The sequence below is a fragment of the Motacilla alba genome, chromosome 24, assembly GCF_015832195.1.
Source record: "Motacilla alba alba isolate MOTALB_02 chromosome 24, Motacilla_alba_V1.0_pri, whole genome shotgun sequence".
Classification (NCBI taxonomy): Eukaryota; Metazoa; Chordata; class Aves; order Passeriformes; family Motacillidae; genus Motacilla; species Motacilla alba.
The window spans coordinates 5,752,485-5,872,012 of record NC_052039.1 but is presented as its reverse complement, the minus strand read 5'-3'; the positions used below and the strand labels follow the sequence as shown (position 1 = coordinate 5,872,012).

Below are 119,528 nucleotides of genomic sequence, written 5' to 3'. Positions count from 1 at the left end.
TGCTGCTGCTGCCAGGGCATTGCCGCACCCGGTAAAAATGCTCCAGCGCTCGGTGCCAGCCGGAGAGATGGAAAGACAGGCAGGAATTGTATCTGCGTATCAGAGCAGCCAGGCTTCCAGGTAATTCCTTCAGAAATTCTGACATTCAGCAATTACCATCACCTCTCCTTCGTGTTCACCTCCCAGAAATATTTGGGATGCAAAATACTTTTGTTTCAAAACCTGGGGAGCCATTTTGCGCCGTACTGCATCTCGGGGGTTTTGGGAATATTGGTGGCCACGCCAGATTCCCCCACCAAATCCAGCAGGACGGGCCGTGCTCTGCTGGGCCGCACCTAGGACAGACCCTTCCCTTCGGCATGCCAGGAGCGAGCTGGCAGCGCTTTGGCTTTGTGATGGAGCACTGCTTCCGTGGCATTAGCAGCTCTTAAAGGCTGTGCCGTGCCTGGAGAGGGAGCTGGGCAGCAGGCACAGCACTCAGGGACCCCGCTCCACAGACAGATTAAATCTCATCTGAAACCTGCTGGGAATTAAGCTGATTTCTTCCTGTCCTTCCTGCGTTTCTAGAGCTCCTCTCTCATTATGCCCTCCCTTGAGTTGTGCTTTCTCTCAACAAATCCAACTGCTTCAACCTTTTCCCACAGATCACCTTTTCCCAGCTCTTCATTATTTCTGGTTTCTGGAAATCTTGATTTCTACTCAACCCTTCGTGTTCTTGAGATTACCATGAATTTTTAATGCATGTTAGTGATGCATTTGTGACTTCTAGTTTGCTGCTCTTTAAAAAAAAATTATTATATCTGCTGAAGTCCTTTTTCTAAATCATTTGGGATGATGTGGAATTAGCAAAGCTGGAAGCAGATCACTGTACAATACCACATAGGCTGATCTATGAGCAAAAAAAAGAGTATTCATCGACTTTTACACTCATTTGTTTGCCCTGACTAACTGATTTTCTGTATCATCATACACGATGGTGTCAATGACCTTGCACCAAACTGTACCCACTGGTAATTTTTCCACATTAAGCCAGCTATTCTCATAAAGGGATTTTTTTTTAATTTATTGTTATCTGAGTCATAGTTAAGAAATTTCCTCCAGCCTCTCTCCAGGATGGGATTTAAGCTGGTTAGAGCTGACTGAGCTCATGGCTCTCTGCCCTCCTTTTTTTCTGGCTGTTCCCCTGTTGATGCAAAACGCCCACTCTGTTCTTTCCCCGTGCCACCTTCAAAGACAATTCAAAGGTCAAGCATTCTACCATCAACAAAACTGAATTTGGATTAGTTCTGGACAGAATGTCCCGAGCCTAAAACACCTGTAGTCCCGACTAGATTTGGGTTTTTTTCCTATTCTGACCCACATTTATGCTAAAAGGCAGTCTCATTTTAAGCAAACAATCAAGAGGAGCGTTTTCTCAGGCAAGAATTCTCATCACTGATTATCTAAACTCTCTGCATTATCTGTTATTTCCCATTTTGAGCTTTTAGAGAATAGAAGATATTTAGATAATATCTTATAATTTAGATAATAGAGATTATCTAAACTCTCTGCATTATCTGTTATTTCCCATTTTTAGCTTCTAGAGACTAGAAGAGCAATGAGAGGAACTGAGTTTTTCATCACTTACACTTTCCAGCCTGTGAAGAAACTCACAGCAAGCTCAGAAATGCAAAGGCTCAGTGTCAAGATCCCCTTGACTCCAAGAGGGTCGGAACTTCATCGAAAATGCTCCCAGATTTAAAAAAAAAAAAATCCATTTATATTCTGTTACTGATCTGTCATCTTAGACGTTCTTGTTAATTTATAGGCTGGAGCTTAAACAAGGAGGGGAGAAGCTTAAAAGAAAACGTAGTTACCAGCTGAGCTTTGCTGATCAGATTGAGCAGCTTTAAAGCCAATTAATTTTCTGTCCAAACCTCCCGCAGTAAACCTGGAAAGCAGGCAGGGATGGGATGGGTTTAGGAGGAGCTCACTCCTCAGGGAGAGCAGGAAGGAGCCCTTAGTGTCAGATCAGAAGAGAAAAGTTCTTTTGTTTCTCCCAATAAGCACTGACATCCGTAAGGGGGGCAGTCAGCAGGGTGATGAGTTCTAGTCAAACGGGAAAGTGACAAATGTTTATTTTTTAATGGTTTAGAAGGAAAATAGTGTGTAATGAGTGTGTTCATCTATTAATATAGAGGAACACTAAAGAGCAGCAGGCAGAAAAGTGCTCTGTATTTCTGACCAGAACAATAAATCTATGATTGATTTCCATTTTCATTTTCAATTACAATTTCCAGTGCAGGAAGTATTTCCATTACTAAAATATTATTTAACTTCACAAGAGGAGAGGCTGACTTGTTTTCAATGGATGTTTTAAACTTTCTGAACCCACCATTTCAAACCTAAACTCTATAAAATAGATATTTATTCATTTTACTTACTCTCTCTCTCTCTCTATCTATATATCTATATCTATATCTATATCTATATCTATATCTATATCTATATCTATATATCCTCACCTATATCCACACAGCAAAACCAGAAGCTTCATTGCTCTCAGTAATTTTAAAAAATTAATAATTATAAATTTTAAAAAAGAATAATTATAACACTGTTCATAAGCTCACCTGGGTTACTGTGGCCATACTCACTGACTTTACTCCTCAAATTCTAAATTCCTCTCATTATCCCAGACATTCCACTCGATTAAAGGTTATTAATTGGAATGCCAACCAACTCTGTAAGAAATCACTGTAAAAAACCAAATATATCTGGGATTGAACTGCACCAAACAGTCCTTCACTGTTTTAAAAGTGGAGTTTTACTCATTTTTGTTGGGTTTGATGAAGTTTTTAAGTAGAGCAAACTGCTGCAACAGGAGCAGTTGATTCCCCATGGGAAAAACCTTATCACATTATTGCATCCCAAAATCTAAGTTCTGACACTTAATAATAGTTGGATGTGTTGGCCACATAAATAAATGGCGATAATCCAAGCCCAGATGCTCTGAAGAGGCTGCACGGTTTCCCCGAGCACAAAGAGATGCAGTAACAGGCAGGTGCTCCTCAGGAATTGATTTGTGCAACTTTGCTTTGTTATTCACTAATAACCGTGGGTAAATGTCTGAGCTCGGGCCTTGGCAGACATCATTGTGAAACTCCGGGTTGTGTCATCACCACAGATGAGCCAGGATTTTAGAAACAGCCGGCAGAAGATTTTAGAAAATGGCACTTCCTCAATCTCCTCTTTTTCCCACATTTCTCTGTATAAACAGAGAGCAGCAGGGGAAAAACCAGGAGACTGCTAAATGTGATGGCAGAGCAGTGGTGAGACTCTGGAAAGCCTTTCGATGCTAAAGATGCAGATAGGCACCTTATGGGATTTTCCAAAATTCCTAAGCGGGTAAGGCGCTTACACCACGCTTAGGCACTTTGAAAATCCTGCTAAGGACATATCTGCATCTTCAGGGATCTAAATCTCACCCTACATGTCCAGTTCCTCTCGTTCTTCGCTTTAGATCGTGTCGCCGTGACACGTAGCACATTGGGCTTTGAGCTCAGGGAAGGGGGAAAGGAGGGTGGATTAGGTCTGAGAGGATTTCAAGAGGAAATCACTGCACACTACGGGGCTAGAGGTGGAAATATATCTTGTTCCAGCACTTCTCTTTATTACATAAGCCCCACGCTTTGTACAAGTGATCCTTTGTGCATTCCACGTTTCATCTTTTTTTTTTCTTTTTTTTTTTTTTTTAAACAGAGTAAAATGACAAGAAAGAAAAAGGGCTGAGTGTTCTCAGAAAAAAATGAATAACAACAAACAACACTCATGGAGCCAAACAAAATAACACTGTCATTCCAGATCATGTTAACATTATTTATTTACTTACTGACACCAACAGCAAAGCTTTGGTTATGTTTTATATCAACGTGGCCTTGAAATGTAACACATATTGCCAGTATTACAATGCATTTCAAATCAAGACTTCTTACTTTCTCAAAGTTCTTTATAGAATCTCTTATTTCTAAGCTGATCTTTTCAGCCTCTTGACATTCTGAGGCCAAATGGAAATAACATTGCAAGTACATTCTACTAAGATTTTAGCAAAAAAAGGAAAAAAATTAAAGTAGAAAGGAAAAAAACAAACCAACTCATAGCCAGAAAGTGGTTAACATGAAGTAATCTGAGGTAATTTCCCACTTACATCACAAATTTCTATATTTCATAGAAATAGTTTTTTGCGATGTTTAACAGGTTAACATGGCTTAATGTCTTAATCCCTTGAGTCACAGGATTTAAAACAGATATTCAGAATTGTTGTTATTAACTACCACTTCACTACCTATGTAAACACTAAGTAGCCGCTTAACTTGTTGGAAATTTCCTGAACTGACAGAAATATTTATACAAGAAACAGCCATCACAACACTCACCACGGTTTGTTTTCCTACACAAACACAACTTTGGCTCTGCATTTCCAGAACAAACTCCATTCAGCTTTGCAGACTATTGGCAATGACAGCGAAGCTCTCTTTCAGCTTCTCCCTTTTCTGCTTTAGGTGCTTCTCTATGGCCCTGGCTTCTTTTAGGATCTCATCAAGTTCCTGGACATAAGAAGAATCCAAAGCTATTCTTGCACTAAAGTGAAGAAATCTGTGGTTAAAATCAATGCTAATGCCATTAACTTTCTCACTACTTTTATGTTTTTCTTAAAGATGGGCTGTCTATCAATACCCAGTTTCTGACCAAATTAATCCTCTGTTGTAATAAAAACCACCAATTTTCTTTCAAGATCTGTTTGACAGTTTTCAGTGTTAATTTTCCTTAATTCCAGCCACCCATCCATCTTATCTAGAGAATTCAAAAGTTGCTGTGCAAATAGCTCAAAGTTAACTTGCCTTATAGTGTCAGCATATTTTGATAACAAGTTATTAATTTCTTTGCTGATCTCTGTTAAGAGAGGAAAAAGATAATTTTGTTTAAACATTTGGATGACTCTCAAGAGGAAATTAGGTCACTCCATACTTACTTCCAGTATATTTACTACATCACCATTTAAAACCTTTTCCAGTGGTTCAGTCTTGAAAAGGGACTGCGAGTCCTCAGAAGGAGCCGAATCTGTTTTCTCAGACAACGGAGGATTTTCTGAAGCTTCATTCTAACAACAAGAGCGCATTAGGAAAAAGACAGTTCTGGGATTTAAAACAAGCTTTGCTCGGAGTTTAGCTGAGAGAAAGAAGAGGTTTAAAAAGACGCTGAGGGTGTTTTTGGAGAAAATGCAAGCGGGTTCACAGTATCAGGAGCATCTTGGGGAGTGGGTGGAAGTACCAGATTGAGATCTCTGTATATATACACATTTCTTTATATATACCCATGTATTTATATCTATATGTAGTATATATATATCTCAGTAAAAGCTGGTGCACTTCAGAAGCTCACTCTCAAGAAGTTCTACATAAATATATCCCAGTGCTTACCCAGTTTTGTTGGGCTTCAAGCCCTCAGAGAAACTGCAGTTTCCCCACACAAAAAAAAGTAATTTTTGTTCCCCTAAACCTCCCTAAAGTGCCGTGGATCTCTGTTCCTTCAGTCCAGAGGAGGTCATGGGATGGGGGGGGGGGTCCTCCCTCAGCACCGCTCACCTCCATATTTTTGCTTTTATTTCTGTTCTTATCTGCTTTTTGCGAGCTGCTGGCCATGGCTGCCTCACGAAAAGCACGAGGTGTTTGCCGAGCGACGCTGGGGAGAATGTTTAAATAAAAAACCGGTAAAACCCGCAGCTGGTTCCTCTGCAAGGGCGCTCCCCTCACGGGGGAGGCAGCGCCTCAGAGGGCTGGAGACGGCCGGGGAATGGCGGGGAGTCCCGGGCAGGCCTAAATTCGATATCCGAGGGGATTTAATTCGATATCCCAGGGGATTTAATTCGATATCCGAAGGGATTTAATACGATATCCGAGGGAATTTAAACTTTTATGACTGCCCCAGAGCCTGAGGGCTCCGAGGCGCCCCGGCCCCGCCGCTTCCCCTTCAGGCGGGCGGGCAATGGCCGTGAGGGGCCGCGACCGTGGGGACAAGGGAAAGGGGACAAGGGAGGAGAAACGGGGGACACCGTGGGGACACAAGGGACAGGAAACAAGGGACGAGACACAAGGGACACCCGCTGCCCTCGGGGCTGGCAGCACCCCCGGTGCCACCCTCGGTGTCCCCTGAGGGCCCAGGGAGCGGCTCCGGCCCGGGCCGCTCGATCAATTAAAACTTTCAACAATTCCTCAAATTTCCCCTCAAATTTCGCCTTCTCAACAAAATCCTTCGAATGAGTCTCGCGCACGATGGATCTGCCTCAAAAAACCAGCCAGAAATGAGGGCAATCCGAGCGAGCAGGCACTAGAATGAGTAAAAACGCTAAAATGAGTAAAAACGCTAAAATGAGTAACGGCACTAAAATGAGTAAAAACTAAAAATGCATAAAAATACTAAAATGAGTAACACAAACTGAGTAACACCACCACAACACAGGACTGCCAAAGACCATCCTTTCCCTCTCTCGCTAATGAGAGGAGAATAAAATTGTATATTTCCCGAGGCTGTGTTTCACTGCTGTAGGTGAATCACTTCTGTTCATCACAGTGAAATAAATCATTGCAGGATGGGAATTTATGATGATGTTATGCTGTATTATGTGATTTACGTTATGAAATATTATTTAAGTTACAGTATGTAATGTTATGTAAAGTTTGCCTCTGACTTGGGGGTTTTTTTCCCTGTTTTTTTTCTTTTCTTCCTTTTTCTATTTTCTGTTTTGAAGAGAAGAAAGGACCTGAATCTCACATACATCATCCACAGAGGAAATTAAAATATCAGCATGAGAAATTAAACTCCTGAAGAAACAAGAACTAAATACTTCCTCAAAGTAGAAACAACTTTTAATAAGCTGCCATGGCCCACTTCATTTAATTATCAGATATCTCATAGATACTTGTGTTATTAGCATTACTATCAAAACATTATAAACAGATATGACGGAACATGTTAGGAAAATATTCTTTAGATATTTACTTAATTGTGTCATGGTAATAGCTTTTATTAGCAGACCACCTAGAGTAAAACAAATTAAACATCTGAATTTTCATTTCCATCTTCTTATGTATATGATAGCCTATAAATAAAACTCAGACTAAAAGTAACACTAAAACATTGAAAAGAAAATTATCTATGGGAGAAAGTTCACTCTTACTGGAGTTCCAGTTCCTTTAAAACTGGAGCAAAATGATCGAAGCCATTACCGTAAAAGTAGTTGCAGTTCCTCTAAGACTGGAGATATTAAATGCCAGGAGAAATGAAAAGTCGAAACTGTACCACAAAAGCCATTGTATGAGTTGGATCTGGTCCTGAAAAATGCAAATATGCGCACAAAGGATAAGGAAATGCCTTTTATTCAATGTTCTCAGTGAACTAATTGAATTTTAAGGCTCTCAAAGGCTGACATGAAAGACCAAGACCTTCTTCCTGATGGCTTTGTATGGAATATCAATTGGCCAAAAATATTAGTGCCAACATCTAATACAAAATAAATCATGATCTGAATGCGTATTGAAACTTAAGTGATAAATGATTAGCACAGCATTAATTTTTGAAAAATGTTTTTTGCTAAACCTGCCAAAATCCACTGTTGTTAGTAAAAGAGGAAGGTTTTTGGGTTTTTTTTATCTTTACCATTTCAAATAAAGTTGAAAGCTGTGCTTTTAACCTCAAAACCACCTCCTCATGTTCATCATACAGCTATTTAAGCATCCCTATGACCTTTGGGTTTTTTTTTTTACCTCCAGGAGCAATAAAAGTCATGTGAACAGCTGAGATAATGTCTTGGGGACTTGATTTGGGTTTGATGTGGGGATTTTGTGGGGGTGTTTTTATCATCCTCACAACCTGGGGCTCTTCAGTTTACCCCCCAAGCTGCAGGGCTGAGTGCCCTAATTTCTGAGCAGCGACAGAAACAGCAAACCCAGGCATGGAGATGCAGCAAACTGGGGTGACTTTATCATGCTCACATCCTCATTTCTCTGTTTAGCCCAGAAATAGGTGTTGCGCCTTTAAGGCTGGTTCTGAGAGCAAAGAGGGGAGAGAAAAAGCACAGAGTTTGTTTTCAGAAACTGCACTCACCCCTCCACATTCCTGCTCCTGGACTGTGCTGTCTGCAGCATGGACAGACAGCAGGACAGAGCTCTCCTTTCTTTTAGTTAGTTTATAGCTCGCTGTGTCTGCAGCACGGACAGACAGCAGGACAGAGCTCTCCTTTATTTTAGTTTATAGCTCGCTGTGTCTGCAGCACGGACAGACAGCAGGACAGAGCTCTCCTTTATTTTAGTTTATAGCTCACTGTGTCTGCAGCACGGACAGACAGCAGGACAGAGCTCTCCTTTATTTTAGTTTATAGCTCGCTGAGGCACAGAAGTTCCCTGGACTGTGGATTTTCTTTTTCTTTAGGTCTGTTGAAAGCTGCTCTGGACTGAACACCCAGAAGAGCAGTGGCAGCTCTCACCTATAGCCCACCGGGCCGGGCCGGGCTGTGGCATTTCCAGCACCGGGGGGCTGATAAGAGACTGATAAGAGACTGATAAGAGACTGATAGGAGACTGAGTGAGCTGAGCTACAGCCCACGGAAGGGACTTCTATGAGTTTGTCATCTCTCCTGGAGTGGCAAAAGGTTTTATTGTTTAATAGTGTTCGTTTTATGTGCTAGCGAATGCTTTGCCTATTAAATAAACATTTTTTTTTCTGCTTTTCTCCAAAGAAATCTTTCCAAACCAAAAAGATGAAAGGCCAACTAAATTTGCTTTCTAGAGAAAACCCCTTTGGAGTTTTTCTCCCAAATTTGCCGCAAACCAAGACATTGGGAAATAATTCGTTCCCGGGCTGGCTGCTCTGGTTTTTAGGGCCTGTCCCATCGCGGCGGCTCCAGCAGGGATGCGGGGACGGGCCGTTCTCCGCCAGCTCCTCCCATGCAGCCGCTCCCGCACTCCGGGCTGCCCCGGGAGCTTTCTCCGCCCACGCCAGCATTCCTGGGCACTGCTGCCACCAGCAGCGGGGGACAAACCTCGCCCCGATTCCATCCCAAAGCGGCTGTTCCGACGGGGAGCCGGCAAGGCAAGCCGGGCAGCACCTGCCCCAGAATGCTGGAGCTGCGGGACGAGCCCGCTGACAGCGTGACACCGAGCCAGCGGCACAAAGCCACCCTCGGAAGCCCAGATTTGCATAAGGCGCTGGCTCCTGCAGCGAGGAGGGGAAATGTCGTGCGAGAAATGCGGACGTAGGCACAGACCTTGGGAAAACGTCGCGATTTCGGCCGCCCCGGCCGCTATAAAACCCCTCCCGGCAGCGGTACGGCAGCGCTGGCTTCCCTCCGCCTGGGGCATCCCCGGCGGCGGCGGGACACCGAGCCGGGGTGGCCTTGGCACGGCTCCCACCCTGAGCCCGCAGCTCCGCAGCTGCGCTTCTCCCGGCTCCCATCGCCCGGCTGCAGCTCCCCGGGAGCCAGGAAGGACCACCGAGGAGACTGAAAGGACCACCGCGAGCCAGAAAGGATCTCGAGGAGCCAGAAAGGACCACCGAGGAGACTGAAAGGACCACCGAGAGCCAGAAAGGATCTCGAAGAGCCAGAAAGGACCACCGAGGAGACTGAAAGGACCACCGAGAGCCAGAAAGGATCCCCGAAGAGCCAGAAAGGACCACCGTGAGTCAGAAAGGACCACCGAGAGCCAGAAAGGACTCTCGAAGGGATAGAAAGGACCACCGAGGAGCCAGAAAGGAGCACCGAGAGCCACCTCTGTTCCCACCTGCACCCTGCGCTTCTCCCGGCTCTCATCGCTCTGCTGCATTTCCCGAGGAGCCAGAAAGGAGCACCGAGAGTCAGAAAGGAGCACCGAGAGTCAGAAAAGAGCACCGAGAGCCAGAAAGGACCCCCGAAGAGCCAGAAAGGAGCACCGAGAGCCAGAAAGGAGCACCGAGAGTCAGGAAAGAGCACCGAGAGCCAGAAAGGACCCCCGAAGAGCCAGAAAGGAGCACCGAGAGCCAGAAAGGAGCACCGAGAGCCGCCCCCGCTCCCGCCCCGCATCCCTGCGGCTTCTCGCGGTGAGTCATTCCACCACCGAGCCGGGAACTCCTTCGAGCTCCTGCCCTTCCTTTCAAAGGGTAAAAGGTCTAAAAACGGTCCTCGGTAAAAGGTCTAAATAACCACCTTTTACTACTCAAGGCTGGGCTTGGTGATCCTGGAGGTCTTTTCCAACCTGCTTGATTCTGTGATCAAGGGAAGAAGCACAGTCGTTTTGTTTTACCCATTAAACCAAGGGCCACTTTTTCCTTTAGTCCTCTGCCTCTGCTTGCCCCTGGGTTTTAGAATAACAGAGGTTTTGAGGTTAATGTGCTAAGAATGAGACAGGCACGGTCGGGTGTTGTGGTATCTCGTTTCCAAGGTGTGAATGTGCATGTTTGCAAACAAAGATGCTGCTGGGACCCTGCTGTCCCTTCTGCACAGCTACAACTACATAAAAAACATATGAAATACAAAGAGAAAAAAAACCACTCCCAAATACATTCCTTAAAGTGCTTTGCTACAGGGACAAAGAAAATCACGGTCATTCCCACCCTAATCCCTCTGGGTGTGCGTGTTTACTTACGTTTATATTGCTCACTTTTTGTATAAAAGGTCATTTGCAACCGGTGAAAAAGCTTTGGAGCGAGCTGGGTGTTTTGATTGCACAATCAAATCCCCATTTTTCACCTGGTTTTAAGACATTTGTTATCTTTAGTGCAAGGGATGCCCTTTCTCGGGGCAGTCAGAATGGGTTCTAACTGTTGGGTGTTTTGGAAGTTCATGCTTTTCCAGGGGGAGCCTGGTAGGATCAGCGTGTGCAGGCTTAGCTTTTACCCCTTCATGGAGTAAGGAACATCAAGCTTAACTCTGATTCCTCTCCCTGTGCTGCGGGCAGGGTGAAGATGAGCGCTGACGAGATTCTGGTGCGTGCAGTAGAACTTGGACAGAATTTCTGCCTCTATTTTGACGGTAATTGGAGCATTTAAAAACCTTTTCTGTTCGAATACTGACTGAGCACAATTCCTTTGCCAGTCTGATTTCACATAACTTCCCCCATAAGCTTCAGTTTGAAGTGCTGCTGGCCAAGTAGCTGAGGCAGGGGGACACTTGTTGTTCATACAAAAAATTCTGGGAAAGGACCCCCAGAAGCGTTGGAATACTGGGGATGGACTTGGAGTGAGTAATTTCTGACCTTGTGGGAAAAAGTCAGTTAGAAAAGTTTCTTCTTTAAAAGCAATTCGTAGTGAGTTCTCCTTGTCCTTTTGCTCACTTGAAGGCACTGATAAAACCAAACATTTGCATGCCATTATTTCTCAATTTTAGGCTTAGAGTGACCTCCTCACCCTTAAATAACCCCACAAAAGCATTTTGCATACCTCTGGTTTGGTGGTGACTCAGTCCTCAAGTGACTGGGTTTTCATTTGTTTTGCTGACAGATGAGCCCTGTCTGCAGTGACAGCAGCTCAGCCTTGGTGGCCCTGGGCTGGGGGAACATGTAGGTGGCTGCCTGGGCACGAAGTGACTTCTTTTGTGGGGGCAGACCTTAATGTTGTTTTTCTTTCTTTTTTTTTTTTCACCGCTCACTTGGAACCAAGACGACGATGGTAAGCTGAGAGCTCATCTTTTATGATTCTGTTACTCATTTCATACCTACTAATCCAGAGAGGGCAAATTTCACACTGAGAGTGGCTGCAAAAAAAAACCAGAGCTGCAGCTACTGCTACTGGTGATGCTGATGTTGCTTTAACTCCTCTTAGGACACAGGGTAGTGGCTTCATGACAGCACCTCCCAACTTTAATTGCTGGGCAAAAGAGAACTGATGCTTCTGAATTCCCAAACACAGCAGCTTCTCTTGCTTTATATTTTATTTCTATAAACGTTTGCTTGATATTTTTATTTACATGAATAAATTTCTGTTATGAATAAATTTCTGCTCGTACAACTCAATTTCAGATTCTGGGAAATCTGCTTCAAGCAGAGGTGTAAAAGTTGATGTGTTTGATGTCATTCTAAGAGCTCCTTTCACGTGACATCCGCAATGCCAGGATTCAAGGAGGAGACAACAGGTAAAATATGAAGAATTTTGCTTGATTACTCCTGCAGAGCTGGAGTGTGACGCCCTGTGCAAGGAGAAGACTCTGCACCGAGTGCTGAGGAACGTGAACAGCCAGCTGCTGGTGGTGCGCCCCGACCTGAACCTGGCAGCCTTTGAGGATGTGACAGACCTGGAGATGCAGTCTGGTAATTCCCAAACAAACAGAACCATCACCACTGCTCTGCTGCTCCACCCTGGAGCTGGCTTTGCTCTTTGCCATCGTCCACTCAATGACGGGGCTGAGAACAGCGACTTGAAATTTCATGTGCAAGAAGAAAACTAAGCTGAGAGGGAAATTTTGTGTCTTGGCCATTGGTGATGGATGAGATTTCTGGGTTAGACCAAAGCCTGCAGGATGTCACATGCAGAAAAAGGGCTGTTAAGATTTTTGCTTGGCTCTGATCACAAAATTCTTAATTCTGCCCTTTTTTATGCTGGATTACAAAAAAATCACTTTAAAATCCAACCAATGTATTGGCACTAAAAGGTCTTACTTTCTTCTAATAATATTAGCTATAAACTTACAGGTTTGGCTTTGACTTTGGGGGTGCTTCAGCAATTTATTTACAACTCTATTTACTGCCCATATTTATCTCTGGATCACCCGTGTCCAGCCACGCTCTGATTCACAGCCAGCCACTTGCACGTGCCAGTCTCAGCTCCTGCACGCTCACAAAAGGGCCTGTCCCCCTCCCCACGCTGCCTGCTGACCTTGGTGCACCCTGGCCCCTGCCCGATTGCATAAAGCACAACCTGAAGCCATAAAAATTCAAGTCCTGGCTCTTCTGTCGGGAAAAATACCCTGGTGAGACAGCCAGAGCTGCCAGGGGATGGTAAAACATCGCTGAGTGCAGTTGTTGCAGCTCCCTTGGAGCAGCTTATCAATGTTAATGATAATATCAATATTAATATCATTAATAACCCCTTTCTTTCCAGGCAAAGGGATGCATTTCAGCATCCACTGCTACAAAACCACCACATCCTTCGCTGGGATGCCCGTGGCCTTCAGCGTCCAAGTGGAAGACAAGAGTTATTACATGTGTTGTGAGAGGGAAGGTGGAGAAATGATCATTAGGTTCAAGGTAAGGATCTTCCCTCTCCTCATCTCCAAATCCCCCAGGCAGAATGAACCACTCAGAGCTGGAATAAAACTGGTCAGGGCTCGTGCTGGGATTAACCTGCTCCCTTTTTGCTTCCTCAGGAAGGAGAAGTTCCCAAAGAAATTCCTGATAAAAGCAATATCATCTTTTTCAAAAAGACATTTACATCTTGCTGCTCCAAAGCTTTTAAGTTTGAATACTCAATGGAACAAGGAATGTTCCTGGCCTTTGAGGAAAAGGGCTGCTTGAGAAAATTAATCCTAAAGAAACTGTCTAAAGATGAAGTGGATGAAACCATGAAGATAAGTTTATTTTAAGTTCAGTCAGAATGAAAATCACAACCTATGATGGAACACTTCAACACTTTTAAAACACACTTTGGTTTTTTTATAGAAAATTTAGTTTTTCTTTATCCTGAACAAGTCAGTTTTATGTTTTAACTACTGTCAGTACTCATTAAAAAAAATAAATGCAAGTTTTTGGCAAAAGACCAAGCATGTTTTCCAGTCAGACAGAAGAGAACTCCACAATGAAGAAACAAGAATGTGCATGTCATGTAGAATTTCATCCCTAAAATCTTTCATGCCTGTGAACCCGACAGCTTTTGAATTAGGTTTGGACTTCTGCATTGCCAAACCTCTCAGATAATAAACTTCTCACCCGAGCAGCTTAAACACCACATCCAGCTGCATCCTGTGTGAGGAAACCTCAGACACTTTCCATGAGAGACCCTCAGCCTGCCCGAGGGACTTACCCGTGACTCACCATCCCCGTGCTCCTCCTGCGGGACAGAACTGACACGTGCTGGCATCTAAACCAGACCACGCCTCCCTTCTGGCCAGCAAAAAACTGGCCAGCTACCTGCTTTTGCTAAGAAATAAAATTTCCAATCCACATTAAAAAGAAAAAAAAATATCAGAAAGTCTCGTGGAATCCCAGCAGTGACCTGGTTGTTCTGTTCACTGCAGAGTCACTGATGGTGACACAAATTCCCTTCCTCTCACTATTAACAGTGCCACAGAAGCACCACGGGAGCGTGGGAAGAGTTTTCCACTCCTTGGCAATGTGAAAGTCACAGGATGAAGCAGAAAGTTAAAAACCACAATCTCAGTTTCCCCCTGAAAAATCCCTACAAGAACAGAACATTCCCTCAGCCTCCTCTTCGTTGTCTTTTTTGCACACAGGACAACACAGACCAGAGTATTTAGAAAATAAACCTCAAAAAAGTGTTGCAGATGAACATAAAACCCTTGAAAGTCGAATGTTCCTAAAGCCAATCTGCAAAAGTATTTGATTCTGTGCCAATCCTTGTTGTGCTTTCTAAGGGACATTAATTATCCTTGTGGTAAGTCAAGTCTAAGTCACCTCTAAGTTAATTAATTCACCCAAATATTCTTCATTTTATGAAGTAAGGCAGAGCAGACCTAGCTACGGAGAAAACATTTCAGGCAACCCAAAAGCAGGAAAAACGGTTCAGAAGCACACACGAAATTTCTGTAAATTCTTTATTGCATGGATTAAGAAAAAAAAAAGTATTCCCTTTTCTACATCAGCTCCCAGGGTCCAAAGGGGCCTGCCTTACACACCGATGTCAGGAGAAGCAGTTCAGTTTTCCACAAGCCAAGCTTGTTTTACAGAACAGGAAACCAACCAACAGTTAGAAAAACTCTCATTAAAGCTGGCATGACAAGGAGAGCTCCCTTTAGCCGTGCGAGTCTGCCACTGATGTAACTCCCTCACCCCAATTTACAGTGCAGCTTGAATCCACTCACCCTCGCTGCACATCTTCCACTTAAACCTGTATTTAAACCTTTTTTTTTCTCTATATATTCTAAGCTAGCTCTGAGCCCTCTGCAGGCTCACTGGGGACCCTTGGCCGTTCCTTTGTGGTGCAGGATGTCGCTCACAAGCTGATGAAGCAGAGGCAGCAGAGGACAATCGTGTGAGCCGGGGCTGGGGCTCCTCAGAGGCTCCAGAGCATGGCCACGGCCTTGCAGATGCCCACGTCATGGTAGTTGAAGTGGCAGAGGCCAGCGAAGGTCAGGGCAGACAGGACGTACAGCCCCGTGTTGGCCACTTTAATGGGGACATCTCCGTGCACATAATCAGTGATTACCTGGCCCAGACCCCTAAACAAGAGAGAAAAGCTCAAATCAGCAAAGTTCACTCACTGAAATCCACCCCCTTCGTGTCCCCGTTCTGCCAGCTCGATTTTTTCCCCCCTGCTGCCACCAGCCTTCCCTGAAGAACACTCAGCTCCCACACGGAAAGAGGAAGAATCTATTCCAAAAACCAACAAGACATTCCAGATTCTGTTGACAACACACAGACTGGCTCAGAGTTTTCTTGGGGAAAACAAGTGCCGAGCACAGCTCTCCAAACAGAATCCTTGGAATCTGCCTTCTTATCTGACCTCCAAGGACTGGAAAAGAGGGAAAGCAAGGAAATATCTGGGACCAGCCCCTGTCACAAAGACACAGAAGACTCCTGGGTACTCATTTAGATTAGAAGAGTGGCAACCAAAGAAATTAGCACATTTTCAGTTTTTTCTCCATCTGGAAGTGAAGCCCTGTCCAGATTTGAACTATCCAGCAACACGAGACACAGGACGCTCGTTTTGGGAAAAAGCTCCCAGGCAGAGCAAGGGAAGTGCAAGAATTCCTGGCACAAATTCCCCAGGGCAAAACTGAGGTTTAAGAAAACCTGGCAGCCCCAAAGTACCACGAGAATGTGCTTTATCCTGGTGGCAGGGAACTCCCAAAGCAGGATCACCTCAGGAAGGTGGATGCTGCCAGCCTGGCCAGCCAATGCAGCAGGATCCTCTCCTAATTACCCTGTCCCTGCTCTCATTAAGGATCACAGAGAACTACACCGAGCAAACATCCACCCAGGAATAAGGGAAATCATCATCCAGGTCTCCTTAGTGGAGTATTTGCTGTGAGCTCTTTATTCTGCAGAACCAGAGACGGATGAGATGAGCATCTCATCACCACTGAGGTGTACACAGCCAGAGCACGGAGCTTGAGAGGCAGAATATTTTTATATTGTTTTTATACAGATCTGTCCTCTTCCTGTTCCCTCTGTTCACACAACACCAGCTCTTCCACAGGCTAAAACCATCCAGGATTCTACACCTCCAGGGCCAAGGAAGTGCTCTGAAGGTTAAGATACTACAGAGCTTTTACGGATTCTTTTTCTGACTGAGAGAACAGTGAGAGAAAGGAAGGCCAAAGTACAACCACTCCTGCCAAAGATCACTCCTGCCCTGAATGTGGCAACCAAGGACTGTCACCCTGATTTTTTAAGATTTTTCTAAGCCTTCTGATGTTTACATTCTTGTAATGAACTTCCTCACACACACTTATTGTTTGTCATTCTTTTATGGAGGAGGAGAAATTTGATGGAGTGTTGGTTTGTCCAGTGTCACTGGAGAGGTGGCACTGTCACCACTATCACTTTTGGAAAACTATAAATGTTGGGAGTCAGAAAATAAACTTCCCTTTTTTCTTCACCTTGGGAACAGCAGCGAGCGTGTCATTTCGTGTCCTACAGCGCCACAAGGACATTTTCCAGCTGCTTTACACTAGCCCAGGACGAGGTCTGGAGGCACCACGCCTCCTGTGCCGTGAGCCCAGCCCTGCTGTGCTTACCAGTGGCCGTGCAGGGTGAGGGCAGCGGCCAGGGAATAGTCCACGGCGGGTCCGGGGCACAGGTAGGCGGCGGGGAGCAGCCCCAGCAGCAGCACACTGACCGCTCGCTCCCCGGTCCAGTGCAGAGACGCAGCCTTGGAACCGCCTGCAAGGAGAGACATCCTCAGGGACAGGCCCCTCTGCCACGGGCTGGGGCGTGGCTCTTGTCACCCTGACCTTTTAACATTTTGCTAAGCCTTTTGATGTTTGGTAACAAACTTCCTCACACACGATTCTGTGAATAATTTATTGTTTTTCTTTCTTTCATGGAGGAGGAGGAGATTTGATGGACTCTTGGTCTGTCCAGTGTCACTGCAGAGGTGGCACTGTCACCTCCAATCCACTGTCGCTTTTGGAAAACTATAAATGATGGAGTCAGAAAACAAACTTCCCTCTTTTTGTTCACCTCGAGAGCAGCAGTGAGTGTGTCGTCATTTCGTGTCCTACAGTGACAGGCTCTGAAATCTGGAGAGCTTGCAAACCAAAACCCTGCGTGAGCAATGCTTGGGAACACAACGGGAGCATCGGCCAGGCTGAGAGCGCCGAGAGCTGACTCTGAAATCATCAACGAACGCGCCCAAAGTGCTCAACTAACACAGATACCCATCCACACAAACCAAAATGCAAATTCCTTCCTTTTCACTTCCTGATCAAACTAAGGATAACTGAGTAATCAAACTAAGGATAGCTAAGTTATCAAACTAAGGATAGCTAAGTTATCAAACTAAGGATAACTAAGTTATCAAGCTAAGGATAACTAAGTTATCAAGCTAAGGATAACTAAGTTATCAAGCTAAGGATAACTAAGTTATCAAGCTAAGGATAACTAAGTTATCAAACTAAGGATAGCTAAGTTATCAAACCACGGCACTTTGGCACGGAGAAAAGAAATTCAGGAAGTGACAAGATAAGGAAAGCAAAGGATGTGAAGTTTGGACTTGGGCAAAGGGCAAACTGAAGCGCTGTTAACAGGCAGCAGCGCTGCTGAAGCTGAGGGTACGCACACTCCTCACAGCCTGAGGCACCACAAGAGCACAGTTATTTATCACAAATAACATCTCTGCACAGCTACTGCCCTCTCCAACAACGCTCAGCATTCCACAGCTTTTCCCTTAAATCAACAGGCATTTGGGATTATTTTTTCCTTTGCTGGTAACACCCATAATGGTACCTCACCCAACAAGACACCAAGAAAACCCCTGTACCACGTGTAAATCTCTTCTGTTCCTGGTTACAGCTGCCACTTAAACTCTCAAAAAAATTATAGACTCAGCCTGGTTTGGGATGGGAAGGATCTTAAAGCTCATCTTGTTTTAATGTCCCTGTATGGCCATCATGTACCACCTCCAACACCTCTGTCCTTTATCCCTGCACCGCTGTTGGTGCCTTGAAGGACCCGAGCCAAGATCTGGTCCTTTAGAGCCCATTCGTGACAGAATCACAGAGCATTCAGAAGCTGGAATAGACCTGAAGGATCACCTAACCCCAACGCCTGCCACGGGCAGGAGCCTAGTGCCAGACCCGGGCACTCGGCTTCAGCAGTTCCAGGGATGGGAAAAAGGGTCCTGATCCCGGGCAAACGAGACCCCGCACACAAACACGGACACACAGACAGACAGACAGACAGACACAGACGGGCCGTACCGTGTCCCTGGCGGGGCGGGCCGTGGCTGTCGCGGGCCGGAGCGCAGCGGGCGGCGGCGGCACCGAGCGCGGCGGGGCGGCGGAGCAGGGCCGAGCCGAGCAGGGCTGCGGGGACAACGGCGTGAGAACCCCGCACCCTCCGGGGTCCCGCACCCTCCGGGATCCCGCATCCTCCGGAACCCTGCACCATCAGAGGGTCCCGCACCCTCCGGGGTCCCGCACCTTCCGGAACCCCGCACCCTCCGGAACCCCGCACCCTCGGGGGTCCCGGAGACTCCAGAATCCCGCACCCTCCGGGGTCCCGCACCCTCCGGAACCCAGCATCCTCCAGGATCCCGCACCCTCCGGGGTCCCGCATCCTCCGGGATCCCGGAGCCGCCAGGATCCCGCATCCTCCGGAACCCTGCACCATCAGAGGGTCCCGCACCCTCCGGGGTCCCGCACCCTCCGGGGTCCCGCAGCATCCGAGGGTCCCGCACCCTCCGGGGTCCCGCACCCTCCGGGGTCCCGCACCCTCCCGGGTCCCGCACCCTCCGGGCTCCCGCTCCCCGCGCCCCGGCCTCACGCACCCAGGCTGGCCCCGCGGGGCCGCAGCAGCGCCAGCGCCATGTCCGCTCCAAGGGCACCGCGCCCGGACACGGAAACGCGCCCGAGCTTCCGCCGCCGCTTCCGCCTCCGGGACGCCGGCCGGGGCTCCGCGGGCAGGGCGAGCGGCCGGAGGCGGCGGGGGGTGGGATTTTGGGCAGGAATCCTGCCTTAGAGGGAGGGCAGCCCTGGCACAGCTGCCCAGAGGAGCTGTGGCTGCCGCATCCCTGGAAGCGCCCAAGGACAGGCTGGAGCATCCTGGTGGAGGGTGTGGTGCTCATGGCACTGGAATGTCTCTGAATTCCCCTCCAGCCCGAACCGTTCTGAGATTCTGTAATTCTGTCTTAAGCCCCGCAACACCCGCAGCAGAGCCACGTGCTCCTCACCTGTGTGTTCACTACTGAAACACCTTGGTATATATAAATACCTCCATGAATATCCCGTTTTTCTTTCCACTTGAAGGGAAAAAAGGAAGAGCAATCAGGGCTTGGAGTGAGGATTGAGGGCCGCCGGCACTGTTTTGTGCTTGTCCAGGACACAACAATCACCCCACACATTCCCCAGTGCCCCGATTTCATCTCCTGCAAGTGTGGTCAAGCAGAAACAAACAGCACAGGGAGAGCACAGGCACCACCCAGACTCCCGGGCCTGGGCTCTGTCCCCGGGCTTTGCTCCAGAACAATGACACAAGCATCAAACGCATCTGGGTTTATTTGTTTTATTAAAAGGCTTGGCTGTTCGCTGCAGGGAGAACGGCCTGGTACCAGTTTCTCCAGTAACACTGGGCAGAGCAGAGACAGGACACACCACCCACCAAGGCCTCTCTGGCAGCACAAATGCTTCCAGCGTCCCCAGAGAGAAGGAAGGCAGGCAGACACGGTGGCCGGCCCGCAGCAGGCTCTGGACAGGAGTCTAAACCAAGCAAACTGGTGGCATTTTTCACCATTAGAGAAGTCACTGATGGGAACACTCCCTCAGCTGCCCTCCGTGTGCAGCTGACCCTGTGCATGCCCCCACAGCTCTGCTTTTGGGGGAGCTTGGGAAGACAAAACTACCCTGGGGGTTGCGGTGGCATTTCCTGTCAGCAGCCTGATTTATCAGCCTGTCCTCTCTCCTACTGGCCATTGTTTCGGTGAGCCAAAGAGCAATCTGTTCAAACATAATTTAGGAAAAAAACCGACCTGATCACAGCCAAGCTGGCAGGACGAGCCCACCCGTGGGCCCGGTGGGTGCTGTGCTGCAGTGCTGCCTGGCGAGCCCGAGGCTCGCTGCTCCGTGCGGGCTGGCAGCGTGCGTGTAAACCAGAATAGGAGCAGTGCTGAGTGACAAAGACCTGCCTCTGTCCTCCCCTCCTGCTCTGAGCTGCAGCCAGACCCCTCAGTCCTCATCAGAGCTGTCCTCAGATTTCTCATCCCCCGCCACCTTCCAGTTCTTCCTCTTGCTCCTCTTCTCTGGCACCTCGCTCGGCCTCTCGGGCACGGAGCCGTGCCGCTTCTTTCTCTTCCTCGGGGGCCGCTTCTCCTTTTTCCCCTCGGATTCAGTGTCCTCAGAGCTGCTGGTGCTGGAGCTGCTTGCATGGCAAAAGTCACTCTCCTGCCCAGAAGAAGAGGTAGGTTCCTTGGCAGGCACTTTCCTGGGCTTTTTCTTGCGCTTGTGTTTTCCTTTCCGGGTGCTCGGGGCCTCCTCTCCTGAGCCCTCGCTCTCCTCCCGGGAGGAATCTGTGGAACTTCTCTCCTGTTCCTTTTTCTTTTTCTTCCTCTTTTTGTGTGAGCGCTTTTTTTGCTTCTTCTTGTGGGATTTCTTGGTTTTTTTCCTTTTGTGGGACTCACGGGCTGTTTGCTTCCCCAGGTGGGATCTCTTCTTCCCATTGACAGCATTTTGCTCATCTCCTTCCTGCTGATCACTGGAAAAAGAACAGGAGGAGGTGAACTGAAAGCCACTGAGTGATGAAACTCATTTATATCCAACCTGTAAGCCTGAAAAATATTGATGATTCTGGTGGGTGTAGGTTAAAAATAATTAATTCTGTCTTAAAATTTTGGTTTTCCCCTCATCAGGATACTGCAAGAATTTATTTACCTCCCAGGCTCACAGATTTTGGTAACTCCAGCTACACCTGGATATCTTAATTTCTACAAAAGATTCTCCTAAGACTCACACCATGTTAATGGATGGGAGCTTTTTAACAGTAAGGCTTTGCATCCAGAACGGATCTCTGTAGGAATGTGCCCACTATGGACAGAGTGACAGAACCTTCCTCTGTCCCCCAAAAAGGAAAGAGCCCAGAACTTTCTCCCGGTGATCAGGCAGGAAAATCACTAATAGGATCTTGGGGGCTTCACCTCAAGTTTGGGGACAGCTAACTGGCCATGAGCCAAAAGGTAGAAAAATCACTGAGAGGACCTGGGGACTTCACCTCAAGTTTGGGGACAGCTAAGTGGCCATGAGCCAAAAGGTAGAAAAATCACTGATAGGACCTTGGGGGCTTCACCTCAAGTTTGGGGACAGCTAAGTGGCCATGAGCCAAAAGGTCCCACCTGGGCCATTGAGTAGAAAAGGACAGAACAAAGAAACCAAATCGCTTTTGTGAGGTGTCTTTACCAGGAGCACAAGCCTGTGGCACCTGGATCAGTTTGAGTTTGTTATTTTGCCTTTATTAAACCTTTTCTGTTCCTGATGTTGTCACATCAGCCTCCTGCTCCTTTTCTGCCTCCCAAGGAATGCTGAGCTGTTCTGGGGTTTGGGTGTTGAGAGCTCATCAGATCAGCTCGAAACCCCAGGGCAAAACGTTATAGATCTCTATTCAGAATTCAGAACACAGTTTGTAACATTCCCTGCAGAACTTGCCAGAAGGCAGACTCTGGGTCTGTCAGCAAGGGTGTCTGCCTTACCTGTCAGTGTCAAACTCTTCAGGGTACAACTCTTTGTATCCGCTGTGCCCCCACCTGGACGAAGGCAGAACCGTGCATTAAAACCAGACAGCGTGTTTGGGGACAAGAATGCAATTCTGGAGAGGCAGAGCCACACAGTGAATCTGAGTTCAGACACAGAGGAGGAAACAGGACTGATTTGGTTGGTGCTGTTTAAAGGCACCTTATGTTCTCAAACCACAACTCTGATTTCCTTAAATCCAACCTTGTGTTTCTTGAGATTTTTTAAGCTTATTGGGCAGAGTGATAAATATTAAGTTTAGGGCTGGGCTTTTGCTGCTTAGCGTGTCTCAGAAACCCCACAGATGAGCTCAAATTGGTTATTCTGTGACAAGGCAGAAGTTTGTACATGGTATTCATTCTCAAAATGAGCTGAAGCTCTCTCATCACAGCACACACCAAACAGAAACGTGTCATTTTTTGGTACAGGGCTCCAAAAAGATGTTTTAATGACAACCACAGAACACGGGATTCCCCCACAGACCTGTCTGGCATGTTGGCTTCACATTCGTACAGCTTTTTATTCCAGGATCTGGCCCTGAGGAGATCATCTTCCACCAGGTCGAGGAGCTGAGGGTTCCTGGATTTCCAGTCTGCCCTGTGCCCCTCGTCGTCGAAGCCATCGCTGCGCATGCGGCTGCTGCGGAGAGGGAAGGGCTCCTTCAGGTGGGCAACACCTCCCAGAGCCCCCTCACTCACCCGGGACCTCCAGTGTCGGGTCTCACCCCGGACTGGGGGGACCCCCAAAGATGGAAAAGTCCCTCTTCCAATCCGTGCCTTCGAAGAAAGACTCAGCAGTCCTCTGTTGTCCGGTCTCAAGGTTGTTTATTGTTGGTTATCTAAAAGATTCTTCTCCTGAGCTGCTGTGGCCCGTTCAGCAGCTCAGACAGAGGCACGCTGCCCTCCCAGGGGCTGGTGCCATCTTTTATATCATATATTACGTGTTACATGTTTATATTTTCCCCAATGCCCATCATCTATATTGAATGGTGACTTTCTACTCTAAACCAATCTGTGAGTGCCAACAGCACCAAAGACATGGAGGTTAGGGAGGAGAAAGAAAGAGGACAGGGCACACCCAGATCCCTCCATCTTAGAACCCCTGACCCCCATGGACAAAACTTGGACCCCTTGGCTTAAAACCCCCCTGTACAGCACTCAAAAACCCTTCCTTTCACTTCGTGACTACTTCTACTGCAACACCTAAACTTGTGTGGCTTGTAATTCTCCATACAGAGCTGGTGATTTGCCCCACGGGCTCAGATCCAAACCCCACGTGTGTCTTTGGCTGCTGCCAGGGTCTCAGAGCCCCCTGCCAGCGGCTCGGGCCATGCAGGGCACCCAGAGGGATGTGCTGGGTTCCCACACTCCAGACATCACACCTCAATGGACACACTGAGATCAGGCTCAAGCAGAGGCTTGAGCTCCTTCCAGGGAGTCATCAAGGAGAAAATAAATAATTCAGTGGTGTAGCTCACCTGGAGGTGTCTGACAGCATTCTGCTCTGCCTTTTCCAGTAAGTCTCTTCTGTCTGCTTCTCCCACTCCCTGATTTTCCACATTTCTGTCTCTTCCTGAAGCTGAAAGTGACAGAAAGGGAAACGAGTTGAACAGCAGGGGAAATTCACGGTCGTGCAGCACCCCACCTCAGCACTCCTGGTAAGAAAACTCACAGCCACCTTTGCTCCCATGCCCAAACAAAGGATTATTTACACATATCTGTATCCCAAAGAGAACTTCCTGCTGGTGGTTAGACCTGCCGAATTATGACTCATCAAACAGTTCGCTAAACTTAATGGAGTTGCTTCATCTTGCACTAAAATCCTGCCCGTGCACACAAAGTTCAAATTGTTTCACGCAATTAAAAGCACGTACACAGCGCAACAAACAAAACCCAGCAAAACCTATTCGAGATTTGCTACTTTTTAAGTGAATACAAACATATCCCCTCAGCGGGGTGACAAACGGGGGGGAAACCGGCACGGCGCTTAACCGAGAGTGCCCCTGGGGACGGGGCCGATTCACCGAACTCCTTTTATTGCTGCCCCACGCTCCCGCATGTCCCCGCATCACCGGCTGGCACCGCCGGCATGTCCCCGCAGCCCGGGGTGTCCCCGCAGCCCGGCATGTCCCCCCATCACTGTGTGGCACCACCGGGATGTCCCGTACGCAGTGATGTCCCCTCACACCGGGATGTCCCTCACGGTGTCCCCGCAGCCCGGGGCTGTCCCCTCACACCGGGATGTCCCTCACGGTGTCCCCGCAGCCCGGGGCTGTCCCCTCACACCGGGATGTCCCTCACGGTGTCCCCGCAGCCCGGGCCGCCCCGCTCGGCCCCGCAGGCCCCGCTCGGCGCGGGCGGCCCGGGCCTCACCTTGTTGTGCGCTCCGGTGTGGCGGATGACGTTGCGCAGCAGCACCTTCCCCACGGGCACGCGGGACATGCTGCGGGCGCTGCCGGGGCCGGCCCCGGGCCGGTGCCGGTGCCGGTGCTGTGTGTGGCGGCGGGGCCGGGCCGGGCCGGGCCGGGCGGGGGACGCGGAAACGCGCGGGGCCGCTTCCGGCGCCGTCTCCGCGGCAACGGCGCCGCCATGGCCGTGAGGGCTCCGGGCGGCCTGAGCGGAGCCGAACCGCCCCGAACGGAGCCGAACCGTCCCAAACGGACCCGAACCACCCCAAATGGACCCAAACTGAGCCGAAGCGCCCCGAACGGAGCTGAACCGCCTCAAACGGAGCCGAATCGCCCCGGTACCGCCTCAAACGGAGCCGAACCGCCTCAAACGGACACAAACGGACACAAACGGAACCGAAGCGCCCTGAACGGACCCAAACGGAGCCGAACCGCCCCGAACGGAGCCGAATCGCCTCAAACGGAGGCAAACGGAGCCGAACCGCCTCAAACGGAGGCAAACGGAGCCGAACCGCTCCGGTACCGCCCCAAACGGAGCCGAACCGCTCCGGTACCGCCCCAAACGGAGCCGAACCGCTCCGGTACCGCTCCAAACGGAGCCGAACCGCTCCGGTACCGCCCCAAACGGAGCCGAACCGCTCCGGTACCGCTCCAAACGGAGCCGAACCGCTCCGAACGGACCCAAAGGGAGCCGAAGCGCTCCGGTACCGCCCCAAACGGAGCCGAAGCGCTCCGGTACCGCCCCGGTACCAGCCGGCCCGGCCCCGCGTCCATCCCCCCGCTGCCCCCCTGGCTCGCAGCGCCTGGCCCCGCTGCCCGACCCGCGGTGGGCTCGGGCCGGCAGCCGGCTGCTCTGAAGAAATGGTCTTTTGGGGAAAAAATAGCCCAAAGGAATGCAGAAATGCCCAGAAACGCGGCTGGGCAATGCTGGGAACGATGGAAGTCGTTAATAGTTTGAATTACTTAATAAAATTTAAGTAATGGTTTAAATTCAATTTTAAGTTATGGTTTAAATTTAAGTAATGTTTTAAATAAAATTTTAAATCATAGTTTTAATCACGTTTGGGGTCTTATTTATAATTTACTTTTTACATTGCCTTTTAACGAATTGTTTTCCGTAATCGTGGATGTTCTTAGCATTTAGCAAAGCTGCTGGAAGGTACTGCTGCAGAAACAGCTGGGCAAAACGACTCAAACTCCCTGAAGTTTTGGCAGATTATACCACAAAAGCCCAGAGTGAAGATCTTTGGTAGGAGTGGGGTTAAAGGCGTTTTTAATTCACTTTTTACTCGTGAGGGGTGAATAGCTCAAATGCCAGTAGAGATGCAAGCAGAAAAGGAAGGCTGGAGGAATAGCAGCACCACCAAACTTACACCAAAAATAAAGAGTAAAGACTGTAAATATTCAAAGAAAGTTGAATATTTAGTTACAGTGCTTGTGACGTGCTGTAGTAAAGAACCACCGAAGTGTTTTTGTTAAATCAATGCACAGGATCCCACGGTTAGAGCAGCTCTCTTCAGGTATTTAATGCTGGAACGACCTGTCACACACAGCCCCACGGCTGAGCAGAGCACAGAGGAAGCTGCAGACAGCAAAAAGGAAATGTCTGGGCAGATCTTGAGACTAAATTTCGGGTTAACAGGGTGAGTTGCACTGTGAGACTGCAAGGCTGCAGAGCACAGGAAAAGCCACGCACAGCTGAAGAGAAAAGCACTGGGACATGGTTTAGTAGTTGTCAATTCCAAACATTTAATGGAACATGGGTTCACTAGAGCCAGTCTGGGATCAGGGAATTTCAGCTCATTCGAGAAAATCCAAAATCTTAATGCACTTTTTTTTTTTGCGCTTAAGCAAGGCATCACAGCAACCAGACACTAAATAGTTCCCACAAAAATATTTAATTTCCACAGTATTTTCTTTCAGTATCTTTAGTGAATTATGTAGCATTTTACAGGAGACAGTACTTACTGCAATATACAGAATAACAGGATCAGCCTGAACAACTCCTTCCTTTTTTTTTTTCCAACTCTGCCCCTCATTTAATTCTCCTGGTCACTCTGTCATTACTGCACGTTTCTCTTTTTTTTTTTTACATGAACATTTCCATGTGGAAAGTGGAATTTCAGAACGTTCAGCACTGCAGCCCTTGCAATGCCTGGGGTGGGGTGAGCGGACACGAGTCCAACAGACTAGAGAAGCACCTTACATACAATATGTACATGGAGAGCACATTCTGCAGCTTCACTGAGGCTGGACAACACAGACAATCCAGGGAAGGTCTGCAATTCCAGTGGCTTAAGTCAGAGCTTCCTATGTTAGAACGCCTGAAATGAAAAATCCCGAACATCCCAGTCCTCCTCACATGATTTCCATCCCCTGCTGGGGTTATCAGCATGTGTGATTTGTCTACGCTGCCTCCCAACACACATTGAACATTCTGCAAAACAGTTACTGCCACGGCACAGAGCCCGGGGTTACTCAGCCACAGGAGCAGCAGCAAAGCAGTGCCAGGAGTCCATGAGGAGACAGCACAGCAGCTCCCTGGGGTGCCCCAGAGCTGGCACCCACAGCCAGCGCTGCTCCTTCCCCTAAAGTGCTCAGAAGGGCTCCCGGAGCCGCAAGGTCCCGGCCAGTGCCGAACTCCAGAGGGGCTTTGGAACAGCACGCTGGCCTTTGGGACACTGTCCCCAGCGCTGCTCAGGGCTGTGCCACCTCCCCAGCCCAGAACAGCAGCGGGGGAGGTCCCCTCCTCGCTGTCCCTCCTGTGGCCGTCTCACCTGCGCTCCCGTCAGGAGGTGTTTGAAATCCCAGCCCCTGGCAACACCGGGGTTGTGGAACTGTTGGTTTGCAGCCCCTGGGCACCCGAGTTCAGAAGCAGCTGGCACAATGCCAGGATAATTTTGGGGTTTTTTTTTTTAAATCTGGGATGCTTAACTCTGTTTTGGAAGAGTTTGCAAGTTAACTAACTGTATAAAAATACAGTGTAGCTGTAATATTGCTCTGAAAAGCACTTTTGCAAACTTTTTTTGTTTTTTTTCTGTACATACTGGTAAATAACATTACCAGATAATATAATACATTTTTTTTTTAAATAAAAAAGGAACTCTCTCAAAGTCTGAACACTAAAGTCTAAATAGCTTGTTTAAAACACAACAGTGTGACCCATGAAAATTCTGCTTTGCATGGTTAAATTATAGCAGCATGGTTACTGGCTTTTCAAGGAAGTTCTTGAACTCAGCAAGCCACTGTGCTCCAACTGCTCCATCCACAACACGGTGGTCACAGCTCAGGGTGACAGACATCACGCTGGCCACGTCAAAGCTGGGAGAAAAAGAACAAGAAAAGGGTTAAACACACTCCCCTCCGCAAGGCAGTGCCACTCACAGAGCAGAAAAGCTCCTTGGAGAGCCAGGAATAGCAGCGGGTGCCTGGTGACAGATGTTTGCCCCAGCTGCCCTGGGGAGCAGATCATGTTCATTCCTCCTCTGAGGAAAACCAAGGAAGGAAGTTCCCAGAGGCACTAAAAACACCTCTGTGTGCTCCCCCTGGGGCAGGCAGCTCAGCTTTCCCTGCAGCACAAGGACAGCCCCACCCAAAGGAAAAGAACCATTTTAGCTCCAAGCAAGGGGATTAAATACAGGAGCCATCCTTTGGGATTTCCTTAAATGCAAACTGAAGCAAGTCCTGAAAGCACTGTGTCAACAACACACCTTAAGGTTTTTTAAATGATTATCTAATGTAGGTGTTAGGAAACCTGGCGTGATTTCAGAGCTGGAGCTCAGGATCAGATGGAAACTCACCCTTTCTCATTGTCAGCTGGCACTAGCGTTTCTTTGGAGGAACCCACTGCCAGGATGCAGGCTTGAGGTGGATTGATTATGGCAGAGAAATTCTTAATCCCGTACATTCCTAAATTGGAAATTGTGAAGGTACCACCCTAGAAGAAAACAAACACATTCATGGGCAAACTCACAAAAACTGTTTGATGTGGGAATTGGGGAGAGGGGGCACCTCGTGCCAGCCTGCAGCTCCCTGAGGAGGGGAGGCTCTCTGGTGAGCAGGGACAGCATCCAGGGAGCAGCCGGAGCTGTGCCAGGGGGATCTGGGCTGGAGATCAGGAAAGGTTCTTCCCCCAGAGGGGCTGGCACTGCCCAGGCTCCCCAGGGAACGGGCACAGCCCTGAGGCTGCCAGGAGGGTTTGGCCAGTGCTCCAGGGATGCCCAGGGTGGGATTTGGGGCGTCAGTGCAGGGCCAGGAGCCGGATTCAATGATCCCTGTGGGTCCCTTCCCACCCAGGACATTCTGCCATTACTGACCAAGGCTCAAACATCACAAACCAGCCTTTGCTCTTTTTCACCAAGTCAAGAGTTGAACACCACCACGGGTGCCTGACCTGGAACTCGTGAGGCTGGAGCTTCCCCTCGCGGGCCTTGGCTGCCAGGGAAGCCACGTCCTTGCTGATGGCAGCCAGGCCCTTGATGTGGGCGTTGAAGACGATGGGGGTGATGAGCCCTGCAGGGGTGCTGACGGCCACACTCACGTCCACCACGTGATTCCTGCAACACACACAGCAGCTGAGAGTGCTCCAGCAAACAGAAAGAATAAAAACAGTCCAGACAACCCAAAATGAGCGTTCATTTACAGCAATTATTTCACCCTGCCCACCAGCCTTGGACTCAAAGATTTTATCACTTTAGCAGAACCTCTCACATCGTATTTTTCCCCTCCCTCAGATCCCAGCAGAAGTTCTCTTTCCCGTGAACAAAGGAAATTCCTGGCTCTGACCATGCCATAAACTTACTGCCTAATAACTGTGTCCATCCATGACGAATTTGCCTCAGGCACTTTCAAGCATGCCAATGCAGAAGCTTTAATTATGAAATCATTGACAGAAAGTTTAATGTTCTCCGAGACCTCCTGCAAATGAAGAGATTCCAGGTGTCAGTTTGGCCCCTGCACATTAATGAGGGCAGTCACTGCAGGTCACAGGAAACAGAAAACAACCACACCACTTGCAAGCATTAAAATTCAAGGATAATTTAGAAGGTGAAAGTATCTCCTTCATAATTTAAGAATGTAGGTTTTTTTAATGTTTAGTTTTCCTCAAACTTGGCTTAGAATTATTATTCTGCCTAATTTTTTTTACCTTTCTTGCTATTAAAAAGTAAAATGTTTCTATCCTTTTATTTTCCACTTGAGATAACGAATCACCACCAAGCAGAGCTCAGAACAGCCCCTTAGGGAAGCCAGGAAGCAGCAGACATGAGGAAAATCTCACTCTGTCACAGACAGTTCAGAACTGACCCACAAAAGGCACTGAAAAGGATGGTTTTTGCCCAAGCCAAGATGCCAGAACTCACCTGATTGAGTTCCTTCCTTAGCACCAGGACTTTCCCCATGTTGACATCGATGGACAGGTAGTAGTGAGGTATTGTTTGTTTGGACTGCATCAGCCTCTGAGCAATGACCTGGGGGCGTGCAGAGCACAGGACACCGTCACCCTGGGAGCCTCACCCAGAGCAGCGACCCCGCAAAGAGCGAGCCCTTACCCTGCGGATGTTGCTGATGGGGATGTCTGTGAAGGTCCCCTCGGGCGCTGCTGCCACTCCAGGAGCTGCCACGGGAGCTGCAGCCTGCAGGGAACACCGGTGTCACCCCCAGAAACACCCAAAGAGCAGCTGCAGCTCAGTGCTGAGGCCAAGCTGCCTCTTGGGAAGAGCAGCACCCATCTCCACCTCTCCAGTGCCCACCAGGCTCCTTAAACCCCTCTGTTTGGTCACTAAATGCAGTATGGAGTGACTTAGCAGCTCAGCACTGAGATGGGTTGCTGTGGAGCTCCCAGCCCAGCCAGTCCTGCTCTGGTTGTTGTACAGACAGCAGAGCTGTGCTGGGGGGCTCTCCCAACCTGCAGCACACAGAGAAACACCTCCATCAGCTCAGGGACACACAAACCACAGCATCAGAACACTTCTGGGGCAGCAGTGACAGCCTGGGCTTTGCTAGCTCTGGCTTTCCTTCTGATCCCCTCCTAAGCAATTCTGGGCCTGGGTGACCTCAGCCCATGAAGATTCAGCAGCCAAAGGAAGGGCTGAGATTATTTTTCTTTTCCTCAATGGAATATCAAGGGAGAAGGCTTCACCAGTGTTCCTGGCAGCTTAAATTTCACAACCTTACAGTCACCAGCACCCACACAATCCAGCAAGGCCAGTTCCATGCAGGAACTGCCCTTCCACAGAGCTTTCCACGCCTGTAAAATCCATTCCCACAGATTTCCAGCCTACTCACTGGAGGAGCCTTTGATGGCACAAATGACTCCACATCTTTTTTGGTGATTCTGCCATCTGGTCCAGTACCTGAAAGTGGCAAAGGAAAACGGGAGAGGATTTTGATTATTTCCAACATGGCTTTGCTCCTAAATCAAAGCTTTATTCAGTTGTATTCAACAGAGAGAATCACTGAACACAACTCCTGGTTCACAGCTGCACAGCCAGGAAGAACAGGAGAACATGGATCCACAGGGACAGGAAACTGACAGTGAGAGCAAAGAGGGGGAAAGGAAAGTACCTTTCACTTGGGTAAGGTCGATTCCTTTCTCTGCTGCCAACTTCTTTGCCAGGGGACTGACCACGACCCTTCCTCCTTTGCGGGGTGGCCCTGCTGAGGGGGCTGCTGCAGCAGGAGCAGCAGCAGGCTGGGGAGGAGGAGGAGCAGCTGCAGGAGTTGCCATCACCTTAACGAAGAATGAAAGCCATCAGTGGAACCCACAGCAAGAGAAGTGGCCCACCTAATTGTCAATCAAGAGATAATGACTTGTGTGCACAAAGGCTCCCAGAAATTAAATCAGAAACTCACTGGGAAGGAGGTCAGCTGAATAAAGGACCAAATAAAGTAAAGAACTTGAGCTCCCCAATCTCAAGGATGAGGAATCAGAACTGGCACAAGCAACAAGCAGGGAAAAAGATCAGAGTGAATGAAACCTGCTGTAGGTCTTGGAGGGCAAATCAGCGATCAGTTCTCAGCACATGGATCAGCCTTGCACTCACAAATCTGAACACTCCTGTTGAACCTGGGCTTCACACTGCCAACAACAGCTCAGGCAGGCTTGTCAGTGCTGCCCATGACTGCTCCTTACCTGTGGAGGAGGAGGAGGGGGAGGAGGAGGAGGAGGAGCTGGTGCCTTCATGTCAGTGACTGCAGCAGCCTGGTAGTCAGCAAAGGCTGGAATATCAGCCTCCTTCTCCACAATGATGCACAGGGGAGTTCCTAAGGGCACGTCCCTTGTTCCTTCAGGCACCAAGATCTTTGCCAGGTAGCCCTCCTCCTGCACTTCAAAGCCTGCAGCAGAGAGAAACAACACTGAGGAGCTGCTGCAAGTGCTGCTGCTGGAGACTGGCAGCTGAAGCAGGAGAATCCTCTCCAGCAGGGAATCTCTTCATGCACTTGCTAAGAAGGATTAATGAGGAAATAGAAGTGTTTTTAGGAGCTCTCCATGGAATGAGACTGTGTTGCTGTGGAGCTCCCAGCCCAGCCAGTCCTGCTCTGGTTGTTGTACAGAGAGCAGAGCTGTGCTGGGGGGCTCTCCCAACCTGCAGCACACAGAGAAACACCTCCATCAGCTCAGGGACACACAAACCACAGCACCAGAACACTTCTGGGGCAGCAGTGACAGCCTGGGCTTTGCTAGCTCTGGCTTTCCTTCTGATCCCCTCTCTTCAGCAATCTGGACCAGCTGGGCCAGGGTGACCTCAGCCCATGAAGATTTTACAGCAAAAGGAAGGGTTGGGAACACACTATTTTTTTTTTCCTCAGTGGAATATCAAAGGGACAAACAAAGGTTAACACAGGTTAACAAAACCTGTCCCACAGCACCAACCCCTGAGCAGGCAGAGCTGGCAGAGGCTGCTCAGGACCCTCCCAAGGGCACCTCACCCACCCTTGGCTGGGCTCTCACCGATTGTGGCTTTGTCTGTCTCAATCTCAGCCAGCAGGTCTCCCTCGTTCAGCTTCTCCCCAACCTTCTTCTCCCACCTCTGCACCGTGCCCATGGTCATGGTGGGTGACAGGGCAGGGAGGGTGATCTGGGAAGGCACAGAACACGGCACAGTCAGATCCTGCTCGTCCAGAGGGCTCAGCACCACAGGCTGAACTCCTGAGAAATGATGCCAAGCTAAAGAAGCAGCTTCAATGCACTCCTAGGTCTGGCTCCATGACAGCCAAGCAGAGCTGTCCCACTGAGCTGCTTTGGCTTCTTTTGGCAAGGCCCGAGCAGGACAGCAAGCAAGAGCAGAGGGCAAGAAACGGATAAATGAAAATAATCATCACTGCCATCACCCTGCAAGGCTAAGGAAGGCTGCGGCAAGTCACTTTGTCACTGTGACACACACATGGGCAGCAAAACTGGGCAGAGGGGGCAAGCAGAGGGAAGAAAGCAACTTTAGTAGCCAGAACACAAATTTAGAAGCCATTCATTAATGATTTTATTCCTGGCTTTGAGTAACAGCTCACACAAATCAGTTCCCATGAGCTTTATCTGTGGGATGGGGTTCAATATTCCAAATTTTCTTTTTCAAAGGGGTGTCAAAGCAACGCCCTGTATAAAGTGCTCAAATCCATCAGTGGATACACTTCAAAACCTAAGCACAGCAAAGAGGTTATACCCACAAACACAATTCATTATTAGGCACCCACAGACACAGCTGGTGTGGTCACCAGAGCACCACAGGCTGGAGTTCTGCTCTGAGATATGAGCAGAGCTTACTCACACTAAGCACAAGGTCTTTTTACACCATAACTGTCCAAAAAATGCAGATTAAGCACATTTTTCAAAACAACAACCCTGGTGGGACAAGTCTCTCCTCCACCAGCAGCTGGGACGCTGAAATGAATTTATTATAAAGGTTTCTGGGATGTCCCCCAACACCAGATGGTTTCTATGACAAAATGCCCCACAGGCAGCAATGCCAGGGGCAGAAAAAGAGTGCAAGAAGGAGCAGTGCTCTCTTACCTGCATGTGAGGAGGGTAAGAGCTGCCAGGGGCCTGAGGAGAAGGCTGAGGTGGCGGGGAGGGGGCTGCAGCTGGAGGGGGAGGCACTGAGGCTGCGGGGGCAGCAGCTGCTGCAGAATCCAGGGTGTAGTTTTTGAAGGCATCAATATATTCAGGCCTAGAGGAACACACAGAGCCCCAAAGCCCATCAGGTGATGGTCTCAGTCTTTCACTCAAGGCACCCCAGAAGCCCCAAGGGGGGAAATTCACATCAGGGGTTAGGAAAATACATACTTTTCTACTGTGATACATATTATGGCCCCAATAGGAACATCCCTTGTTCCTTCAGGCACCAGGATCTTGGCCAGGTAACATTCCTCCAGGCTCTCAAAGCCAACTGTAGCTTTGTCTGTCTCCACCTTTGAGAGAGAACAGGAAATGGTGAGCCCAGAGCCTCCCAGTCTGTTGTAGGGTCACAGTTCTGGAAAACCTTTGAGGGAAGTTTGCCCTCAAACCAGCTCTGAGAGCCACCAGCATCCCTTGGGATCTGGGATCCAAAATCTGTCCTCAGCCAAGGATGGCCCCCAGGCCACACGTGCAGCTCAAGAGAGACCCCGTGCCCAGGATACCTCTGCTATGAGATCCCCTTCATTGATCTTGTCTCCCTCCTTCTTCTCCCAGCGCGCGATGGTGCCCATCTGCATGGTGGGGGACAGCGCTGGCAGGGCCACCTGTGAGGGACAGGGCAGTGTCACAGCCAGACAGACCCAGCAGCAGGAAGCACACACGCGGGACAGAGACAAATCCCCAGCTCGGCCTGGATGTGGGGCACAGATCTGCTGCAAATCCCCAGCACTGCCCCAGGCTGCTGGTGAAGAGCCCTGGCAAACCCACACTGGCTGCTGAGGGCAGAGGCTGGGCTTGCCCCATCCCTGGAGATGTTCAAGGTCAGCCTGGGTGGGACTTGGAGCAACTTGGGACGGTGGAAGGTGTCCCTGACATGGCTTCAAGGTCCATTCCAACCCCTTAGCACTCTGTGATTCTCCCAGGAAAGGGTTACAGAGAGCCGGGGCTCGGCCTGGGTCTGCCAAGGACCAACAGCGGTGCCAAGGGACAGAGGTGATGGAGGCAGCACCCCACAGCCACCCAGGGGCTTGAGGCCGAGTGGTGCCAAAGACACCAAAACCACCGATTTTCTCCCAGGCGTTGGAACGGGATTACCCATGGGGGCGGCGGGGTCCCCATCCCCGGGGGAGCCGTGCGGGAGGGAGCTCCAGCAGCACTGCTGCCTTGCTTATCCCAAAGGACTTTCCCAGCCTTGGTGATCCCATAACTCAACCCCCGGAGCCGCACGGGGAGGGGGGAAACGGAAAACAGAGGGGGAAAAGGAAGGGGCAGGGACGGGGAGAGAGAAGGGAAAGCGAGGAGGAGAGCGAAGGGGTGGGGATGGGAAAAGCGGAGAGGAAAGAGAGGGAGCAGCGAGGGGGAAAGCCAAGGGGCAATGAGAGGGAACGCTAAGGGAAAGCCAAGGGGCAGGGATGGGAAAGCAAAGGGGAAAGCGAGGGGGAAAGCGAAGGGGAAAGCCAAGGGGCAGGGACGGGGAGAGCCAAGGGAAAGAGAGGGGGAAAGCGAGGGGGCAGTGAGGGGGAAAGCGAAAAGGCAGGGAGGGGAAAAGCAATGGGGCAGGGATGGGAAAGCCAAGGGGCAGCGAGGGGAAAAGCGAGGGGGAAAGCGAGAGGGAAAGCGAGGGGGAAAGCGAGAGGGAAAGCGAGGGGAAAGCGAGGGGGGAAAGCGAGGGGGAAAGCGAGGGGGGAAAGCGAGGGGGGAAAGCGAGGGGGAAAGCGAGGGGACACGGGGACAGCCGGGGCAGCGAGGGGACATGGGGCACAGCCGGGGCAGCCCCGGGGGTCACCCTCACCTTCTGGTGCGCCGGGAGGCTGCAGCAGCGGCGCGGGACGAGCCGGGGCCAGGCGGGCGGCGGCAGCAGCGGGCGAGGCGCGGGGCCGCCCCAGACCGGGCCGCGCCGGGCCGGGCCAGCCCCGACCCCGGCCCCGGCCCCGAGCGCTCGGCGGGGCCGCACCAGGCCGGGCGGCGCGGCCGCGCCCCGGGACACGCGTCGCGCCAACACCCGCCACATGCTGGGGCTGGGCTGCAGCCGGGCTGCGCTGGGCCGGGCGCACCGGGGCCGGCGGCGCTCGGTGACCTCCGTGCGGGCGGCGCGGCGCGACACTGGGGCGGCCGTAAAGCGGCGGCGGGCGGGAGCGGGCCCGCCTCAGGCACCGCCTCAGCGCCGCCTCAGCGCCGCCTCAGCGCCGCCCCGCTCGCCGCGGAGAGCTGGAAAGGGCTCTGACTGCGGGAAAGGGGGCTCCGGGCTCGTTCTGGCTCGGCACGGCTCCCTGAGAGCAGGGGACAGCCGAGGCGCGGCTCTGCTCCCCGGGGACGGGGACAGGAGGAGGGGAACGGCCTCAGGCTGGGCCGCGGAGGGGCTGTGGATGGCGTAGAACGCGTTAAATGCAGCCAGGGGTGTCAGGGGATAGGCCAGGCTCTGTTCGGTCCGACAGGCCATAAACTGAACCATACCGAGTCCCACCTCAAGCTAAGGAAGTTCTTTCCACCCGGGGTGGGATTGTTCTGAGCTGTGCCCTCACTGCCATAGCCCAGGCATGTCTGTTTCACTGCTTACAATTGGTTTGTTTCTGCCCAACTTTCCTGTTCCTACACTTGTTAACTTGATCCTGTAGCAAAATCTCTGGAGTCAAGAGTTAAGACTCATTTCAAATTGACACGTTTTGCTTTTATGGGGGAGAAACCTCCCAAAGGCAACTGCTCCTCTGGATAGCAGAGGAGGACATGAGGCCGGCCAACAACAGACCTGGAAAAGCTTCAGAATTTTCTCCATGAAACTCCAGCCTGGCTGTGTGGCTGTTGCTGGAATAAAACCGATGAGTAAAACCCGAAGAATGAAACGCTTGTGAGAAGTTTGCAATTCAAATACAATTGATCTCAGTATCACAAGGCCATGCCCTCTTCACTAGAGACCATGCAACAGAGAAACTATGTCCAGGGGAGAAAGAAATCGTCGTTTCTTTTCCAAAGGGATGTATTTCCCCCATTAATTAACCTGCTCATTGATGAACTTTCCTCCCGCTGTCTGTAAGCAGAAAGTCACACAAATTGTCCAGAACAGGAGGCAGCTTGTGTTGTGCCAATGTGGCACAAAACCACGTAGGAGCCTCGATATAAAACCCAGTATCAACCAGTTGGATTTCCATAGTAAGATAAAATTACAAGGCCAGTGTTGTGTCAACAGAAGACGATACAAAACATCTCAGCATCCACCAGGAAAGGAGTAAAACACAGTATAATGCGTGCAGAAATGTACAGAGAGCACTTGCACTAGTATAAAAATATCCACAGTCCTCAGACAAATGTGAATCGGTACAAAATAATTTCGAGAACAGGTTTACAAAAGGACGTGTTAATATAAAACAGTAAAACCAGGTTGCCCCCTCTCCCAGCCTCATGCACAGCACACACAGACAGTCCAGGGAAGGCCCACAGGAGCTGGGAAGGAGCGGAGCCCATTTGACCTCCCAAGCCCACGGGCGATGTAGAGAAACAAAACCACAAAACCAAAGGGAAAAATCCACCCTTGGGGGATTGTAGGGCTTGTTCTTTCCCCAGCAGTTCTTTCCTGATGCTTCAGGACTCAGCGTAGCAAGGAACTGGTGTGGGTAAGTGCTTGGTGGCCCTGGCAGTGGGGGGACAGCAGCACAGGATGCCTGTGCACAGGAGGTGACAGCAGAGAGGGCAGGAGCGCAGGGACAGAGGCTCAGCAAGGACAGGGAGTGTAAAGACCTCAGGAGCAGCTGATTCCAGCTCCCCCAGCCATGAAATGCTTCAGCAAACAAACAAGCACCAAGATCCCCCGGTGCCCACAGCTGCAGGGCAAACTCCGAGGGCCTCGGGAATGGGAACAGCTTTGGAAAGGGGGGAAAGCAGGGCTGGGAGAGGGGAGCCTGAGTTTGGGAGAAAGGGAGCTCGGCCAGGTGGGTGAGCTTTGCTTCATCAACCCTCCAGAGGACTCTTCCCCCACCCAGAACAGGTCCTGTCAGCCTGCAACGTCCACAGAGTCACTCTGCTCCTGCGGGACAGCAGCTGGTCCAGCTTCAGCTCTCACAATCCAGCAGCCTCTCCTCCATGAAGGCAAAGCTTCACATTTCCACCGTCAGTGCAGTTTTCTGTGACACCAGCACAGGGGATGCCCAGCTGAGCCCGCAGCACACAGTGCAGGGATGGAGGAGGGGGCAAAGCATCCTTAAGGCCTCCAGGGTTTCGCTGGCAGGGCTGAGCTGGGTGTTTCTGTGCCACAGACCTGTCCCTGCAGCCTCGGGACAGCAGCTGCCCTCGGGCACGGGCAGTCAGGTGCCAGCTGTCCATGCACACAGCCTGCACCACCCGTGGCTGGCACAGAGGCTGTTTTTTGGCAGCTTGAATTGGCCTCCTCCCAGCACTGGGGCTCCGTGGTCACTCTCTGAGCTCTGCAGACAGTCACAGGTTTCCATAGAAACAGGGCTTGAAAGCTCCATTAATTCTCCCCGTGGTCTTCTTCCACCCAGGCCACGATTTTCCCCTCCCAGCCAGGAATGATGTCGTCATCATGGAACACCTACCCCAAAAAAATTAAAAATTAAAAAAAAGAAAGGATCTCAGTCATGTCTGGGGTCTGGACACAGGTTCTGCAGTGTGAGTGGGATCAGGAGCACGAAGTCAAATCCTTGCTCAGATTTCCCAAAATAATCCAGGGAACACATGGCAATGGTGGCTGAGGTATGAGTCACATTTTCACAATTTAGGTAAATAACAGACCACGCCTCATTAACCAATGAATATCAGGATTATTATCAGCTCATTTTTTTTGACATTAAAGGTAAACTGAAGACGGGAATCACGCCTTTTCTGAGCCAGACCACGACCTCCAGCTGCTGCTGCCGCCTGTCCCCAGAGAGGCTGACCTTTTGCCCTTGTCCTAATCAATTTGTGAAGCAAGAACTGTCCCAATAACCTGAGATGAATCCAGTCCACACCCACACCAGCCTGAGCACGAACAGGGCTGCACTGCAGCACACAAAGGGAGCGATGCCACACACACAGAGTTCTCTGAAAAACCTTCAGAGGAAAGGAAGAGATTGTATTTTTAATATTGCAATAGGGTTTGTAAAACCTGCAGCCCAGATTTTTGCTGTGTCCCCTGGGCTGTGTCACAGGCTGGCTTTGCCCAAGGGGCTCTGCAGCTCCCAGGCAGTCACAGCCACATCCATGGAGTTGCTTTTGCTGAGGATGAAAATATTTTAGCCCAACAGGAGCTTAACCCACGGCTGGGAAAGCGGACAGTTTTGTTTGGGGGGGACATCCACTATTTCATTAGTTTACAAGTGAGGTGACCATGGTCCCCAGGGCTGTGTGGTGACACCGATCCCAAAGCCAGTCCCACTTTTACCTCCTCCTTCACGGTGCCAAACTCTGGGTCCAGGGCTTTGAAGTGGTACCGATGGGTTCCTTCCCGATCGATGGCTGCCTTGAAATCCTTCAGAGTCACTTCCCCTAACCTGCAAGGGAAATAAGTGCAAAAACAAAATACAAAAACAAAGCTCAGGGACTACTGCAGACAATCATCCCCACCAACAGCATGAAATCCAGCTGAGGCACAGCAAACCTGTGCTGGCTGGGAGCATTCCCAGGAGATCAGAGTGCTGGTTTTAGGGCACAGGAGGCTCAGGAAGGGCCAGGCTCACCTCTTTGGTATGCTGACCATGAAGGGGGTGAGGGAGCGGTCGGTGAAGTACAACACTTTGGTGCAGGCACTGGTGCTCATCACGGGCGTGCTCTGAGAGTGAGGCAGCTCTGCAAGGCAGCAACTCGCTGATTATCACCCCTTATCCTCATTATCCCTCCCCATCTTCCCGTTCCTGCTGGCCAGGGTGGATGGTGCTGCATGGATTTTAATTTGCCCGTTTGTGTTTCTCTCCCCATTCCCTGCCTTGTTTCCTGCTTCCCCCAAGAGCTGCAACAGAGGAACTGAGCTCCACAGTTTTAAGGCTCCTTTTAAGCAGTAAATATTCTGCACACGTGGAAATGTGGTGTTTAAAAAGCAAACGTGGTGTTTCGTTCTGTGGATATGAAAGGCCGGGAACAGGGAGCACTCCTCTGTCCCCACTAGATGGTGCACAGCAGCAGAACGCTGGGGTGACATCCTTTTCCAGTGACTGCCGTGGTTATTTGTGCTGCAGCGCTGCCCGAGAGGCCCAGACCTGTGCTGGTGCTCTCCAGAAAACCAGCCATAAACCTGGGTCCCTTCCCTTTGCAGGGAGCTCTGAGCCAGGGAGGATCCTGGAGGGGGCAGATTCCCAAGGGGATTCTACACCTGGGAGCTGGTTTGGCAGCGGAAGGGCAGGATCTGCCAGGCACTTACTGGATTTGGGAGGCCAGGAGTCTCTGCACTCGTTGGTTGCTCTGCTTGCTGGTGATTTCCCCCGCACCTGGGGCACAAAGCCAAAACAACAAGGGCAGAGTGTCACCTCCCAGCCAGAGCCAGGGTGGCGTGTGAGGGGCAGGAGCTGAGTGCCCTGGGGAGCCTTTACCCTCCTCTCCTGCCTCTTCTGGGTCTCCATGCGGTGCAGGCGCTCCATGAGGCTGGAGATGCCCTGCTCCAGGCTGTCGATGGTGTGGTGCTGCGGGTCGTGGCCGCTGAAGCTGTTCCTCAGGCTGCGGAGAGCGTCCCGGACCAGCTGCAGGTCACTGGTCTGCCCAAAACAGCACAGCTGACACCAGCCAGCCCGGGTGCTGCCTCCCCAGCACGGGGAAACCTCTCTTAATGAAATAAAAGAGTTCCAGGATAGCGGGCTGGGAATGCACCCCTCAGGGCACTTACCCCGCGGTGGGCTGCGGGAGCAGCTCCTTTTCCTGCTGGCTGGAGGAAAGCCATTGCTCTGGGCACTGTGACTGCTGAAAGCCATCACCTGGGCAGGGGAAGATGTGTGAGTGTCAGGATCTCCCCAAAAATCCTCATTTATGGACTTCAAAATGAGAGGAAATGAGAGCTTTCCATATCAATGATAAAACCCCCATCTTCTCCCAGGTAAAGACACTCCCTAAAGTGTGCAGGGAGTTCCTGCTCACAGCCCAGACCCGATTCCTCACGCAAAGGTGGAAAGACTCAATACCAGGGTCAGCAGGAAAAGGAGGAAGTCAATTGAGCAGTGGTCTAACCACTGCCAGGGCCAGAGGTGAAGCTGGAAGATGAGAAAGCCTCTGGCTTCCCTCACTTTTATCCCTGAGGATTCTGAGCCGAGAGGCTGAGCCAGAGTGCTCTGTGCTGGGGGCTTTGCCTGCCTTGGTCAGGGCTCTGACAGTGAGACCTCTCTGGGATCAAGGGGAGGGTTTCTGGAGACAGGTGCCTGCAGGGTCCCGGGCAAGCACCACCCCGGGTGTGGAGCAAGGCTCCCGTACCTCCTCAGCTTCTCTCTTCATGCAGTGAGCCAGCAGGGCCTCCTTGTGCTCCAGCTCCCGCTCCAAATCCACCTGTGGAGGGGCAGCAGAGGAGTCACCACCAGCTGGGCCGGGCAGAGCAGCTCCCGGTGCAGCCCAGCCCTCCCTACCTGCTGGTAGCTGGCCTCGGAAAGCTGCCTGAGCATCTCATCCAGCTTGGTCTGCTGCTGCTGCAAGTGCCGATCCTTCTGGCACAGCTCCTTCTGCAACACAGGCATGCAGGGAATCAGCAGGGCAGCAGGGAGCTCTGCCATCTTCTCATGGCAGGGAAAATCGTGTCACCTGCCAGGATCAGGTGGCTCGCACAGGGTGTGCTTTGCCAGATGTTGGAGCTGAGTGTCAGAGCTTTTTTTTGACAAGATCAATCAGGTTTTTATTGCCCAAAGTCCCCTTGGCCAAAGATCTGCTGCTGAGGTCTCACAGCTGTCCCAGAGAGCACAGATTCCCCAGGGATCAGAGGACAAACAGGTCACCCACCCTCATCTGCACAAGTGTTGGACACTCAGCAGCCACCACCAAGCCATGACAATGAAAGATCTGCAAGAAGCTGTGGGGGGAATGCAAAGAACCTCTGATCCCTGCACCTCACTGCAAACACCCCTGGCTCCCACAGCTCCTTCCCAGGGCTGTCCAAGTGCCAGGGAAAGAGCAATCCTGTTCCCAGAGCTGAAGATCCACCCAAACCCCCATGGAAGAGGTTCCATTACTTTGTACTCTGCCAGGAGCCGGTTCCTCTCTTCAACCTTCCTCTGGAGGTCAACCTGCAGGAGCAACACCCAGGTGTGAGGCAGATATTCCCAGAGAGTGAAAACCTCTGCCCCTTGTGCTAAAGGGGGAGCAGAAACCTACAGAGCTCAAGGGAGCAGCTGTTTAGGGTGGCAGCCTTTGGACAGAGACCTGCACAGGGCAGGTGCCACCTGCTGAGCCAGGGAACGAGGAGGGACAAATGCAACAGCACTGAAAACATCAGGGAAAGCCCCTCCCTGTCCCAGCTGAAGGTCCCTGGAGGACAGGAAGAGGGAGTGAAGGTCAGGAATTTCCAGCCTCACAGCTGGCCAGCAGGCTGTGAGCAGCCAGTGCTGTGCAGAGACCTCTGGCTGCTCGTTCACTATCCCACGACCCCGAAATCTCTGCTGCAGCCACCCCTGGGGTCACCAACCCGCCTCCAAAATAACCTCAGCAGCACCAGCAGCAGCAGCAGTGACTCACGTTCTGGTTGTGCAGCTCCTCCTTGTCCATGTTGGCTCTCAGCAGCTCCTGCTTGAGCTGCAGGACTGAAGCATCCTGCTGGAGCAGCCTCTGCTGCAGAGCGTCCTGGGGAGAGGTGATCTCTGCAGGAGGGCAGGGAGGGCAGGGAGCCCTCCCTGGGGCTCAGTGGCCACAACACCCTGTGGCCACTCGGGGCTGAGGTGCTGCCAGGGCCCCAGAGGGCTCTCAGCCCTCCTGCCTCTCCTTTACCCAAAACTGATTTCCCTGCCAACGTTTTGGCCACCAGCACAGAGGGATTTCTCTGCTTCAGCCTGAATTTCCTGCTCCAGAAGTGATGGACATTGGCTCTGATGGACAGGAGCAGCTCTGGAGGGCGCTGAGCCCTGCAGCTCCTGCCCCAGCCACTCATCCCGAGGGCACGGAGAGGCCAAGATCAGCCCAGGACACGAGGAGCCTTAAGCCCTGAGTGTGACCCAGTTGTGCAGTGAAATCCTCTCTGGAGAGGCCAAAGTCAGCACTAATTCTGTGCCTTTCACTCACCCCGAGCTGCACCTTGGACAGCTACTGCTGTTTGCTCCCTTCTGACAGGCAGCTCTAAAAATACCCTGTCAGGAGGAGACCAGCAGTGTTCACACTCCAGAGGCACAAACGGAGCTGTTTCTGGCCAGGACAGGGACACCCCAGGCTCTTTTTCCTGTGCTGGCAGGAATGAGTTCACTGGGCCAGTGCTGCTGGGTGTGTACTCCAAGAGAGAGGGGGGAGTAAAAGAGCCAGCCGACCAATATATGCCTCTATTTGTTTGGGAGAAACAGGGGGAAATCAGGAAAAAGGGGAATATTTGACCACAATCTTACAGACAGAGCAGAAAAGTGGAAACCCAGCTCCTTACACCTGCCTAAAAATTCAGAATGCTCCCCAATGCTCCTCCTTGCACAATCTGAGATTCCTCAGAGGTGTGTGGTTGCTGCTGGCCCTCCTCACCCAAAGCACTGCTATTCATTTTTGATGAAATGCCTCCTTCCTCACCTTTATTCCCTGGAGGTTCCGAGCTTCTTGTTTGTATTTCAGCAGCTCCTTCTGCAAAGGCAACACAGTTTGGTTAAACAGCACCTTGTCACTCCCTTCAGAACCAACCAGAGCTGGTGTTTTCTCTGCAGGAGGAAGCACATCCCTCCTCTTCCCACAGATCCAAGAGCCTGAGAAATTTTCATGAGTTACAAACATGACAAAGAGCTGAGCTCTGTTATTAAAGTCCTGAGGAAAATAACGATTGCCCAGTCCCCCAAATCTGTCCTTCAGGCCAACATCAAACCCTTCTGCCAGCACCAGACCTGGTCCCAAGCCTCCAGAGTTGGAGCCCTCACAGATTATTCCCTGTTTATCCATCACGTTGCCCGCCCTGCCTCATCCCCACCCCGTTTTCCCCTAAAAAATCAAGTGGAACAATCTGCAAAACCTCTCTTCCCCCTCCATCTGTCACCCTCTAACCTTCAGATCTTGATTTTCTTCCACGCTCTGGTCCAGACGGCTTCGGATGATGATCTGAATGCAAAACATCAGCGTTGTTATTGTGCAGCAGGGGCAGGGCAGGGCAAGAGGCAGCTGCAGCAGGGGAATTTGGGTGCTGTTCTCACCAGCTGCTCCTCAGGGCAGGCTCCACGCTCAGAAAGTTCAAAGGACCCTTCCTGCTCATCCTCAGGTAAAGACCCATTGAGCAACAAAGCCTGGGGAGATAAAGGGGAAAAAAAAAAGTCTCCTTTTCAGAGATTTCAAAGGGAAATAGGTGAGCTGCAGCTCTGGCCAGCAGTCACTCCTATCAACAGTCCCTAACCAGCTTCATTTCCCATTTCTGCTGATTTATTCCCCTCAAAAATGAGTTTTTTTTTTTTTTTTTTCAGGAATGAACAAGAAGATTTGTCCCCTGACAAAGCTCTCCCAGGGGTCTGCCAGCCCATGCTCTCCCCCACAGAAAGAACCAAACAAGGACAACTCAGATTTCCAGGGAGCAAAGTCTCAGCTTCAGCACCTTATAGGGTGTGTGTGCATCAGATCCCCAATATTCCAACCAAACTGCCACAGTCTGGAGCCTCTCAATTACTGAGTAAGAGGAGGAAAATCAATGAACCAAATGCAATTTCCTGGCAGGCCACATCAGCTGCCTCTCCCCACTCCCAGGGGATGAGGGGGCAGCAGTGCCAGTCCCTCCTGTCCCTGCTCCCAGTGGGCACAAAATGCAGGGATTTTACCAGTGAACCGAGGAATTTTTTATTTTTTTTTTTGGTGACTCTTTTGTGTCCTGCCCATTGTCCCCGGGGAAAGTGCCCGCCCAGCTGCCTGTGCTCCTCACACAATCTCTGCTTTGTTTACTGCCACATAAATATTTACAATTCAAAGGCACTGTGGTTCCCAGCGCAAACAGAAAGGGATGTTCTGAGAGAGTTCAGTGCCTTCACCATATGGATCAAGGGGCTCTGTTCCCCAGGCACAGCAAACACACCAGGGAGGGGAAGTAAGAAAAAGGCCCCAGAAATTAGGAATTGTGGGGAGAATGTGCCAAATGTGAAGGTTCGGCCAAGCTCATGGACGGACTGACGCAGGGCTGGGTGACCCTGGAAGGGAGCGCCCTCTGAGCAGAGAAATCTCTCACCTGCAAACCCGAAATCATCTTTTTCGCCTCCTCCATTTCCTTTTCCAGGTGGTCCTGCTGCTCCAGGAGCTGCTCCTCCCATGAGTTCTCCAGGTAGGACCCCGAGCTCCCTGCCTGCCACTCGGGCTGGAGCCGAGCCTCGGCCTCTTCTGCAAGAGAGAGGGGCTGGATGTGCTGGGGGCAGCCCAGGGGGACCCGCTCCCCCTCCCAGTGCCAGGGGGGGTGACAGCTCCCCTGAGCCCAGCATTCCTGCCTCGTTCCTGAGGCACTCCAAGCTTTCCTACACACTTTATCCCAGACAACTGCAGGGGGCTCAGGGAGGTCTCCAGGCTCAGCACTGGGGACAGCGTGTGTGACAGAGGGCTTTGCAGAGCATCCCTCAGTGCCCCGAGGACAGCCTGGAGGCAGCAGTAAACCACTGCAAAGGAGCTTTCCAGCTTTTATCGCACAACAGTGCCGAGGTTTTACCTGGTTTAGGCTCTGTTTCTTCAGCCTGGAGGATCACAAGCCTCTCCTTCTCCTCCGAGGGGGCTACGGTGGATTCGCTCTTTGCACTGTGGACAGGGCTGGGTGAAGTCAGGCTGCAGAGCAAGGCAGGAACAGCTCTTTTAGATGATGAAGATGATGTTGATCAGCACTAATTCTGAACCAGCATTTCCCCATATTCACTTTTATCTAAGAATTATCTGCATCCCAGAGAAACCTTCAACAACCCAGCCTGGACATGTAATTTTTGGAATTCAGACTCTCACACAGGGTAGGCCCACCCTCAGGAATATTTACTGCCAGCCTTATGCTGGACAAAAAGCCATCCTGGCTTCATCTCTTGCTCCAGAGCTTTCAGATGAATCATTCCCACTTTAAATCCCAATATATTTTATAGTCAGATTCCACTCACTGGTGTTCTTCGATTAAAACTTCTTGGAAGTGCCCACATCTTTTCACAGGAGCCATCTCAGCTGACTGGGAGGTTCAAGCAATCTTTTTCTCAGAAATTCCTCCTAAGTGCATCTCCCAGACAACATCAAAAGGTGGCTGAAGCTCACTGACCCATTCAATGTACCCCGAAAGTCGCAGGAATTAATCCTTGCAAGTGTGAGCAGGAGTTAATTTTTCATTCTCCCCCAACACAGAAACAAAGGGCAGAGAACAAAAAGAAAAACAGTGTGGAAATAATATAATAGCTTTAGAAAAATAAGAGGCTTCAGCAGCTCCCTCCCTGCATCTTCCCAGCACTGCTGCTCGTCTCCCACAGCTCCCACAGAATGGGCAGAGCCCTGCAATAGAGATGGAAATGACTTGCTGCTCCTGCCTGCCCCACTCCCACGGCCGGGACGAGCCTCTCCTCATTCAAATTACAGACCCGAGTCCAGCTTTCTGTGGCCCAGACCTCCCCCGAGTTAAAGTGCAAGAATAATCAACATCCAGTGGGAATGTCCCCCAGGGACAGTACCTGTTCTTCCCTGATGCTTAAAGGACTCCCAGCCACCTGGCTTTGCTCCAGGATTTACCTCCAGGAATTCCAAGTCCATCACAGCAGTCCCTCATTTGGACATATTTTTAAATCAAATTTTGACCAGCCCCTGCTCCTGCTCACTGCTGAACGGGGGCATGGCATGACATGATGGGGTTTGGGGTTTTTTTAAATGCTGTTTATGACTCGATTTGGCAGCTCTGCTGGGATTGCATTATGTAACAAGGGCCACAAGAAAGGATGCAAGTTTCACACAACGCAGATGCCAGCAGGAAGCCCAGCTGGTCTGACATGGCCAGCAGCTCCAGGAGGGATTTCTCTTCCTTCTAGGAATCTCAGAATTCCCTGCCTGAATTCTCAGCTGATGCTCTGGAGCTGCCCTCACCCCGAGGCACTGCTGGTTCTCATCCGTGCAAAAGCTGTCCCAGAAAAACACCAGGCACAGATGGGAGAGAAGGTGGTGAAGCAGGGGAAGGAAAAGGATGAGCAGGATGAAAAACAAGGATATGAGCATTCCAAATCCGCTTCTCCCAGCACTAGATCCACAGCCCAAAGCCAAGAAAAGGCACCACAGGTGGGGATAGGTCCCCCAGCACAGACAGCTTTACATTTCCCAAGGCATTCCCACATCCCCAGACCCTTTCCAGGCAGTTTTCCTATTTCAGGAGGCCCCTGGGTTCAGCCAGCATCCACAGCCACCTCCCAAACACCGCAAGCAGTGGCAGGGCCAGAGGCAGCTGAAGCAGCAGCACAGGTCAGGTTGCTTTCTGCATCACCCAGTAAACGCTGGAAACACTTGCCCGGGTTCTGTATCAGTGTGAGCCATCAGAGCACGGAACAGCCTCTGATGCAATCCTTGGAAAGTGCAGAGCAATTCCCTATTAAAGCAGGCAGCAACGAGGGCTGGGAAATGAAAGCTTTCCAAGAGAGATTTATGATGCAAACTGCTCCACTTTATTCCCTTCACCGCTTGGTTCCTTAACCCACATCCTGCCTCCCCTGAGCCCCAGATCCTCCAGCACAGCCGAGGCTTCAGGGACACGAACCCCTGAATAAATAATAAATTTCAATAACCACCCGTCCCTGCTGCTCGCGAGGACAATGGACACAATCGCTCACCATTTGACCTGCTTCCCTCCCATGATCCCACTTGAACCCGTGGCCTCACAGACTCCGCAGGATCCCGGCTCCGCTCATGCCTCCTTCCCTTCTTCGCACGCCCGGGGCTCAGCTCCTGCCCAACTCCCGGGGCAAGCTGTGCCGGCCGGAGATTCCCGGCAGAAACAACACTCGCACACACAAAACGACCGACTCAGGGGCTCTGCCGGCTGCGAGGCAAATCCGCAGCCCCCGCGAGCGGCTTGGATTGCGGAGCCGGGGGGGGAATTCTGCAGCCTGCCCTTGGCTCCCGCTGCTTTTGCTCGCAGGTTATTCGTCTCCTGCTGCTGCATTTTGCTCAGCTGCACAGCCGGTTGTTTTCATCACAAGGCTCCGGGCTTGCCGGGGCTGTTTCTCATCCCATCCCGCCCTCCTTGTGCTGCCGAGCATCCGAGGAGCCGCCGGGGGAAGGATGGAGCTGCTGCCGGCGCGGGGTCCCTGCGCTGCCGGGGGATGCGGGCTCTGCCCAGGCTGCTCTCCCACCTTCCAGAGGGATGCGGGCTCTGCTCAGGCTGCTCTCCCACCTTCCAGAGGGATGCAGGCTCTGCTCAGGCTGCTCTCCCACCTTCCAGAGGGATGCAGGCTCTGCTCAGGCTGCTCTCCCACCTTCCAGGGGGATGCAGGCTCTGCCCAGGCTGCTCTTCTCAGCTTTAGGGGGATGCAGACTCTTCCCAAGCTGCTCTCCGGGTTCCAGAGGGATGCAGGCTATGCCCAAGCTGCTTTCCCAGCTTCCAGAGGGATGCAGGCTCTGCCCAAGCTGCTTTCCCAGCTTCCAGAGGGATGCAGGCTCTGCCCAAGCTGCTTTCCCAGCTTCCAGAGGGATGCAGGCTCTGCTCAGGCGGCTCTCCCGGGTTCCAGAGGGATGCAGGCTCTGCTCAGGCGGCTCTCCCGGGTTCCAGGGGAATGCAGGCTCTGCCCAGGCGGCTCTCCTGGGTTCCAGAGGGATGCAGGCTCTTCCCAAGCTGCTCTCACGGGTTCCAGGGGGCTGCAGGCTCTGCTCAGGAGGCTCTCCCGGCTTTAGGGGGCTGCAGGCTGTGCCCAGGCTCCCGGCAGCCCCAGGCACGGCTCCCTCTCCCTCCTGCTGTCACACGGGCTGTGCAGGCACAGCCTTTCTCCGAGACGCCTGGCTCAGGGGTGGGGGAGGGAATGCTGCTGGAAGGGGAGGGGATAGGGAGAGGGATGGGTGAGGGGCTCGGCGGCCTGGGAATCATCTGATTTTTGGCAAATTTTTCCACGAATCATTTCGGCAGCCTGCGCTCGTTGGCGCTGCCGTCCCTGGGGATTGGGAGCGCTCGGAGCGGGGAAGGAGCCGGGGATGCTGCCCTGGGACACCTCTGCCGGCTGGAGGGGGGTCGCTGCGCTCAATAACGCCTCTCACCCACAAAAAAAAACCATCTCGTTTCTCCCAGCCGAGAAACCGAACCGAGCTGAGCACATTCCTCCCCGCGAGGAAAGGGAAAGCGCCTTGTTTCCATCGTGCAGAATTGTGTCAGCAGAGACACCCCCGGCAGCTGCAGGGGAAGAATCCTCCCAGGTTTTGATCACTTTTGGAAAGATTCTCGCTGTGTTCTGCCCCGTCAGCAAGAATATCACCGTTGCGTTGCGGCCAGAGAATCTGTGGTATTATGGGGGAAAATGAAATAGAAACGCAGGATGTGCAGAGATTTTTGTTTACCACCAAAACACCAAAATAGGAGGAAACAGCAGCCGCCTGTTGGGGTAGAAGAATCCATCAAATATTCCATCTCCCTTAACCGGAGGGATGAGAGCAGGCAGCAGGATGTGGCACTCCTGAGCTCCCGGTTCAAGAGCCAAGGTCCTGTGGCATTATCCACGAAATCCTGCCAGGAGCAGGGTTTTGACATCCCCCCCTGGCAGGCCGGCCTCCAAAGCACGCTGCTGACATCATGTGGAGGCACTGCTCCAGCACCGCCTCCCCGGGAGCCCCACGCTCCTCCGAAAATCTATTTATACCCACGCTCCCAATGACACGCAGCACAGCTGGGGGATAAACACAAACTCCTGTGTTTTTCTCCTCTGTTGGGCAAAGCAACCTTAATTTCCAGGTACACGGAGAGTTATTGGCGCTGCGGAGCGTAAAGATTGGCCTGAGAAAGGCTGGGGGAACGTCCTGCCTGCTGGGAGGCTGTCAGTGGCAATCTGTCCTTGGCAAATGAGCTCCTCACTCCCACGCCAACGGGAGGGAGGCACTCGGGGAACGGCCCAGGCAGGGGAAGGACACGCAAAATCAGAGCTGGGGCTTTCAGTGGCACCGGGAGGCTCTGAGGCAAAGAGCTGCAGCTCCCCGCGTGCAGCCCTGCCCTCGGACGGGCTCCAGATGAGATGAACTGAGCACAGCGCCGTTTCCAGAGGGAGCTCCAGCTGTTCACTAACAGCTCTTGCTCTTCCCAGTGGTTTCTGGGTCTCTGGGGGGAAAGGGAGCGGCTTCCCTTTACTACAGAGCTCTCCATGCTGGATCAGCTCCCTCACTGGAGTAATTTTTCTTCAAAAGCGCTTTTTTTTGGCTGCATTTTCTCACAGAAAACTGCCTCACATTGATTCCTGAGGTTTCACCCTCCAGACCAGCCAGGGATGTCCTTTTCCATCAGAACTGAGCGGATTTTGGTGAGTGTCGGGACCCAGGACACTCCTCTGGCTGCCCTGGATGGCTCCAGACCCTGGCAGGGGGCTCAGAGACCTTGGCACGGAGTCAGAGACACCTGTGCCTTCAATTTTAGCCCGTGGAAAAAATTACCAACTTTGTGTGAGGATTCACAAGCCACAAGAGTTTGAGTGGAGTGACAGTTCATTTGTCACAGGGTGAGAAAGCAGAATTTTGGGGTTTTAGAAGGGCGTTCAAGAGGCAAGATGGAGGAATCTGGGCGTGTCCTGTCCTCCTTCTCCTCCTCCTTGTCCTCCATCTTCTGCTGGGATGGTGACACTTTTGGATTGGTTTAGAGTAGAGACAGACTGTCTAACAGAGGTGACAGGTATTGGAAAATTATTGTAAATGAAGTACACGTGGTTCTCAGTATAACAAACTAACTCCACCCCAAGGGCAGTCCCTGTGCCCCAGCCTGACCTGCTGGACAGATCTCAGCAGGCCACAGAAAGAATGTAATAACTAAGAGAAAATAAACAACCTTGAGAGGCAGAACCAACAAATCTCATCTTCTTGGGTCGCGGGGCTGGGAGAAAAAAGACTTTCTAACATCTTGGGAGTCATCAGAGGCACAGAAACCCGAGGGGTGAGGAGAACAGGCGCTTCAGGCAGCCAGAGGAGATGGCAATAACATTCCTCACCTGGCAGGGTGCTGCTGGCCCTCGTACTGCTGCACCAGCGCCCGCACGCTCCAGCAGGGATTCTCAATCTCCTCGTCCATGCTGCTGTTCCTGGGGGCGACAGGCACAACATGAGGGCAGCCCCACCTCAGCGCTGCTGGAATTCTTCTCTCTCCAAAAAGGAAGGGAGGAGAGCTGAGGAAAAGGAGGTGAGGAAGAGGAGACAGCTGGGAGAATGTCAGTTTTCCTGTCAGGGATCCCCATCTTCTTGGTGTTAAGGGAAAACAGGCAAACAGGCCTTGCTGTTTTCAACTCATCCCTAATGCTGTGACCACAAAACTCCAGAAGCTCTGGGAGTGCAAGGAAACGTCACAAGGATTGGCTTTCCTGAAGAACTCCAAGGCCTTTGCAAGGGAAACCTTTAACATTTCGTTTTTCAAAGTTACCATTTCAGCCTCTTTCCAGACTGTTCCATGGGCGCTCCCTGGAGCCAGTATCAAATGGGCAAATGACCTTCAGCTGTGTAAATGAAACCCTGCACAGCCCCAGCACCCGGCTCCCAGCTAAATGTCATTGCTTTTATATTTATTGTCACCACACAGCACCTTTGGCGAGGGGAAAATGGGATTTTCAGCATTATTCCCTCTGTGTGTGTGGATTTGCAGCATCCCCAGGACTCAGGAGCTGCCTGGAGCAGTGGGATGAGCAATGGAGGAGCCAGCAAGGACTTGTACAACATCCTCAGCTCTGGAAATAAAGCTCCAGGTCTCTGGGGTGAAAGCCTGACTCGTGTTTCGCTTGGCATGAGAACATCTCCAAGGGGGCAGCACCAAGGGCAGCGTGGGGAGAAGGAGGCAGCAGAGCTCCCTCTGCCTGGGCCGTGACTCCCTGTTCTGTTCAGGCAGATAAAGAGAGACCCAGCTGCTGTTCTGCTGGAAAACCTGGCAGCAACCTGGGCTGGCAGCAGAGCAGCTCAGCGCCCTCTCTGCGAGGGGTTTTAGGGGTTTTTGCAAAACAGCAGCTTCCTCCCACCAGGGATGAAACAGAAAAAAAAAGAATTTCTGTGGGAATCCTTAAAATCAGAGGGTTCTGGGAAAGCTGCAAAAGGCAGGCCTCAGAGACAGCAGTGAGATTGGTCAGAAGAAAAGGTATATGAGAAGAAAAGAAAAGACAAATAGAGCAATGGTCTGTGTGTTAATGCTTGTTGGGAATAACTCCCTGAGCTACAGAAAAGTCTATCAGCGAGATATGAGGAAGTTCTAAGCTCAATAATGGAGCTCTGTGCACTACAAGCAGGTATTATATTTGAAATAAGCAAGCATTGTTTTAACAAAGGTACGTGTGCTTATAGTGGTGGATAGAACTGCTGTCAGTGTGCTTTTGCTTTGTGTGATTGGGCAAAAAACTTTTAAAGTGAGTTGTAACAGTGAGTTCTTGTTCTGCTGCCAGGGATGTGAGCTGCTGGCATGTTCCCATTGTCACAGCCATGCAGTGAGGCTGATGCTGGAAAATAAACCAGCTTGAGACGCCTTCCCCAGCAGCCCCGTCCTGTTTGTGATTTGTGCATAGCCCCTGGCTGGCAATATATTTATTTTCATTTTCTTTTGCATTTCAATCCCACCCAGGCTTGCATGAGCAGGGAAAAGCCCTCACAGAATCCCAGAGTCACAGAATGATGAGGTTGGAAGAGACCCCTGAGGCCATCGAGCCCAAGCTGTGCCCTGACACCTCAACCAGACTGCAGCACCAAGTGCCATGGCCAGCCTTTTTTAAACCCACCAGAGATGGTGATTCTCCCACCTCCCTGGGAAGAGCATTCCAGTGCTTTATTATTCTTTTGGTGAATTTTTTTTTTCCTAATATCCAACCTGTACCTTCCCTGAGGCAGCTGGAGACTGCGTCCTGTGCTCCTGTCAGTGCTGCCCGGTGGAAGAGACCTTCCCCCACCTGTGCCCAAGCTCCCTTCAGGAAGCAGAGAGCCACAAGGTCACCTGGGAGCCTCACCTGTGTCTGTGCCTGAACAGGTCCCGGCCGGACTGCTGGACGTCCTGCCGGACCTCGGCCAGCGCGGCCACGGCTCCCTGCGCCACGGCGGCGGCCGAGCGCGGCCGGAGGCTGCCCGGGGGGGCTGCCCAGCCCCTGCCCCCCGAGCCGGGGCTGCCAGCTCTGCCAGAGCCCGGCTTGAAGTGAGCAGCCAAGGCCAGGATCAGCCGCATGGTGGATTTCAAGTTGCCCTCGACGATATCTGCAAAACGCAAATGTTCGGGTGGTTAACGGGGAGGCGCCGGCAGAGCGTGGCTGCCCCAGGAGAGGGAGATAATGAGAGGCAGCGGGGCTGATCCAGCTCAGGGGCACTGCAAAGTGACTGCCACCTCCACAGCACAGCTCCAAAGTGACTGCCACCTCCACAGCACAGCCCTGAGCCTCCCTTTATGGCATTTCCAGCAGTTAATTACTGGGCACGTAATTACTGAGTGCTCACTCGGAAGCAGAGCAGTTACTGAGGATTGTCACTGACTTTGTTGGCAGAATATTCCCTTTTTTAAAACCTAAAGGCAGAGCAGCAAGGCATTTCTCCAGTGGTGGCATCCTGTGCCATCAACTGTTAGCAGCACCCTGCAAATGTGAATTAATCCCATGCAGTGAGGTCACGCCAGTGTTTTCCAGCACACTGATGTCATGGCAAAGGTCAGCCGCTCTCCCAGACCAAGATTTCCCAAAACAATTCAGTCAGAGCTGCTCAAAGGCCTGACTAACCCACGCCACAGACATGTGATTGTGCGTTGTGTCTCCTCTCTGTTTCCAGCCCATGGCTTCCAGTGAACCACAAATGGTTTTTCCACGTCTCCTTTCACTCTAGCAGGTTTATGTGAAAAGATTCCAAGCCTGTATTTTCATGACACCACTGCCTGGGCTTCTGAGTGCTCAGGAGCAGGAAAAAAGGCTTTTTTTTTTCCCTCTGCATTCCCCATCTTTCAATTCAAAAGCTTCACTAAACCAGAGGGGGAAGAATCCCCAACTGCCCCACAAACTGACACATGAATTTACTCATAAATATATGAGTAAAAGTAACATAATACTCATAAAAAGTAACATAAATACTCATAAATACCTGTTTGATAGAAAACAAAGCCTGAAACAGGATTTCAGCAGCTGAAATCCCCCCCAGGGCCACGCACCTTTAGCTGACGTCTGGTGCATGCGGATCTTTTTGGAGGCCACGAACTGTAAGACTTTCTCCACATTTTCCCTCATCTCCTGCTGGCTGCTGGGGTTGAGCTCGATGCCACTCAGCTTCTCACCAGCTGAAGGGAGAGGAAAAGCTTTATCAGAGGAGCGCTGAGCCTCTGGGCACTGCCAGAGGGATCGCTGGCACTGCCCTGGTCTCGTGGCTGGCTGCTGCTCTCATGGGGCTTCTGGTGCTGCTGAACAGGAGCCAGCACCAGTGTCACTGTCACAGTGTCTGAAAAGTCCCCTTGGCCAGGGTTTCTCTCCTGGGAAGCTGAGAAGCCTCAGAGAAAAAGGAAAACAGTTTTATCTCATTTGCTTCTCCCGTGTTTTGCTGCTGTGGAATGTGTTTGGAGATTGTTTCACTGGTTTCATGTGAATTGTTTTGACTTTTTGGCCAGTCAGGGTCAGGCTGTGTCAGGGCTCTGGAGAGAGTCACGAGTTTTCATTATTATCTTTTAGCCTTCTGTCTGTATCCTTTCTCTATTCTTTAGTATAGTTTAGTGTAGCATTTCTATAATATAATATAATATAATATAATATAATATAATATAATATAATATAATATAATATAATATAATATAATATAATATAATATAATATAATATAATATAATATAATATAATATAATATAATATAATATAATATAATATAATATATATAACAATACAATATATAATAATATATAATAGTATATAATAATATATAATAATAAATAATTATATATAATAATATATTGTAATATATTTTAATATATAATAGAATAATAAATCAGCCTTCTAAGAACATGGAGTCAGGTTCATTATTCCTCCCCTCCACGGGGGTCTCAGAAAACACCCCACACCAGGAGTGGCTGGGTTTGGGGCTGCGTTGGGATGATGGCAGGGTTTTGGGGGCAGGATTCTGGCGGGGATTGTGGCCCCCCGAGGCACCCACGCTGGAGCTGCCTCTTCCCAAAGGACTGAGCTCCTTGGAGAGGGCTCACCTGGTGACAAACTGAAGCACATGGGACTGACCCACCTGGGAGCAGCTTGGAGAGCTGTCCCCCACTGGAGCAGGGGCTGAGGGTGAGGAGGAAGGAGCAGCGAGGACAGTCAGTCACTGCACCCCCATTCCCTGTCCCCCTGCCCAATGCCATCACCAAACTCTTCCCAAAACCACCCCCTAACTCCGTGGCAGCCCCGTGGGAGCTCCCAGTGCCCTGCCAGCTCTCCCCATCTGCTCTAGCTGCCTCTGAACCATACGGGCTGTCATAGAATTGCGTTTGTGATCTGATTTATGATTGTTGTCCTTCCCCGCCAGATCTGCCACCCCCAGCAACATCTGCCCGGCAGATGCCAGAGCCAGGGCAGCCCCTCCGGGCTGAGGGGGGAAAACAGGGCCAGGAAAACAGGGCCAGGAAAACAGGGCCAGGAAAACAGGGCCAGACGGCAGCACTGACCGACAATCTCGATGAGCAGGGCCAGGGTGACCCCATCCCGCAGGTCCTGCCGCAGGTCCCGCACGGGCCTCACCGCCGGCTTCTTCTTCAGCTGGGAGTTCACCCAGGCCACGTAGGCCTGCAGCTGGTGCTGAAACGGAGAGCAGAACGTTTGCATGGCCGGGATGTCGCTTTTCTCTCTGCTTGTCACAGGTGTCAGGCCCCCAGGTGTCACCCCAGAGCCTGGCTGCCAGCCCTGCCTCTGAAATGAAAAGCTTTGAAATGAAAAGCTCTGACCACAGAGCTTCTAATTGCATCTGCATCTGAGGCGCACCAGCGCTGTCATCACCCTCGCTTTGGGGGCCGCAGTTTGCTCACCCTGTGTGCCACCCCCAGAGCAGAAACCCAGCGAGCAGGAGCAGGGAACCCTGAGTTACTGACCAATTCAACAAGTGCCTGCCCATTTAACACCCCCGGGACAAGCAGGGGAGGTTTCCTGAGGAGACAAGAGCTCCCTGTGTGGCACTCCCAGCGTGGCTGCTTTGGAGCGCTGGAACAGCCCCTGCACGGCCTGGGAGCTGCTCAGCACTTCAGTGGCCCCGTTTCCATTCCTGCTGCAGGGAAGCTGCCCTGGGAACAGGAACAGGGCCTGGCCAGCAGCTCAGGAGGGATGCTGTGTGGGGGAGAGAGCAGGGAAGCTCAAACTCGGAGCGGGGGAACTCCAACTGAGACAGGGAAACTCCAACTCAGGCTGCTGGGCAGGTTGAGAAACCAAGGAAGCTCAAATTCAGACAGGGAAACTCAAACTCGGACCAGGAAAACTCAAACTCAGAGCAGGAAAATTCAAATTCAGACAGGGAAATCTCAAACTCAGACCAGGAAAACGCAAACTCAGACCAGGAAACCTCAAATTCAGACCAGGAAATCTCAAATTCAGACCAGGAAAACGCAAACTCAGGCACCTGGTCTGTCTGAGAGACAAGGAAAATCAAATTCAGACCAGGGAAACTCAAACTCAGGTTCTGGTCAGTCTAAGAGACCAAGGAAACTCAAATTCACACCAGGAAATCTCAAATTCAGACCAGGAAAACTCAAACTCAGGCTCCCGGTCTGTCTAAGAGACAAGGAAAATCAAATTCAGACCAGGGAAACTCAAATTCAGACCAGGGAACCACAAATTCAGACAGGGAAACTCATATTCAGACCAGGGAAACTCAAATTCAGGCTCCTGGTCACTCAGAGGACCCATCTGGCACAAAAGACCCAAAGGCAAAGAGCAGAGCCCAGGGACCTTTCCCTTTCCTGCCCTGTCTGTCACCCTTCCCGGCTGCTGCAGAGGCTGCAGTGGCACAGGAGGGTAAACAAAGTGATCCATTGATGGGATTACCTCCCTTTTCACAAAGCTTCCCCTTATTGTGCCCATGCAGCAGCTTTTAAGCCCCCATTCCATATGATCTCAGCAGTGCCAGGCCCAGCTGATGCTTTTACAGCCCATCAAAGTCACAATCTGGCCACAGGCTGGCTCTTAATTCTCCTGACAGAGGAAATCCAGCTTGGATGGCTCGGTCTGCTGGCTCAGAAAGGTGCAGGGCCTGGGGGAGGCAGCTCTGCTCGCTCAGCACAGCCTGGGCAACTGAAAGGGGCTCAGGGGCTGCCCCGGTGGCTCTGGGAGGAAAGGAGCAGAAGCGTCAGGTGTGACCTGTGAAAAATGCCTGTTTAACGCTTGGCTTTTTGCAGATATCCAAAGGAATGGTAGATGTGTTGCGTCAGAAAGTTGTGCTGTGTTCATTTCCTCAAATGTAGCTTTAGGTTATAGCATGTTGTTAAAACAGAAGCTGTGTATGTGAGATGTTGTTTTTAAAGGAAGGAAGGAGGTCCTGCACCAGACAGCAGCCACAGGGCACCTCAGTCTTTCAGAAAAAGAGAATTTATTGCTCCATGATCAGAAGAAGCTTCTTCCCACCTCATTCAGTCTTGAAGACACCGTCAGGGTTCAGAGGAAGAAGCTGACACTGCCCAGCCAGAATCCTGTGTTTGAATGGAATTGATGCCTCATGGATGATGTGTATGAGTATGCAACAGGCTGTTGCTTTTAGGGGTTCATCCTCTGTAAACCTGGGTCCTTTTTCGGGCTTATTTCGCCCAGAAAGAGACACCCAGACTGCCCATAACTCTTTGTTTTTATTGTCTCATATTGTCCTAAGTCCTAATTGTCCAAATTTTTATTACTCTAATGATATTGCTATTTTATAACCATTTTATTACTATGAAACATTTAAAATTTTAAAACCAAGTGACTGGAGTTTTCCACATGATCCATCTTTGCTGGAGCAGACCTGGCCTGCCCTGGGGAGGGGCTCCGCAGCTTCTTCTGCTGAAGTGGCAGCAATGCCCAGCCCCACAAATCTTTATTTTGTATTTTTCCAATCATTTTAGGGACTGGCACTGATTCCCCAAGGACACAGCCCCTCCCAGCCTGCAGAAAGTCTGCAGTTTTTGGAGGAATCTCTGTGGCTGTTCCACTTCTGTCTCATTTAGAGGAAAAACCCTTTCACCAAGCAGTTTGTTTTCTGTTCCTCCTCTCAGCACATTCCTCATGCATTCACAAAAAAAAAAAAAAAAAAGAATTTTTGGCAAGATTTTAGTCTCTATCTCTTAAAAGCAGGAGGAGGTTGACACTGTTATTATTAGTAAAAATAAAAAAAGCCATCCCTAAATCCCAGAGCAGTTACATTTTAAACAATGAGTTTAAAATGTATTAAAAGGAGTACTAAAAGGAGGCTTCTGAGGCAATGGCACTGGGATGTCACCAGCACAGAGTCGTTTCACTCCCATGGCTGCTGCAGTTCTGCAGGCTTACACTTCATCAACACACTCGCTGGGTTGGTTTTGGGTTTTTTCCACGAAACATCAGATTTTCCTGCAGACGTTCAGACACTTGGACCGAAGAGCATTTCCTAACTTTGTAGCCAAAATCCTGGCAGACGGAGTGGCTTCAGCAGGAGCCTGGACTGCTGCAGAGCTCAGAACCCAGGCAGGGAGCTGGCAGTGCTGGCAGCCGAGGGCAGCCTGTGACCGAACCTCCCAAGGAAATGTATCAGGAATGAAAGAATTAAAGTTAAGCGACCTAAAAATGGCCAAGAGCAGAAACCCCAAGGGCAGTTTCTGAAGCTGGAGAGTCCAAAATGCTTCACCTCTGCATCAGCTGGGGAACCACAGAGGGCATTGTGGGCTGCACCTCCAGCCCTTCACCTTCAACCACGAGCCCTCAGTGCTCACATTTCCACCTCTAAATCCACAGATTCAGGCCTCCAAATAAAAGTGAAAGATTTTTTGTTTCACCCCCTCAGGATTCCGTTTGTTTCAAGCCCCAACACAGCTTCAACACGGCCCTAAATATTATCTCAGCAGCGTGGTTTGCTGCCTGGGTGGACACCGTTCCTGCCACCTACCCTGGGAAATTCTCCAGGAACCAACTTCCAGCACAGGGAGGACAAAGATTCGCTGGGATGTGTCCTGCCCTGGGAGCAGCAGCTCTTCCCACCCCACCAAAACCCTCCTGAGCCTGCAGTGCCCACAGAAATGCCCCAAACCCTCGGGTTCCGTCCCCATTTGGGGCTGCAGGATCCCAACAGCCGCTCTCACCCAGCTCTCAGCTCCTTTTAGCCAACAAAATTCCCAAATAAAAGGGCTGGGAGCAAACATGACACTCCTCAGGTGTTCCTGCTCCCCCTGCACTTTGGGTTGAGCCCAGCCTTGGAATTTTCAGGGCTCAGGCTGCTCAGCTCCTCACCAACCCTTCTCCCAAACCCAGAATTTTTCAGAGGAAAACCAGCCCGGTGTGGGGTTTGCTCTACAGAACACACATTATTGAGGATTATGGTGGAGCTAAGCTTAATCCTGTTTACATTAACACAGCTTTGTGTTCCAAAAACAGCCCCTTTTACCTGTACCTTCCATGGGGAAGAGCAGCAGCCGTGCCTGAAGGGAGCTGGAGCCCAGCTTGCTCCAGGCAGGCCTTTGTGGGGTGCTTTTGTCTCACTCTGGAGCACTTTGCAGGGCAGAAGATTTTTAAAGCAAGGTGTTGGGGACGACTGGACACCCCAACAGAGTTCCACGGGCAAATTACAGCTGGGGATTTATGAGGTTAATTTTTACCTCTTTGTGATTAAAATATTGCACATTTTGGTGTTGAACAAATGGACAAAATCATTTTTCTAGCAAGGAGGGCCTGCCCTGCTTACTGTCATCTTCCAGCAGCTGCTGTGACCCTGTTTCCTTCTAGAACCAGATCCCTTCTCCACATTAATTTGATGAGCTGGATTCCATCCTCATGGATTTAAGGAATCATCCTGCTGGGATGAGGTTTTTGGGGCTCCTTGCCCTGATTTCCCTTTGTGCACTGCCTTGATGAGCTGGATTCCATCCTCATGGATTTAAGGAATCATCCTGCTGGGATGAGGTTTTTGGGGCTCCTTACCCTGATTTCCCTTTGTGCACTGCCTTGATGAGCTGGAATCCATCCTCATCACTGGATTTAGGGAATCATCCTGCTGGGATGAGGTTTTTGGGGCTCCTTACCCTGATTTCCCTTTGTGCACTGCCTTGATGAGCTGGAATCCATCCTCATCACTGGATTTAGGGAATCATCCTGCTGGGATGAGGTTTTTGGGGCTCTGTACACCCCTGTCCCTTTGGGGCACAGTTGTGGCCACTGCCCAAGCCCCAGGGCTGACGAGGTGAGCAAAGGAATTCCCTGTTCCTCCCCCCCAGAGCCCTGAACCAAACTCTGCAGCAGCCTAATTGCATCGGGTTGAGGCCCTGGATGATTTCTAAGCTTTCTGACATTACCTTAATTAGATGGGGACTGTAATTTTCCGCCCAGCCTTCCTCCAGTTTGCTGATTAATTTGTTGTTGTTGTTCAAGGAGGCCTTTGTAGAAGCAGAAAGCACAAACTCCCAAGCAAAGAAAATGATTCCCTCTGCTCTCAAAGACGGCAACAGATTTTTTTTCCCCCTCTCAAATTGATGTTTGAATGTGACTCAAGTTTTTCAATGCATTGAGATGCACCCAACAGTGAAAACCACCCAGTTATGACCACAAAGAGGCCAGAATGACCAACCCACAGGAGTTCTCCCTCATGAAACTCCTGATTTAAAGCTGGTGTTGATTTGCAGCTCTCCAGCAGGACGTGGAATTTTTGACTGCAGAGTTTCCCACCTTTTCCTCAGTCCTTTCTTTACCTATTAACAGGAACAGCTTAAGTGCAAGCAGCAAGGCCAAATTCCATCTCAACTCCCTAAATTATTTCTGCCCCTTTGATTTTCGCTTCTTGTAAAGCCAAAAATTGCCCTGGCCCATTCCAGAGCCATCCAGCTCCCAGTGCAGGATGAAGTCATTCCCACCTGTGCCCAAATGCTGGCATTTCATTAATTTTGTGCTGTGAAAGGGCTTAATAATGCAAATGTAAGATCCTGAAGCAGCAGCGCCTCTCACACGATGCTCGACAGGAACCTGGGGCCCTTTTCCCACCCAGGCAGAGCTTCTGTGCCAGCCACAGGGGAAAAATAGAGGTAAAAACTGGCAAAGAGCTGAGCTTTGAGTGCAGAGGAGTCCAAAGAGGGCTCTGGAGCACATGCTTCACCCTGAGTTGGCAGATGGTTCCACTACACCCAAGCAGAGCCCAAGGCCTGACACATGCCCGGGTGCTCTGGGGAGGAAGAGGAGCATTGTTCCTGCTCCAGCAGCACCCCCATCCCCAGCTCCGAGAGGAGCCTCAGCTCCTCAGGACTCCAAAATCGGCAGGCAGGGGCTTTGCAGAGGGGAGGGACACGCAGGGAGGCTCCCTGGCCCAGGGTGAAAGCCCTAAAGGCACATTTAGGACACAGAATTTTGGATTCCCTCTGCCCCTGGCCTGTTGGCAGCGTGGCATCCCCTCTTCCTGCCCGTGAAGCAGCTGCAGGAATCTTGGAACGGTTGGAAAAGCAGAAATCTGGGAGTGCTCCTGTGCAAACGCTCTGTGAAGACGCCCTGCCAAGGGACAGCCTGGCTTAGCCATCAGGGCAGGGATTGAGTCCTAACTGCTCCCCCTAATCCTATAGAGCGGCAAAATCTTGCTGAGCAGCCCCACTGTTGGCCAGGCACCAGGGTTTGGGGGAAAACTGGTAACGGAGCAAGGAAGGGCCAGCTAGAGCACATCTGGGGCTAAATCCAGCTGTTTCCTGTGTTTTCTGTCTGTGCTGGAGGCTTGGAGGGGTTTCAGGGCAGCCCGGTCAGGTCAGACACCCTGCAAAGGCTCAAGGGGTTCCTCAGCCCCGGCTGCCTGCCCGTGCCTTTGACAGGGTGGGGAAGGTGTGAAACGCTGCCAGCTCACCCCAAAACGGCGCCGGGGTGCTGAAGCAGCACCTCTGGAGCTCGGTGTGCCCAGGGAGGGTTCACTGCCCGGGAGCACAGGGGCTGAGCAGGATGAGGGAGGCAGAAGTCAAAACAGCTCTCCATGGTGAATCCTATTAATCCTATAAATAGCCCCGGCGGCAGCTCCTTGTGCTGACATCACCCGGCCGGGAGCTTTTTGTCACAGATCAGGACCTTGCCCCGAGGGCAGCAGGGCCAGAAAATGACCCCAAACAGAGAAAGGAACCCAGACCACCCCCGGGTGAGCGGTCACAGCTCGCAGGAGGGATGGCACCTGCACCCCAGCAAGGGGGAAGGAGAGGGGTGTGGGAAATGCAGGAATTCAGTATTTCCTGGGAAATACTCCTTGGAACACCTGGTGAGGGCCAGAGCAGCCCTGCAGCACTTCTCGGGGCCAGGAGCAGCTGCCAGGGCAGAAATGGGGCAGATTTCCCCTCGTGGGCAGGTGACCCCGCATTTAACCCTGCCCTGCTTGCCCAACAGCCTCTGCTCGGCCCCTCCGAGTCTCCCTGTCCTGTCTGGAACGGATTGTTTGCTCAACACCATCTCGGGTGGGGAGAAAATAGTTATTTTAAGTGACTCACTGCACACAAGCAGCCACATAATGAAGTTTGCCACAGGAAATGATCCTCCAGCTCGAAAAAGAGAAGGTGTGTTAGTGTTGAAATGCAGCTTGGAGCTGCCGGGCCCGCTTGGGACACATTTCCCTGCGCCCCATCTGTTTTCAAGGGCTGGCAGAAGTGTCAGCACATAAATAAACTGCATTTCCCCGAGGAAAGGGAACAGGCTGGGGCCACATGGACAGAGTCAGAGCAGACGAGACCCCTCTCCGCGGTTCCCTTTCATTACGAACTCCTGCTTTTCGCATCCCCAGGGCCCCATCCAGCTGTGGCCTTGAATTATTTATCTGCCTGGGAGCCGGAGAAGTCCCCACAAACAGCAGGGAAACCCCTTCAAGGCAGGGCAGGCCATCACTGAGGGGCTTTAATGCCCACGGGGGGGGACGTGGCTGCACCTCGACACCCAACAAAACCATCCTGCCTTCAGATGCCTGCGGGTGACAGCGCCCACCAGGGCTGTGACCCCGAAAGGGGAGGGGGAAAAGGGAAAGGAACCGGCCTGAAGTGACAGTTCGGCGATTTCGGGGCGCCCTGAGCGGGATGCGATTCCTCACCCGGTGGGGAAGGCAGCAGTGCAGCGGGAGCCGGGCACAAGGACAATGCTGCCGCCTGCTCCGGCGCTAATTAGGGGATAATTGGGCTGCTGGGGTGCCCTCAGTCAGAGGGGATGGAGAGGGAGGGGGAAAGGAGGCGAGGGGACAAAGGAACCCCCCCGGGGCTCTCGGCTGGGTTGGGTTTGGTCAGCACCAGGCTTGGGGACACAAATCCACGTTAATTTCCGTGTAAATAAACACCAAAACAGGCAAACAGAGACGGCAGGGAGTGAGAGCTGCTCTGCATTCCAGCCCGGGCTGCGATGCTCGTCCTGGGCAAATCACAGGTTCCATTCCAGTTTTACTTTTGGTGGAGCGTGAGGAGGCAGAGATCCCCAGAATCTGTTTGGTTTTGGGTTTGTTGTTGTTGTTGTTGGGTTTTTGTTTGTTTTTTTTTTGTTTTGGTTTGGTTTTTGTTTGTTTAATTTTTTTTGTTTTTTTCTGTTTGTTTGTTTTTGGGGGTTTTCTGGTTTTTTTGGGGGGTTTTTTGGGTGGTTTTTTTTTTTTTTGGTGTTTTTTGTTGTTGTTGTTGTTTTGTTTGGTTTTTTTGGGGTTTTTTTTTGGTTTTTTTTGGCTTTTTTTCTGCTGGGACAGGGAAGTTTCTTCCACTGCTGTGGGTAAAACCAGCCAGGGCCAGGCGCTGGGGCTCGCTCCCATCACTGATCACGTTATTAATAAATGAGTTACTAATTGTGCCTGAGGAGGATGTGCTGCCCCGAGCACAGGAAGTGCGAGCTCGATCTAAACCCAGACCTTGGCTGGCTAAAAACGAGCCTGACACTGCGAGGAGGAGGAGGAGGAGGAGGAGGAGGAGGAGGAGGAGGAGGAGGAGGAGGAGGAGGAGGGGATGGAGCGATTCCAGCCCAGCCCAGCAGCCCAGGGAGCGCTGGGGCCGCCCCGGGGCCGGGGCAGGCTCGGGTTTCACCCCCAGTTGGTTTTCCCGGATTCGGGAAGCCCAGCAGGGATGTCCAGGGTTCATTTTTTGTGGATAACATGCTCGTGGAGACACAGCACGGCTGAGGAGTCACCCAGCACCAAACAGAATTCAGTTCTGCGCTCTAAGAAAGAATAAAACCCCCCAAAAGTGATAAAACCACAGCAGCTCTGTGGTTCCAGCATATCCCAGCTTTTCTTCCTTTTCAGCTCACAGGCAGCAGATCGTGCTCCAGCACGGGCTGCCCGGGCATTGCTGTGTGTAAATACCCAAAAAACCCCCTCATTTTTGTGCCCCCAAAGAGGGAACCCCACTGCTGTCCCCACAGAGCCGCAGGATTCCCCTCTCCGCAGTTCCTTGGTGCGTGTCCTCGTTCAACTCTCCGAATAAAGAACACTTTGAAAATTACATTTTCCCCCACCAAGTTGCATTTCGGTCCCCTGGGGATTCCATTTACAGGAAAAGATGGGGGGAGAAGCCCCCCAAAAAGCTCTTTGCCAGCCTCTCCCAAGCAAAGCGAGTCCCTGGAGCAGATTTCCAGCCCCCGGCGCGCAGGCACCGCTCATCCCTCGGGAGAGCAGCCGATTTTCCACAACCCCAGAGCCGCACGGTTTGTGTTATTCCCCGGGACAGCGGCAAAGCGGCGAGAAGAGCACAAACCCCCCTCCAGAGCTGCACAAACCCTCACCACGAACTCCTCTCCAAACTCCTGCCGCAGCGCAGCCCCCCGGGCAGGAACCTCGCCGCTCCCCCACCACCACCTTCTTCTTCTTCCTCACAATCCCGCACAAAACCGCCCTGCCTTCCTCCCGGGGCAGCTGGGGGACGCGGCTTTACCTCGGTGAAGCCCTCCTGGAGGATGTCCAGCAGATTGCCCCTGGCCAGGCAGGCGAGCATCGTCCCGGGGGGCTCAGGGGCTGCGGGGCTGCGCTGCCGGCGCCTCGGGCCGCCTCTCCCTCCTCTTCCTCCCGAGCACAAAGGCCGGGAGCTCACGGGGAAGGGCGCTCATGGTCCCATCTGTGCAGCCCGGGCTGGCGGAGCCGGAGCGCCGCTCGCTGTGGGCGTGCTCGGCGGGAGGAGGCGGCCGTGCGGCAGGGATGTCACTGGGTTGTCACGGCAACGCCGCGGCTTTACGAGATGCAGGCGCGGGGAAAACATCTGAAACCCATTTCCAGCCCAGAGCGGGGAAAGAAACCCTCCCCAGAGCCGCCGCGTGAAGGGGATTTGTCAAACGCGCCGTGCGCGGGGAGCTCTGCTTGGCGCGGGGGGAGAGAGGAGGAGGAGGAGGGAGGAAGGGAGGGAGGTGATGCCTTGCACGGGGAGCCCTGAGAGAAAATCATCCTGCAGCCACAGGAAGCTGCAAGGCAGGCCACGACAGCTGGGAGGTTGGCGAGTTTGAACGTTGCAATTTTCAATGAAAAAAAAAAAAACAAAGGAAAAAAAAAACCCAAACCCCAGAGAAAAGGTCCCGGGAGTTCCACACAGCCCCAGCTCGCTCTCCACCCCAGTGAGCGTGCCCATCACAGAAACACGTATCGAGTGTCTCCAGGCTGCCTCTCGAGGTCGGTGTCACCTTACAGGAAGCGTCCGCGGGAAAGGGAAAAGGAAAACGAAAGCGGAACGGGTGAACCCCTCCGGGCCGGGGCTCTGCCTGGCGGGCACGCAGCGGCGCTGCCAGCGCTGACCCCGCTGCCCTCGGCTTCCAAAACGGCCTGCCAGGCATTTCTAGGTGCGAACGCAGTTAAAAACAAATATTTTTTTCCCCCCTGCTTGAGTGTTGATGCATCCCGAGGAAAAATCAATGGCGTAATTGCACAATTTTCGCCTGGCTCGGCTGAAATGCAGCAGGAGAAGCAACAGGTCGCGCCCCTGTGCAACCAGCCCCAAAGGAGGCGGTTCCCTCTCCTCCCGTTTGAAATTATTCGTGTTTGCTCTCCCCTGCTTTTCATCATTCCGTGGGAGTGGAGGTTTTTGTGTTTCCATCGGTTCTAATGCCACATCTGTTAAGCAAAACAACAGATTACAGCGAGGCTTTGCACAAAGCCCTGTAAGCTGGGGCTGCTGGGGGGTTGGAGCCTTGATCCCGTTTACTTTTGAGCTTCAAAATGCCATTAAATAAATATTTAACCCCATTTTTTAATGCAATTGAGAAGCTTATGCCTGCGCGATTCCAATAAAATTTTGTGGGAAAACGAAGTGGCTCCCCCATGAGACAAAAAGCGACCTAATTTTGAAGGAAAAACCAACAAAACACACTCTGATCTTCCGCTGTGGACTTTAAAATGCTCTTCTTGCCTAATAATTTCTTACATGTATTTATATTTATTGCATTGTATAGATTTACCACCTGGTTTTTCCATGGCAAACACGCATTCCCAGAGGATTTGTAATATAACAAGGAAGGATTTTGAGATTTTCAGGTTGGCCTAGAAGAGCTGGGACTGAAATCTGGGATGCAGGGGCTGCCTTTCATCCCATCCCCCTCCTGCTGAGCCCCCTCCTGCCCCAACACCAGCCCAGCAAAGGCAAAATGTTCCAAATGTTCTCCTTTTCCCTGCCGGGCTCAGGCACAGCCCTGCTCAGAGGATTTCTCATCCAAGGTTTTGTTTCTGCAGGAGGTTTCTGATCTCTGCCAGGGAATGGAAGCCAGGCTGGACATGCTGAGCCATTCTCCTGTGCATTGCGGGGCCACAAACGGCTCTGGGGTGGGTGTGTGGGCTAAAAATAACTTCTAAAAATCAAATCCCGCTTCTCCCTTTGTGTTTGACCCCGAAGTTTCCAGCTGCTCGTGGCAGGGGCTGTGTTTTGCTGTCAGTTTTACACGAGAGGTGCCTCTCAGTGCTGCCCTTGCAAGAAGCCTCTCACTGACAGGGAGAATTTTCCCAAAGGAATCCTCTCGCGGCGATTCCACCCCCACAGGCTGCCCCAGCTGCTGCCCCTGGGGTGAGTGAGCCCAGCCCAGGCGTGGTGGCACTGGGGCTGGTGGCATTGCCATCTCCTGGCCACTTCCAGCATGACCCCAGCCCTTGTCCTTGCACCCTTCTGGTCACTAAAGTTGGGTTTGGGGGGATGAAAACAGAAGAGGAATTCCTGGGTGAGGGATCCCTGGGTCAGGGATTCCCCCGTGGGGTTTGTGGGGCCGTGACTGCAGCAGGAGCCCCAAGAGCTGCCCGAAGGCACGGCTGCACTCGTGCCACCCATCCCAAACTCCTCCTGAAGCCCCAAAAGGGACAGAAAGGACCCTAAAAAGGCTGCTGGGAACTCACGGAGGCTGCAGGAGGCTCTGGGGGGTGACAGGGCCCCGTGTCCATCAGAGTCCCCGTGCTGGATGTCACCTCAGTGCCCAGGGAGGGTCCCAGCACTCCTGAACCTGAGGGGAAAGCAAATCCATCAGGGATGTGGGATGGGTTGGGATTGATGGGATGGATGGGATGGATGGGATGGGATGGGATGGGATGGGATGGGATGGGATGGGATGGGATGGGATGGGATGGGATGGGATGGGATGGGATGGGATGGGATGGGATGGGATGGGATGGGATGGGATGGGGTGGGATGGATGGGATGGATGGGATGGATGGGATGGGATGGGATGGGATGGGATGGGATGGGATGGGATGGGATGGGATGGGATGGGATGGGATGGGATGGGATGGGATGGGATGGGATGGGATGGGATGGGATGGGATGGGATGGGGTGGGGTGGGATGGGATGGGGTGGGGTGGGATGGGATGGGATGGGGTGGGATGGGGTGCGGTGGGATGGGATGGGATGGGATGGGATGGGATGGGATGGGATGGGATGGGGTGGGATGGGATGGGTGGGGTGGGATGGGTGGGGTGGGATGGATGGGGTGCGATGGGTACCAGGACCCGCGCTCCCGGCCCTACCTGCTCCCGGCGCGCGTCTCCGGTTGCCACGGGAACGGGGGCGGGATGGGGCGGGATGGCGCTGGCTCCGCCCCGGGATCGAGGGGCCGGGATCGGGATCGGGAGCGGGATAGGGATCGGGATCGGGATCGGGATTGGGATCGGGATCGGGAGGCAGCTCGGGGAAGCCCCTGAGCTGCGGGACCCGGTGTGTGCCCCCAAAAGCCTCGCCCGAGGAGCGGATTTCTCACTTAGAACTGAATTTTGCATTTTAATGGCACATCAACACTCGTTTGGCACACGCGGCAACCGCGGGCAGTTCGGGTTTTGACATTCAGAGCAAAAGAGAGTCCTTCAGGAAAATCTCTGCTGCAGAACACGCGGCTTGCACAGTTCCCCACGGAAAGGCTGGGAAAAGTCACCGGAATGGGAGCGTGGAATTGTCTCCAGGGTGAGCATGGAATTGTCTTTAGGATGAGCATGGAACTGTCTCTGGGGTGAGCATGGAATTCTCTTTAGGATGAGCATGGAACTGTCTCTAGGGTGAGCATGGAACTGTCTCCAGGGTGAGCATGGAACTGTCTCTAGGATGAGCATGGAATTGTCTCCAGGATGAGCATGGAACTGTCTCCAGGGTGAGCATGGAACTGTCTCCAGGGTGAGCATGGAATTCTCTTTAGGATGAGCATGGAACTGTCTCTGGGGTGAGCATGGAATTGTGTCTAGGATAACCATGGAATTGTCTTTAGGATGAGCATGGAACTGTCTCTGGGGTGAGCATGGAACAGTCTCTGGGATGAGCTGTCCTTCCAGGAACAGCCCCGAGGGTGGTGTGAGGCCGGAGCTCCTCAGTCAATGGGAGATAAAGAACCATTCCAGGGGCCTGGGCACTCATTAAAACACGTAGAAAAGTGGGAAGATTGGTCCTCAAACACTTCCACCCTGGCAAACACAGCCCAGAGCAGCTTTGCTTTTCACCACGAGCAGGAACTCCTTCGTGCTTTTCCCACCCAGCCGAGCTATAAAATGCAAAGTTCTGGGTGTTTATAAAAGGATCCATCTCCAAACGCTGCCAGTGACCGGGGCTGCCCCAGAATCTGCTCTGCTGGCCATGCCTGAGGAGCAGAGCGTGCCAGGCCTTGCTTTAGTGCCTCAAGATGGGGTTTGGGGAGCCCTGGTGCCCTGCCAGTGCTGCCAATCTGGAGCATTGCTACGCTGAATTGTTGGCACTATCGCAAATCCAGAAGCAGAGGTGGAGCTGACAGCCCCACGAGGTGTGTGCTCTGTGCCACTGGGGTTTGCAGCCAGGGCTGACGGCACAGAATGAGGGAAAAGTGGAGGCAAAGTCCAAAGTCTTCTCTGAGGCTGCCCAGGGTTCATTCCCAGTACCCCAGGCAGCCGCTGGACTTGGAGAACTGCCCTAAATATGGGCAGGGATCCGTGGCTAAATTGCCAATTCTCCCTTGTTTCACTTCCAGTCAGAGCCAGGAGCTCACTCCTCGCTCGTTTGCACAGAGGAGTGAGGACGCACCTCTGACCAGCCCAGCAGCGGCAGAAATCCTTCTGTAGCTCCTAATTCTGCATTTCTGGCTGCCAGCTGCTGCGCGTGGCTGTACAACACTGATTTTTGGGCAAGGGGATGCACCCAGGGCCTGGCTGCACCCCCAGGAGCAGCTGTGGGAGGGAGACAGAGCAGCAGGTCCTGCGGAAGGTCTGCTCTGCTCACAGCACCACCCACGGGTCACTCTGCAGCTCAGGGCTTTAACACTGACACAAAACCCCTGCCAAAGCCTCCCTTTAGTGCTGAATTCCCAAAGGCAGCACCCAAACCTCCCTTTAGACCTGAATTCCTGAATTCCCAAAGGCTGCACCCAAACCTCGCTTTAGTGCTGAATTCCTGACTCCCTAAAGGCAGCATCCCAAACCTTGCTTTAGTGCTGGATTCCTGAATTCCCAAAGGCAGCACCCAAACCTCCCTTTAGTGCTGAGTTCCTCAATTCCCAAAGGCTGCACCAAAACCGTCCTTTAGTCCTGAATTCCTGAATTTCTGAATTCCCAAAGGCAGCACCCAAACCTCCCTTTAGTCCTGAATTCCTGACTCCCCAAAGGCAGCACCCAAACCTCGCTTTAGTGCTGAATTCCCAAAGGCAGCACCCAAACCTCCCTTTAGTGCTGAATTCCCAAAGGCAGCACCCAAAGCTCCCTTTAGTGCTGAGTTCCTGACTCCCCAAAGGCAGCACCCGAAGCTCCCTTTAGTGCTGAGTTCCTGAATTCCTCAATTCCCAAAGGCAGCACCCGAACCTCCCTTTAGTGCTGAGTTCCCTAATGTCAGGCTGGAGCTGTGCCACAGCAGGGATTTTCTGCCCGCATCCCCGAGCCTTCCCCAGCCCGGCAGCAGCTCTGCCACCTGGCAGGGCTGGCAGGAGCCGGCTGCCAGCTCCAGGGCAGCTCTCCCGAGGGGAGGAGGCGTTCTTGGCCAGCAGAACCGGACGGGAAGCTCCCCGGCGAGAAGATCCCAGGTGGGACGCGCACCTCTCCCAGCTCTCGGGACATCCGCGAGGTTTCCTCGCGCCTCCAGCCGTGAGCTCCTTTTCCTGCTGAAGGAGGAGCACCAGGCCACGGGGGCTGTCACACCAAGGTCCCGTTTTTGCTGTCGTACTTGAGCCGGGCCCTGGGGAAGTTGAGGGTGGCGTACTCGGTGGCGCTGTGCTGGCTCCTCAGCTCGGCGGCCGAGCGCTGCCGTGCCCTGGAGAACACCTGGATGTCGGCGTAGTGGATGCTCTCCTCCTGCTGCACAGCCCTGGGCGGGCTCACCGTGGCGTAGACAGGGACATCGGGGACGTCCTCGTACGTGGGGACCGGGGATGGGACAGCCTGGGCGGAGAGCGAGAAAACCGCGTAAGTTTTCCCAGATAATAAATATTTATTATTATTATTTCCTTTGTTCTCTTCCTTTTCTAGTGAATTAATAAATATTTATTATTGTTATTTCCTTTGTTCTCTTCCTTTTCTAGTGAATTAATAAATATTTATTATTATTATTATTTCCTTTGCTCTCTTCATTTTCTAGTGAATTATTGAGGTTTGGCCTCTTGGTCTCTGTCCCATGGGCAGCCCCAGATGTGAGGTGAAGTCTCAAGGGTCCTAAGAGGTGTCTTTGTAATAAATTGGTACAAATAAATTTGGTACCAGAGACAGTTTCATATCAAATTGGTACAAAACCAGTTTGGTACAATTTGGACCCCTTGGCCTCTGGACAGCCCCAGGTGAGAGGTGAAGTCCCAAAGGTCCTACGAGGTGTCTTTGTACTTAATTTGGGAGAGAAACTTCTGGCCTTTTTTGCCTTTTTGAGCAGACAAAGAATAATTTGGTCACTCCATCAACAGCGGGCACGTTCCTCCAGGCACGGGGGCAAAAAAAGTGGGAAAAGCCACGGGCACTGTGCCCACGCTGGAGGCTGCCCAGCAGGAGAGGATTCTTGGCTCTGAATTCTGCCCTCCCAGCCCAGGGCAGCTCTGTCTCCTCACACACACTTAGGGAAAACCCTCTGGAGAGTTATTTACCTTCCTGCCGGGCTGCTGCTGTTGAGCCTCATGCCTCACGTTCGCTCCTGCAGAAGAAACGCCAGGGGTCAGCCCAGACCAGTTTGTTCCACCTTGGGATGCAGCAATGCCGTGTGGGCAATCCCCTCTGGGCACAAATCAGATTTCCACCTCGTCCCGCTCCCTCAGCCCTAACGCTGCCCTGATGTGTCCAAGATGAAAGCCTGGGCTTGTTTCTTTGGGGAAAATGAGGTTTCCCAGATTGGCAGCACGCTGTGGAGCACAGAGTTCTTGGCAGGAGCCACAGCCCCGGCACAGAGAGCTGCTTGTCAGGCCCTCGGAGGAGCCAGAGCCACTTTTAACTTTGTTATTTCCTCTGCTGCCTGGCAAACATGTTTTGCCCAGCACGGTCCAAAGGCCACAGGACACAGCTTGAGGAATGCCCTTGATGCTGGGGAGCGCTGTCAGACAGATGTTGGCAGCTCCTGCAGGAGGTGGATGCGGCTCCTGCCCTGCTGGAGAGCACTCGGGTGTGTTTTGAGGAGGGACCGGGGTGTTTGAAAGGCACTGCTGGAGTCCCTTCCCTCCCCAAAGCCCGTGGCACATCACATAATCCCAGAATCACACAATCCCAGAATCCCAGAATCCCAGAATCACACAATCCCACAATCACACAATCCCAGAATCCCAGAATCACAGAATCCCAGAATCACAGAATCCCAGAATCCCAGAATCCCAGAATCACACAATCCCAGAATCACAGAATCCCAGAATCCCAGAATCACACAATCCCAGAATCACACAATCCCAGAATCACACAATCACACAATCCCAGAATCCCAGAATCCCAGAATCACACAATCCCAGAATCCCAGAATCCCAGAATCACACAATCCCAGAATCCCAGACTCCCAGAATCACACAATCCCAGAATGATGAGGTTGGAAGAGACCTCTGAGGCCATCGAGCCCAAGCTGTGCCCTGACACCTCAACCAGACTGCAGCACCAAGTGCCATGGCCAGCCTTTTTAAACCCATCAGAGATGGTGATTCTCCCACCTCCCTGCAAAGGAAGAGCATTCCAGGGCTTTATTATTCTTCCAGTGAAATTTTTTCTTCTAACACCCAGCCTGCACCTTCCTGAGGCAGCTCGAGGCTGTGTCCTGTGGTCCTGTCAGTGCTGCCCGGTGGAGCATCACCCTCCTTGCTTCAAGAGATTAAGAAATGCTGCCTCGAGCTTCTCCTGAGGAAGGCTGAGTGCAAAAGGAGAGCTCAGCCTCAGGCTCTGCACTGGTGTCACCTCCCCAGGGACTTTGTCACTCCACAGCACCCTCACACACCCTTACCTTGCTTTTCTTTCTTTCTTTTGAAAGGTGAAGGACACTTCCTGAAATCAGAGAGACACATCAGCCCTGAAAACCCCAAAAAACAATCCCTGAAAATCCCAAACCTCTGCCTCCCCCAAAGCAGCCCAGCCCACACCTGGGGTACCAGGGATGGGACAGACAGGAGTGACCCTGGCAGGGGAAATGTCCAGAGGGAAGGTGTCCAAAGGGGATTATATCCTCCTTCTGGGGCACACCCACGCCCCCAGCTCTCCCTCGTGCCCCAGCAGCACCCCCAGCAATGGGAGCTGCTCTCCCTGGAGCTTTGCAGCCCCACTCCTGCCCTCAGCTCCGAGGCACAGGCTGCAGGGCAGGATCCCAGCTGGCACCAACCCCTCTGGCTGGGGCCAGCTGCTCTGCCAGCCCCTCTCTGTGCCGTGCTGGCCCCCTCGGCCAGGAGCAGCTGGCTGGCTGCAGGGTTCACACGCTCCTCCTGTTCTCAGTGTTCCACTTAGGGCAGAACCAAACCAGAGCAGCTCTGCCCTCGCCACGAGCCAAGCCAGAGCCTCCTCTCAGCTGTACCTGTGTGAGCAGAGAGGGACGGATGTGTTCCAGCAGGGGACAGGAGCCAAATCCATCCCAGCTGTGACAACAGAGCCGGAGCTGGCCCTGGCCAGGGGACTCGTGTCCCCCTCTGGGACAGATGCACCAAGGAAATTGGAGCTCAGAGGGCTGGGGAGCAGGTGCCAGCCCCGTGTGGCCCCTCCTGCACGCACGTGTTGCCCTGATTTTTTTAAGATTTTTCTTCTGATGTTACATTCTTGTAACAAGCTTTCTCACACACTTTCTGTAAATAAGTCATTGTTTTAAATTCCTTTATGGAAGAAAGAGAAATTTGATAAACTGTTAATTTGCCCAGTGTCCTTGGAGAGGTGACACTGTCACCCTCCAGTCCACTGTCACTTTTAAAAAAAACTATAAATGTTAAAATCAAAAAAATAAACATTCCCCTTTTTCCTTCACCTTAAAACCAGCAGTGTGCCCGCCGTTCACTTCGTGTGCTGCAGTAACACACCCACGGAGCACAGGCTGCAGCTGGGGGGCTCCGGGGGGCTGTGGCCCTGCAGGGGGGGCAGGCAGAGCCCTGGATTCCTCCAGGAACGCCGGGCGTGCCAGGGGCCGAGCCCTGGGCAGGGCTGTGCCTGTGCCAGCTCTCCCGGGCAGCTCCGGGCCAGGGGACAGCTCAGGCAGCAAAAACCCCCGGGAACGCAGGCAGGGAGCTCCGGAATGGCCGCTAATGATTAACCCGGGCAGGAGAGGCAGCTGCGGGCAGGGCAGCGTGGCCGAGGCTCCAGCGCTGCCACGGGGGCACCTCCAGCCCTTCGCAGGCACAATCCGGGGGGTTCTCCCCAGGAGTCTGGGCTTTACCTCACAGCAGCTCCCCTTTGTGGGGCTCTCCCAGCTGCCTCCTCCTCCTCCCCTGTCTGCAGCGTCTCCTCCTTGCCCAGGTTTGTGTGGCAGAGCCCTTTCCTTCCTGCCAGCACCCAGGCAAGGAGGATTCCACCAACCCAGCACCTTTTGGGGCCCTTCCCTTCCTGCCAGCACCCAGACAAGGAGGATTCCACCAACCCAGCACCTTTTGGGGTATTTCCCTTCCTGCCAGCACCCAGACAAGGAGGATTCCACCAGCCCAGCACCTTTTGGGGTATTTCCCTTCCTGCCAGCACCCAGGCAAGGAGGATTCCACCAACCCAGCACCTTTTGGGGTATTTCCCTTCCTGCCAGCACCCAGGCAAGGAGGATTCCACCAGCCCAGCACCTTTTGGGGTATTTCCCTTCCTGCCAGCACCCAGACACAGAGGATTTCACCAACCAAGCTCCTTTTGGGGTATTTCCCTTCCTGCCAGCACCCAGACACAGAGGATTTTACCAGCCCAGCACCTTTTGGGGCCCTTCCCTTCCTGCCAGCACCCAGACACAGAGGATTTCACCAACCAAGCTCCTTTTGGGGTATTTCCCTTCCTGCCAGCACCCAGGCAAGGAGGATTTCACCAACCAAGCTCCTTTTGGGGTATTTCCCTTCCTGCCAGCACTCAGGCAAGGAGGATTTCAGCAGAGCAGCCCCTTTTGGGGCAGAAGCAGCAGGTTTCTCCCCTCTCTGGGGCAGCCAGGCTCTGGGCTGCCGTTCCAGGCTGCCTCCCTCAGTGGAGGGAAGGGTGCTGGCAGTGTGTGGGCTGCAGCTATTCCTGTCTGCAGGATAATCACAGCCAGGCATCTCCTCGGGAATGGGGACACGTGTGGCACGGGAAATGGGAGCGGGGAAACCTCTCCCCTGCTCTCCAAAGCGGGTCAGGCTGCTGCAACTCCCGGGCTGAGAGAATTCTCCAGGGCAGCACCCACGGCCCTGCTCCTGCACTGCTGCCTGCCCTCTCCCCGTGCCCAGGCCAGGCTGATTCCTGCCCCACACAATCCTGGGGCCTGGATTTGGGCGGCGTGCCCTGTCTGTGCCACTGTAGTGCCACTGTAGTGCCACTGTAATGGTCAGAGCCTGGGACCCGAGGGCACAATTCCTTCATCAATGACTTCCCAGACAGAATCGATTTGCTGTGACAGCTTTTCTTTACAGACCTCAGACTGTGCCCCAGGCATCCCCCGATGCCCCGGGTGCCTCATTTACCCGCTGCCACAGGGCAGAGGAAATGAAAAATGGGAATTTGGGTGGGTGACCAGCTTTCCACCTCCCACCTTCAACTCCTATGCCGAAATCCCGAGGCTCAGGGCTTGGAAGAGCCTCGGTTTCCTCAGCTGCCGAGCCTTCCTCCACTAGGTGATGCTGTGCCTCTTGGAATTATTAAAAACTGGGTGAATTTCTCGCACTTTGAACAAACGCAGCGTCGGAGAGAGAACGCCCCGGGAGCTTCGTCTGAAACTCACGGCTGAGTGAAAACATTCCCACTCGGCAGCGAGCGCTGCCCTTTCCCGGCGGGCAGGAGCTGCAGGGCACGGCAGGAGCCAGGAGGGATTAAAGTGCCACCCTCCGTCCCAGGGGGAAAGAGCCGCAGCATCCCAAAGCCGTGCCCGGCATTTCCCGAGCAGAAACAAACCCCGGGCAGAGCGGCTGGCACGGCTGGGGGCAGGACGGGGTGCCTGAACCCCCCTTGTCCCGGGGACCCCTCAAAGGGACACCTTATGGGGGGTCTGGCATGAGGACAGACACGATCTGAGGACGGCGATTTGGGATTTCCCCAGCTCCTTCCCAGCTGCATCTCCCCAAGCTGCCGCTCCCGTGCGGGCTGGGATGTGACAAACCCCCCTTGTCCCCGTGCTGTCGTGCCCCTGGCAGCACCGGCCCAGCCCTGCCTGTCCTGGCGGGCAGGTGCAGGGCTCAGAGCCCTGGCCAGCCCGGCAGAAGGGCGCAAAGCTCCCGAATGCTGCCCGGTGCCCGGTGCCCGGTGCCCGGTGCCCGGCCCGCACTCACCCGCAGCCGCACAGGTTGCCCATGCCGCTCCCTCCTTCCCCGCCGAGCCCGAGCGCTCTCTGGGCAGGCTGAGCTCGTATTTCCTGGTTCCTGCTCGGCCCCTGGCTCTCAGGGAGTGTCTGTCTGTCTGGCAGTGTCGGGTTTCGGAGCGCTGGCCCCGTGTGCCATCTACCGGAGCTGTCCCCTGCTCCCGGCTCCCCTCGCCGCGTCCCCGGGCGCCACCGCTGCGGCCCCAGCTCGGCTCTGCCGCTCGGACAGCGGCCCTCTGTCCCTCTGTCCCTCTGTTCCCACTAAAGGGGACGGAGGAGGGACTCGGGACAAAAGGAGAAGCCCCAGGGTGGGAGCTCGGCGCTGTTCCTGCAGCCGAGGGAAACTGTGCCGCGGGTGGCATCGCCTGGGAGCCGGTGGATTTCCTGGAGGTCTCTTCTCAGCTCTTGGAATTATTAAAAATTATTAAAAACTGGATGAATTTCTCCTACTGGGTCTGCTGCTGCTGCCCCACGGCCTCGGGGACAGTGGAAATCCAGTTTCTTTCAAGCTACCTGGATAAGAGGGCTCAGTCCTGTGCCTCTGAGGATGCAGGGTCCCAGCAGACCCCTCACAGCCTTTAGGAGATGCTGAGCTGCTCTCAGGCTCAGCCCCAGCGGGTCAGACGGGAACAGGGACCTGCATTTCACCTCTGTGCCCCTGGTGAGAGCCCCTCAGACTGGCCAGCCTGAGTGACCAGAGCCCTGGCCATTGCTGGACCCGGGGATGGGGTAATTCCTGGGACCTTGTCTCAGGCAGGTCCAAGAGAAGAGATCCTCCTGAAAGATGTCATTTAAATGTCATCCTTGAGCAGCAGCTCTGCGCCACAGCTCTGCCCCAGCTCTGTGCAGGTCTGATCCCTCTAGGGGTGTCCAGCAACGGGGTGAGCATTAATTCACCTTTCAGTGGCAGGAGCTGGCTCCAGGCTCTCAGCCAGGCTCCCAGCCCCCGCTGCCACCTGCCCAAGGGCACGGCAAAGCTTGCCCCTGCCCAGGAGCGGCAGAAGGAGAAGGATTCTGCTTTGGAAGGGTCACGGCTGGCTCTGGGTGAGCAGCACTGTCACCCGCCTCGCTCTGACGGCGCTGCTCAGCTTGGGGCTGGAGAAACGCCACAGAATTTGGGGTTAGCTCCGTGCAGACAGCTGGGATTCAGCGTTCTCGGGGTGCTGCAGAGCCCAGGTGTTCCCAGGAGCCTGTCCCTGCCCGGGAAGCTGCAGACTCGGTGTCTCTGTCTCTGTTGTTTTAATGAGCCCAGTCTGCTGTGATCCCTGGGATAACTCGGCCTTTGTTGCTTTGTGGGGAAGGAGCAAAAAAAACCGGCTGGGAGCCTGTTCCCATCAGCCTCTCCCACAAACACCGGGGCTGCCGCTTCGAGCTCCACCAGAGAAACAGAAAAGCATCACAAACATTGGCGGGGCCGGGCAGCGCTTGGCTGCCACCCCGCATTCCCTGCCGCTGTCTGCGGGGACAGTGGGGACAGCCCCGGGCACTGCCAGCCCCGGCAGTGACACAGCGGTGACACCGGCACGGCACGAGCGCCCGGAGGGGCAGAATGACAGCGGACAGCAAAGCCAGGGCCGGGAGGAGCTGGGGAGGGCACGGAGCTGGGCAGGCACTGCTAACTCTGGGCATTTTTATGGCACGAGCGCCCAGGTCCCGCAGGCACCGGGACAGGGTGGTGCACACACGGAGCTGGCATTCTCAGAAATGCAGAAGGGAGAGCTCTGGGCTGGTTTGGGCACTCCTTTTGTCTCAGAATCCTCCCCCAGGGCAGCCCCAGCGCTGGTTTCAGCCCCCAGAGGTGATGGGCAGGCACAGATGGCACCTGATGGTCCAGGCTGTGCCGTGTGTGCCAGGCTGTGTGTGTGCTCTCCAGGCTGTGTGTGTGCTCTCCAGGCTGTGCCATGTGTGCCAGGCTGTGTGTGTGCTCTCCAGGCTGTGTGCCAGGCTGTGTGTGTGCTCTCCAGGCTGTGCCATGTGTGCCAGGCTGTGCCATGTGTGCCAGGCTGTGCCGTGTGTGCTCTCCAGGCTGTGTGTGTGCTCTCCAGGCTGTGATGTGTGTGCCAGGCTGTGCCATGTGTGTCAGGCTGTGTGTGTGCTCTCCAGGCTGTGCCATGTGTGTCAGGCTGTGTGTGTGCTCTCCAGGCTGTGCCATGTGTGCCAGGCTGTGTGTGTGCTCTCCAGGCTGTGTGCCAGGCTGTGTCATGTGTGCCAGGCTGTGTGTGTGCTCTCCAGGCTGTGTGCCAGGCTGTGTCATGTGTGCCAGGCTGTGTGTGTGCTCTCCAGGCTGTGTGCCAGGCTGTGTCATGTGTGCCCAGCTGTGTGTGTGCTCTCCAGGCTGTGTGTGTGCTCTCCAGGCTGTGCCGTGTGTGCCAGGCTGTGTGTGTGCTCTCCAGGCTGTGCCATGTGTGCCAGGCTGTGTGTGTGCTCTCCAGGCTGTGCCATGTGTGCCCTGCAATTATTATTAATGACTTAGACAATGCCTGCTGGAAAGGTGATTTTTTTATTTTGAATTTTTTTATTAACCAGTTTATCTGGTTCCACTGCAGGGTCAGGGCAGGAGGTCGGGCACTGAGGGCAGCTGCTCTGCACTGGGCTCAGTGCCCTCGCTGTGCCCCCTGAGCCTGGCAGGCAGGGCTGCTCCTCATCTGACTGATCCCCAGGGCTGGCAGCGCCCTGGGAAGCAGAAGAGAGCTGAAAATAGCTGGGCAGTGCCCTGCTCTTGGCCTGGCAGGGGACAAAAATCAGCCTGATACCCGTGCTCCAGTCCCAAGGGATGTGCTGGGCAGGGCTTGAGGGGGCATTCCTGCCCTGGGCATTCCTGCCCCAGATATTCCTGCCCTGGGTATTCCTGCCCCAGGCATTCCTGCCCCAGGTATTCCTACCCCGGGCATTCCTGCCCCAGAGTGGGGTGGGCAGAGCCCCAGGGACAGGGGGAAGTCACATCCCCCCAGATTCTGGAGCCTCCCCTCCTCTCTGTTGGGAGAGCTGCACCCAGGCATGCCAGGCACCCCCAAATTTAGCCACTGACACAGCATTTTGTGACACACAAGGGTGGCAACTGTCACCTGCTGAGCCCTGGGGCCGCCGGGGCAGCAGCTGCCAGCAGCAGCACACACGATCCCTGTCCCCACCACGGGGACATTGCTCACGGTGTCTGCAAAAGGGGCCAAATGCAGCCCCTCCCTGCTCCACAGACACGGCTGGGGCACCAGCCAGGCAGCCGGGGGCTGAGCAGAGCCCTTCCCTTCAGGATTTGGGGTTCAGTCCCCCCACAAAGGGCTGTGTGTGGAGGATGCCCCGTGGCCCAAGGGCTGGGCAGGCACAGGCTGTGCTGGGCATCCACTGGTGCCCCATCGACTGGGCTCACTCCAGCTGCAGCTCTGGAGATGCTCAGGGACCCTCCAAGGGCTCATCACTCCTCCTCACCTTTTTGTCCTTGAGGTCACCTCACTCTGGGCTCCCTAAGCCAGCAGCTGGGCCAGGGGTGGGGCACAGAGGTGGCCGCTGTCCCTCCACGTCCCCGCTGGTGCCACTTCCCCAGGGAGCCCAGTCCCCGCTGGGCACTGCCCGCCCTTCCTGCTGCACAGGAGCAACACCAATCCAAGGCAAACAAGAGAAGAGCAGAGGCAGATTTATTCCTCTCTCCTCCTGGTTGCTGCAGGCACTTTCACAGACCAACACCCACCTCACACAGCCACGAATCTCAGCCCCCAGCTCAGAAAGCAGGCACTGGGATGCCCTTTCCTCTCTTCCCAGTGCCCTTCTGGGCTAGGCTCAGTCCCTTGAGACACAGCCTCACAGCTGAGGGTAGGAGTGAGCTCCCTGCATGCTCACCTGACCTAGGAGAAAACTTGCATGACAGTCACTCACACTCACACTTCAGCCCCACTCTTTTTTCCAGTTCCAAGTCCCTTTTGTCCCCAGCCTTCAGCCTCGAGAAGCAGAAGTGTGGCTGCCTCAGGGCCCTGCTGAACACTGATGGTGAGAAACAGGGGTCTGGCACTGCAGATTCCCCATCCCTGGCCCCCCCACCTTCCCAGATCTGCGGCCTTTAGGATTTTTCCTTGTCTTTTCCTTCCTCAGCCTGTTCTTCCTGCCCCACCGGCTGCTCCTGCTGGGTTATCTTCACCTCGTTGACTCTGGCCTTCACCTCCTTGCCTGTCCGGGGAGCCACGATGCTCAGGATGCCATCGTGGGACAGGGTGGCCCTGACCAGCAGGGGATCCACGTCCAGGGGCAGGATGTAGGTCCTGGTGAACTCCCTGGAGACGAAGCCGTGGCGGTCAGCCTTCTGCGGGTGCTGCCCCGCCACCTCCAGCAGGTTGTCCACGGTGCGCACGCTGAGCTCGTCGGGCAGGAACTGGCAGACGTCCAGGAACACCTGGAACTTGTGCTGGTTCAGGCAGATCTCCGAGGTGCCCCTCTCCAGCTGCTTGTTGATGCGGGGCCGGATGTAGTAGCCGTGGTACAGGGCAGGGGCCAAAATCTCCGACGGGGACACGCCTGCAGAGGAGACCCCGGCTGTGAGGAGTGGGGCCGCAGCAGCAGACAGGAGCAGTTTGGGACCTGGAGAACACCTTGGCTTTGCCACATCCCCACGGCAGGGGGTGGAGTCTGCGGCAGTTCCCACCTTTGTGCCCCTAAAACCCACCCAGAGCCACGTCCCTGCCAGCTGCTGCGTGCCACCGCGCTGCCCAGAGCTGCCAGCCCGGGGCTGGCATCCAGCTTTTCATGTCGGGTGCACGGGGAGGGCCTGGTGGGTGCTCTGGGAGCAGGGAATGGGCACGGAAACTGCTGATGGTGAAGAACTAAAGGCCTTTTGTGCGCCATTGTCCACGGGGCTTTCCTTGGAGCTTTTTGCCTTTTCACGCTGTTGTGCTGGTGCTGAATGGTTCTGCTGCTGCCCACATTCCTTCCCCTCGGCCAGCACTGCCCAGCTTTGTGCTGAACGCCCCAGCTCAGCTTTTCTCCACATCCCCCCCGGCTGGAAAAGCTTCCCCCCCTTCCCCTGAGCGCTTTGCTCCATGTTTTCACAGCATGTGCACGAATGCCAGAGCATGGCTGGCATGAGGGAGGGACGGGACGGGCAGCAGCGGGCATGGATGGGGACGTGCACATGAAGAGAGAGACCCTGGTCATTCCCTGGCTATTCCCTGGATATTCCCTGGTTTTTCCCTGTCTATTCCCTGGATATTCCCTGTTTTTTCCCTGCCTGTTCCCTGGATATTCCCTGGTTTTTCCCTGGTCATTCCCTGGATATTCCTTGGCTATTCCCTGGTTATTCCTTGGCTATTACCTGTTTTTTCCCTGGCTATTCCCTGTTTTTTCCCTGTTTATTCCCTGTTTTTTCCCTGTTTATTCCCTGTTTTTTCCCTGGCTATTCCCTCCCTGTTTTTTCCCTGGCTATTCCCTGTTTTTTCCCTGGCTATTCCCTGGTTTCTCCCTGACTATTCCCTGGTTTCTCCCTGGCTATTCCCTGGTTTCTCCCTGGCTATTCCCTGGTTTCTCCCTGACTATTCCCTGCTTTTTCCCTGGCTATTCCCTGGTTTCTCCCTGGCTATTCCTGGTTTCTCCCTGGCTATTCCTGGTTTCTCCCTGGCCATTCCCTTGCTGTTCCCCCCTGATTTGATTCAAATTCCTCCACTCAAAATTCCTCGGCTCCAGCTTCCCCCTCCGGAGCTCAGGCTCCCCAGAGGGAACTCCACCACCCTGCAGCAGCAGAGGGGAGAAAGGCACCAAGAGGAGGGGGGATCCCACCTCTTTCCTTACCTTCTCCAAAGTTCTGGTCGTAGATCTTGCTGGGGTTGGCAAACTCGTACTCGGAGCTCATGGGGTAGGCGTGGGGCACGGTGCGGGCGGCCATGGCGTGCCCAGGACAGACACCTTCCTTCTCTCCTTCCTTCTCTCCTTCCTTCTCTCCTTCCTTCCTTCCTGCCTCCCCAGCCCTCGCTGCCTCTCCGAGTGAGGGCTGCGGGCTGCGAGGCTCCAGCTGGGTGGATTCCAAAGGGAGGAGGGAGTGATAAAAAAGATGGACCAAAATAGCCCCGCGCAGGCCCCGGGACGCCGGGCCAGGGCAGCTTCTCGCTGCATTCCAGCAGGGAGGGCAGGGGACACCCTGGGGACGCCTCGGAGACCCTCTGAGGGTCCCTCCTGGAGCAGGGGGACGATGGGCAGCCCAGCCCGGCCCGGACTCAGGGGCTGAGGGCGGCAGGACAGACCCCAGGCTCTGCTGCTCCGAGCCAGGGCCAGCGAGAGGCTCGGTGGAGCAGCTCTGGCACTGGAACTGGTGGCCCTGAGCCCCCGTGGGTGGCTGGGGCTTGCTCAGCTTGTGCGATGAAGCCACTGCCCAAACCCACTGCCTGCTGTGAGCTCGGGGCTCGAACCCCTCAAATGTGAGGAGCCTGATTTTCCCAGGAGCTGAGCTCAGGTCTCCTGTTCCTTTAGCGGGGAAGGGCCGCAGGAGTGAAGCCGGGATCCAAGTCCCACTGCTGTCACCTCCCCATCCTGAACCCTGCTGGCTGCCCAGGCTCTTCCCTTGGCCGGGGTTTGGCACGATGCCATGGAGAAATGCTGGTGCCAGCCATCACCGGTTCACCCAGGCTCTGAGCCTGGCCTAAATCCAGTTTTACCGAGCAGGGCTGGTGGGCTGCTGGTGCTGCAGCAGGGGAGGAGAGCCCAGCAGAGCTCTGCACACCCTGAAACCAGAGATTTCCTTGAGCCCTGCAGGGTGGGAGAGCAGGTGCAGTGCTGCTGATGTAATGGGGATTGGAGAGGGTATTTATGGCCTGGGCTGCTGCACACAGCAAATCCTGCTCCCTATTCTTGCAGGCAAGCCGAGAGGAAGAGGCTCAGAGCCTTTGGCAAAGGGCTGGCAGAGCTGGCAGCGCCTCTGAGCCAGAAATTGTGTTTAAATTGCGAGCTCTCACAGGCAGAGAAGCTCTTGCCCTTCAACAGTTGCTGGGCTGAACCCATTCCTGTGATTTGGGTTCACGGGCGAGGCAGGAATTAAAGTAAAGGTGTGAATTGTTAGGAGGAGAGCTGCAGGAAGGCAGGTCAGTGCAGGGGCAGAGATGTTCTGCTCCCCTGGGTGCAGGGCAGCACCCTGGAGGCCGTGACCATGCCCAGGCTCTCTCTGGGGTCACAGCGTGGGGCTCTTCCCTCCAGAACAATGTGCTCTGCAGAGGGCAGAAGACAAGAGGCGTTGGTGGGGAGATCCTTCCTTTATCCACACACGCCGTGAGGGCAGCGGGGCAGTGCCAGGATCCCAGCAAAGCCCTCCTGGCACCTTCCCTAGCCCTGATTTTGGGGCTCCTTTTGCTGCCGGGACAGGCTCAGCCCTGCTGGGTGATGCTGAGGTCCTGGGAACAAGGGCCCCTTGTCCTGCTCCTCCTGTCCAAAGATAGGAGCTGCATTGATCCCGCTGGCATCCAGGGCAGCTGGAACACGGGCCAAGCCTGCCCAGGACTGTGGATAAACAGCACGTGGGCAGCGGGGCGGGCACCGGGCCACTCTGGCTTCTTGCTGCCCCATTGGGCTCCTCTTCCTCCTCTCCCCTTCCCCCTCCTCCTCCTCAGCGGCGCGCTCAAATCCCTCAGACAGCTACTGGGCACCGCCGAAGGGCCCGGCCCAGGAGTGGGACAATAAAATCCCTGACACCACTGTTCAAGAGGCCTCGGGGGGGTGGAAGGCCAGGCCAGCTGCACGGCTATAAAGCTGTCCCCGCTCCCGGCACGGCACTGCAGCACAGTTGTTTGCCAGGCTCCTCCAGCGCTCTCCAATGGATATCACCATCCACAACCCCCTGATCCGCAGACCTTTCTTCTCTTGGTTGGCACCGAGCCGAATCTTTGACCAGATTTTCGGGGAGCACCTGCCCGAGTCGGAGCTGCTCCCTGTTTCCCCCAGCTTCAGCCCCTTCCTGATGAGATCCCCCATCCTTCGGATGCCCAGTTGGCTAGAGACAGGACTCTCGGAGGTAACCTTTGCTTCTTCGGGCTCTTTGTGGCTGCTGGGGGCACAGCCTGCTGGCTCTGGAGGCCCAGGAGAGCTGGGAGCTTGGAAGATGCTCCCAGGTGGTTTTTTTTTTAGGAAAAAGGCCGGGGGAAAGGTGCCGTGTTTGCACCTCTGCGTTGTTTGGGATGGAGCAAGTCTGGCCATAGTGATGGGGACAGAGCTCAGTGTGCGTGGCAGAGCACCCAGGAGCAGGCAGAGGAAAGGAGGAAGCCTCATTTCCCTGATTTCTCTAATTTCCCTAATTTCTCTAATTTCCCTAATTTGTCTCGTTTCTCTAATTTCCCACTCTGCTGCACCAAACTTTCAATCCCACTCCCACGTGAGAAGCAAAGAGCACGGGGCAGTGGCGTCCTCCTGCCGAGCACACAGGAGGCTGCTGAGGGAAAAGGGCCTGTTTTAAACAATCACTGCCCCAAAACCAGCATTTCAATAAGATCCAGGACCCAGAGGATCATGGAGCAGGCGCCTCCTCCCTCCAGGGGCTGAGCCAAGAGGCTTTTGCCTGTCCTACAAGTCAATTTACAAGGAGCTTGAGGAGCTATTCCAAGCAGAAGGAGTGAAAGTATTATTTTAATCCTTGCATAATGCCCCTCTTGATTTAGTGCCCTGGGCCTGGCTGCCCAGCGAAGCAGCCAGAACAAAGAGCCAGCTTGAGATCAAGAGTCAGTTTTAAGCAATTCAGGTGGAGGATCTCAGGCCCTGCAGTGATGGGCACTAGCACCAGGCCAGCAAGGGACAGAGCCGCTCAGATCAGACCCCAAAATAAAGGTCAGTGTGTGTGTAGAGACCAGCTCGAGTCTTGACCCGCTGCATTCTTTTTCAAGCTGAAGCCCTCACCTGCTCCTTTCTGGAGTCGCCTCCTTGCTCTTGCTCTTTTCTGAAGTCACCTCCTGGTCTTTGCAGATGCGACTGGATAAGGACAAATTTTATGTGAACCTGGACGTGAAGCATTTCTCCCCTGAGGAGCTGAAGGTGAAGGTGCTCGGGGACATGATCGAGATCCACGGCAAGCACGAGGAGCGCCAGGTACCCCCTGCTTTAACTCTCCTCCGAGGGAGTCTCTGGGAGCTCCCTCACCCCTGGTGACTGCAAAACAATCCCCTGCTCTTCTCAAATATCTGTCATTATTTTTAAATCCAGATGCTGCATGCAATCCCCCCCAGCTGATCCCAGACAGGGCAGCACGAGGGTGGAGGTTTATTGCTGATGTTGCATGAACTGTGAAGTGAACTGGAAAATCATCTGGGAAATGGGCATTTTGGGCTTTTCCTCTTTCTGGGAAGAGGCCAGGAATGCAGGGAGGTGTCCAATGAGCGAAAAATTAACTGTAGCAATCAAGCCACATCAAAAATCAGTGCATTGCCCCGTGTGTTACCTTTCCTAGCCCAGCTATCAGTTTCTAATCCTTGAAAGTTGTGTTCTGCTGCCACTCATCCCTCTCCCCGCTGCCTCTGGAGACCTGTGTGAACACTGGGCAGGCAGAAACGCAAAGCCAGAGCTGGATGTAACAGCATTTTCCTGTCCCCAGAGTAGCTGTGTCCCTGGAATTGTCCCCCCTAGGAGCACAGCGTGCCACCAGGAGATGCAGTGCTCCTGGAGCACTGGGGGCCTGTAATCCTGACACCATTTCTGGAATCCTTTTTGGCCAAGAAGACAACAAACAGTGGGATCAGGCACTGAGGGTCTCCGGGGCAGGTGTGGCTGGGATGGCACCTGGGGAATGGCACAGGGTGCAGGGGAGCCCCTGGAATGGCACAGAGTGCAGGGGAACCCCTGGAATGGCACCTGGGAATGGCACAGGGTGCAGGGGAGCCCCTGGAATGGCACCTGGGAATGGCACAGGGTGGAGGGGAACCCCTGGAATGGCACAGAGTGCAGGGGAACCCCTGGAATGGCACCTGGGGAATGGCACAGGGTGCAGGGGAACCCCTGGAATGGCACCTGGAACGGCACAGGGTGCAGGGGAGCCCCTGGAATGGCACAGGGTGCAGGGGAGCCCCTGGCAGGCACAGGGTGGGCACAAAGCCTCCCCTGTAAACCTCTATAGTGGATATTTTTGCCCCGATGAAGGAGGGGAAAATGATGAGGACTCCATGGTATCAGGAGGCTCATTAATTACTTTATTACACTATATTATTCTATATTCTATTACACTGTGTCACATTACATCCAAACTGAACCTGCCAAGCCCTCACCTGCACTGCCCTGCCCAGAATCTCGTGGCTGTCCCCACACACACAGAGCTGGCCCTGACAGGCCAAGGAACCAAAACTCCATCACCCTGGGTGAACAATCCCCACACTGCATTCTGCTGTGGCACAGCACAGGCACAGCAAAGGATAGAAGAGTTGTTTTGATCGTTCTCTGAGGTTCAGAGAATGTGAATCCCAGGAATATTCTTGGGAAGAATCGTGCCTGGCTTTTCTCTGGGAAGGGAAATGAGGCTACCTACACGCCTGCGGGCACCTGCAGCCCGGGCACGGGTGGGTGAGGCAGAGAGCGTGTGATGGGAGAGGGGAGTAACAAGCCACACGATACAACAGAGACTGTTCAGTGCAATACAGAGAGTACCCAGTGCAAATCTCAAATCACCCAGTGCCAAACAGCAACTAAATCAACTACTCGGTGCAATGCAACGGGCACTGCCCCACCCCGGCTCTTTACAGCCAGCAGCTCATCTTTAAACCCTTTGAACTCCCTGAAAACCTTTCCTCCGAGAGCCCAACTCCCTCTGAGCGCAGCCCCGCGGTCGAGGCGGCGCCGGGCGAGTTGCCCTCAATGAAAAGCTGCGTGGTAAGGATTCCCCCCTTCCCTTGGCGCAGGACGAGCACGGCTTCATCGCCAGGGAGTTCAGCAGGAAATACCGGATCCCGGACGACGTGGACCCGCTGACCATCACGTCGTCGCTGTCGCTGGACGGGGTGCTGACCGTGAGCGCTCCCCGCAAGCAGAGCGATGTCCCCGAGCGCAGCATCCCCATCACCCGCGAGGACAAACCGGCCATCGCCGGCGCCCAGAGGAAGTGAGGGCAGCTCTGCTGTCCCCAAAGCCACCCCCGGAGGGCCGTTCCAGAGCTCTTTCCTCCACCAGGTGCCGGCCGTGCTGAGCGGCTGCTCGTGTTATTTATGCTGAGTAAGTTTACTAACGAATAAAACCGTGGAGAAGCAGTTTGGATTGGTTTGTTTTGGGGTTGGGTTGAGAAAGGTGGATGAAAGGTGCGGGGCAACGTCGTTTTTTGGGTGGCAGGCGTGTCCAGGACAGCTTATCTGGGTGTTCAGAAGCACTTTGCTCATCACACCTTGTGTTCTCTCTCCCTTCAACGCTGCCAGAGGATTTCAGAGTGTTTCACAAGCAGCAGGAGAGTTTCTCCCGTGGAGATTAAACTGGTAAAACAGCTCCATGCCAACTGAAACCCCGCTGAAGTGTGGGGATTTGATAACAGCTGGCTGCAGGGCAACTGTATCTTAAATCTCTGCAGTGATTCATGCAATGGAGAAACATCCAGGGGCTGCAGCCAGCTCAGAGCAGCTTCAGGGGAAAACTGCAGGGCTGCAGCAAACACACATCTGCCCAAAGAGAGGGAAAACATCCTGCTCTGGTGATGCAAATCACATCCCTTTAAACTCTGCTGTTAGTGCCCTTCAAACACTGAGCAGGATCTGATGTCTACAGCAACAACCTGATTTATGCCAGCATTGCTGAGCGACACAAACCACTACCAAAGTCCTTTTCAGGCATCTTCACCTGCCTAGCACCTCTCTTCAAAGGGGTAGAAAGGGATGCCTGGAACTCAATTTCTGAAATTCATCTTCAAAAAGGACAGATCTGTCGCTCAGACCATCAGACTCAGCCGTGACCTGACCTGTCTCCTGTGTTCCTTACACCTGCTGAGACAAAGGTTCTGTTAGCAGGGAGCACAGCCCAGCTCGGCTGAGCAGGGGGAGCATCCTTCCGTGGCTGTGGGTGAGAAAAAGAAAATGAGCACTCTGTGATGCAGGGTCAGTGCCAAACACCCCAAATCCCCCCTCATTTCCAAGCCTGCTGTCTCCTATGAGCTGGGTCTAATTAGCTCTCCCAGCTAAGGTGTTAATCGGGCTTGTCTGGCCGGGCACAACCTCTGCCCACAAGAACAAACCCCAGACACGCACAGAGGTTACAAACAGCACAGATTAAAAAGCAGGAGGAACATTTCCCACCCGGCTTTCACGTGTGACAGGTCTTGGTGCTGGATGGAAATCACAGCACCACAGGTTCCTGCGGGTTTCTGCTGCTTCTCCTGCTTCCTCCTTGGTCCTTCTCCACCTGCAGGCCTGGAGTGCAAAACAAAAGGGGTTCCAGCTCAGGGTGGTGGCCTGGAAATCAATGAGGTTTTTGTTCAAATGCTAAAAGAATCAACATTGAAAGGAAGTAAATGTAAAATAGTAAGAATTTAGCTGGAAAGTGCAACTGAGGGGAATGGTTTTTACAGCACGGGGGTTTTGTCAGGCTCAAACCATTCCCAGAAATGGGAATTTTGAGTGAAAGCTCTCTGGGGATAAACTGGATGAGGTCAGCCAGACAAGAATACTTGAAATGCAGAACCACTCCCTGAGTGACCTGAAATACCTGTTCTGGGGTGGCACAGGAGCACAGCCCAGCACGGGGAGAGCGACAGGAAACATCTCTGCCATCTCCAGGCACAAACATCATGAGGAGCTCCTCACATCCAGCAGATCATCCCAGTTCTGCAGGAAATTCCCTCTCTGATGTTCCCCTGTGATCTGAAGCAGGTTGTTTCTGACGCAGTGAGCGTGCTGAAAAGGAAAGCTCACATCTAGCATGGCTAAATACGAGTTTGGAAGGGTTGTTCATCATTATTGGCACGGGAAGGTTGTGTGGTAACTATTTTCTCAGTACCCAACGCCCCTCCAGGCCACTGCACATCATTTAAAGTAGTCAAAATGATTCTCTCAAGGCCACAGGGAGCCAGTGCCCAGCGCAGAGCTCCCAAATTGTGGCAGTGGGTCTGTGCAGGAGCTGAGCTGCGCCCGTTTCAACCCTTCCTCTGTCATTATCTGTGTGAAACACTGTCCCTGCCCTGTGGGGCAGCTGTGGGCACACAAATGGAGCAGGTGACACCCAAGCCTGGCTGCTGTAGATATTCTAGTCCATAATTTCCTTCCTTCTCAAAGGCACCATGCACGTCTGTGAGGCAGGGTAATTAATTAACCCTGTTGAGGAATTAGGGACCTCCTCATTACACCTTGATTATGTCTGCAATTATCTGACACCTAATGATGCTTCCAGCACCTTTCCACTGCTCCTCTTCTCTTTTTCTTCTCTGCCTGTCTGTCTCTGCTTCTCCCCTCTGGGAATTCGAGCAGCACAAAGATTGTCAAAGAATAAAAATCACAGGTGCAGGTAAAGGTCAGTTCAGAGGAGGCCACCAGGTTGATTACAGGGCTGGAACTCCTCTGCTGTGAGGAAAGGCTGAGAGAATTTGGATTGTTGAGCCTGGAAAGGAGATTTCAGGGTGAATTAATTGTGGCCTTGCAGTACCTGGTGGGAGCCCCCAGGAAAGGTGGAGAGAGACTATTCCCAAAGGCCTGGAGTGACAGGCCAGGGGGGAATGGCTCCAACCTGACAGAGAGCAGGGTTAGATTGGATATTAACCAGAAATTTTACCCTGTGAGGGTGGTGAGGCTCGGGCACAGGCTGCCCAGAGAAGCTGGCAAGTGGCTGGAAGTGTATTAACAAGAAATTTTACCCTGTGAGGGTGGTGAGATTTGGGCACGGGATGCCCAGAGAAGCTGGCAAGTGCTGCAAGTGTTTGAGGATGGGGCTTGGAGCATCCTGACCTGGGCTAGCGAAAGGTGTCCCAGCACAAGATCAGCTTTAGGGCCCCTTCTACCCCGAACCATTCTGCGACTCTACGATTCCTCGGCTTTTTAACCAGCTTTTTTTTTTTTTTCCCTTTTGAATGCAACACCCATTTCCTATTGCACGGCGGCGGGGAGAGCTCCCCGCATCCCCACATCCCCGCATCCCCACATCCCCGCATCCCCGCATCCCCGCATCCCGCATCCCCACATCCCCGCATCCCCGCATCCCGCATCCCGCATCCCGCATCCCGCATCCCCGCATCCCGCATCCCCACATCCCCGCATCCCCGCATCCCCGCATCCCACATCCCCACATCCCCGCATCCCCGCATCCCACATCCCCGCATCCCCGCATCCCCACATCCCCGCATCCCGCATCCCGCATCCCGCATCCCCGCATCCCCGCATCCCCGCATCCCCGCATCCCCACATCCCCGCATCCCCGCATCCCCGAATCCCCGAATTCCCGCATCCCGCATCCCCGCATCCCCGCATCCCCGCATCCCCGCATCCCCACATCCCCGCTCCCGCGCCGGGGATGCCGCCGCGCATCCTTTCCGGGGACAGCGCCACCTCTCCGCGCTCGGGGGAGGAGCGGCGGCTGCCGAGGAGTCCCCGGGGATGCCGGCGGGGCCCGCACGCCACCAGCAGTGGCCGCCGAGCGGCCGCACGTCATGAGCGAGCGCCGGCGGCTGCGAGCGCCGCTCCGGGGCCATGGGGCCGCCGCCCCGCCGCGTCCTGCTGCTCGGAGAGGGCAACTTCTCCTTCGCCGCGGCGCTCTGCGGGGCTCGGGCCACGCACGTGGTGGCCACTTGCTACGAGAGCGAGGAGGAGGCGGCCGGGCGCGGCGGAGCGGCGCGGAGCATCCGCCGGCTGCGGGACAGCGGTGGGTGCGCGCCGGGGATGGGCTGGGATGGGCATGGAGCTGCTGCTGGGAGCTCTGCTGGCACCCTCCTGGCTTTGCTGGCACCCTCCTGGCATCGCTGGCACCCTGGTGTCACCCCAGTGGCGTCGCTGCCCCGCGCGTCCCCCGCTGTCCCATCCCAGCCCCTCCAGGCGTCTCAGGGGAGGGACTGGAATGGCCCGGCTGGCCAAATGAAATGCTTTATAATCTGATCAGGATGAAATAGTACTGAAACTATTGTTTTCAACTGTTTTCAGAAGTTTCTGCTGCCTTGAAGGAGAGCAAAGGGCACAGAGAACCCCGCAGGGCTCCCTGGCGTTGCCGATGCTCGAGGCAGCTCTCACCCACTTAGAAACGCCCTGGAGGATTTGCATTCCCCCCTCTCTTCGAATCTTTCCTCCCTGATGGCAAGCAGAGCCTTGTTTTGCTGTCGCAGGAGCCGAGGTTGTGTTTTCCGTGGACTGCACCAAGCTGAAGGAGCACTTTTTACCGGGAAAACGGGAATTTGATCGGATTTATTTCAACTTCCCTCACTGCGGGAGGAAGGCGGGGGTGGTGAAGAACAGGCAGCTCCTCGCCGGCTTTTTCCATAGGTGAGTAAACCCGGGTTAATTCCGTGCTAATCACGGGCCGTGGCACAGCTTTTCAGCTGCGTTCCAGATGTTTTCCGGGCTCCGGGGGATTCGGGGCTGTGCTAACAGGATTTTCCGCTCCAGCTGTGCAGAAGTGCTGGCCCAGCACGGAGAGGTCCACGTGGCCCTTTGCAACGGCCAGGGAGGGACTCCTGCGGATCGGCCCAGGAGGGAGTGGCACAACAGCTGGCAAGTCGTGGCTGTGGCTGCCGGAGCCGGCTTTATCCTGAGCGACGTTCATCCTTTTGAAGCAGAGACTATCGATGGGTACAAATGCACAGGTTACAGGTAACCAGCACGGGGCAGAACTGAAATTCTGATGTTTGTGCTCTTAAAATGGCCCAGAGCTAGAATATTCTTTTAGTATCTTGTTAGCTGGAAACTCCTTTTAATTTTCCTTGAAATTTTCCTTGTAATTTTCCCTGAAATTTTCCTTAAAATAGCTGCAGTTCTCGTTCATCTCCAAGCAGAACAACCAAGATTAAAATGCAAGCTTCCTGCCAAAGCAGCCTCTAAAAATGAGACTTTCTGGAGGTTTTAAAGGTCAAAAGCATCCGTTTCAGAGCAAATATCAATCTCAGCCTAAAGACAGGAGGACTGGGGGTTGGTGCTGGCAGGGACCTCTGCTCCTGCCTACTTGGGGCACGGTAAATATCAGAAATTAGCAGTGACTTTGCTCTGGTTTTGTGTTTTTTTTTCAGGAGTCAGGATAAATCCTTCTGCGTGGAGGGTGCTTTGAACCACATTTTCACACGGAGCACGGCCCCCCTGTGTTTCACACCCATGAGCTGCCAGACACAACTGGGAGGCCAAAAAGTTTCTTTTCAAGTGCCAGAAATCCTCGTGGATAAGATTAACAGGTGAGTTTTACAACTGGTTTCTCTTTGGCTGTAGCAGCTCTCCTGCTCTCAGTGGGAGTGCCCAGCAGTGGGGTCAGATAAATGGATATGGTGACTGGGAAATCCTTTTTTTTACCAGCAAATTGCTGTGAATCCTTGATTGTAACCTGCAGACAAGCACCAGTGCCCTGAAAACGTGCAACACCTTTGGTGAAAGACTTGGCTTGGTCAGGGAGTTCCTGGCTTAAGAATGTTTGGGGTGAATTGCTGCACTCAAATCATGGGAATCACAACTGGTGTCTGTAATTTGCTCTTTCATTTTTCACAGGGGTTTCCTCGATGTGAATTCAAGTCACCCAGTCAGGACAATCAAGGAGAAGCTCAGTGCAGGGCTCAGCCAAGCTTTTCCTCTGCACAACGTCAGCTCCTGCCTCCCCCTGCTCCACCAAGGTCACCCCAGTGGTGTTCGCCACTCCAACATCTTCTGGATCACCCTGAGCCCAGGGGAGGCTCCAGGCACTGAGAAAATGTCTCAGGGAGTGGCAGATGCAGTTTTGTGTCCCCATTTCGGCCAGGACGCAGATGAGAATGTGCAGGAAGGATGCCCAGTTCCAGAGCAGTTTCACCTTCGGCCTTCCCTCCTGCCTCATGCTCAGGCCATAATAAGAAAAGGAGCCTTTTCCCCGGGGACACTTCAGGTTCTTTCCGGGCCAGTTTTTAGGAAATGCCGGATCACTCCCCACTCCATGCCCGCTTTCCATGAGATGCTCCTTGTGCTTGCAGTTAGCAGGGGCACGGAGAACAGCTGTATCCAGATGTTGGTGGATAACATTAAAGCCACCGTGAATTCCCTTCACCAGGGCATTTCTGGCGTCAAACCCAGCGTCAGCCTGCAGGAAGCAGCACGTTTTGGAGCTGAGCTAAGTGACTTTGCTGCTTTTGAAAGGCAGCTTGGTGAAATTCAGCATTTCCTCTGTGTGGGGACAGACCCAGACCCCCCAGGCTCCTGTGTGGGGGTTATCAGGGCGGCTCCTGGTGAATTAAAAAGCCGTGAGCTGGTTGTTGTCTCTGCCTCGCTGAACCTGGACCTCCTGGCCATGCTGATGTGTGGAATATCCGACTGGAGAATGCTCTGGACATGGGACAGGCGCTTCCTCGGGCACTTTCCTGAGGGAGAGTTGAGGCTTTTCAAGAGTTTTTCCCTCTATCCACCTTCCTACGTGCACGATGTCAGCTTCTGGCTTCCTGACGGGGAGGACTTCGATGAAGTGGCTTTTCACACCCTTGCCAGGAGGGTGTCAGGTGAAACGGTCGTTTCCATCCAGCTGAGGGACGATTTCCAGCAGCCAGGGACGGGACGGAGGAGTCTCTGCTACAGGGTGACTTTCCAGTCCTGTGACAGGGCCTTGGGCTGCCGGGAGGCAGCAGAGATGCAGCTGCACTTGCGAGAGGAAATCCAGCAACACCTGGGTGTGACCCTGAGGTAGAACACCCCCCGTGGTTTGCAGGGGCTCCAGCAGCTCCTGTGCCCCTTTCTGACCTGGAAAATGTCACCTGCATGTCGTCGGACCTAAGGCTGTGTTATTGCAGTGCCTGTCAGGGAGCGGGGTGGACTTTGAGCACCTGCACACGTTTCCATGTGGGAGTTCCTGTGGATGAGGACCAAGCGCTCCTGTTCTCCGTGTGTGAAATGAAACCTTTTTATAAAGCAGAGCTTTTCTTTCCTAGGGTGCTGTGAGAGTGGATTCGATCTCTTCACTAATGCAGATTCCTCCTGATGTCCCCCCTGAGCCTGCCCAGGCCCAGCCTGAGGCCGTTCCCTCTCCTCCTGTCCCTGTTCCCAGGAGCAGAACCCCCGGCTGTCCCCTCCTGTCAGGAGTTGTGCAGAGCCACAAGGTCCCCCCGATCCCCCTTTTCTCCAGGCTGAGCCCCTTCCCAGCTCCCTGAGCTGCTCCTGGGGCTCCAGACCCTTCCCAGCTCCATTCCCTTCCCTGGACATGCTCCAACTCCTCCATATCCCTCCCGTGCTGTCCTTTCCCCATCTCCTGATCACAGGGGGTACCCAATAAACAGCATTCTCCCTGGGTGCGTTCCCATTCCCTCACTTTCCTGCCCAACAGGGCAGGCAGGGGCAGGGTGGGGATGGACCCTGGCTCGGACATGGGTGTGCCTGACAGGGACCGGGTGAGGGATGGACCCGGTGGGTGATGGATGCAGATGGGTGATGGAGCCGGGTGGAGGATGGACACGGGTGGGTGATGGACACAGGTGGGTGATGGACACGGGTGAGTGATGGACCCAGGTGGAGGATGTACACAGGTGGGTGATGGAGCTGGGTAGAGGATGGACATGGGTGAGTGATGGACACGGGTGGGTGATGGACACAGGTGGGTGATGGACACGGGTGGGTGATGGAGCCGGGTGGAGGATGGACACGGGTGAGTGACAGACCCGGGTGGATGATGGACACAGGTGGATGATGGACCCGGGTGGAGGATGGACACGGGTGGAGGATGGACATGGGTGAGTGATGGACACAGATGGGTGATGGAGCCGGGTGGAGGATGGACACGGGTGGATGATGGACCCGGGTGGGTGATGGACACAGGTGATGGAGCCGGGTGTGCGGGGCAGGGACCCGGGTGGGTGAGAGATGGACCCGAGTGGATGATGGACCCGGGTGTGCGGGGCAGCGCTCTCCCTGTCGCGGTCCCTGTCGCGGTCCCTGTCCGTCCGTCGGTCCCCGTCTGTCGGTCCCGGTCCCTGTGGCGCTCCCTCCTCCCGCAGGGAGCGCGCTGCCCACACCCGAGATGGCGGCGGCGGCTTCGGCCGCGCTCCCGCAGCTGCTCGGGCCGGGCCGCGGCGGCCGGCGGGCGCTGCCTGCCCGTACCCGCCATGGCCGCCAAGGGGGCCCGGCAGCGGCCGCGGGCGGGCGGCGGGGACGCGGCGGGGCGGCGGCCCGAGCCCGCGGGCAGCGAGGAGCCGCGGAACGAGTGGGTGCTGCCGGGGACGGAGCGGGGCTGCTGGGGCTGCTGAGACCACCGGGGCTGCTGAGGCTGCCGGGGCTACCGGGAGTGGAGCGGGGCTACCGGGGCTGCTGAGGCCACCGGGGCTGCTGAGGCCGCCGGAGCTACCAGGGCCACCGGGGCTGCCGAAACTACCGGGGCTGCTGAGGCCGCCGGGGCTACCGGGGATGGAGCGGGGCTACCGGAGCTACCAGGGCCACCGAGGCTGCCGAAACTACCGGGGCTGCTGAGGTCACCGCGGCTGCCGGTGCCGGGTTTGACACAGGCGGTCCGTGCCGTGGGGACGGTGCCGGAGCATCCCCGGCCCGGCTGCTTTGGGGGTGCTGAGGGGCTGGTGCTGCTTCCTTGTGAGGGGCTGGCATCCCCATCTCCCCTGCCCCACAGCCGCGCTCAGCCGGTGCTCGCTGTCGCCTTGCGAGCCGCCATCTCGTCGCTCAGTTTTCCTGCTGCGTATTTGTAATTTTTTATTTCCCCCCCCCCACCTTTTGGATTAGATCATCCGGGAGCAAAGCAGGGCACGTCTGGGCCCCTGAAGGATCAACAGCTTTCAAGTGTCTCATCTCGGCCAGGTTCTGTGCAGCGCTGCTGAGCAACATCTCGGATTGTGACGAGACCTTTAACTACTGGGAGCCGGTGAGTCCCTTCCTGCCCTTGGCATTGGCAGTTTGCACTTGGCCTGTGCAAATACCCCTTTATTTAGGACCTTGTGCTCTCTGTTTCACTTTCCAGTTGGCTCGTGCAAATGCAGATTTATTAGAGCCTTGTGCTGATCCCGCTGTTTCAATGAGAAATATTTTGCTCTGGAAACTCTCTGTTTTGTGTGCTGCTCGTTAATTTATTTATTTATTTGATCTCTGTTGTAGACACACTACCTCATTTATGGGAAGGGGTTTCAGACCTGGGAGTACTCTCCTGCCTACGCCATCCGCTCCTATGCTTACCTGTGGCTCCATGCCTTGCCTGCCTGGTTCCATGCCAGGGTTCTGCAAACCAACAAGGTAAATCTTGTGTGTGGAAGCTGCTTTTGAGAGGAAGAAATGTACATTATGTGTGTGTGAAACAGCTCTCCTGTTCGGTGTTGAAATTGACTTCGTGTTTATAAAACATGGTTGAAATTGTCTTCATGTTTATAAAACTGGTTTGTTAACAAACATTGACCTCCCTGGACGGATTTTCAAGGGTCTGTGGGTTTTCCCTGATGCTTTACAAGCCCATTTTGTGTCCTGTGCCTCATTCAGACTCTGTCTGTGTCTGCTAGGTTCTCATCTTCTATTTCCTGCGATGCTTCCTGGCCTTCCTGAGCTGCGTTTGTGAACTCTACTTCTACAAGTGAGTGGCAGAGTGTCTGCAGGGGATGTGTGGGAGCAGTGTGAGTGCCAGGGACAACTCCTGCCGCAGGAAATAGGCTTCGAGGCTCGTGTGTAGATGAGAAAATACGTTTTCTCATGATAGCTCGCTGAGATGTTGGTCAGAACGCCACAATTAGGACAAAGCTGCACTCCCAGCTCTCCCACCCACACCTCTGCTCCAGCATTTTGTTGACTCCACTCGTTTCCTCTCTGCTGGCAGCGAGCAGGGTGGGAGTGCTGCAGACTGAGGAGAGTCTGGTGCTGTGTTTGCTTATCACAGTGAATGTGACTGGAATTGATTGCTGCTGTCTGTAATCTCTCTGCCAGTGCTGTTTACAGCCACTAAAATCAGTAGCCCTAACATGCAATTACCTTGTCTAAACTGGATTTTTGTTTTTACCTGCTGCTTCTTCCTGATGTTCAAGCCACCACCTTGCATGAGTTGTTTGCTTGTCAGAAGCCACAGTTCATCTCTTTAAACCAGAGTGCTGACACATATTTTCTCATCCATGTTCTGGTTTAAAGAGATGAACTGTGGCTTTTTTGCACGGTGGGGTTTTGTGAGGGGTGAGGATCACAGAGGGATGGAGTGTGCAGCAGAGCAGCCTCAAGCTCCTGAGATTTGCACAGCTGGGAGAAGCCAGGCCCCACCCAGAGTTCTGCACTGGGGTAACTCAGGGTCTGAAATCCCAGGCCAGAGGCAGCAGCTGAGTGTTGGGAATCCTGCTCGGAGCTCTCAGGCTGGGTTGTTGCTGGTTCTGCATGCCTTGGTGCTGCTGGTTCTTGCCCTGGGGCTGTTTTGTGGTACCTGTTTCTCTGCTGCTTCCCCAGGGCTGTGTGCAAGAAGTTTGGGCTGCACGTGAGCAGGCTGATGTTGGCCTTCCTGGTGCTCAGCACGGGGATGTTCTGTGCTTCTGCAGGTGAGTTGGCTTGGCCCTGCCACTAACAAAGGTTCAGAGAGAAGAAAATCTGCAGGGTGCTCTTTGTTGTATTGTCATGACAGAATAAGCGTTGATTCAAGTTTTGTTCTCTGTGTTGCAGTTTCCAGGCCTGTTTCTGTGGCTGCCTCCTGGTTTTTAATATTGCTGTGCCTTTTAAACAGGCTCTTGGCCTGCCTTCTTGGACACCCTTTGTTCTGAGGAAGGAGGCTGGCACTTTGTGTGCTGTCCCCTCTGGCTGGCTGTACCTGTTTTCCCAGCCACTCTGAGACTTGCTGCAGGCGTTGGCTGAAGTGTGGGGAAGCTGTGCTGACCTTCCATCCCCTTGTGTTGCAGCTTTCCTGCCCAGCAGTTTCTGCATGTACACCACGGTGGTGGCCATGACGGGCTGGTACATGGACAGGACCTCGGTGGCAGTGCTGGGGGTGGCTGCTGGAGCCCTGCTGGGCTGGCCCTTCAGCGCAGCTCTGGGGTAAGCAGCAGTTTCTGCCCTTTCTCAGCTGCTTTTCACCCGCCTGGGGAGAACCAGCAGGCCCTGAGCTGCCAGCTTAGCCCAGGAGCATTGTACAGGCTGCCTGGCTTTTGAACAGCTCAGCCTGGGCAGATCTCCTGGCATTAATCTGGGTAAAACCTGAGCTGGGAGATGAATCTGGAGGAGGAGCAGAGGCAGTGGAGTGGTGGTTCTGTCTCTTGCTTTGAAGGGGCGGCAGAAGCTGCAGTGGGGTTCTCAAAGCCTCCACTTGACAGCTGAAATCTGTTTCAGGCTTCCTATTGCCTTTGACTTGTTGATCCTGAAGAAGAGGTGGAAAAGTTTCCTGAATTGGTGTGTGGTGTCCTTGATCCTGTTTTTGGTGAGTGCCTTCAGCAGCGCAAAGAGGGAACGGATGGCAACGGAAGGGATGAGTTCCTTTAGGAAAATCAGCTGGAGCTGCTGCGCTTTAACCAAAATCTGCTTTCTTCCAGGTGCCCTTGGTGGTGGTGGACAGCTATTACTATGGGAAGCTGGTGGTGGCACCTCTCAACATCGTTTTGTACAACGTCTTCACCCCCCACGGGCCTGATCTCTACGGTGAGTTTGGGATGACAAGCCAGGGAGGCAGCCCGAGGTTTTCTGGCTGCCCTGGCCCTTGACTGGCAGTGCTTTTTGTGCCGTGCCCTCCAGCAGAAGCAGCCTGCCAGCTCCGAGGGCTGCAGCTGCTGCTTCTGGACACGGGATGTCTCTGTCGAGCTGGCAATGCGCTGCCGGCTCCTCCACGCTGGGAGTTGTGCTGCTTTTGTTCACTTTCCGCTCCTGTGAAGCTGCCAGGAGGTGTCTCACTGGCTGGGCACAAGTGGCCTGTGTGTGTTGGTCGGCTTGACTCTTGTTCCTGGCTGCTGCTCCTCACAGTCAGGCTGCAGAACTTCGGGAAAGTGAGGAATGGTGCAGAATCCATACTTCTTTCTGTCCACATCCTGCACTTCTAGAGCTGGAAATTAATTGCTAGCGGGGCTTCAGAAGGGCTGGCAGAGAGCAGAGGATGCCTGCACCATCTGCGTGCTCTGTGTGAGGCCAGAGGAGCTGTTCCAGGAGGGCTCAGCAGTGGTGAGCAGCAGCAGGGCTTTCTCTGGCAGCTGGCACTGCTGGTGGGGCTGAGGGGCTGTTTCGGGTGGTGCCGAGTGCTGATTTGTCACTTGTGCCTGGCACAGCAGGACAGCAGCTGCTCTGCCGTGGCTCTTGCTGCAGGAAGGCTCTGAAGTGTGGGCTGGGAGTTTTGTGTAAGTAAACTCCAGGCTCTGGCTCTGATAGGTTTTGGCAGGGCCTTGTGCCTGACCTTTTCCACACTGGTGCATGAGTTGTTCCCAGAAGCCTCCAGGGACCCATCTGTCCTGAAGAGTTTTATTCACTGTGACATTCCTACAACATCCTCGGGCTAGTAAAAGAGCCTGCCTGGAACTGCTCTTTAGTGCAGTGTGGCCAGGACAACGCTGTGTGTTTAGAGAGCTTCAAAACACTGGGGAAAAATAACCACTGCCAGGGGAGATGAAAGGCTGGCCGATCCTCTTGGCTCTGGAAGCTGGGATTTCCCAACGTTCACATGATGAGGGCAGAGTCACCAGCCCAGATCATCTCCAGTGTAAGCACTGCAGTATTTTTGAGACAAGGTTCAATTATTTTTTTTTTCTGTCTTTAGCAATATGCTCCCTCTACATAAATATTGTCTGTGCAGTTAATATTTCCCTGCAGTGATTAGGTTTCTGCAGCCAAGGGAAAACAGCTGCCAAGAGTAGATCCCTGTGTCTGAGCTTTGGGGTGGTTTTGTGTCCTTAACATTCTAAGAAGTCATAATTTGTGACCAGACTTTTGTCCCACTTTGGGAATCTCCATTCAGCTTGGGTGGGACGTGCTGGAGCTGCTCCTGTGCCCCCTTTCTCCGTGGAGCCCTGCTTCTTGAGCAGAGTGAGAACAAATGAAATGCAGCGAGCAGACTGTTCACTGTGGCAGCACTGAATCAGAATGAGGGCTGTGACTCATGACCAAATTATTGCAGCTTAGTCACTGCTTGCCAGCTGCAGTTCCTGCACTCAGGCTTCAGCCCAGGGTGGGGCTCCTTGTCCCAAACTCCTCCAGCTCCCCTGCTCCGGCCTGAGCTGCCCTCACCATTCCTGTGGTCAAGGTGCAGCGTGGCTAAATTTGATTCACTCCTGAGTCTGAGTTCTGGGATTGCTGCCGGGGCCATTCCCAGACCTCAGAGTTCAAAGCATTTTCTCACTGGGGTCTGACAGTGCTTCCAGCTGGTTCTCCCCATGGCAGCTGCCTGGCTGCTCCTTTCCCCCTGCTTTCCCCAGTGTGTCTCCTGTACCCCACACCTGCCCAGCTCTGGGCTGTAGATCCTTGCAGGAAGGATTCGGCTCCTCCCCAGCTCTGCGAGCATATTCCCATTACCCTGAGCATGGAGAGTTCTCAGTGGCCCTCCCTGCTTCAAGGATGATGTTCTGGGCCAGGACTCCTTTCCTGCAGTGGGGTCGTTCCTATTTGAGGCTGCAGTTCTGTCTCAGTTCACCTTGAGCCGTGTGGATAAGAGGAATAAAAACCCTTTTGCCCTGGGAGGCTTTGAGCCTGAGTGCCTCTGAATGGCTGCGTCACCGGTGAGCAGCCTGCTGCTCTTTGCCTGCTGTGCCCTGTTCTCTTCTCTTTTTTCCTCCTTTTTATAATTTTTTTTAGCCTCTCACAGAGAAGAAAATCCCTCATTGGAGAAGGAGGGGAGGCTCCAGTGCTTGTTTTTAATGGGCAATTCAGTCACACTGCAAGAAAATGTGAGAGAGCAGCTTTTTTCCGGTGAAAGCTGTGCTTCAGAGCAGCTGGTCTGTTTGTTAGCAGTGTTATCTGGGCTGTGTTTGTACTGGGGAGAAGTTGTGTTTCCTAAGTGTCCTTCACTCCTGACCCCCAGGCTGCCAAATCTGAAACCAGAGCAGGGAGAGGTGAATTCAGGGTGAATTCCCTTTGCTTTCCCCACAGGACGGTCCCTAGACCTACCCTTCAAAGATTTAGGACTTATTTATATAATTGCTGTTTGCTTTCAGAGCTAATAACTCGAGATTTCCTTTATAAACCCAAGCTGCTTGGCCAGGCAGTGACTCCAGTGCCATGTTTGTGACATCCCCAGGGCAGCTTCTCCCCTTTTTTTAGCTGCAGGAGCCGCAGAGCTTTCGGGTTTTCCTTGCTGCTGTTCAGTCGTCTGATTAATTTCAACACGGACCCGATGTAAGTGGCTCTGATTGCAGGAAATTGCTGTGGCATGTGACACATGTCACAACAGTGCAGTGATTAAAGCCCCCGCGTGTCATTTACTGGCTGATTGAGCTAATCACACCGAGAGAGTGGGAAATGTGTGGAGAGGAGCTGGCATTCCTCATTGTTAAGGGCTTTAAGCATCCTGAATTAAGAGTCTAAATAAATGACAGTTGGACTGGAGTTTCTTTCAGTTTACATCCTCCAGAGCTTGCAGCCAGTTGCCGAGTGTGGAGGCAGAGCTGCCTGGCTCCCGTTTGTGTCACAACAGGCTGAATTTGGGACACTTCAATAGTGCTGAGTCTAAGGGGGACCAAAACCAGCATTTAGTGGCAGAGTCTTTGTTGGGATGAAGTGGGAATACAAACTCCTTTCCTTCTTAATCCTTTCTGGTACCTTTTCTGTTCCTGCCAGCCCAGAATGAGCATCCTCACTCCACAATTACGTGGCATTGTGTGGTTTTGTGTGACTGCTCTGCAGTTAGAAAGAAAGAATGAATTTGGGGTCAAGTTTCCCAGTTTTGCAAGTTTCCACCTCTGCTCCTTGCTGTCCTTCTGATAAGGGTGAGCTCTGTGTCACAGAGTTCTGCTGGCTCTTGGAGTGCTCTGAGGTTCATGAGCAGCAGATGTAATACTGATTATTTTTCACCCCCAGTGAAAAAATAAGGAGAAAAATAATTTCTGAGCAGGAAGACAGTGAAATTTCCTGGGCAGGTGTGAGTGTGACATACTCTGGTGGGCTGTGTCAGGCAGGGAAGGGCCAAAGCTGCTGTTCCATCATTCATGCTTGTGTTTCAAACCTCTTTTTTTCCTTTTTTTTCTTACCCTTTAGGTACAGAACCCTGGTACTTCTATTTCATCAATGGCTTTCTGAATTTCAATGTGGTTTTTGTGCTGGCCCTGCTCGTGCTGCCTCTGACCTGTCTGATGGAGTGCCTGCTGCAGAAATTCCGTGGTGAGTGCAGGGCAGCTGCCAGGGTTTGCCTGCCACAGAGCAGCTTTTCTTCCCTGGAAGTGAAACTGGGAGCAGTGAGAGCCTTTGGAGCGCCAGAAGAGTTCCTGGAGCTCATTAGGGTTCAGGATTGTTCCTTGCCTCCACCTCAAGAGGAAAAATGTGTTTAAAAAAAGCAAGCCTGACGAGGTGTGTGGTTCCTAAGCTTCATTGTGACGTTTAATGCATCAGGAATGGCCCAGTCAATAATCCTGGAGGGGGAAGAAGCTGACCCTGGTGTTGTTCCCATCTTGTCTGCAGCTGGAAATGGGTAGAAACCTTTTGGGATGGAAGCTGGGCTGTTCTGGGCACTGTGGGTTTTTCAGCTGCCAGGACTGAGCCCTGCTCTGGGAAGTGTCCCCGTGGGTGTGGATATACTGAGAGTTAAAAAAAAGAGGAGCCAGAATATTCCCTGCTTCACCCTGGGCTCTTTCTTGAATAAAATGACATCAGTTTGAACACATGACACTTGTAAGTGACTCCAGAGGGGAAGTGTAAATTCCTTTCTGCTGTTTTCCTAAGGAAAATTCATCAAGGCTCAGCAGCAGCCTCCAGATTCATCAGTCCAGTCACTGCTTTGCTCTCTCCGTTGTTTTTTACTGACTACAACAAACAGTAACACAATCCTCGATGCAAATGTACGTTAAGGGGCGTTTGCTTATGTCTGTTCCTCGGCTGTGAGTGACAAACTCTCAGAAAGCACTAAAAGCTCAGTAGGAGCTCCTGTAAATGCAAGATTTCCTGCTGTTCTCTTGGTGTTCTTGTACTTAACAGCGGGAGCCACTCTGCCAAGTGCTTTGTTCTTATTGTCTGTGAAATGCCGTTGGCTTAATTGCTTAACTCTGCTGTGGGGAGTAGCGAGGGGTAGGAAAGGGACTGAAAATTGTCAGGCAGTGTAGAGCCCTCCTCGGAGTGACTGAAATTCAGGGTAATTGTTGTTATTTTTGAATCAGTTATTTCCTCTGTTAAGCAGAAGGCGCCTGGGAGACCTCTCCTGGTGTTATTTTTGTAACGAGGCAGTGAAGGTTGGGCAAACTTCAGGCTCTAAACAACCATTTGGGAGGGGAAGGGGAGCTCCTGAGGAGGATCTTTCTGATCTTTGTGTGTGCAATGCCCAGCAGGAAACCCAGCACTCCTGTCTGCCTCCTCAGGCCTGGCAGTTCCTGGTTCCACTAACACTCATCTTCTGCTTTTGCTCTTCCTAAGGCTGCTGGAATTGTCAGTGTCGTAGGAATCTGCAAAAATCCCCTGAGGAAAATGCCCTGCTGGCAGTTTGGGTGTGTCACCTGGGTTTCAGCAGCAGGGGGGCTCAGAACGGGGCGTGTTTGGGCCTCCAGAGTGGGCTTTGGGTGTGAGAGGGGGTTGTGCAAGAGGAGGAATTCTTGCATTGCTCCTTCCCTGAGGTTTTGTCTCTTCCAGTCCAGAATCTGGGCCGTCCCTACTGGCTGACCCTGGCTCCCATGTACATCTGGATCCTGATCTTCTTCAGCCAGCCCCACAAAGAAGAGAGATTCCTCTTCCCCATCTACCCCCTCATCTGTCTCTCTGGCGCCGTGGCTCTCTCTGCTCTTCAGGTAAATTCTAGTGGTTTTTGATAAATAGCTGAGCCCGTTTCCCAGCTGTTATTTCACGATGACTTTGAGCTGTCCTCCAGTCCCGAGTGGGAATTCCTGGAGCTGGGATGCTGTAGTGCCAACACCACCCAAAATCCAAGAGATTCCCTTGGGATTCTGTACCCTGCTGATGGAACTGTGCCTCCCTGGCTGCTCAGCTCCAAGGGCAGGAATGTGGGTGTGTGGGGAATGCATTTGGATGTGTCTCAGAAGGAATCCCTCCCTAGGCTGAAAAAAGGCAAAAGGATCTCCTTGAAATGTTGGGAATTCAGTGAACATTTGGAAGAGCCAAAACGTGGATGTTTAGTAAACATCACTTGAAACACTTCACGGAGCAAAGCACTAATAGAGACTGATATAAACCTTCCCAAAGCTCAGAATTATTCATCTCCTGCTGTTAAAAAGGCTCAGGAATGCAGCCAGGAGTCCCTGCTGGAGCCTGTTGCAGCTGTTTGGCCTCACCCTGCTGTTCCTCCTCTGTCCTGCTGGAATTCCTGCTGGAATTCCTGCCCACCCCTTCGTCCCTCACCCTTCCCCTGCTCAGGTGCTCTCACTGATCTCCATTCACTCCCAGATGAGTTCCAGTCCTTGCCTTCACACAGGACCCACCTTGGAATGTCACCATTTTTCTGGCTCTGCCTGAGGGTTCCCCTGTGCTCTCAGAGCATCACAGAGCAGTGTTCACCCATTTTCATTGTAAATATGGCTTGAGGAAAGTTTCCTGTACATTTCTTGCGTATTTTGCCACTGTTTGATGACATTTTGCCCAGTGTGGAGCATCCAGCCGAGAATCTGGAGCTGATTGCCCACCAGCAGGACAAACCTGTCACTCTCCCCCTCCAGACTGTGTGGATGTTGTGAGAAAAATGCAAACAGGACATGAGAAAGAGAAAGGAGCTGAGGGCAGGGAGTGAATAACCACTCCTGCAGAGCAGCAGGGAGGGACCAAGGCAAGGACTGGATGTATTTCCTCCTGGCTATTCCCAGAAAGGCTTTTTAATTTAAAAAAACAAACCTAAAGGGCTTTTCTTTTATCAATTTTTCTCTTATCAATTTTTCTTTCATCAATTTTTCTTCTATCAATTTTTCTTTCACCAATTTTCCTTTCATCAGTTTTTCTTTTATCAATTTTTCTTTTTTATCAGTTTTTTCTTCTTACCAATTTTTCTTTTATCAGTTTTTTTTTTCTTTTATCAGTTCCAGGGTGACTTGTGTTTAAAGCTGGCTGCAGAATGTGCTCTGTGGTGTTTTGTTCACTTCAAAGCTGTGCTTTGTGCAGGCAGGGTAAACAACCAGAGGTCACTCTGGAAATCTGGGGCATGGGGCTTGTGTTAGGCAGGAATCCAGTCCAGCATGGAAATGAGGTGAGTGTGAGGGAGCTGTCTTGCCCCTGGTTCACCTGGGAGCAGCCCAGCTGGAGCCCTGAGAGAGCACTTTAGGTCCAGAGGCCTTCCTAGGGAAAAGAGCTGAAATACCCCAAATTATCACTTAAATATGACTGAACCCTATGAGTTTCTGTGCATTTTGATGGCTCTGAACTTAAAAAGCCCAAAGATCTGGTGGGGGACACACTGCTGTAAGAGCTTTATGAAAAATGAGAATTTTGCTGAATGGATCAGAGTTGGAGTAACTTCATATTGTCTCTCTTTTTTTTTTAATCTCTTCCCTGAGAAATGTTACCACTTCATCTTCCAGCGCTACCGCCTGGAGCACTACACAGTGTCCTCCAACTGGCTGGCCCTGGGGACAGTCTTCCTCTTTGGCCTTTTGTCCCTGTCACGCTCTGTTGCCTTATTCAAAGGTTGGTATTTCAGCTTTGCCCTCTGCTCTGCTGGCTCCGGGGCTCAGGGCTGTGAAAGTTGTGCTGTACAGATCAGGAACCTCGAGGAGTTTGGGTGTTGTCACTGCAGGGGAAGGAGCAAGAAGTTCTGCTGGTCACCATTAATTAATTATTAATTATACATTCATCCATATGGATGTAATGGCTCACCAGAATTACATCACTTAAAAATCCCATTCACCTTCCACCAGTGAGCTCCACTGATCTAAAACCTGACTGGTGTTAGAGCAGATACTTCAGCTTTGCCCTCTGCTCTGCTGGCTCCGGGGCTCAGGGCTGTGAAAGTTGTGCTGTACAGATCAGGAACCCCGAGGAGTTTGGGTGTTGTCACTGCAAGGGAAGGAACAATAATTAATTAATTATTAATTAAATTATACATTCATCCATATGGATGTAATGGCTCACCAGAATTACATCACTTAAAAATCCCCTTCACCTTCCACCAGTGAACTCCACTGATCTAAAACCTGACTGGTATTTTCAGCTTTGCCCTCTGCTCTGCTGGCTCCGGGGCTCAGGGCTGTGAAAGTTGTGCTGTACAGATCAGGAACCCCGAGGAGTTTGGGTGTTGTCACTGCAAGGGAAGGAACAATAATTAATTAATTATTAATTAAATTATACATTCATCCATATGGATGTAATGGCTCACCAGAATTACATCACTTAAAAATCCCCTTCACCTTCCACCAGTGAACTCCACTGATCTAAAACCTGACTGGTATTTTCAGCTTTGCCCTCTGCTCTGCTGGCTCCGGGGCTCAGGGCTGTGAAAGTTGTGCTGTACAGATCAGGAACCCCGAGGAGTTTGGGTGTTGTCACTGCAGGGGAAGGAATAATAAGTTCTGCTGGTCACCATTAATTAATTATTAATTATATATTCATCCATATGAAGTATGAATGGGTCACCACTTAAAAATCACTTAAAAATTCTCTTTACCTTCCACCACTAAACTCCACTGATCTGAAACCTGACTGGTACTAAAGCAGATACTTCAGCTTTCAGATAGATAATCCCACTTGGAAAAGCATTTTTCTGTGTACAACTTGAATTAGGTTCATGAGTCCTTAATGGAGATGGAATCAGGGCCTTCCCACCTCATCAGTATTTTTTGGGGAGTTTTGGTGACCATTGACAGCCAGGACAGGGAAAAGTGAATAAAATTGGTAGGAGCACCAAGGGTAAGAGGGGAAGCTTTGAATCCAGCCACTTCTTAGCATAGAGCAGTTGATTTATTCATTGAATTAGCACTTAAAAATGTATACATGAAATAATTTTGTCGGCTTTCATTAAATACCCCTCTTGCTTTACCCTGAATTATGATGTTCTGCCTCCCCCAGGCTACCACGGCCCTCTGGACCTGTACCCCGAGTTGCACAGGATTGCCACTGACCCCAGCATCCACACGGTGCCAGAGGGCAGGCCCGTGCACGTCTGTGTGGGCAAGGAGTGGCACAGGTTCCCCAGCAGCTTCCTGCTGCCCGACAAGTGAGTGCTGCCATGGCAGGGGGGCAGTTAGGGCAGCTGGGTGACAAGGGGCACAATGATGGGGAACCCCGAGGAGCTTGGATCTCTGGTGTCACCAGCAGTGTCATAAACACTGTTAAAGCAGCCAGATAAAGGAGTCTGAAGGATTTTGATCAGCACACTGGCCACAGATTCCTGGGATTCTCTGGGGATGGTGTCCTTAGTTCAGGGGTTTTGGTGCTCAAAAGTACCCAGATAAAGGATTCTGAAGGATTTTGATCAGCACACTGGCCACATGTTCCCGGGAATCTCTGGGGATGGTGTCCTTGGTTCTGGGATTTTGGTGCTCAAAAGTACCCAGATAAAGGATTCTGAAGGTTTTTGACCAGCACACTGGCCACAGGTTCCTGGGATTCTCTGGGGATGGTGTCCTTGGTTCTGGTGCTCAAAAGTACCCAAGTAAAAGATTCTGAAGGTTTTTGACCAGCACACTGGCCACAGGTTCTGGGGATCTCTGGGGATGGTGTCCTTGGTTCTGGGATTTTGGTGCTCAAAAGTACCCAGATAAAGGATTCTGAAGGATTCTGATCAGCACACTGGCCACAGGTTCTGGGGATCTCTGGGGATGGTGTCCTTGGTTCTGGTGCTCAAAAGCAGCCAGATAAAGGATTCTGAAGGATTTTGATCAGCACACTGGCCACAGGTTCTGGGGATCTCTGGGGATGGTGTCCTTGGTTCTGGTTCTGGTGCTCTCACACCAAGTGCTCTCCCTGTTCTCTGCAGCTGGCAGCTCCAGTTCATCCTGTCCGAATTCCGGGGCCAGCTGCCCAAACCCTTTGCCAAGGGCCCCTTGGCCACCAGGATCATTCCCACGGACATGAACGACCAGAACAAGGAGGAGCCATCTCGCTATGTAAGGATTTATTTCTGCTGTCTTTCCCTTGCCTCGCTGGATAATTTAAATTATTGCAACGCCTCACAGTGGATCTCCCCATTTCTGTTTCCTGGGGAGTTCCAGAGCAAAAATGGTCCCTCTGCAGCACTTGGAAATCTCCCCGTTCTTCTGAGTGGCTTCTGTTTGCCTTTCATCTGCAGTTTGAAGGTGTAATGATAACAAAAGAAGCAGCAGAAGTAAGAACTCCTAATTATTGCAGTTTAGGTTTAGTGTAGTGTGTTAATGTGATCACAGGAATGAGTAATTTGAAGTCCCCCACAGAAAATATTTGTCACTGAGCAGGAATTGAAATTTTCCTCTTTCATTTCTTTTTAAATATAAAACTATTCATCATGTTTTCAGCTGAGGAGGAGGAACTTAATTTGGAACTTAATTGCGTTAGTGGGAATCTGCTAAGATAATGTCTGTTGGTATTATTGATTTATTTCCTGGTTGAGCTAAACAAAACCAGTGCACAGATGAGAAATATCTTAAAGTTATTGCTAGCTAGCATGTTTAAAATTACTGACAGGTTCAATCTTGGCAGTCTTCTGGGTTAAAACTCTTATTTTGAGGCTCATTATGCAGTTACTGGGAATGGGAAGGAGGCGTGTTCCCACCTGAGAGGAGCTGTCTGCTGCAGTGCATTTAATTTATGAAATCTTTAACTGGGGTTTATTTTTAGCACAGACAGCTGGCTGCTCCAGCCTGTGACTAATAGAGCAAAACACACTTTTGTTTCATGCTTGCTCCTTCGTGTCACCCTACAACTCTGTTCTTTCTCATGCAAGCTCAAGGGCCTAGGACTTGAGAAAGCAGAAATTAAACAGGGGCTTAAAGCTCTTACTTTTGACCTGCTAATTACACCAAGAGATCTAGATCTTCCCCCAGATTTAGTGAGTACCAGCATATTCAGATTTTTTAAAGAAGTGGAAGAATAATTAGCAAGAGCTGGACAGGACTGTGAGAGGGGATAAATCGAAATAGCACGAGGCTGTTGGTCATTCAGAGGGGAGAAAACCAATGGTTCAGGAGGATTACCTGAGCCACGGATAAATCCATTAATGGCTGTGATCTCACTGTTTCAGGTGTGAGTATCTATTACCGCTCTGCTTGGAAATGGAAGAGGGAACCTCAGTGTTCCTGTTGCTATGAGACACTGGGGCAAGAGTGCTTTGATCTTGTTTTGCAATCTCTCGTTCCTTAATCACATCGAGCTGCACTTACCTTGCACTTGCCCAGCTGGGGAGGTGCATTTGTCTCTGAAAGTGCTAAGAAACAGATAAGGAATGTTATTTCTTCCCAAGGCACATCCGAGCAGGACCAGCAGATCAGGCTGCGAGCTGCTAACAGCAGCTGCCTTCAGAGAAAGGGGTTTTAAAGCACTTTCTCTTCACTTCCAGCACCCTGCAGACCCCATGGCAGCAGCAGATGTGCCCCTGGCTCCAGCTCTGGGCTGTTCCCACTGCTGCCAGCCAGGATGGGATCCGATTCAGCTCTCCTCCACTTGGCAGAGCAGTGCTATCAAATAAAGAAAGAGTGGGAGGAGGAAAAGGAAAGGGGAACAGAGGAGGAGAGGATGTAATTTAGAAATCCCTCGCAGCTTTGTTCACCGAGACTCATTCCTTGCTTTCATTTCAAGGTCTGTGCATCACCCAAGTCTTGTGTAAATCCCCAAATCAGTGCAGAGGTGCTGTGTTGTCCCTCATGCAGGAGGAATCTCATCCTTGGCTTCACTGTAACTTGTGAAAATACAAGGGAAACGTGGCTTGCACCTGGAATTTGCAGTCCCAGACCTTTTAGGGCAGCATTTAGGATGAGACAAGGGAGGTCCTTGAGGCAGCAGCTTGTCTTTCTCTGAATGATTCTACATCACTTCCAGAAAAACTTGGTTAGTGGTTTGGGAGTCCTTCTGCTAATGAGCCAGAGCCTCTCCCAGGGCCTGGAACATTCCTCTCACACAGAGCAAGAAGTGGATTCAGCATCCTCAGCTGCGTTTCCTGTGCTGTAATTTCATTTGCCACTCTGTTGTGATGCCACAGAGCCATCTGCTATCCACCTAATTAAATTGTTTTCAGCCTAAATTGTTACATTAAACCCCAAAGGTGCTGCAGACAAGGGATCTCAAGCATGGCCAAGGAAGTTGGCAGTAAAATTTTGTGGGAGAGTGAGCTGAAATCCCTTAAGGAAGAGTTGGAGGGAGTGAGGCAGGATAAGACATAGGATTCCCAGCAGGAAGGAGGAGGTGGATTCCCCCACGACATGAATTCTGTTACCTGTGTCCTGCACGAAGCATTTCCCCTGCTGCTGGGAGTGCAGCCCTCTTCAGGTTGCTGTGAGCGAGCACAGAGCCAAACCCACAGGAAATAAAGGCCAGCACTGTCTGTGTTCCTGCAGATTGACATCTCCAAATGCCACTACCTGGTGGACTTGGACACAGCGAGAGAGACCCCCAGGGAGCCAAGGTACTCCTCCAACAGAGAGGAGTGGGTGACCATTGCCTACAAGCCATTCCTTGATGCTTCCAGGTAGGATTTGCACTTTGGAGAAGGAACAGTGGGGGCAGTCTGGGATTTCTGTTGGCAAAAGTGGGCAGGGAGGAGAGATCCGTGGGCAAATGGCAGCTTGGAGTCCAACTCCCAGCAAAGTGGAGCCTTTGTCAAACTCCTGCTTGCAAAATTTATGACCTGAGTTGCTTTAGAGGTGAAACTCTGTGAGGAGGGTGGTGAGAAGCAGTATTTTTATAAAGAAATAAACAATTTCCTTATAAAGCTTCCTGCTGAAGCAATGGTTTTTGGGGTTGCTTTCCAAAGAAATGAGGTGGATGCCACCTCCTCCCAGGAGACTTTTCACTCTGTTCTGTCCCAGCCAGATTCAAGACGGGTATAAATCATCAGGGGGGATGAGCTCTGAAAAATGTTATTTTCAGAGAGGAGGCAGTCAGCAGGGCCACACCTTGATTAGGCACCAGAAAATCCATGGAAGAGATCCCTGCTGGAGGCTGTTGTGCAGAGCTGTGCTGCTCCCTGAGCACCCTGCTGCAGTGTCTGGCCGGGGTCCCTGGAGGAGCAGAGCCTGGGATTTGCTCACTCCAGGGAGTGGGACTGGGGCTGTCAAGCTGGGAATGTTGTCTCTGCATTCCTGCAAGCACAGGAACCCTCCTCAGCTGTACAAGGATGTGATTTAGCCCTTCAGAGCTCACCAAGGTGTCACCCCGGGGCAGAGACCGGAAAAAGCTCTGTAAAAAATGAACCCCTCCCTGTCAGGGAGTGGGACCAGGGCTGTCAAGCTGGGAATGTTGTCTCTGCATTCCTGCAAACACAGGAACCCTCCTCAGCTGTACAAGGATGTGATTTAGCCCTTCAGAGCTCACCAAGGTGTCACCCCAGGACAGAGCCTGGAAAAAGCTCTGTAACAAACGACCCCAGAGTTCAGTGCCCTCCTGTTTTCCACGAGACCTGACTGCTTCCTGCTGCTTGGGCCCTGCAGGGAGTGGGGCTGGGAGGAGCAGGGCAAGGATGGGAAGGTTTGAGCAGCTCCCAGGAGGGCTCTGGTGTTCCCAGCTCGCCGACACAAACAGCTTTCCTCGACAAGGTCTTCCATGAGCTGCATTTTCCAGGAGAACCTGCTGCTACATTTGGGCAGCACTTTGGGAAGGGAGGAGGAGGTGGCCAGTGAGTTTTATTGACGAGGCGATTGAGGCATCAAAGGCACTCCTTGTGCAGAGGGTTTGCCCTGCAATGTGCATTTCTGCTTTAAAGCCACCTTTGTGTGTTCTTGCAGCTGCTTTATCGTGCTTGCTTGATCTTTGGAGCTGAGTTGAGGTTTCAGGTTTGCAGCTCCGTGGTTGCAGAAAAAATAAAAACCAAACCCAAACCCATCAAGCACCTCCCCAGCTCAGCCCAAAGTGCAGCTTTTGTGTGGAAAGAAATGAAAGGAATGAAATCAATGACCCCGGCAGCTCGGTTCAGTCCTGCTGCACTGGAGGCTTCTGGGGCTCGCTGCGAGTCTCCCGTTGACGTCAGCCAGTGCAAATGTGAATCTCAGCTGGCTCTGATAAATGGTGCTGCTAATTGAATTAGAGAGCACTCCAAGCCACCAGCTAATTATGCTCCTCAGGAAGCTGCTTTGCCAAGGTCCATTTAATTCTATATTGGCTGAATGCTCCGAATCTGGCACAGAAAAGGGGGAATATATCACAGCTCCCCTCTGAGGGGCACATATTTTCCAGCTCTTTAGGGCTGAGCTGTCTGCCTGCTCCAAACACTTGGGTTTTCCATCAAAAAACATAAAATTCTCAGTGCAGAATTAATGATTGGGTCACCTTGCTGGAGCATTGCATTACCCTGCTTTGATAAGAGGCTCTCTTGTTCCCTTTAATGGTGCTTTCCTCCAGTTGTTTTCCCTATTTTTGTTTTTAAAGTAGCTGAATTACTTCTGAAATGTGTGTGTTGGTACAGAACTTCACCTCCAGAGGAAGTGCAAACATTAAAGGCTTTTCAGAGAGCTTTGATCGTGAGCTTCTTGTGGCTGGGAGGCACTGGGACCTGCCCAGGTGGCTCTGGGACCTGCCCAGGTGGCTCTGGGACCTGTCCCTGTGACTGGGACCCATCCAGGTGGCACTGGCACCTGCCCAGGTGGCACTGGGACCCGCCCCTGTGACTGGGACCTGCCCAGGTGGCACTGGGACCTGCCCAGGTGGCTCTGTGGCAGAATTTCATCTTCCTCCTGCCATTCCCTGCCCTGCTCCCTTCTCCTCTCTCTCTCTGAGCTCTGCTGTCACCAAACCCAGGTTGCAAAATGCACTTTTAGGAGGGATCTCTCAGCACTGCAGGTGTCCAAGTGCTGCCAGTCCGTGTTAGTCTGGGAATTTGGGAAAGGAGGACTGGAACATAACAGCTTCCTCTGGCACTGCTGGAGCAATTCTTGAGCTGTTTCTCCTGAAATTCAGGCAGAGCCAGGCTTAGCTCTGAGGCTCAGCTCTGGGAGCTGCTGTGTCCTGCAGCAGAGCCTCCTGCAGAGCCCAGAAGCCCTGGGAAAGCAGCCCCTGCTCAGCCAGCTCGGAGCAATCCTGGCCCTGCTGCTGGGAGCTGGGTGCTGATCAAGGCTCCCCCCGCTCTCTCTCTGGGGGACAGATTTAGCAGCAAATGCAAATAGAACATTAAATATATTCCCTGTCATCTGTCACCCAGCCCCTTCCGTGTGCCATCTGCTGTCTGAGGTGGCTGAGCTGACACAGAGAGGTGACAGGAGGTGAAGGTTCCCTCTCTCTGAGCCGGGAGGGGACCAGGAGGGTGCAGGAGCTGCCTGAGCCCAGCCAGGCTGTGCCAGAGCTCGGAGCCCCTGGGGAGATGCAGCTCCCAGTGGCAGTTCCTGCCTTTGTTTTTCAGCTGCGTTTTTGAAAGATCTCCAGTGCAGGCAAACAAAACGCAATTTGTCTCACTGCTGAAAAAAAAAAATCAGAATTGGATGTGCAGAGCAGCAGAGCTGGGAGCTGGAGTGACCAGCAAGAGTGTGCCACCACCCCTGAGCACTCAGCAATCCAGAGCTGAGAGTGCTGCTGCTCTTCCAGGCTTTCCCTGGCTGGGGTGACACTTTCTGATATTTTGGGTTGGTATTTTCCCACCCAGGTGATCTTAAAGACACAAAAAGAGAAGCTGCGGTGCTGAGGAAGCAAAACTCTGCCTCAGCCCCGATTTCAGTGAGTTGCTCAGGTTTTTGGAGGCTCACAAAGCTCAGAGCTGCTGCTGGAGGATGTTTTGTGTGTCCACCTCACACTGGAACCCGGACTGTGCCATTAGGGAGAGAACACATTCATTCAGAACGCTCTCATTCAGAATGCTCTCCAGCAATTAGCAACCCAGTCAAAGGTGCTAATTTCACCCAGACATCATTAAGCCCTCCGTGCTCCACTGGTCCAGTTTTTGAAAGGCTGAAATGCCAGCTCCCAGCACTGGCAGGGCATGGGCTGAGTGTGGGTTTTAGAGCTGCCCAGCCCTCTGTAATTCAGGATTTCCACAGAAGATGGGCTGGAGAGCCAAACTGCAGAATGCCAGAGAGCCAAAGCTGCTTTTTGCTTCTCAGAGAGGCGTGGGGGAAAGGGATGGGATAGAACAGAGGAGATTCCAGGGGGGAAGCGACCCCTTCACCTTCACACTGCCCCAAAGGCCAGGGCTCTGTGACCCCCAGGACCCCCTGGTTGCTGATATCTGGGATTTAATGTCCTTCAGTAATTACAGTTCAATTTAATTTGTTTCAATAATTTCAATCATCCCTAATTACTCCCAGTAATTGCCTCCCTCAGCCCTGCTGGGATGGACAGTGGGCAGGAGGTTGGGTTGTATTTGTGTTGCCCCCAGATGAAGGAAGGAATGAGTGGTGAATCTGACTCGGTGTTCTCACAAGGCTGATTTATTATTTTGTGATACTATATCGAATAAAACAATACTAATTAGCTAAAGAATACAGGGAGGATACTTTCAGAAGACTTAAAAAGATAATAATGAAAACTCGTGGCTCTCTGGAGTCCCAACAGAGCTTGGCAGAGAGTGAAAACAACTCAAACCAGAATCCAATGACACAACCACCTGTGGGTGAACAATGTCCAAACACATTCCACAGCAGCAAAACACAGGAGAAGCAAATGAGATTAAATTGTTCTCCTTTTTCTCTGGGGCTTCTCAGCTTCCCAGGAGAAGAAATCCTGGGCCAAGGGATTTTTCCAGAGGATGTGAATGCCACAAGGTTGGGCTCCTAAACCGGTGCCAACCAGCGAGAGCGTTCTCGTGGAAGTGGCTGAGGTGATTTGTGCCCTGGGAGGGAAGTGCTTGCTGAGGGGTGAGCTGAACTGCTGTGCCCAACCCAGACTGCAAAGCACAGCCTTAAATGGAGCTAACAAAGTGGAAACTGCATCATATGTTGCCTTCCCCTAGAAGACTTCAGGGCTCTTGGGAAAAATGTTTCTCTCTTTTTTTTTTTTTTTCTGTTTCAGCCAGAATTTATTTGCTGTCACTAAAAACAAAAACATGTTACAGCAAAGCTTTTTCATTTCTCTTTTTGGTTAATTTTGTCTTCTTTGTAGGAAAAATTTAAATTTAATTTTCCTTCTTTATAGGAAAAATTTTTGCAAGTTTGTTTGGGTTTCTTTTGATCAGATTCAATTTCAGCTTCGTCGATCAAATGGAGGCAGCGCTGTGGGTCCATCACTGATCGGTGTTTGATAAGCAGGTGAGAATTGAAGCGCTGAAGGGACGATTTGCTTTTCCTCCCTGCTCCTGCAGGTCCTCGCGGCTGCTGCGGGCGTTCTACATCCCCCTGCTGTCGGAGCAGCACACGAGCTACGCCAACTACACCATCCTGAAACCGCGCAGGAGGCAGCCCCGGAGGAAGATGGGGGGCTAGGAACGCACCTGGGCCGGCCAAAAAACCCACCCAAAGCGTCTGCTGGCACTCCTGGGCAGCCCCCCGAGCCCTGCGTGGAGGATGGGGCTGGGAGCATCCCCCGAGGAGCTCTGGCAGCCTCTGCTCCTCTGCCAGCCTCTGCTCTGCCTCAAGCCCTTGGAAAATCCAGCGGGCGCCTGCGGATGGGTGATCCCTGCTGCTCCCCGAGAAGAGAAAAACGGAAAATAAAGCGGGGTGGCATCGTGAGGTTCTGCTGCAAATGTGGGAAAACCCAGCTCAAATTCTCCCTGCCTCTCCCCCGCGCACCCCTCTGCTCTCCTCTCCTGCTGTCTTTCACCCAGGGAAGCTTTTTTCAGGTGACAAAGCTTCGGAATTTTCCTTTTTCAAGGGGAAAAGGAGGAAGAACACCTGACTGACCATGAACTGGAATGTGCTGAACCTCCAGGAACGAACCATCGTGCACCACAGAGGAGCAGCCAAAGCTGCTCTGTCCAGGAGACGTTTCCAGGGATAAACCTGTGCTTTTGGGAGGAAAGAATCAAGCTGGGACAATTATGTGTTTAATGGGATCAGTGTTTGTGTTATCTGTGAAGCCAAGTGTCTGTTTGCTATTTATAATGATTTTTTTCAAGATCCTTTGACTTCTAGACTTCAGCATCTTAAAAATTCTGGAATCATCCAGAGAGGAGAAGGATGAATCCTATTTTTTTTTTTTCTTTCTGCAGTTCTGTTTCCCAGAATAGCCAGGATGTGTTACGTGGGTCCAGCACGCCTCAGAGCAGTGCTGTGCTTGTTACATTTCCATTTTTAAATGTGCAGCATCACCAGCTGGATGGAGGGAGCTGTTTTCACTCACATCCCTGCCATTCTGTGGGGTGGGATGGGATTGGGGTGGGATTGGGATGGGGATGGAGCAGAGGGGAGGTTCTGCACCTGCTCCATGCTGTGGCTGTGGTTGGGTCGGTCTGAGCTGGGGGCCTGGGGAGCAGATTTGGATGTTTGGGATCCAGAAAAGCTCTGGGGATCCGTGTGTTGGTTCGGGTGGTGGGTGCAGCTCTCAGCAGGGTGGGAGGGCTGGGATCCAACCTGATCCTGCTGGGACAGAGCAGGAGAGCTGGATGAGCAGCAAGGCTGAATCATAGCATCAACCTCAGAAACAGGAGGAGGCTCTGAATCCCATTAAGGGTTTTTTTTAATGTTTGTTCTACTCCCAGTGCCCTGCCTGGAGCCGGGATGGTCACACCATGGAGAATCCCACTGCACCCCCTCCCTGGGGCAGCAGCTGAGAGCTGAGGCTCTGAATTCAGATCTAGGCTGGTGTGTGATGCCCTCCTTGGGGACCTGCAGGTCTCACCCTCCCAAGGGGCAGCTGTGGAGCTCTGAGGTTTTCCTGCCGTGGTGGCAGGGGAGGGCAGAGCTGACCCCAGGGTCTGTCTGTGCTCATCACCTCTCCCCTCCCAGCTCTGCCCTCAGTGATGCTCACAGGGGGCTCTGTGGTGCTGATAAATCCACCCCAAAACTCGCCCTGCTTGCTGCCCCTTCCCTTGCTAACCCTGACCCGCAGTCACACAGCGCTCTGGGGTGCTGCTGGCACTGTCCCCTGTCCCCCTCGGCCCGTGCTGGGGTGAGCACAGGGCACTGAGCACCCACTGCAAACCACTGGCGCTGCTCCACCTTTCTTTCCACCTGGATTCCCGCTCTGGAGCCGTGCCTGGGAGCTGATAACTTGGCCATCATTAGGAGTTGTCAATATTTTCCGGAGGAACACGTCAGGCGTTTGTCCCTGGGAGTAAACAGGGGCGCTGCTGTGCCGCAGGGAGGTGAATTCCTGCCTGGGTGTTGGACACCCAGATCACCCAGGCTGCAAACCCCTTTTCACAGAGAGGGCGAAGCTCCTGTGTCCCACCCAGCTGCTCCGGGCTCCTCCTTGTGGCATTGCTGTACCCCTTGTCCAGCCTGAGGGCGTACAGAGCATTTCTGTGTTGAAATCAGCTGCCTGGGAGGGCTCCGAGCGAGGAGCAGGGTGGGGAGCTGCTCCCTGCCATCACCCAGCCTCAGAACAGCCTGTCCAGGTGCTGCCCAGCCCAGCCCTTGCACAAAGCCGAGGCTGTTTTGACCTTTCCTGTTTTTCACCCTGCCCTGCGAGCTGCCTGGGGAAGCTCCAACACTTGGAGTCAGCCAGAAGCAGCTCCAGGGCCTGGGGATGTGGCTCGGTGGTGCATTCCCACTGCCAGCTCTGGGTTGAGACCTGCCCGGTGGTCGGGGCACGGCAGAGCTGTGGTCTCACCGTGATTTTGGGGACAGGTGGCTTTTCCACATCCCCGGCACCCTCTGCAGCAGGTGCAGCCCTTCCCTGCCTGCCCCGGAGCCTTGTGCTGGGCTGCTCAGCTCTGAGAATCCCGAGGGTCAAAGCAAGGAGTGCAAATTCCCAGCTCTGGCTGCTTCCCTTCCCAGCTTCCCGGGAATCTGCTCTCGGGACAGGAGCTCTCCTGCAGCTCTGCCTGAACCACACAGACCCCAGCCCAAGCCCTGTTCCAGACTGGGAACTGCTGCCTTAGAGACAGGTCTGCTTACAAACACCCACGATCCTCACTCTGGCTCTCCAAAGCTGGCAAGGAAAAGGGATCTCTGCTCGGCCAGAACCTGCCTGTCCTGCTCTTGGAGCTTCTCCCCACCTGGGCTCATCCTTCCAGCCCCCCAAATCCCAGCTGTGGGGGTGAGACATCCCCCAGGATGGCAAATCCCAGCTTTGGGGGTGACACATCCCCCAGGATGGCAAATCCCAGCTGTGGGGGTGAGACACCCACCAGGGTGGCAAATCCCAGCTGTGGGGTGAGACATTCCCCAGGATGGCAAATCCCAGCTGTGGGGTGAGACATTCCCCAGGGTGGCAAATCCCAGCTGTGGGGTGAGACATTCCCCAGGATGGCAAATCCCAGCTGTGGGGTGAGACATTCCCCAGGGTGGCAAATCCCAGCTGTGGGGGTGAGACATTCCCCAGGATGGCAAATCCCAGCTGTGGGGGTGACACATCCCCCAGGGTGGCAAATCCCAGCTGTGGGGGTGACACATCCCCCAGGGTGGCAAATCCCAGCTGTTTCTGTGCTCCCTGCCAGCCTCCTCCTCCTCCTCAGTTGGGCTCCTGTCCCTCCTGAGGGTCCCTGCTGGGGACCTGGGGGTTTGACCCCACTCCTGGCCGGGAAAGGAGCTCCAGCTCTTCCTCGGGCTCCCGGGAGAGGGCTCCGTGCTCCAGAGAACCGGGACGAGCCGGGGCTCGAGGGGTGGCAGCCCCGGGCATGGGGAGGGCAATCGGGGCTTTTGCTGTGGGTGAAATTTGGGGTTTCAGGAGGGAAGGTGCAGCCCTGGAGGAGGTGCTGCTGGCTCGTTCTGCCTCCTGCAGCCACACTGCCCTGTCCCTGCTGCTGTGACAGCCCTGGGGGTTCAGTCTCAGGGGTTCCAGGTGGTTTTGCAGGTGTTCAAGGTGTTTTCCAGGTGTCCCTGGTGGTTGCCATGGCTGCAGAGGGGGAACCTCCCTCCCTTTATGTCCCTGGGCAGCGATGGATGATCCCTGCCTAATTAGGATTATTTGTGGGTCTCATTTTCTCCAGAGAGCTGACACTTATTGACAGATAATCCATCCTGTATGGAAAACTCACAATTAATTGCTTCCTCTCC

General features: G+C 52.8%; 12 protein-coding genes and 1 long non-coding RNA gene across 18 annotated transcripts; 5 read left to right on the top strand and 8 right to left on the bottom strand.

The window, feature by feature from the left end:
• Positions 1-2,509: 2,509 nt before the first annotated feature.
• On the bottom strand, positions 2,510-9,857 carry TEX12 (testis expressed 12). Its single transcript, XM_038161234.1, has 7 exons — positions 9,712-9,857; positions 9,447-9,596; positions 9,077-9,249; positions 5,625-5,806; positions 5,035-5,140; positions 4,881-4,932; positions 2,510-4,620 (listed from the first exon to the last, which is right to left on the bottom strand). Exons 1-7 carry the CDS (start codon positions 9,855-9,857, stop codon positions 4,476-4,478), a joined length of 954 nt encoding a protein of 317 aa, XP_038017162.1. The 3' UTR covers positions 2,510-4,475.
• Positions 9,721-13,734, top strand: IL18 (interleukin 18). Of its 3 annotated transcripts, none has more exons than XM_038161566.1 (7): positions 9,721-9,957; positions 10,018-10,110; positions 10,968-11,041; positions 11,668-11,676; positions 12,177-12,314; positions 13,105-13,250; positions 13,370-13,734. In XM_038161566.1, the coding sequence occupies exons 3-7, from the start codon at positions 10,975-10,977 to the stop codon at positions 13,583-13,585; spliced, it is 576 nt and encodes a 191-aa protein (XP_038017494.1). In that variant the 5' UTR covers positions 9,721-9,957; positions 10,018-10,110; positions 10,968-10,974; the 3' UTR covers positions 13,586-13,734. The 3 variants fall into 3 exon arrangements, with proteins under 3 accessions (XP_038017494.1, XP_038017495.1, XP_038017493.1); XM_038161567.1 differs by having other exon boundaries at positions 9,765-9,979; positions 10,041-10,110; XM_038161565.1 differs by lacking the exon at positions 9,721-9,957 and having other exon boundaries at positions 10,009-10,110.
• A 1,025-nt stretch (positions 13,735-14,759) lies between these two features.
• On the bottom strand, positions 14,760-19,243 carry SDHD (succinate dehydrogenase complex subunit D). Its single transcript, XM_038161568.1, has 4 exons — positions 19,171-19,243; positions 18,602-18,706; positions 16,919-17,063; positions 14,760-15,397 (listed from the first exon to the last, which is right to left on the bottom strand). The coding sequence occupies exons 1-4, from the start codon at positions 19,208-19,210 to the stop codon at positions 15,232-15,234; spliced, it is 456 nt and encodes a 151-aa protein (XP_038017496.1). The 5' UTR covers positions 19,211-19,243; the 3' UTR covers positions 14,760-15,231.
• A 1,200-nt stretch (positions 19,244-20,443) lies between these two features.
• Positions 20,444-24,666, bottom strand: NKAPD1 (NKAP domain containing 1). Its single transcript, XM_038161564.1, has 5 exons — positions 24,490-24,666; positions 23,595-23,695; positions 22,601-22,756; positions 22,078-22,131; positions 20,444-21,089 (listed from the first exon to the last, which is right to left on the bottom strand). The coding sequence occupies exons 1-5, from the start codon at positions 24,556-24,558 to the stop codon at positions 20,564-20,566; spliced, it is 906 nt and encodes a 301-aa protein (XP_038017492.1). The 5' UTR covers positions 24,559-24,666; the 3' UTR covers positions 20,444-20,563.
• A 1,737-nt stretch (positions 24,667-26,403) lies between these two features.
• DLAT (dihydrolipoamide S-acetyltransferase) lies at positions 26,404-35,742 on the bottom strand. The gene is made up of 14 exons (XM_038161598.1): positions 35,426-35,742; positions 34,137-34,238; positions 33,802-33,926; positions 33,529-33,685; positions 32,476-32,602; positions 31,657-31,859; positions 31,089-31,254; positions 30,810-30,877; positions 30,074-30,157; positions 29,885-29,992; positions 29,326-29,441; positions 28,918-29,080; positions 28,325-28,461; positions 26,404-27,845 (listed from the first exon to the last, which is right to left on the bottom strand). Exons 1-14 carry the CDS (start codon positions 35,642-35,644, stop codon positions 27,716-27,718), a joined length of 1,905 nt encoding a protein of 634 aa, XP_038017526.1. The 5' UTR covers positions 35,645-35,742; the 3' UTR covers positions 26,404-27,715.
• A 527-nt stretch (positions 35,743-36,269) lies between these two features.
• On the bottom strand, positions 36,270-65,115 carry DIXDC1 (DIX domain containing 1). The gene is given in 21 exon segments (XM_038161537.1): positions 36,270-38,176; positions 39,008-39,116; positions 39,303-39,411; positions 39,980-40,046; positions 40,149-40,310; positions 40,439-40,486; positions 40,488-40,526; positions 41,017-41,088; positions 41,166-41,258; positions 41,763-41,816; positions 42,265-42,369; positions 43,291-43,341; positions 43,753-43,806; positions 43,899-43,988; positions 44,912-45,060; positions 45,380-45,492; positions 50,847-50,936; positions 52,830-53,070; positions 54,005-54,130; positions 55,495-55,624; positions 64,873-65,115. Coding segments are annotated over 21 exon segments (2,043 nt in total). The 5' UTR covers positions 64,933-65,115; the 3' UTR covers positions 36,270-38,095.
• Positions 47,536-50,838, top strand: LOC119711382. The gene is made up of 2 exons (XM_038161538.1): positions 47,536-48,013; positions 48,096-50,838. Exons 1-2 carry the CDS (start codon positions 47,581-47,583, stop codon positions 48,728-48,730), a joined length of 1,068 nt encoding a protein of 355 aa, XP_038017466.1. The 5' UTR covers positions 47,536-47,580; the 3' UTR covers positions 48,731-50,838.
• Positions 65,116-70,127: 5,012 nt separating the features above from the next.
• C24H11orf52 (chromosome 24 C11orf52 homolog) lies at positions 70,128-76,520 on the bottom strand. The gene is made up of 4 exons (XM_038161484.1): positions 76,251-76,520; positions 72,794-72,834; positions 71,469-71,515; positions 70,128-70,779 (listed from the first exon to the last, which is right to left on the bottom strand). The coding sequence occupies exons 1-4, from the start codon at positions 76,271-76,273 to the stop codon at positions 70,534-70,536; spliced, it is 357 nt and encodes a 118-aa protein (XP_038017412.1). The 5' UTR covers positions 76,274-76,520; the 3' UTR covers positions 70,128-70,533.
• Positions 76,521-79,894: 3,374 nt separating this feature from the next.
• HSPB2 (heat shock protein family B (small) member 2) lies at positions 79,895-82,263 on the bottom strand. Of its 2 annotated transcripts, none has more exons than XM_038161482.1 (2): positions 82,049-82,263; positions 79,895-80,845 (listed from the first exon to the last, which is right to left on the bottom strand). In XM_038161482.1, exons 1-2 carry the CDS (start codon positions 82,140-82,142, stop codon positions 80,331-80,333), a joined length of 609 nt encoding a protein of 202 aa, XP_038017410.1. In that variant the 5' UTR covers positions 82,143-82,263; the 3' UTR covers positions 79,895-80,330. The 2 variants fall into 2 exon arrangements, with proteins under 2 accessions (XP_038017410.1, XP_038017411.1); XM_038161483.1 differs by having other exon boundaries at positions 79,895-80,782; positions 82,049-82,261.
• A 1,594-nt stretch (positions 82,264-83,857) lies between these two features.
• CRYAB (crystallin alpha B) lies at positions 83,858-87,459 on the top strand. The gene is made up of 3 exons (XM_038161636.1): positions 83,858-84,254; positions 85,196-85,318; positions 87,115-87,459. The coding sequence occupies exons 1-3, from the start codon at positions 84,057-84,059 to the stop codon at positions 87,316-87,318; spliced, it is 525 nt and encodes a 174-aa protein (XP_038017564.1). The 5' UTR covers positions 83,858-84,056; the 3' UTR covers positions 87,319-87,459.
• A 135-nt stretch (positions 87,460-87,594) lies between these two features.
• On the bottom strand, positions 87,595-90,270 carry LOC119711428. Its single transcript, XR_005259722.1, has 3 exons — positions 89,582-90,270; positions 88,898-89,085; positions 87,595-88,602 (listed from the first exon to the last, which is right to left on the bottom strand). It is a non-coding gene; the product is annotated as an uncharacterized LOC119711428 (long non-coding RNA).
• Positions 90,271-90,650: 380 nt separating this feature from the next.
• FDXACB1 (ferredoxin-fold anticodon binding domain containing 1) lies at positions 90,651-94,612 on the top strand. 2 transcript variants are annotated; one of them, XM_038161634.1, is made up of 5 exons: positions 90,651-91,043; positions 91,494-91,650; positions 91,774-91,977; positions 92,391-92,549; positions 92,857-94,612. In XM_038161634.1, the coding sequence occupies exons 1-5, from the start codon at positions 90,692-90,694 to the stop codon at positions 94,013-94,015; spliced, it is 2,031 nt and encodes a 676-aa protein (XP_038017562.1). In that variant the 5' UTR covers positions 90,651-90,691; the 3' UTR covers positions 94,016-94,612. The 2 variants fall into 2 exon arrangements, with proteins under 2 accessions (XP_038017562.1, XP_038017563.1); XM_038161635.1 differs by having other exon boundaries at positions 90,753-91,039.
• Positions 94,613-95,365: 753 nt separating this feature from the next.
• Positions 95,366-116,680, top strand: ALG9 (ALG9 alpha-1,2-mannosyltransferase). Of its 2 annotated transcripts, none has more exons than XM_038161530.1 (15): positions 95,366-95,521; positions 96,049-96,187; positions 96,418-96,552; positions 96,813-96,883; positions 97,735-97,823; positions 98,178-98,313; positions 98,605-98,692; positions 98,805-98,910; positions 102,442-102,564; positions 104,020-104,174; positions 105,909-106,014; positions 107,392-107,539; positions 108,302-108,431; positions 110,850-110,980; positions 115,733-116,680. In XM_038161530.1, exons 1-15 carry the CDS (start codon positions 95,424-95,426, stop codon positions 115,851-115,853), a joined length of 1,776 nt encoding a protein of 591 aa, XP_038017458.1. In that variant the 5' UTR covers positions 95,366-95,423; the 3' UTR covers positions 115,854-116,680. The 2 variants fall into 2 exon arrangements, with proteins under 2 accessions (XP_038017458.1, XP_038017457.1); XM_038161529.1 differs by having other exon boundaries at positions 105,885-106,014.
• Positions 116,681-119,528: the final 2,848 nt, after the last annotated feature.

Excerpts from the sequence above, each read along its gene's own strand:
- TEX12 (XM_038161234.1), bottom strand. The coding sequence starts at position 9,857 with ATGCAGCAGAGCGATGAGAGCCGGGAGAAGCGCAGGGTGCAGGTGGGA. Across the intron at positions 5,807-9,076 it reads TGGGATGGAATCGGGGCGAG|GCGCTGCCTCCCCCGTGAGG; the intron begins GTTTGTCCCCCG and ends CAGCCCTCTGAG. Across the intron at positions 4,933-5,034 it reads ACTGGAAAAGGTTTTAAATG|AGATCAGCAAAGAAATTAAT; the intron begins GTGATGTAGTAA and ends CTCTCTTAACAG.
- IL18 (XM_038161566.1), top strand. The coding sequence starts at position 10,975 with ATGAGCGCTGACGAGATTCTGGTGCGTGCAGTAGAACTTGGACAGAAT. Across the intron at positions 12,315-13,104 it reads AGACCTGGAGATGCAGTCTG|GCAAAGGGATGCATTTCAGC; the intron begins GTAATTCCCAAA and ends CTTTCTTTCCAG. Across the intron at positions 13,251-13,369 it reads AAATGATCATTAGGTTCAAG|GAAGGAGAAGTTCCCAAAGA; the intron begins GTAAGGATCTTC and ends TTGCTTCCTCAG.
- SDHD (XM_038161568.1), bottom strand. The coding sequence starts at position 19,210 with ATGGCGCTGGCGCTGCTGCGGCCCCGCGGGGCCAGCCTGG. Across the intron at positions 18,707-19,170 it reads GCCCCGCGGGGCCAGCCTGG|CCCTGCTCGGCTCGGCCCTG; the intron begins GTGCGTGAGGCC and ends TTGTCCCCGCAG. Across the intron at positions 15,398-16,918 it reads CTCACCCTGCACGGCCACTG|GGGTCTGGGCCAGGTAATCA; the intron begins GTAAGCACAGCA and ends TCTCTTGTTTAG.
- NKAPD1 (XM_038161564.1), bottom strand. The coding sequence starts at position 24,558 with ATGTCCCGCGTGCCCGTGGGGAAGGTGCTGCTGCGCAACGTCATCCGC. Across the intron at positions 23,696-24,489 it reads ACACCGGAGCGCACAACAAG|CTTCAGGAAGAGACAGAAAT; the intron begins GTGAGGCCCGGG and ends TGTCACTTTCAG. Across the intron at positions 22,757-23,594 it reads ATGCTGTCAGACACCTCCAG|CAGCCGCATGCGCAGCGATG; the intron begins GTGAGCTACACC and ends CCCTCTCCGCAG.
- DLAT (XM_038161598.1), bottom strand. The coding sequence starts at position 35,644 with ATGTGGCGGGTGTTGGCGCGACGCGTGTCCCGGGGCGCGGCCGCGCCG. Across the intron at positions 34,239-35,425 it reads GCCTCCCGGCGCACCAGAAG|GTGGCCCTGCCAGCGCTGTC; the intron begins GTGAGGGTGACC and ends TGTCCCTCACAG. Across the intron at positions 30,878-31,088 it reads CGACCTTACCCAAGTGAAAG|GTACTGGACCAGATGGCAGA; the intron begins GTACTTTCCTTT and ends TGCCACTTTCAG.
- LOC119711382 (XM_038161538.1), top strand. The coding sequence starts at position 47,581 with ATGCCTCCTTCCCTTCTTCGCACGCCCGGGGCTCAGCTCCTGCCCAAC. Across the intron at positions 48,014-48,095 it reads GGGATGCGGGCTCTGCCCAG|GCTGCTCTCCCACCTTCCAG; the intron begins GCTGCTCTCCCA and ends GGCTCTGCTCAG.
- C24H11orf52 (XM_038161484.1), bottom strand. The coding sequence starts at position 76,273 with ATGGGCAACCTGTGCGGCTGCGG. Across the intron at positions 72,835-76,250 it reads GGCAACCTGTGCGGCTGCGG|GAAGTGTCCTTCACCTTTCA; the intron begins GTGAGTGCGGGC and ends CTCTGATTTCAG. Across the intron at positions 70,780-71,468 it reads AGCAGCAGCCCGGCAGGAAG|GCTGTCCCATCCCCGGTCCC; the intron begins GTAAATAACTCT and ends CTCTCCGCCCAG.
- HSPB2 (XM_038161482.1), bottom strand. The coding sequence starts at position 82,142 with ATGGCCGCCCGCACCGTGCCCCACGCCTACCCCATGAGCTCCGAGTAC. Across the intron at positions 80,846-82,048 it reads CGACCAGAACTTTGGAGAAG|GTCCCAAACTGCTCCTGTCT; the intron begins GTAAGGAAAGAG and ends GGTGTTCTCCAG.
- CRYAB (XM_038161636.1), top strand. The coding sequence starts at position 84,057 with ATGGATATCACCATCCACAACCCCCTGATCCGCAGACCTTTCTTCTCT. Across the intron at positions 84,255-85,195 it reads TAGAGACAGGACTCTCGGAG|ATGCGACTGGATAAGGACAA; the intron begins GTAACCTTTGCT and ends TGGTCTTTGCAG. Across the intron at positions 85,319-87,114 it reads GCAAGCACGAGGAGCGCCAG|GACGAGCACGGCTTCATCGC; the intron begins GTACCCCCTGCT and ends CCCTTGGCGCAG.
- FDXACB1 (XM_038161634.1), top strand. The coding sequence starts at position 90,692 with ATGCCGCCGCGCATCCTTTCCGGGGACAGCGCCACCTCTCCGCGCTCG. Across the intron at positions 91,044-91,493 it reads CGGCTGCGGGACAGCGGTGG|GAGCCGAGGTTGTGTTTTCC; the intron begins GTGCGCGCCGGG and ends TTGCTGTCGCAG. Across the intron at positions 91,651-91,773 it reads CTCGCCGGCTTTTTCCATAG|CTGTGCAGAAGTGCTGGCCC; the intron begins GTGAGTAAACCC and ends TTTCCGCTCCAG.
- ALG9 (XM_038161529.1), top strand. The coding sequence starts at position 95,424 with ATGGCCGCCAAGGGGGCCCGGCAGCGGCCGCGGGCGGGCGGCGGGGAC. Across the intron at positions 95,522-96,048 it reads AGCGAGGAGCCGCGGAACGA|ATCATCCGGGAGCAAAGCAG; the intron begins GTGGGTGCTGCC and ends CTTTTGGATTAG. Across the intron at positions 98,911-102,441 it reads CCACGGGCCTGATCTCTACG|GTACAGAACCCTGGTACTTC; the intron begins GTGAGTTTGGGA and ends CTTACCCTTTAG.